The sequence below is a fragment of the Lycorma delicatula genome, chromosome 1 (genome assembly GCF_047948215.1).
Source record: "Lycorma delicatula isolate Av1 chromosome 1, ASM4794821v1, whole genome shotgun sequence".
Lineage (NCBI taxonomy): Eukaryota > Metazoa > Arthropoda > Insecta > Hemiptera > Fulgoridae > Lycorma > Lycorma delicatula.
In genome coordinates, this window is record NC_134455.1 from 367184849 (window position 1) to 367329027 (window position 144179).

A 144179-nucleotide genomic window follows, 5' to 3' on the forward strand; every position below is an offset into this window, starting at 1 on the left:
AAATTATAAATGCCTGTCTCTCAGAAACCTTGCGTGATGGGGAAAAACCAATATATTTGAATTCAGGAGAAAAAATACTATCAGAATCACAATTATTCTTCCCGAGACAAAAAAAAATATTTTTTGTTCCCCAGTGTTATTGAAGTATTTATACTTTACAAATACATTATACCTACACAAATATTGTTTTTTAACTGTTATTTTTCTATTTAAGCTGAAAATGCATTTATTTTCATTTTCATGTCATTAAAAAGGTAAGTTAATATTTCGTTGAAATCAAGATTTAAAATTTTTGAGAACAATGAGTTTTAACTAGTCAGCATTTATTTATTGTCATAAAAACAATATTATATACCACCATTTTATAGTGGATTTAGCAGTGAATAAATTATGAAGAAAAGAATAGTAATTTAATTTTAAATTTTGTAAGTATTAAAAATCTTAATTTAATTAGCAGTAAATAAAAAAGGCAATTTCTAGAAACTAGTAATTTTATTTTGTTCAATACTGACTAGAAAACAAAAACTACATATACAACAACATTAGTTACAGGAAATGCAAGCCGATGCCAAACTGTACACCTTTTGAAGTACTATCAGTTTCCTGGAAATAAACTGGAATGACATAATTTAGTTCAATTCTAGCCATCTGACCTATCCTCATTGCAATGCCAGCACCATATGCCATTCTAGTAGTAGCTTTGATTTCTTGAAGCCAGTTTTTATCACCTGAGAAAATAAACAACTTTATATAATTAAAATGTTAGTAAAATTGGAAAAATAACATCTATGTCCAGCCGTACATTGTGCTGTATATTTAAAGAAGCCACCATACATTTTTAAAGAAGCTATTGGTAACATATAAAGAAATTGTGAAATGTAGAACTTAATTAAAGCCTTTTTAATGCGATTAGTTACATTAGTTTAATTTATCAAAATGTCATGTTAACTATACACTACTATGAGAGTATTAATGAAAATATAAATTTTACTAATGTTTCTCATTAATGACACAGATTAGATATTAGGAACTCTTTTTGTTATTTTAAATAGAATCAACTGCTACAATTTTTAAAAAGGCCAGAAGTATATAGAAATTCATGCTTCAATCTAAGAACCTCTAATGCAGAAGTGGGTAAATGGTTTATTTATATCTCTACTATGTATTTTTTCTCAGTACACTATTTGTCAATTTAAAAAAAGCATTTATTTTCATCCATTCCATATAAAATTTAGTCTATCATAAACTTCAAAACAGAATTAATCAAATTGGCTAATTTGTATACTAAATGAACACAAGTTTAATCAACTTAATTGTTTAACATATTAATACAAAGCATATTTAATTTGATATACATTATATTTTTGTTGAATCTTCTTTTACTATCCAAAACTAATTCATTTTTATATTTTTTTATATAAATTTTTGGTTTTATATACAAAATAGAATAAGTAGGCTAACAGCTGTCATACCAATTAACCTAAACCTTAACCACAGACCTAAACCTTAATAATGTGATTGGACTGGAAACCTGGGCATTTTTGAGGTCTCTAAAAAATTATAAGCTAGTACATATACATAACCTATTATATGTTTTATCACCTGAAAGAGAAATAAATAAGCTGTCATTAAAGATAAAATTCTTTGTAATAGATCACTTACAAAAGAAAATTGTCGCAATCTATATTTCTTTCAAATTTCATAAAAGTAAAAAATTGAAACGCCAAGTAACCATACATTTTATAACCTCTTGGACACGAGGTGTTGTTTTTATTGTTAATTAAAATATCCACTAGATTACTTTGTAGACTACTAAAAAATTCTATAAAGCCTAGCAATGAGTATAAGCCCATCACTGTTTACTATGCATTTAAATGTAACAGCCAGACATATACTTGGACTCCAGCCTTAAGAACAAAATAACCTGTTGGCATATACTTAGTGTATGCCAAGTACATGGTTAAAGTATTAACCATTCAACAGACAATACTCCTCAACTGTAAAGTGACTTGGGAAAAATTTGCTTAAATTTGTTAATTTGTTTAAACTTTTTTTTTTTTTTTTTTTTTAAATATGTGCAGTGCACTCATCGCAAAATGTAGACAATATTTTTATCAATTTACTCTGTTTCTTAATACATTAACCACAAATCGCCCAAAAACTACACTTTTTTAATCCTGATTTCATTAATTAATGTATTATAGCAAAATTAATGTGGCGTCATCAAATCAGAAATCAGAACACTACTGTTTCTACAAAATATTGATAGCTATAAAAGACCATAGGAAGTGAAATAAATGATTGCATTAATACGTAGGTAGTGAAATCTATTTGTCCTTATTACATTTTGACAGATGTGTGTGTAAAAATCATTTTTAAATTCACAATTAACTTTCCTTCCATTTGTTCTTCACAATATTTAAGGAATCATGACGACACCACACTAGTTTATGGCAATTTTTTAATGTTTAATTTTTTGCAGAATGAAAACAACTATTCCACAGTGTAAAATGTAATGGAATATGTTTCTTACATTAAGTAATGTTCCATAAAAATTGCACAATTTGGAGTGGTGCTGTTAAAGCAGAAAAATACAAAACTGGGTGTATTGTAATCAGGAAAATACTGGAAATTATTAGTTGTGAAGTTGGTTTAACTGTAATGTGTGCAATATCAGAGCTGTTACACCTATCTTAGAGAAGTGCTGACAAGATACGTTAGGGAAACAGTTATGGGATAAATCCTTTCTCCTTCAAAAAAAAAAACCATTGAATGATGGACTCTATATAGTTGGGACAATAGCTTCCACAACAAAATTGACCTCCATTAAATATAAATTAAAAATTTTAGTAAATCACCCCGAGGATGAAACCAAGGACTTGTTAACTGAGCTGTTATGGACTGTTAATGTATATGAAAATCATTTTTCGTTTCAACTGATTTTTTTTTTGTATCTTTGCTGTCATATGCTGTAGTTTCTTTAGTTAACATTAGATCCGTAAGTACGGTGTCCTATTAAAATATAACAAATTTTTGTAAACCTGGAATTTTGGATAATTTAGGTTCAGTCTTAAATTTAAAAAAAAATGCAATTAAACAAATCAACTTTAACAATTATTAAAATGCACATACAACACCAAAATTATAAACCTAAACTTACCAAAATTAAAATCACCAAGGTTACCAGCATTTATAAATATGTGTGTCCTAATATAATCACCTAAACCACCAGCTCTAGGTCGAAATGGCAAAGGAGAATATAAATGTAATGCACCAGACCAGTACATCTGTAAATAGAAAAAAAATTATTTAAAAATAACATTCTGAATTAACACAATGCACAGGAAAGAATGTTTTCAGAATGCATATAATCAAACACTATCATTTGTAAACTTTTGCTTTATTTATAATTTGCAAATTTCTGCTGGTAAGATACTTTGGATACACATTTATACAAGAGAGGTATCAAGTAAAATTTGGTATCCTTTGATCCATCCAGAGTGTTGAACGTAATATCCAGAGTTTATTCACAATATTTAGAAATCAAACTAACATTAAATATTTAGTTTTAAATTAAACTAATATTTAAAAATCATCCTTTGAAGCCAATTCCTTAGAATTGGAGGGTTAGGTTTCTTAAGCGGATCAAAATGCTGTGAAAGGCTTCAAGGAAATCTGTGAATAAGTGTAGAGTAGAAAAATCTGTGAACGAGTGGAGAGTAGCTGACAACAAGAGGCATGTTCAAGAATATTTCAAATATTACCCAACTGAGGCAACGCAGAATTGTAAAAATACCTCCAAGATATTGGAAGGAACTATTATTTAGTTACTATTGGGAGACTTAACTAAGGTAAGAAAAGACATATGGAGGGAACCGGCAGTAAAAGAAAATCTGCATGAAAATTGCTATGATTATGTCCAGCTAGTGTAGGAACTAGAAAATTCCTAGATAATATATTCCCCAGGAAACATAACCACACAAAATATGGTGTCACTAGATGGACAAATTATAATAACAAATGGACAAATTATATTCAATTGATGATATACATATATATATACATATACATATATATATCAAGTTTAGGTAATGGAACAGATCAAAACCTAGCATTAATGAAGGAAGTAATCTTTAACTATAAAAAAAAGATGACAAACACAGTTAGTTTAATTCCTTCTTAAAGTGTTATCAAAAATAATCAACACTCACTTGATACCATATGTTGAATCTGTTTTAGAAAAACTAAGCAAACTTCATTAAATGGCATTTTGCAAACAAACAGATCTTCATCCTGAAAGAATATTTTCAAAATATTGTGAATTATGTCGAGGGCTTGGACAGTATTTACTGAAGAAAGCTTATAAAAGTAGAGAAAGAAATTATGATAAAGCATAAGAAAAGGAAGTTCAAGGAAAATGAATAAAACTAAGAACTGAAGATTAAAAAAAAGAATCCAAAAAAAGAAACAAATAATTAAACTTAGCTTTAACATAAATGCTAGGTTGTGTCATAAGGAAATGAAAGCTTTTTTTCTCTTTAATTGCAGGCATCAAGATCAGAGGAAGACATAAAAATATAGGAATAGGCATTTATCAATTGATGATGAAGACCTTAAAAACAAGTCAGTGGTATAAATAATTATTTAAGTATAAAGAAGCAAAACATAAAATTACTTTATTGGCCAATCAACAAAAAATGAAGAATTTTTGTCAATTTGCCAATAAACTTTGTAGGACTGCCAACATTGAAAAGGTGAGGAAATTACAACATTGCCAATTTACCCATACAAACAAATCACATATACATTATCAGACAGAAGCAAAACTTGAGCTCTATTATATCAATGAATAAAATCCTAACTAGATATTTTTGATCTAACCGACATGTAAATTAGAGAATAAGAAAAAACAGTATGTTGGAAGTGTTATACTTTCTGAAAAGAAAGCATAGAAGAAGAACCCAGAGGGAAGATTTCCATTGGAAAGACCAAATTAAGAGCGTTCTCTATCATTTTAAAGAACAGCTAACAGCTAATTCATGGATAAACTTATGTAAAAGAACAAGAATTTCAGTAAAATCAATCAATATTGCTGGCAGTGGATCTTTTTATTTTACTTTTTTTTTTTAATTTCTGGTGATTTCTATTAAATTAATGTTTAAGTACTGAAGGGCAAAAGAATAACACTTTATTCATTGTGTCAAATCAAAATGTTGTAAAATTAAAAAGAGTAAGTTATCAACCTTCATCGGTTCTGCAATAGAATGCCAAAAGTTTTAGCCAGCTATGTTAAATTTTAAGTTTTTTAATTAGACAAGGCAGAGATTAAAATTGTACATTTAGAACACTATAGAAGTGATCAAAGACTAGATTCAGTACAGATAGATTGAATGAGGGATTTAATAGAGAAGAAACAAGTAAGAAACTATCCAGAATGAGCGACATATAAGCAATTGAATGTTTGCCAGAGAGGTCATTAACAAAGTGACGTTATATCAAATTTAAAAATAAATTCATTAAATGCACACATTTCCAGCCAAATTTTACATGATTCAAACCACATCACTGTTAAGTTTTTTTAAAAAAAATAAATCCTCAAAATTTGTAAATTCAATATTACCAGTAAAAAGAAACACAGTTATTTGATGAAAGGAATTTATATAAATTGGAAAGATGAATTGCCAATTAAAAATTTCTTTAACCTTTTAAATCAATTTTCATTTTACCATTTTTTAAATTCTTTGAATGAATTTACATTAGAGTTAACTCTCATATACAATGTATGACGAAATTTCTAAAAGAAAATTAAATCCTGTTGTTCAACGTAAATAAAACAAAAATGTGAACATACAAATGTGGAACTATAGTAAAGCTAGCCACAATACAAAATCCAGTCTGCAATAGCGTTTAGTGTGGATTAAACATTTCATTTTTAGTATAGACAATGATATTTTATTGAATTTTAAAAACAAGAACACAATCCAACAGTGGCGGATCTAAAGGAAAACAAAACAGCTCATTCAGCAAAAGCTAAAACAGCTCATAATCACATATTGCAAAAAGAATCCGTAGTGTGTCTTGCACAGAAGGCTAATCTAATTTTATTGCACACATATGAATACAAATGCAATATGTCAAATGTAATGAGAACCTTTGGAATAAAGACTTATCCTAATCAGATAATCTTATGCCTTTTCTTGCTTTCGGTTCAAAAAAGATTTTTACTGTTGCCTCCAAATATAACTCTCACTGGCTACTTCTTCGACATACAAAATTCTGTAATTGTTAAAATTTTTCTGCCTCTTGACTGTGTCTGGCAACGGCTGTGCTGACATCAGTAAACTGAGCAAAGTGGTACCATCCTGGAAAACTGTCAATCAGGTTACTTTCAATTAAATATTCTAAATACTGAAGTAGTTAAGAGTGAGAACAATTTTCAGGATAGAAGTACATAATTCAGCAAAGCTCTTAAGTCATTCTTTTAAATCAGTCATAAACAGCTCTCCATATACTTTTATTTAAGTGTTAAACCAGGTTTCAAAATTACTTAATCATATCTATCTTAATTTTTGCAGGGCTAAGAATCCAAAACTTTTCGACTTCAAAAAGAATCTATTGAAATCTAAAATTCTAAGTGACTGCATCCACAGCTTTTGTGCAAGTAGCCCAAGATGTGTGTACCCATACGTCAGTCTAGTGGTGAACTCGTCATTGCAAATCAACTGATTTCGAAGTTGAGAGTTCTAAGGTTCAAATCCTAGTAAAGGAAGTTACTTTTATACTTATTTGAAGACTAGATCGTGGATACTGGTGTTCTTTGGTGGTTGGGTTTTCAATTAACCACACATCTCAGGAACGGTTGACCTGAGACTGTACAAGACTACATATACATATCAATCTTCATTCATCCTTTGAAGTAATACCTCGCAGACAGCCCAAGATATGTTACTTTAATCTTTAATGGAATATTTGTAAGTTAAATTCTTCTTCATGTTCTTTTTGATCAGACAAAGATTTTCTTTAATCCTTTCAGAATCTAAACTCTAAGTTTTTTGTATCTGATTCTTTGGTTTGTAGTGGGTTCTTGCTCTATTCTAAAAGGGCATTCCACCACCTGTGAGATCTTTAAAAGTAATTGAAGGTTGAATAACTGAAAAGAATACTTTAATCAAATGACTTATTTTTTCAGCTGCATGTTCTAGAACTAAAGCCACTTTGTGTGAAGGGTAATGGGTGTAAGAGGTAAACCTATCCTTACAGATATTCCTTTATCTTGGCTTGTAAACCACCATCATCTCCTGACATTACAATTGCACAATCATATCCTTGACTGCACAAATACAACTCCACAAATATCATAATATTTAAAATAATTTATCTTACAAATAAATCCAACATCTTCTTGACTCATTTGAGTAAAGGTCAAACTCCTTCAGCCTCAGAAAGCTGATGACATACTGTGTAATAAAATGGCTATCTGATCAAAATGCGCAATATCAGTGATTAAAACAAGAAATGTAAAAAGTCAACATCTTTGCACTCATCAAAAATAGATTTCCTGGTTTGATCAGTTAATTCATCCAATATTTTATACATGATTGTTTTACTCAGATATTTAATTTTTTTCAGAGCATTGGATGTGACTGCATAAAGTAGGATTATGATGGGAAATTAATTTGATTATGCTGATTACCTTTATTTTTTCTTTTTAGCTTCCAGAACCACCACAAGGTATTATTACTTCAGAGCATGAATGAGGATGATATGTACGAATGAAAATGAAGTGTAGTCTTGTACAGTCTCAGATCGACCATTCCTGAGATGTGTAATTAATTGAAACCCAACCACCAAAGAACAACAGTATCCACGACCTAGTATTCAAATTCATATAAAAGTAAACTAGGTAGAAATCTAAGTTTATCTTTCTGAGTTTATTCTCTCTGTAGCAGTTTTCACAGTATCAAAATGAATGTTCAAAATAGTACATGTACTTCTCAGCTTCTGTGAGTTGTCTGTTGTTTATTCAATTTATGACAATATCTTCATAATGAAGACAATGTTCAGAGCAAGTGAATTATGGAGATGGACTTTGGTAAACTGTGAGTCTTAATTAAGGAATGAAGATGTTGCCAGTCAGTAATAAACAGTACACCATACATTTTTTTTAGATTTTGCAGCTGCAATTATCCAATAAGTGACAATATGCATAATTTTTGTTGGCGAGTAGGACACCAAAGAACTGGTGCTCTGACTAGTAAGAGAAATTTTCATATAATGATATGCAGCCATATCAAATTATTTTAGTTCTTTGGCTGTAAAGACCTTACAGTAAAAGATTCTTTAGAGGAGGTAGATTTTATTAAAGATTTGTAAAGAAATTTGGTCATTATTTTCTGGCTGGGATTATTTCCTGCCACTTCTAGCTTTTGTTTATCTGCTGCCCACTTTCCTCCTTGTTCACCTTACCAGCCATGTCTTCACAACCAGTATTGTTTCTCAGTAAAAACATAACACATATCCTGCTTTTAGCGATAATGAGACATGGAATATCAAGCAAAGGTTTTTATTCAATCATCCCTGTATTTGGTACACATTCTTGTAATCCTTACTACTTTCCTATATACACAACACATCCCTGGCCAGATTTATTAAATATTATCAAACATTGGATACATATTCTTTTGCTACAATATTGAGAGTCTCTGAAAGTCACTAAAGATTGTACTACTCTTAGTAGAACATGGATAAATTGATTATACTCTTTATTTACATTCACATTTGAGTTCAAGAGAGCTATATCACTATAAGAAATGACAATGACCGACTTGGGCGATATTCAGTCATGTTATTTGGGGGGGAAATAAAAATAAATATCAAATAATTGAAAGTGGAGTCACAATGATGTGTTGTGCATTGTGAAAGACTACGGATTCAAGAACAGAAATAAGAGACTGCCTTGATTCCTATCATCAAGATACCTCCCAATGTATTATGCTATTGTACCATATGTTCTTATCTTACTATTATTATGGCAACATCGCAAATTGAAACATGTGCAATAGCATGTCACAAGATAATTAAAGGTCAGTAGAAGGGATCGTGTTTAGGTAGCTGTATGGCTGTGCAGGTACCACTGTAAGTGCACGGGTTGTACCTACGAAACTGATGTACAGTACACGGTATAAAATACTTCATTGAAAAATGTCATTTGCATTTTTATATTTTTCAGAATTTTATTGAGTGCATTTGTCATTTTCTTTATCCCTATGAGTATCTTGACAGCCCAATAACCTTCTTTTTCACGACGGCCCAGTCAGCAAATGTCACCCGTCTCCCATTAAATCCACCATTGATAATAACACATCTCAAAAAACAACTCTGGATCAAATAAGAAAATCAAAATGAGATAATAAATTACTGCATTTTTTATTATTATTTTTTTTTTTTTACTGAACAAATAAATATGTCATTAATGGTATAAAAGCTATGAAGGACAAAAGATAAATGTGTACAGAAAATTATTCATGTCAGAAGAAAAGATCATGCAGATGAATCATTGTAATGCTGTAGCTGCAGTAATTTTATTTATTGTGCTGTCATGTACACTGGCCTTGCAGAAGAAGATTCAAGCACTCACACTGGATTTAAGGGTATTATTACTACCACTTAAGTGGTATGACCTTTTATGTTGATGTGAGAATGATTGCTACACCCCAGCTTATGAAAAATTTCACCTCGACTTTATACAGTTTTTAACCTTTTATACAGGTTTGACTTAGGATCTGATGAATCTTTTATCTGTGATGATATGCTCTTTTCAGGCTAGGATCCTAAATTGTGCAGGAATTTTAGTCAGGAGTAAGTGTGATTATATTACCAGTGAGGCATTATGTCACAAGCTGTATTGCCAGACTGTATGGGAGTTTCTTGACAAGATTGTAATGTTCAACTACCATCAAATAATATTTCAGTGAAAGTGAATCTAATAGTGATCAAATTCATCAATACTTTTACAACTAACTGTGTATAGCCTTACTATGTGACTGGATTACTTACTAGCACAAAGTAATCAATAGGTTCAGGTTATGGCGTAATGTGTGCAACTGAGACCAGGTCACATAATGAAGGGAGTCCATCACTGATATTCTGAATTCATTAATCTATCTGTTGACACAGAGCATAATTAAGTTTAGGCAGTGAAGATGGCAGATATGCTTTTATAATAATTGGAATACTCTGGTCAATGCAAATGGGTAATTCAGATTAGAATGGGGCACGAGAAATATTATTAAACAGATTACCAATATTCATTCAAAGATCAGTAATTATTAATTAACGATATGGCCCCTAGAAATCTGTAAGTAACATTTTAATTTCACACATTCTTCTTGATTAACAAGTCGTCTTCCTGTTTATTACTTTACCCTCATTTAATTTTTATAAAATCTTTTTAAAATTCCTAATGATAAAAGTAATTAAACATGAAAATTTTAATATAATAATTACCATTCCACCAATAAAACTGCCATCGTTAAAAGGTCCAACACCTCTATTATTAAAACCTCTTAATGACAAAGGACCTCCAAGGAAAAAGCGATCACAAATAAATATATTTTTACTATCATCAACCCGTTTCATCCACCCACCAGACAAGGCACCTTGCATGACCTGATTACACAAACAAAAAACACAAAATAAAAGATTAGATTAAACAAAACCTTCACTACTAGTTGCATCTTAATGAATCTGACAAAATGATAATTTCATCATAATAAAACTTGTTCTTTTCAAAATAATTTCATGAATTACAATTTATATGAAGAAATAAACAAAAATTTATATATAAAAAGAAAAACATTTTTTTTCACATTTTCCCAGTATTTACTAGCATAAAGAATATTTTTAAATAAAAAATATTCTATTTTTTATAAAACCAACAATCAGAAAGATTGTTGGTTTTATTATGACAAGGTTTTTTTTAAATAGACCATGAAAAATTTTATCCACACAACTGTGTATTTTAACAACACTACATGTACCTACCCAAATCAATTTCTATGAACAGAATGGAAGAAGTGTTATGAATGTCAGTATTTCCCTTTAAACAACTGGGAAACTATCTACTAGAAAATCCATTGTTATAATTCTATACAGCAAAATAGTTGTGCAGATTAGTACAAAATCTGCATTGAATTTTAAGGTTACATGAATTTTACGATTAATATTACTCCATGCATGAATCAAGAGATTTCAAAATATTAATTACTCATGTAGCAAATATAACACAAAATCCACTATTTTACAGCTGTGCTACTTGCTGCTTCCCACAGTTTATTCCATAATTTAGACCATGAGAATCCAGATCTGAATAAATTATTAATACCCAATGTTTTAGGAAAGAATGTGGATAAATATATTAACAGTTTTAAATTGTTTTAAATTTTAAAAACATGATCTACAATGTCCATCCCATATTTAGATTAAAAATTTTGAAAATAATTCACAGTTTGGTCTAAAATTTGTTAGATCTTACATTATTTATTTCATCCAAACAGTACTCTTTGCTTGAAAATGAGTAACTTTATCCTCAATTTTATTATTGATAAAAAAAAAACTATCAGATAGATTGTTAGAATAATCACAGCCATGAAATTTGAAGTTTAAAAAAGTATGCTTGTTGAATGTAAAAAAAATCCAACATACATGTATACACATTCTGAAATAAAGGTGTAAAAATAAGAATTTCAGGATTTAGAAACAATTTAAAATCTCTTAACTTTGACTTCCAGTAATGAATTACAAATAAAATGGAAGTGTAATCACTGCACACAAATACTAAATTGATAAGATGCATAACTAAATACTGACACAAAATCCAGAATTAAGTAAAAATTAATGCACGCAATAAACATTTTGTTGCTGTTCCCAGTTACATTGATTAATTATCAAATTCTTTTCAACTAATTATTAAAGCTGGTTTCTAACAACAGTTTACTGTGTCATGCAAAAAAACTAATAGATTTTTACCTAACACCTGGATATAAAACACTTTACCTTGCCTTCACTAGGGCAACTTAATCCATAAATCTGATTCATACAACTAGCCAATCAAACTACAGTTGAATGATACTATCTTTTGTACACACATTCTGGAATGTAAAGGTGTAAGAAAAGAATTTCAGGGTTTAAAAACAATTTAATATCTCTTAACTTTGACTTACATTAATGAATTAAAAATAAAACGGAAGAGTAAATATTACAGTTTCTCCCAAGTGTTCAATGTGAGCACCTCTCATTGAGTGGCACATATCCAATTGAAAGGAGAGTTTCATCCCACACTTTAACCAGTATCTGGACTAATGGAGGCGATAGGTACTTCAATCCTGCACCTCACATTGGGTAGTGGAGCCAAATAGACAAGATTTTTATAAAACTCCAAAGGAAAATATCACATAGATAACCTTGGAGGCCAATGAAAATCAGTTCTGCCGTCAGGTCAATGCAGGCCAATCCAGTTTTAACCTTCCTGGCAAGGAGACTTAGTCTTGTTGCAAAATAAAATTTTTTGTAAAATCTTGCAGTTGATGAAAGTCATGTACAACACATCATATCAAGTAACTCCTCTTATTCCCTTAAGACTCACTATTACTGATAGAGCTAACCAGTCTGTGATCGCTTCTAAAAAGGTTTTTGGAAACACGCCAGCTAAGACATGGGAACAGGTTTGCTCAACTAAGGACAGATTGATGCATGAAAATGTACCTGATGGAAGATGGCACGTGTACGACACATCGTTCAATAAGCAAAGAGCTAAGGTCTGCCTCAGTTGATCAACTACAGTGCCAATGGAAGCAAGAATTCTATGTGACTGTGTAACAACTGAAGTTAATTTAAATAAACCACAATCAATTTTCCTAGCAGAGATCACCTTCTTGCCAGTACTCAATACTGTAATTGAAGCCAATAGGGACTTGTTCTAATAAAAGGCTTCTACAATTTGATTAGTTCTTTACATGATGCACTTCTCTTTTTGTACATTGTTTGAGACAGCTTGTACAGGATATACAACTAATATCAGGATATACCGGATTCCTCATGCTGAGCTATTTCCTGTTTTCTCAATGTGCCAAAGGAAAGGACACTTTCTGCTTGGTACAGGTCTACACTCAAGGTGTTGTCAAGTGTGGACCTTACTTTATAATTTATATATTTTTCTGCCTCGGCACATGTGATGACATCCTGTTCTGTATAGCTGCAATATGCACAAACTTGTTCCTTTGTGCAACCAAAACCCTAACAGTGAAAGCAGCATCTGAAGTTTCATATATGTGGTCATTCACAGACAGAAATGTAACCAACTTTTACATAGTTAGGAACAGTTGGACTAGAAAAGATTACAACTATTTGTTTTTTTTTTTGGTACATCAGCACCAGTCTCCTTCCTTCCTCTGCAAAATCACAGACTGCAGTGACAGCAACTACCAACAACCAACCAAGGACTATTAATTGGGACTGAAAATGGTTCTCAAGAGTACCAGCAATATAACCAACCAACCCAGCAGAGATATTGATATTGATGAGTATAAAGATGAAATGATGATGGCTAAAGCTACATATAATAAACTAATTTTAACAGCTTAACGAAGAACAATGCTAGTTGCAAACACTTCCTCTGCTTGAGTTCATTAAACCTATTCTATATAAGTCAATTTTAAAAAAAAAAATACATATTTCAATACTATAAGAAAAGATTATGTACAAACATTCCAAAACATTGCTATATACGATCTTACATTATTAAAAACAGAGATATAAAGGTCAGTTAAATAAAAACTGAATGTTTATCTTCACAGTTGTATCTTCATGTACAAACATGAGTAGGCTAATGTGAAGAGGAAATTGGCACTCCAACCATCTCAGCATTCACATCTCTCTGGTCAATAGTGTCATATCAGAGCAAGAGGTTCTACCATCAGTTGTCAACTATTTCTCACGAATGATGAATTCAAATCTTTGAAAATCTTTTTCATAGACTGCGTGTGCGGTTTAGGGTATGATGTCACTTACTCAAGCCACCAAATTAAAAAAAAAGCATGACAATGTAGAAACAATAATTTCTCAAAGACAAGTGTGATTAATGAGAACATCAAGTTATCAATTACAGAAGTAACCATTCCATTATAAAAAAGAACTTAAGGTACCGCAAAGACTGTGTTGCGATGGGTTCAAGACTTTTGACTTTAAAGCCTCAACAGAAAATTTATCAAAGGCTCCAGAATCAATTTCGAAGACAGGGAAATAATTTTTTGCATTGTACATGTTTAGGCCAATCACTAAACTCCCGCAGACTATAGGGTGGAGAAAAAAAATACAATCTTTTGGGACTGGAAAGACATTATTTGTAGATTTTCACTACAAACATCACACTGTGAATGCTGTATACTAGTGTAAACTCTTGAAAAAAATGAAAGCTATTCATAGCCAATCAGAGAAGCGATTCTCTTTCATGATAATTCCAGGTCTCACCATAACACTTAACTGGTCAAAATTTACCAAGAATCCATAGAACATCCTCATTTAGTCCAGATTTATCCCCTTGTCACTTTTTTTTTTCAGCCATTAAAAGAGGGTGCAAGTACCTTGATTCCAGAGAGAATCAAGAAGAGAATCAGAGAGAATCCAGAGAGAATCACTCCTATACTAAGTATAGGAGTTTGTGCACAATTAACTCATTCCCAACTATGTATGTAAAACTTTAAGGGGATTATGTAGACAATCAATAAATATATTTTGTATTCTTATTCTGTACTAATAAATATTAAAAATAACAGTCCAGTTTATATTTGACTAACCCTCATATTTTTAAATGATGTACAAGTGTAAAAATCATTAAAGGCAAAATATAAATAAGATATCAAAATTAACACAACTAAACTTAACAGTTTTTAAGTGAAAACTGAGTAATGATTACCGTATCAGGAAACACTTCAATATTTTGTTGAAGTTGTACTTCGTGTTTAAGGAATCCAACATTTCCTCCTAAACCTGCAAATTCAGATGTACACTGTAAAAACATTCCATAATTGGGGAATATCGGTGAATCGCGATAGTCTAACGATATGATATGTCGCAGTGATGATTTTAACGTGTGTCCAACATCTTCACGAACTTTGAATGAAGCATAACGGTTAACTCCTAATTCACGCCAAGATGCTTCCCACTGTACATTATGCTTTAGCTAAATTTGACAGAAAAATTTCAGAAGACATTAATTGTTGGTACAGAATTACTATTCAATAAACATAAATCAAATGTATTAAAATATATAAACCCCTGGAAAACATACTATCACTCAAAAAACAAATGTTTGTCCAAAAACAAAAAAAATTGACATTTAAAAAATTACAAAGGTTCACTCACTTTACCAAGGGGCTGTTTCAATTATAAAATAATAAAATAAATTTCTCTTTGGTGGTTGTGATATCAGTTATTTTGCTTATAATATCTTTCAACACTTTTTGGTGATGTATACAAGGTCTGTAAATAAAGTCATGAGAATGGTTCAGAGAAAAACTATTTACAATCCAATTATACATGGATTCTATCTACCTTCGAAATAATTCCCTTGGCAGGCCATGCAATACCTCAAACGGTTTTCCCATTCTTCATAGCAGTGTTGGAACTCAAAAACTAGAATATATCCTTCAGATGGTTGGTTACATTTTTTTTTAAGTTTTCTACTGCTCCAAAAAATGGTGTCTTTTGAGGTGTTTTTTTAAGTTGGCGACAGGAAAAGTTGCAGAGTCTCAAGTCAGGTAAATAAGGTGACTGAGGAACTACAGGAATGTTTTTCTTTGCCAAAAACTTTTTTTAACTGAGAATGCGGTGGGGCAACGTGCATTGTCATGATGAACATCCAGTTGTCTTTGATCAGCATTCACAGTCTTTCAAGAATTTTTCTGTAACATATTGATTTTTTACAGTCTGTCCTGTAGGCAAAAACTCCTTATGGCCAATGCCATTACTATCGAAGAAACATGATTTACTCATTTTTGCTTTTTTGGGACGTGGTGAGTTTGAAAGTGTGCCACTCCTTGATCTGGCATTTTGTTTCTGGGTTGTACTCAAATACAAGTATCCAAGATTCCACCAGTAATAACATTTTTTAGAAATCAGGATCAGTTTCAATTTGTCCTAGAAGATTGTGGCACACCTCCACCCTGTTGTTGTTCTGTTCAACGGTGAGTTTTTTGGGACCAATTTTGTACAAACTTTTTTCACGCCAAATTCATTTGTCAAAATTTGATTGTATGGTTCAAATTCAATTGTTCTGCAAGCATTCTGATAGTTAATCAACGGTCATACTGTATCAGTCTCTGATTCGTTCAACATTGTCACTTTTTGATGTTAATGATCTTCCAGAGCGTGGATCGTTCACAACTGATTCCCGGCCATCTGAAAATGCTTTATACCACCTAAAAATTTGGGCTCATGATAGAGCGTCATCTCCATACGCCCTTTTCAATTTTGAATAAGTTTCAGTAGCATTCTCATAGTTTAACACAAAACTTGATTTCACAACATCGCTCATAATTAATATCACTAATTTTTGTAACGCACAACAAAAACTAATTTCACAAAAAGTTTGTTTATATCTCATGTGGCAACAATAGACTAAAAATATTAAAATCTAATATAAATCAGCTACTCATATAATAATATGTTCACTAGTAACTTTTAGTATTGCTACTATGGCTGCCAAAAAAAAAAAAACTAGTCTCATTATTTTATTTACAGAACTCGTATGATATAAAATAAATAAAAAACAAACTGTTTTTCCAGCAAAAACAATTATTTCATGTAGTCTATTATTCCATTTAACTGTAATTACCTATCATAGACTGCTACTTTTATCATAATACTACATAAAATATAATTATCTCTATTATTATTATTATTATTATTACTATTATTATTTTTGTTAATAATTATTCATTAATTCTAACTTAATTATATTTCACTTTACTTTTAATTAATATATACAAATTTTACTTTTTTATATTATATAAATATTATTATTACATATATTATTTATATGTATTAATTTTATTTTTTTATATTTAATTTTTTAACCTGTATTGTATTATATTTATGGGTATAATTTATTAAAACATTTTTTCATAACTTTTTGATACGATAGTATTTTTTGAACCCTGATAGCTTGCGCTATCTAACTGAACATAAATGGAAATTTAATTTTTCTTGATGAGAAAAGAGTAAAATATGTAAGTTGAGTTTCTGTTAGAGAAGAATAAAAATGGGAGTTTCATTTTGCATGATGAGAAATATTAAAAGCATGTAAAATATGCCAATAAATATTTAATAGTGAAAATAGTTTTTATATAAAAAAAAATGCATAACATAGCAATATTACAGGTTATCATGTTCATTTCATAAGAAATGTATACCATCACTGTGGGTAACACACATTTGTTTTTTTTTTTCCACTAGTGTTTTGGCAGAGACTTACTAGACTTGGGAGTCTTGATAAATAACATATTTCTAATCCATTCAGTTTCAGAAAAATTCAACTGCAAGTTTATGAGAAATGATTGGTCTATTATACAATTAAAAAATTAATTAATAAATACACAATTACTGCCTCCTATTCTATTTAATATCAGCTTATGCACTTCTAAAATTTATATAGTTACAACATATGACAGTAGATTCCTCTAAATATGTAAATAAAAAAAAATCATATACTCTTATTCCAAGAACACTTTAGCAATATTTCATTTTTGTCACCAGCTGAGTATAAAAAATTCTTTTTACGGCATACATGTCACAATAAATTTGATTAATCCATTGATTATACATAATTACTGGCAAATTTGATTTATCTCCTCCAATGTTGGAGGAGATAAATACAATCCATGTTGGAGGAGATACATCCTCCAATGTTGGCGGATGTATATAACTTGTATATTTAACATTAATTAGATGGGGTTAGAAAGCGCAAGTTGTCTAACCAAACACATAACCTGTACTTGCTTCACTCACTAACCTCAACTAATTAACAGTAATGTTTTGATTATTAAATTTAGTAATTACTGATAATAGTTACGCTGTTATTTTAATATGTAAAATATGTTTTAATAGCTGGATGAGTGTTGTCATACAAGAAATTAACACTGGACATCACAACACGACGTTTGTTCTGAATGGGTCACCAAAGTTTCTTCAAAATTTTACAGTAGTGGCTTGCATTGCAGCACATGATGACAAACTTCAAAAAGCCATGAAAGGTTGACTAGGTACACAGCCGGCCGAATTTTACGACGAAGGTATTTTAAATTAGTAAAACACTATGACAAATGCTTGAACTTAAATGAAAAACAGTAAAAGCGGCAGTTTTAAATTGTATATAACAAAATATTTTTATTTATTGCCAATTCAGGTTACTTTTTGAACCGCCCTCATATGTTCATCAAATACCATTTGCTGGTTCAGGTGAATGAGTTTTTTTATTTACAGATAAATGTACCACAATTCTTTGATTAATTTTTCCATTTTATTGAATTTCTGGATACTGCACAAAGTCAATTCATCTAGATATGAGCATTATTATTCGGTTTTACTTCAAACAAGTAATTAATTCTTGTTCAAGTATTAAACAAAAAGACTTTTCTTGTTTCAATTAAGAAAAAAAAAATCAACCTTAAAATGCCATGATTTCAAATATTAAGAGAGCAAGAAGCAAACATTTTGAGACCAATTTAGAATTCCATGAGGAGTTACAAAAGTAGTATTCTTGTGTAAAAACCATTAGTGATATCATTGTAGTTGAAATAACCACATAAGGGAAGCTCTTGAAGCAGAATATTATTAAAAGAAATTTAGTTTTCTTTATGGGTAGTCCTACTACTTCACAGACTTCTAAAAAGCCCATTCAATATTAATGGAGTACTATTTAATATTACAATGTTTCAACATTTATTCATTTCAATTGATGAAAAATTTATAATTCTAAAAAATACACATATTAAAGAAAATCTACTCCTTATTAGACTATAAATATAATGTAAAAAAAAACTTTTTTTTTACATAGCTGAATTCATTTGAATTTTCATTATTAGTGACAAATTCAGCTAATAATTAGTTCTTGATGCAGTAAGCTGTATCAAGTTCAGATTTTTTAAAAAATATGAATAACATTAACAAATAATAATAGTATTATATAAAAGATTAATAAAAGCAGATTTATTTACCTTATTAAGAGAAAAAAATGATAAGTCTAAACTTGAACCACGATCAATTATCTTATAGCCAGACGAAGGCCATTCAGCCTCCTGCTGAAATATATTTGCAGAAAACCTGAAAAAAAAAGATAAAATAAACAATGAAACCCATTCATATATGAAAATCATTTATAGATCTCATAACTTAAAATTCAAATGCAATCGCAATGATTTTCATACACATAAATGCATTGATAAAATCACTAACAAGTTAAACAACCACTAAAGTTTCAAGTGTTGGATAGTTTTTACAGTTTAAAATTCTAAAGTATAAAATATATAAATTACCAGTAACAAAATATTACAAAAATTTTACAGCACCAGTCCTGAAATTAACCCATTACTTCAAAAGGTGGCCAACATAAATGCCATACAAATAAATCATGATGTTGATTATACTTGGGTTTCTAAACTCATTCTAATGATCATTTCTATCAGTTGCAATTATAAATGTAATATTCATTAGAAATGTCTAAATGTTATAAATTTTGTAACTGGGCATTTTACTTCAGGGATTTCCCATGCTATGGATCTGCACTTTGAATAAGAAAACAATGATGAAATATTTATTTCACGTAACATATTTTCTATTTAATATTTCAATGATTATATACTGACATTTAAAAAAAAAATGTTATCCACACTCAAACATTCACATCCATACTCTGATAGTATCATACAGTTAATTGCTTGTCAATACGTTATTTCTGTATTTAAATTTTAAATCTAGAATCAACTTCATATAGTCAATCCACAACTTACCATTATAATTAGTGTTTTTAACAGTTTTTACCAGGCTTATTGATGTTACAGGTGTACTCATTCACATTACATGAAAAAAATATAGCAAATTTTTTTCTAAACCCAGGACTTACAACATAACAGTATATGTAAAATAATCCACATTAAACTGGATGTTTAATTCTTACGCCACTGGATTCAAGATAGCATTGCGAGTGGGAAATTGGGAATTCAGCTTTACTTTTATTACACACCTTTACAGCTCTCCAAATTATACTTTATATGTTCCATCAGTTTCAAGTTTGTTAAAACAACTCATTACATTTTCTTATATACCACAATATAATCATTTTAATAAAGTTTTATTTTTTGTTAAATTCAATAGAATAGCAGAACTTACCACAACTTATTTTTAATAGAATACTAGTCTTTTTCCCCATTTTACTGGTTGGTGTCTAACAACAAATTACAATTTATTAAATTCAATGATATTATAAGATTCTAGACACATTACATAAGCAAATTTTCCTCATATCCTCCTCATAAGTGCAAAATTCTAACCTTAAAAAAATCTAGTTTCCTGTTCTATTTCTATACTGGTTGTTTCACCTACGTTTTCAATTTCATAAAATTATTATATAACAATATAATTTAGCCCTAAAATTTTCTTTCAGCTCCTACTTCCCTTTCATTTAACTTCATAATCACTTTCTTCTTAGCAGAAAAAAATTATTGCATGTGATAATACCTGATCAAAATAAAATTATTTTATTAACAGTAAAATAAATAATTTCTTTATATTTATAATTAAAATTTTAACTAATAAAAAATGCAAATAATTATAGCTCATGTAAAGAAGCAGAATTAAAAATGGTAAAATAAGTCTATATTTTAACAAGAAATTCTTAAAAAATTTCATACTGGCCTAACAATTTAAGAATATTCAATACTTACTGGAACGTGTTTTCTTTATTAGACATACATTAATATTTATCAAGAATTATATAAGTTTACATATTAAAGATGAAAAACCATAGAATTAAAAATTCTTAAGGAAAAAATTTAAGTAACTGGCATTCATTTAAGTGAATTCATTTACCAATTCAACATTATTATATGTCACTGCTGATTTATATTAATAACAGATTACAAAAACATTGAACAGCTGATTTGTGATTTTTTTTATGAAATAATTTCTTTATAAATAAACATTGCTTTTCTCAAGTAAAATAACTGTAATTTTTTTATTTCAATTTATGAGTATGTTATAGATTTATATCTTGAATAAATATATATATATATATTTTTTTTTTTTTTTTTAGTACAGGCATTTGTTTCAATTTTTTCCATCAATATCAGGATTCATATATACTTTTTTTATCAACAAAAAACTATGAAAACGTAATAATAAAAATAGTTCCAGTGCTCATTTTATGGACACCTTTAACATTATTTATACGTCAAAAATGGGATTTACTTAACTATATTTTCATTTTGCAACATATAACTAATTTTTATAGAGTATAAATGAATAATATTTATTCAATTCAGTCAATAATTACAAACGTAACTTTACATGCAATTTAACACTGATAGAAAAATGCATAATTAATTAGAATGAATTAGTTAATACGAAAAAATGCATAATTAATTATTTTTTATTATAGTTTCAGAGTAAAATTGGGTTTGGTAATCTATTTATTTTTTTGTAAAAAATTACTTATTAACATGCAAACTGAGAGAAACAAATTCACTTTTATTAATTACCACCAGTTTTATCCACAGCTTTTTTCATATCACTTAATATATTAAAGGAATTTCATCCATATATATGTTCTACAATTAACATATTTTTGGAGGTACCTTCAATATCAGTCCTTAGATAAAAAATATTAAACTGTTAAAATTTTATGAAATATTTTTACTCAAAGGTCTTATTTTATAACCGTTTCTTGTTAAAAAATACTAAACTTAATTTACTACTTTTAATTCTGATTCTTTACCCGAATTATAATTTTTTTCATTATTAGTTAAAATTTTAATCATAAATGTAAAAAGTTATTTATTTTGATAAAATAATATTTTTTGATCAGATATTTGTCAACATGTGGTAATTTTTTTTTGTCACTAAGAAGAAAATGATTGATTAAGTTAAATGAAATTAGTAGGATCTGAGAGAAAAGCTTAGGGCTAAATTATATTGTTAAAAATATAATTCAGCCAAGTTACTTGGTTAAAAGTTTATACTTAACTGAATTCAATTATCAGCATTTATTATAAAACAGTTTATAAGATCTATTATACCTTCTCTGCTAATTTATACAAGCTTACTTTTAATTACCTAGTACAGAATAAGTGATTGTTTGCGATGAGTTTATTTAAATTATGAAATTTATGAATAAGACTTTTAAGAAAAAAATAATTACCATCAGGAAATACATTTTGAGAAAAAAAATACCACTTTTTAAGGGTAAACATAATGAATGTGGTTAAAAATTTAACTGAGTAAAATGCAAGACTAATATTAGTGACATTCTAACATCCAGCGGGTTGGTCTAGTGGTGAACTCATCACTGCAAATCAGCTGATTTTGAAGTTGAGAATTCTAAGGTTCAAATCCTAATAAAGTTAGTTACTTTTATATGGATTTGAATACTAGATACCGAAGATGGATATCGGTATTCTTTGATGGTTGGGTTTCATTTAACCACACATCTCAGGAATAGTCGACTTGAGACTGTACAAGACTAAACTTCATTTACATTCATACATGTCATCCTCATTCATCCTCTGAAGTAATGCCTTACAGTGATTCCAGAGGCTAAATAGAAAAAGAGACATGCTAAACAGTTGCTTCCTGTGTCTGTAATTTACATGATATGCTTACTGGTTTTGGGAAAACAGTTTACACCAGAAGTGTTGCAATTTGTTTTCTTGCTGTTCATCATAAAGCTAATAAGAAGTCATCACTAATAGAACGTTATTTATTTCTACATGGTATACCATAAATGCAGTGTCTGACAAAGAAATTAACATTTTTCAGTAGATATAAAGAAACAAGTTCATAGACAAATGTCTAGAAACGCTTTGTCTTTTAGTTATAGCTTACAAAATATTTTGCCCAGACTTCTGCCCAAAGTAGAATAGTCAGGCAATAAATGTACCCCATCCTGGGGTACAGCTATTGAGATAAATTGCATGTTTTAATAATACCCATGTAATAAGGCTCCCATACATCCAAAACTTAGAACAAAGAGGCAAGAATTACAGTATTATAAAAGCACAGTTAAAAATTCTAATTTCCAATTTTCATACCGTATTCTTTATAAAAATTCAACACCAGCCAGTTTAAACTTACAGGTCAATCCATTTGAAGTATCCCAAAAAAAACATAAGCAGGTTGCTTGATCAATTCAAAAAAACTTCAAACTTACCCACTTGTTTCCTACAAGTTTCAGGACCTTAAAACTACATTATTTTAAAATTTTTTATTTAAGCAGTTTACATGTAGCAGTCATTTTTGTTACGGTGCACACACCTATTTTTGTGATTGTAAGGGTTTATAGAAAAAATCGTAACTAAAAAACTATTGTTCCTGGAAGGATGAAACAAAAAGCAATTTATTTGTATTTTCTCAAGGTAAAAAATTGGTCATGTGGTTTATTTACCTATCTCTCTTCTTTCTATGAGAAAATTACCAATTAAGTTGAACATGAAAAATGGTGAAATTTCACTTTTGGTAATTTTTTTCTAGGCAGGGATGGAATACACAGTTTGAATTATTTTTTTTTTATATGTAGGTATATGTTATTAGTTTTACCATATATAATATTAATGGTGATGCTTAACCCTTAAATTTTTATGAATCTTTAAAATCTAATTTTTTTTAAAATTCAAATTTTGGCTTCAAATAACTCTGATGGGGCTGGTGATAAAAATCTCAAATTTGCACAACATGTTTTTGTAGTTGTTAATGGCAAATAAAAAGTTTCTTGTGTATTGTACTAATAAAAACATTATAACGTCTCAAAAATCATGAAAAACCTCTTAAAAGTGATACCATTTTTACTCTCTAAATAAGTGCTCCAAGGGAGTTTCTTTTCTTCTTTGCACTTTATATATTTTATATTTAGCCCCTGTGTTGTTGAATTCGACGTCTTCAATATTTTTAAAATATTTTTTTTAAAATTATTAATGACAGGTCATAATTTAATAACTTAACCAATACCGGTAACCTAATACAATTTTGATTCAAAAATGCTTGTAAAACTTACCCAAACTGAGATTTCAGCGAGTAGCCTACATCTTTTTTCAACAATTCACTTTTATTATTGTACTGGTTTGCAAGTAAACATTATCAAAGAAAAAAAAATTGTAGCAAAATTTTAATTATTCTTCAATGAAATATCCTGTTTTTATAGCAATGAAACTACTATTGGTGTGGTTAACCAACAGCTGTGTGATATCTCTTCTGATAATTCTCTTCATATTGTGTGAGAATGACCAATCACTGTAGTTTGTTAGTTGATAGAGGTGATACACCCAAAATGCTACAAGCAGCATTTAGTTGTTCAATATTGTGATGTGTTGTACTGTATTGCTCTTGTTCTTTGTATTCATGTAGTTCTTTGTTCTGCTGAGAAAAAATTATTTTGAAACAGTTAAAGAGACTTTACAAGAACTAAATTTAAATTTGGAAAATGTGTTATTTAAGAGCTTGCTCTAATGTTATTTGTTTTAAGTTTTTCTTAACTGTTTTTATGAGTTCTTAAAGGGTCACAACAGAACTGTCCATACAGGTGACTTAATTTTGACAAAAAATTTTTAAATGATATTTACAAACATTAGTGACATCTGAATTAACATGTAAAAAAATAATTTGTTAGTTTTCACACTAAATTTGACAAAATTTTAATTTCACTAAATTGACAAATTTTAATGAGTTCTTTTGGCATTGTACCACTGTTTCATGTCACTTTTTATTCACATAAATTTATACGGAACACTGTTCTTCCAATGTTTTATGTGAAATTACTTGAAAATACTGTAAAAAGGTAACTGATTTTAAAATTTGCAAACATAACATTAAGTAAAACTTATTTGTTTAATAAACACAGGATGAAATTTGAGACAGTCGATAAAGATGTGAACAGGTCACCGACTAATGTCAACTGACCAAGTCTGTAACTACAAAGCTAAAGATGCAACAAGCATAAATGAGAATGTTGTAACATTAATTTTCCTACAACTGGAAATGACTTCAATCGCCTGTTATAACATTAACACTGCAGCTGAATGGTTCAAACAAGTGTAACTCAACTATAGTAATAAGCATAAAAATATTAAAGTGCCAGGAAGACAAGAAACCCCCTTGTAGCACTAATTTAGTTAGTCAAACTGGTATCGCTTTTAACAGGTTTTTCATGATTTTTGAGAGGTTATAACTTTTTTATTGGTACAATACACAAGAAACCTTTTTATTTGCCATAAAATCTAAAAAAAAAAAACACTGCAAGTTGTGCAAATCTGAGATTTTTATCACCAGCCTCATCAAGAGTTATTTGAAGTCAAAATTTGAATTTTTAAAAAATTAGTATTCAATAGTTCATAAAAATTTAGGGGTAAGTATATCACCCCTAATTTGAATATTTATTCATTCAAATTAATATTATTTATGATAAAACTATTAACATATACCTATATAAATAAAAATAATTCAAACTGTATACAGCATCCCTGCCTCTTGAAAAAAAAATTGCCAAAAGTGAAATTTCACACTGTTTCATGTTCAGTTTTATTGGTAATTTTCTCAAAAAAGAAGAGAGAGAGCTAAATAAACCACTTGACCAATTTTTTACCTTGAGAAAATATGAAAAAATTGATTTTTGTTTCATCCTTCCATGACCAATAGTTTTTTAGTTATAATTTTTTTCTGTAAACCCTTACAATCACAAAAATAGGCGTGCGCACCGTAACAAAAATTGCCGCCACAGGTAAACTGCTTAAATAAAAAATTGAAAAAAAAAGGTTCTGAGACATGTAGGAAACAAGTGGGTAAGTTTCAGTTTTTTTTTAATATGTTAAGCAACCACTCTTGGGTCACTTCAAATGGATTGACCCTAATTTATAACAGCAAAATTTATACAGCAAAATACCAAAGGTATTTTTCTGTAAATGAAAAATACCAAAGGTAAAAAAGAACTCTCAAGTAATGTGGTTATTATGAGGGAGACTAAAATGTAATGCTCATTGGAACATAACAGAAGTGTTCTCCTGTTGTGTCACACAAAATGACTAGTGCTGCTATCTTGTAGATTTATTTCCCTATTATTAACATTCCAAAACTTATTGATCCACACCCTCTCATTTTCTGTTAGTCACCATTATTAGGAGTTGGCATGCCTACTATGTCAACATATCTAAAACATATTTGCAGAGATTTAAATTTAAACGTGGAAAAAGTGAATGTTAGTGACATTCACTGCCTAAAAAGCTGCTTATGGGTGCAATGGAAGTGCAATGGATTGGTGGGCAAAAAATTTTGTGCATTAGAATCTGGTAAAGCAGAATACCGAGGATGAATCTTGCAGTAGTCAACCAATTTCTGCAACTGATGAAAAGCACTTAAAGGAGATGAACTGATTCAAAATGACCATAGCATAACCCAACAATGCATCTTCATCCAGATGGGCAGATCAAGAGAATGATTACAACACATTATTGTACAACTGAGCTACCGTATATTCGTTTGCAATGGGTGCCTAAAGAACAAACAATAACAAAAGGAATGTTGTGAACAGCTTCTGAAACATTATCATGTTAAATGAGATTATTGCTTTTACAATATTGTGGTCCATTATTACCACCCAGAAAAAAATAGTAAAGCATATGAGTACCAGTCTTTATGGTTCATCACAATCAAAAAAATTTTAAAAACAAACCTCTGCAAAAAAATTCTCTTGAGTGTTCAGGGATTCCAAACATCTACATGTAACTGACCACCTGAAAGCTGGGTCAATTGTAAATTCTGTGGGTTAAAAAGAACCATTTAAACACCTTAGGAGTTACGTGTGCTGTGTTCAATAATCCACAAACAAATAATTCTGCAGCACAATAATGCTCAGCCACACCTATCATGTGCAACCACCAACGTTCTTACGAAATTGAAGAGTGAATCTATTCTACACTCTTCATACATACAAGATATGGTACTCTAAGTGAAAGTCCTTAGACTTCCTTCCTTTTGCAATTAAAGGACACGTATTTATTTCACTTTGGGTTAGGAACTGAGGGAGGCAATGATTAACATAACTATTTTTCGTACGTTTTAAATTATTTTTATCATTTTTTGTTAATTTTTTTTTTCATTAAATTTTTTTATATTTTTTACCTTTTTATACTTCCTTGTACAAAGTAAAGGAGGGATTGTGATTGCGAAAAATTTCAGTTTCCAGATTTTAATGGAAATATCCATTTTGACCATCCCTGAACCCATTTTGACTAGTTTCAGCGTGACATCTGTAAATGCAATTTAATAGGCGTACAACGAAGCCATGCGTTGTCCATATCAGATTTTTTTGAATTTAGAATGCAATGAGTTAGTTACTCATCAAATAAATGTTGTTCTACAAATTCTGCATAACTTGCATTAATTTGAATTTTAGGACCTCATACAATTAAAATTAAACCATAGCTTATTTTGAAATATTGTACATCCTAAGTTTTCAACTTTATTAAGGTAAAAAATATAAACAGATCACCTGAGAAATATAAGTAATATAATACCACATGAATTCAAATTAATGAATTAAGGTAAATAGATAGCAAAAACATTTTCAAAATATACTGCAATCCAAAATATGTGGATACACTGAACAAACAAAGAGCAGATTGTACTGTGACAAAGAAAAATCTGGAACGTCCAATACCACCTTAAAAACTACCTTGCTAAATTCACATTTCAACAAAAGCACAAAATGAAAATTACTGATCCTATTCTGCAAAGTATAGCACAATTTTTCCCTCCAGAAATGCAATGTAGAATGTATATTACTTATACATAATACTGTAAATATTTCAGTAACATATGATGTGATTAAATGTAAGGAAAGTGCCTAATGTTTCCACATCACTTTTTTTTAAATTAAACTTACTCTTAACTGTATTAAAATGGCTTTGCTTTAGCGATACACTGGTTAAAGGAAAACAATAAATGGCACTGTCTAAAAAACTGTTTATAAGACAGAGCAAGGCCAAACACTGTAAAAAATTAGGCTTTAAGCCATATTTTAGAAGCACAATATTAAAATACAATCCCATAATATTAATAATTTTATTTTTTTAATCAATAATAAGATAATAGAAACGAAAAACAGTATCTTACGCAACATCGAGGTCAAGGAAGAAAGGCTTGTAAAAACCAACGTTAAACGTTCTACTCCGTCTTGAACCATAACTATATTCAGCATGCAGCCGTTCAGCACCACCAAACAAATTTGGCCCTTGAGCACTAATAACTAAAGACCCTTCATTATCACCACCAACCATTGTATTAACGCCCCCTTTTAACCTATTCAACTCACGAACAAAGTATGTAACCTGCAAACAAATAAAAATGATTGCATTAGAAACTCATTCTCATTCTTCTTTATATTTCTAAATAAAAACTTTATAGGTTGCTAATAATTTAGGTAGGTGGTAGGTGGTCTTCTTACAAGTTATGGATGGTAATCTCATCAGTTTCAAGAGATGTTGAAATCATTTCAACTTGATATATACTTACATTTCATTGTTGTAATAGCTCTGTGGTCAATCAGCTGAACTAAAATTATTTACATTTTATAAAAATCTTCTATAGGTACAAACAATATATTACTACGGGTTTTGATTGTGATGTTTTTAAAGCTCCTATAATACAAGAAGCAGAGTTCTTTCTCACAGATAATAATGTACGTTATACAGCTAGCCCTATAGTGAACAGATTGAAGGTGTTCGTATAGCTGAACACACTTGAGGATTTCAATGAGCTTGGCATGCCAATATGTAACAGTATATTTACTTCAGTGAAGAAGGCAATGGTAAGCCCATTTCACTCTTCATCAAATCCCTAATAAGCCAGGGGGAATTGGATTCTTAATATTTTAAGAATGGCTCTTGCCACTTTCAGGATTACCTACATCTTGTGTCATGTCACTACAATTTTCTTGTTTATGACAAGTAATGTAACATTTTATAAAAATCATTCTGTCATCAATTTAAGTAAATTAGCAAAAGATATAAAAGCAGATTATTCAACATGAAAACTGTTTATGATAAATTTTTTAACATGATTACAGTGTGAAATAATTTTAAGTCCATATGGCATATTATTTATTCTGATATGGATGAAACTGAAACATGTAATTTTTTAAACAATAGCAACAATTTTATATTTTGGTAAACAAAACGATAGTTCTATAATCTTTTTAAACAAAAAATTTTTTTCCGATTATAATTGATAATTTGCTATGCACAATACCATTACTATGTCTGATAAATCTAATATTGGTTTAAGAGTGCCACCTGTTAGAACAAGTAAGCAGATAATGTCATAGGATGAATAATAGCCTTCTTTATCTTTGGCAAGATGTGTTGATAAATTGAATTTATAAATAAAACTGAATTGAAAAGCAATAATATTCAAATCATCCATTTATGTCTTATCAAATTTTATTGGGTAATTACCACCTCAAATTAAGTATTTAATTTGTATTTTATGTTGATAAGGAGTATATATATTGCATATAAATTTTTTTTAGATTATTCTATTACTCAGTTAGGCTGTTATTTTAAAGATTTTAAATTTTTCATGAGCAGATAATTACTAATGGCTATAAGGAGAGATGTGGAAACCATGAGAGACTGTTTATATTCATCCACTTATAATGAATACTACATTTTTTGATCTCGTGAAGTGTGACGTATAAGGAGTAATCCAATTTTTGATGCCAAAAAACAACTATGCAGCTGAAATTCACAGGAAAATCAGTGATGTTTACATGCCAAATATTATGAGTGACGCTAAAGTAAGATGGCGGTGCCATTTGTTTGCAGTGGTCCCAAGAAGGGCGAACAAACATTCATGATAAAGAACACAGCAGCAGGCCTTGGATGATTTGATTGAAAAAATGAGAAAAAACCAACACTTCATTATGTCACAATTGTCTTTTCACAATCTCTGATTTACAAAGTTTTGACTGAAAAATTGGGATATAAAAAATTGTGAGCTTGATGGGTGTTGAAGATATTAAACGACATACATAAGGAAAAATGTCTGCAGATTATGAAAATGAAGGTGATGGCATTGTTACTGGTGATAGGATGTTAATTTCTTATTTGAATGTCGAGACAATACAGCAGTCCATGTGATGATATGATGGCGGCATTCACTATCTAGACCGAATAAGTTCAAACAAGAACAGCACTTAAGAACCTTGGGGCTACAGTTTTTTAAATCAAAAAAAAAGTGTCTTGCTCAAATTTTGTGATTGTGAAATTACTGTGAATGCTGAAAGAACTCACTAGAGCTACGAAAAACAAAGTGGAATGGTATTCTATGGGAGTTTGTTTCTGCATGTCAAAGTCTGACCACACACATCAAATAAGACAATGAGCCAAATGGAAAGATTTCACTGGAAATTCTTTAATCATCCACCTTATAACTTCAACTTAGCTTTCAGGGATTACTTTCTTTTTCTTCAGCTTAAAACAATGGCTTGCATCACAAAAAGATTAAGACAAATTGAAAAATGGCATTACTGCATGGTTTAATCACTCAACACAGTTGGCACAGTTCCTTGAAGAGCAAATGTGGAAGTTAGTGACACACTATGACAAATGTACTGAAGTTCAAAGTATGAAATGAAGAGCATCATTAGTATCATTACAGAGCATCTCATTAAAAGATAATGTTTTTTAAAACATTTTGATAATCACTGATGAATTATAAATTTCATATAAAGCTATAAATACCAAGTTCAGCTAATATTATTTTTCAGTTGCTGACCTACAATATCTGAGACTGCCATTAACTACATCCCAACAAATGAAGTACACAGGAAAAAAGAACACTAACAAGCATCTAAACCAATAATAATATTAAAGCAAAAACACCTTTTTATATCTCCTATACATAATTTTTTTTGCATTTATAATTAAGAAGTTGAGGCAGCTGCACTATTCTGCAATTATAAATGTACTGCTTACTTTCCTTTTTAAAAATAGTTATGATTTTAGTCTACTTCAATTTATTTTTGAAAATTTTATAGTCCACAAGCCTGCAATGTATGAGTATTAGTGATCAAATATGTTAGATAAAACACCAGAAATCAATTTAAAATTATAGCCACTTATTAAATCCATATGGCCACAGTTATTTGTTACCATTAGTGAGTAATATTAAATATAGTGTTATTATTAACAAGTTAGTTAAAGAATAAAAGCATTATAAAGAATATTTCATAATTCTCTTCAGAATAAATCTTAAATTCTCTTCATTTTTTATGAATTCATTAATAATACAAAAAACCCTAATTTTTATAAATGAATTTATGATGTTCCATTGAATTCTTTTTTTTAACAATGTTTTCTGACAAACTAATAATAGAATACACATTTTAGGCTTTTCTTAAATAGAAGATCAATTTAGTCCCGATATATTCCATTGTAGATTAAAATTCTGACTCGCTTTTTTTACACTTTTTAAAAAACTTTTCCTTTTTAACAGACTTCAAAAAAATAAAAGAGAAGTTTTCACAAGTATGATTTTTTGTTTATAAACTCAAGCCTTAGAATTTATCATTCTTTTTTATTTTTTTAATTTTGTCGGAAGATCTTCCTCTGGTAGAATTTAAAATTTAACAATTTTATAAAATCAATATTATAACATCAATTAATAATAAATTTTATAAATTGATATTTATTATTTACTTGTTATTGCATAATAATGTACCATAACTGTGATATTTTTTGATATTCAAACTATTTTCATACAAAACTAATAGTTACTCCATCTTTTTACATTTCAGGAGTCCAAAATAAAAAAAAATTGATATTTGATAAACTTTTTTCAGTTTTATATACATGTAAAAGAATAAACTTAAGCTAATATATTTATTTGTATATATATTTACCTTAATTTATTCTCAGCAACAGTTTTTTTGCAATATTCTTCTGCATTACTGTTCTCATTTTTATCAGATGCAAATTTTTTTCTTACTTTTAGCAGGAAAAAAGTAAATTATTTTTATAAAGGCAGTATTTTTTAAAGGCAAATCCATATCTTTTTTGTAAATTAAAATAAAACTATAAAATTTTTAATTAAACAAATTTAAAAAAAGTTAATCAGACTAAAAATGCACAAACATGTAAAAAAAAAATAATTGTTTTAATTTTTTAAAAATAAAATTCTCTTGATGTTTTGATTTGTTGCCAAATTAAGATGTTTATTTTTAATTTATTAATAGATTCAAAAGATTGAAAAATTTTTAGAAATTATATAACTAACCACAGCTTAAATTTTAGAAAATTTATTGAATCTGGTTTTAGTTTCATTACTTTTTATTTATATGTAGTAATTTTGGCTATATTCTTGTTTATGACACTTGGTAATGAAATTAATTCAAAATGTTATACTTTCTTATTGTAGATCAAATTCATCAAATCTGTTATAAAACAAAACATTTTTAGAAGACTTACGTCAAACAATTTTCTTTATAACTGGTCATGAGACCACATTGCATCATCCCACAACCAACTTCCAACACGTATATTGTTAAAAAGTTGACTAAAAATGTTTTGGAGGTTTTTAAAAACATTTTATTAAATAATTTGATTTGGTGTATCATTACAAAAGTTTACATTTCAAGCAGCAGCTCTGAGTGGCGAATGGTTCCAGTCTCATAATCGAGAGGTCTAGGGTTCGAGTCCCATCAGTGTCATTTTTTTCCTTATATATACCTTACCACAAAATATTTATAAGAATTTGAAAGAAAACCTGAATCACAAAAAAAAAACCTGAAACCATTTGATTATGAAACTGGAATGCTCATTACTCTGCTACTGCTACTGTTGTTACTGTAGATCATTGATTCCCAAAGTGGTCCAGGTGGAACCCCAGGGGTCCATGAGAGACTCGACGGGGGTCTATGTTAGCGTGACAAAAAAATGGGGGTTCATTCGTAAGCGAGGGTCCACAAAAATTCATCTGGTTTCGATAGTGAAGAACTAAAATGGTCTTCACTATCGAAACCAGATGAAAAATATCCTGGACTGTGGGAAATTGCGAGAAAGCTTTTGACAGCGTTTCCCTCGTCATATCTTGTCGAAAAAAGTTTTAGTGTCGTTACAAACCTTTTATCAAAAAAAAAGGAGCAGATTCAATATCACAGAACGGGGAGATCTGCGCTTATTCCTAACAAAACTGAAGCCAAATATTGATAATTTGCTGTCAATCCATCATGTACATCCCTCCCATTAAAATTGTAACTATTTTGTGATTGTCATTGTAGAAGTTACATTACGTTATTAATGTTTAATTTTAATTATATTACGACAATTTTATTATATTACATTGCAATATGATAACAATAATAATTAATAGTGTAATGATTACATATTTGAATAAATGCAACACAAAAAAATATACTATTTTTCTTTTGCTTTTTACCACTCTGAATGGGAAGTTTTCTAAATAAAATAAGTGAGAATTGATTGCTTTCTTGTGCTGTGAGTTGATGTCAAAAATGTAAAGTTGGATGGAAGCATTTTTTTTGATCGGCCAACTTTACTTTTTTGACATCCACTCACAGCACAGTCAATCAAAAATTAACCAATCAATTCTCACTTTTTTTTCGGAAGCTGTTAGTTTGTGGAACTCAGCCGTAACGCAAATTTTCACAGTTACATCTAATCTTCACATCTTCCATCGACTGGAAATATGGTAGAAATGTAGCTGCAGGGGGTCCACCGGAACCAGCAAAATTTTGAAAGTGGTCTAAGAGAAAAATAAGTTTGGGAACCTCTGCTGTAGATAATCAAATATGCTATTTGAACCATTAAAAAAATCATTAAATTTAATTTAATAAAAAATGGAGCCTAGTTGGAAGCTGCTATTTTGGATTTAAAGTAGAGACCCCTTTCCTACCACCCTGCAAAAGGAAATCGATAAACTATGTTGTAAGCTGACTTCTGCCCTTCTAAGAAAATTTGCATTTGGGCTCTTCATTAGTTTTTATAAATTTGAAAAAAATATGAAATCCAGAAATATTTATAACTCAGAAAACATTTTTTCTTTATAAAAAAATTAATACATTTTAATATGGTGGGCAAATTTAATTTCACATCTAGGAAAATAATATAAAACATAATTCGTATGCTAAGCAGACACTAATAAAACTATTACAAATTCATAAGTTTTTAAAATATTGACATAACTTTAATTTTTACAATACTGAAAACTGCTTTATTTTCAGCATTAAAATAAATAATATATATCACCAACCTCATAGCCATTAGGAGTAGCACTGGGCCCTCTACTTGTATCAATGTGGATGGCAATACTTCGGAAACATCCTAAACTTTCAAGCTTCCCTCTCACTTTATGAGCTTGTTTTATAACCTGAAAAAAATGAATTCAATTAAAAATTAAATGAAATTAAACAACAATTTGTTGGTTTTAGATATAAGATACAAAAATAAAAGAAACAACTGAAATTGGTTCAACATTCACAACCTGGAAGAATTTAAAACACTTGTTTTGGATAGGTATGTGTACATTAGGTTTCGTAGTTCTTTCATAGTATATTGTCCCTTTTCTAACTATCCACTACTTTCCCTTCTTCCCCGGGTTTTTCAGAAGATTTTTTGCTAGACACCCTCTCGAATCATACTAGAAATAAAGGGATCTGTTACTGTACCTTTATAGATTGATGGAGATATGAGACATTCAAGTCAAGCCAGAAATTTTTTTTAAAGGTCTAAAAATCGCATCCCAGGATGGAGGTAGTGCATGCAGTAGGAACTGGCAACTGTCTTGTTATTGGTAGGCTGCACTCATTTCACATGCCAATTCAGAGACTGGACTGTTACTCAAGATTGCAGACAGCAGTGTGAATGTGTAGATGGAACAGCGTGTGGTGATGAAATCAGTTGAAACTTACAGAAGACTTCAGTCACGAAACAGTGATGAGACACTCAGCCACAGTAAGACACTTGAATGGTGTAAGAGCTTCAAAGACGGCCGTAAGTCTGTCACTAATGATACTGGTTGTGATGGGGTTCCAGCCCACAGCACAGCAGTCATTCCTGGGAACATGCAGCGCATTGAAGAGGTTATCATTGACAATTGTTGCATAACCTTTCATGAAAATGCAAAGGTATGTAATCTTTCTTAGGAATAATAAATACAATAATGCAAGACCATTTGCTTTTCCAAAAAATGAGCACCCTATGTTCGAAAACACTTTTCCACCTTTGACTGGCACATAATTGAATGAAGGACTGCTATGACAAACAAGGAAGGCCAGTAATTCCTGGATCACATCATCACATATGAGAAAACATGGATTCACCATTTCACTTCAGATTCGAAAAGAGCATCAAAGCAGTGGAAGCATGAGGAAACATCACCACCAAAGAAATTTTGAACATTTGTGTCAGCAGGCAATGGCAAGTTCTTTTGAGACAAACATGGGATTATTCAAGTTATTTTTTACTCAATGGTATCATTATCAACCATATTTTAAGAATTGATTTTCCAGAAATAAATTTTACCAGATTTTCTGTTCTTTCCATTTATGTCCCTCTGAATCCTAACTCACACAACTGTTCAAGAGGGGATAAATTGAAAAATGTGAAATACTTAATACAGTAAGTGTATGGAGCATTTTATACCATCACATTCTATTTCAGTTGATGAAAGTACAGTTGGTTTCAAGGGTAGAGAGTATTATTTAAATGTTATAATAAGGATAAACCGACAAAATGGTGACAAAGTTATGTTCTTGCAGATTCTAAAAGCGGATATATATGGAGTTTTGAGTTATACTACGGCAAGGCTAATACAAATAGTTTAGTATGGCCAGATTTGCTTGCCACTTCAATAATTGTGATACACTCAGCACATAAGCTGGTGGAAAAAGTTCCAGATTGTGGGTTTTCCTTGTATACTGATCGGTTATATACAAGCCTGAAGCAAGCATTTGAATTAAAAAGAAATTGAACATCCATTTGACTGGAACCATAATGGAAAATAGGAGTGGCTTACCTGAAGAAGTTAAGAAAGAACAAGGCTGTACTAAAACAGCTGAAACTGAAAATACAAGAATTTATTTCTTTGTCACATAAATGATGTTCATTGTTTAGTGTGGTATGATAAACAGTACATACAGCTGTTATGTAAAATCAGCAACTCTGGTCTCCTTAAGTAGGTCCAGAGTTCCTGTGTTTTGGTCTATTCTCAGTTATTTTTTAGCTGCAGGTTGTGTGTGTACCTTCTAGCAGTATCAAGGCTTTTCTGATTATCAGACTGCAGACACAGTTAGCGCTTATTCATTTTAGACTTCTTTAGATTATTTCTGATTTCCACGGAAGTAACAGGGTTGCATTTATACGATGTGTACCTGCTTCATCGCAGCTGAAAGGTGGCAATGACTCCTGGTCGTAAGACGCTATAACAAGCAAGGGATTTTCCCTATTCCTACTTGCGCTCTTTTCAGAGCAGGGACCATAATCTATGGTTTTGTGTCATATGTTCACGTATTGTACCCAATCGATCCAGTAGTGGCCACGAGATACAATGAGTGACAGGGGAATACAGAAGGTACCCAGCTGCCCATGCTCGCTGCAGGCAGTCATCACATTTGTGAGCTTGCCCAGAGTTACTGATAGGAGGAAGACAGCGAGAGTTTCGTTAGGTCATTTTCAGGTTAGGGAATCTTCGGCCATGACTGAATTCCAAGAGGTAAGAAAATCCAGGCAGAAGAGGAAGCCTAAGCCTGTACCATTGATGAGCTCTTCTGAGGACAAGGTTAGCGAAATGGACACATGTGCACCCACCCAGGTCAAACCCAACCAAGCGGTAGAGACACTTAAAAAAGCGAAGGGCAGACCTGGTAGTTCTGCCCCGCTGGCTAAAGTAGTCCAGGAGGATATGGACTATTTGTTTCTATTTGAGTTTCTGGCACTTCCTGGTGGCGTCAGCGTGGGAATGAAGAAGAAGGTTCTTCCCCGTCTTGCCAAACTCCAAACTCAAACAGGTGCTTTCGACAATGGTATGTTTCGAGGCTTTGGCTTCTAAGCCCCGCGAGGTCAAACTCCAAGGTGGTCCAGACTCCAGTGCAGCCCAGGAGCTACGCTGAAGTGCTGAAGACCAAGCGCGAGGCCAGCAAGGCGGCTAAAAAGCCGGCGGTCCTTTTTGTAAACCGGGTAGAGGGCTCGAAGACTACGAGCCAAGAACTGAAGCGTGATTTCCGGGCTGCCCTTCATGGCGACCAGAATCAGCTGAAGATCAGGGACATAAAGGAGACCAGCAAAGGGCTGGTAGTTGTCGCTGAGAACAAGGAGACGGTCCGCGTCATCAAGAAGTCTACTGCAGTTCAGAAGCTTGAGGATAAGGTAGACCCCAAGAGTCAAGAAGGTCCCGTGTCATCGTGTATGACATTGAACGGAGCCTCTCCGATGACGAGGTTCTGTCTCTCATCCGAGAGCAGGACACTGACTTGGACGATGCCTCGTTTAAGGATCACTGCAGGTTTGTATTCAAGACTGATAAGCGTGATACCCCACGGTATCACGGAGTGTTTGAGTTAGGGGCTGGTCTCCATCAGAAGTTCGTGTCGGAGGGATGAATCTTCGTTGATTTCGCATTCTATCGTGTCAAGGAATACCGTAACGTGCAGCGATGCTTTAAGTGTTGTAGGTTTGGCCACAGGCCCAAGTTCTGTAAATATGCTTGATCTGCGCGCATTGTGACGAGGAGGGCCATAGGCATGACGACTGTCCGCAAAAGAAAGAGACTCCATCTTGTGTTAACTGCAAAAGACATAGGCACTCAGTCAATAGTAAGGAGTGTGGTTGCTACTTGAGAGCAGTTGAGATGTACTTCAACTCTCTCACTAGTTAGGTTCGGTCAACTTAATGCCCAGGGAGCCTATGCCCACGGAGCCTCGATGTTCTTCTTCTGTAATACCCGAATGTGGTCAAGGGTGATCTGCCAGGTTTTTAAGGCTGGAATAAGTTTTTCGTAGGTGAGAGCAAATCTGCCGTGCTGTGCAGGAAGTCTATAGATAGTGTCTTCATCACGGCAGGCCTCTGACACCCATCACGTCGTTGTTCTTGCCGTGAATGATTTAGACCTGGTTGTAGTTAGTTCATACTTTCAGTACGAACAGCACTTGGAAAGATGGGATAGAATTGTTAGCTTGGGAGTGGGACTACTGATGTCGGTTGAACAAAGCATCCGTATCAAGGAACTCCCACACGGTCCGATAATGCGGCTCTCGCCAAATTGATTCGCCGCTTGTGAGTGGCCAATTTTCCCCTTGACCTGTAAGTTCCAGGGGACTTGAGTCCTGTCCCCCCCCCCAGAGCCCGGTAATCGAGCATCATGTGTTCGTTCAATTGGACCTCTCCACAGACTCACAGCTCATAGGTGGAACCGCAACAAATATTGATTTAAATTTAAATAGTTGGAGAGCACTCCAACTATGTACTTAATACGGGGGTCCCGTTGCCCTTAAAAACGAAGGAGAGTCATACCATCCCACAAAAACCTGTATAAATCTATACAAGGACCTTCCTTTAATCGTGGCGTGCCATTTTTCCTGTCATGCTTCCATCGCGAGGCTGTAAAGCCTCCTCCGCAGGCAGAAGATGGGCAACTGTTCGAAATTTAGAACCGGTGCATTGAGATCACGTTTTTGCTCCGGTCCAGGCCCGGCTCGAAACCGCATCCCAAATACCTCGGCCTCCCTGCCTCTTCACAATTTCCACATAGCCGCCCGAACTTTCACCACTAAATCGATTGGGAACGCCTTTCCCAATACAGTAGTAGCCTCGTAGGAGGTTGTTTAAAAACACCAGTGCATACAATTAAGGCTCTGCGCTGGGCACTCCAGATTTCTTTCCTACCTATGCGCCCAAACGGACACCGCGTAAGAGGTCATACTTCTAGGTAAGAAGTAAGAAGACACCTAGGTACACCATGAACAAATGACGGCCGTAATTTTTTCGAGCAATCCTCCTAAGCTTGTGCATCACAGAGACGGCGTCCGCCGCTACTTGCCTAAAGTGGTTGCTAAACAGCAACTTCTCATCAAACAAAACACCCAGGTACTTATGAACTCGAATTCGATTGACTAAACAGCCTTTTTACTTAATATGGGGGTTACGACTATATAATAAATTTTCTGCACCCTTGAGAAGCATCAACTTCGTTTTGGACACAGAAATCTTTAAATTTTGAATGTCCATCCAGCCCTCTGCGGTTGACAAAGCCGCCTGCGCTCGGTCTTCTAATAGTGGTCGTGAATTACCACGAACTAACAGGAGACAGTCGTCGGCGAAAGGCTGGGCTGTGACCCCTTCGCGGAATATCAGTCCCAAAAATCTGACGAATACCAGGTTCCACACCAAGGAACCGATCACTGCGGGCTTCCCCTGTTGATGGATTTTCCCACAAAACTAGGTGAGCATCCTTAAACAGAGCCGTGCGATCTAACAAGTAGTCACGTACTACGGCCTGCAGGGCAACAGGAATATTGTGGCGTTCCAACTCATAGAGGACATAACAACTCCAACGCAAGGAAGGAAATGCTGCCTCTATGTCAATAAAAATTGCCAAAACATATTTACAGTTGGCGCTTTCCACCTCGGCAAGAGAATTTAAGATGCAATCCTCGGTGCCAACTCCTTTCATGAAGCCATACTGGACTCGAATTAGAAATGCGTTCATATAGATACTTTCCCAGAGCCGTTCCAAAACTAGCCTTTCAAGCAACTTGCCGATTACGGTAAGAGGCTGATGGGTCGATAACTGCTAACCTCACTGGGATCCTTTCCTGATTTTAAGAGCACCCTCACCAAAGCCACCTCCAACAAGTCGGAAAGCAACCCCAGTTTAGGCACCCCGAGAACAGTCTGCCAAGCGGCTCTCTTATGACAGGCAGCAGATGTTACAAAATATACGGGTCAAGTTGGTCAATCCCCGGTGCCTTTCTGTGTCATTCGAGAAACCACTCTGTCTACATCTACGGTTCCACAGTCCGTACGCCAGAGAATGGTGACTCACCCACCCTAACGCCGACTTCTGCTTCACCCTCCGGAGCATCTGGAAAGAGTATCCAAGAACGCCTGGTAAGTCGCCACAGATGTAAAAACTGTGGTCACGACCACCAAACCCGCATCAAACACTGAACAACACGTGCAATGGCTTTTGCCGTTAACATGACTTCGCGAGCTGCCAGCGATTGCGCTGCAATTCACGCATGGAGTCTTGCCAAAACTTGAGTTTGGCTTCGTTGATGGAATGAACGTACTCATTACGGGCTCGCCGGTAGATCCGCAGATCCTCAGCGCGCACGTCATCTACAATAATCCCTGTTAGGGGGCGACGCTGGTATATTTTATATTTTCCTAGCGGACCTAGCTCTTGCGCGCAGCACGCTAAGGTTAGAGGACCACCACTTTTCCCGGGTTTCCGCCTGCGTTTAACAGACGGCTCCCAGGAAGCAGCGGTCATGACGGCTGCTTCCTGGGCACTCTCCGATCAGCGGACTGGCCACTACCTAAGGGTCCGTCCATTGGCCGAGGCCGCCGTAGGACCCTATCGCAACCAGTCTTGACGTCCCAGCCGAATTGTTCAGCCATCAATTCCACCTCCTCCCTGTGCTCCATGTGCCATTCCAACCCCTGTAAGGCAGCCAGGACATTCAAGATGTCCGGACGAGTTCTACAGCGAAGGCAAAAGCTTAGTTAATAAATCACCGATGCAAATGTCTACCGATACATTTACATCGGTGGCATCCCAACGAGGCCAGGCTTATTACAATATTACAATGAGATGTAAAAAGTCAGAGGGCGATAGACGACTCCCGTTAAAGCCCAAAAGGGCTAGGAACGGGGGAGGGTTGGCGACCGGAACGTCTTTAGGTGGGTGTCTTCCCCTACTGAGTTGGGATGTTATATAAAACAGCTGAAACTGAAAAAAATAAACATTCTTTCTTTTTGTCACATAAATGATGTTTACTGTTTAGTATGGTACATACTTATAAATGGTTACCTTATGCTCGTACTTGCGGTACTTGTTATGGTAACAGCACAGAACTTACTGAAAGGAGAGCTAAAAACATTATTTATGAGTGTTCTGAAATCAACTCTTATCTGCCAGTATAATAATAATATGGGGGATGTGGATCGTGCCAATCATTCCATATCAAGCTATAACTTTGGACGAAAGTCTATAATGGTGATGAAAATTATTCTTTTCCCTTCTGCAAGTTTCAGTTGATAATTCATATTTGCTGTTAGCAAATTCATATTCACCAAAAGAAATACAGAAAAAACCTCATTAACCAACTTGTTGGCAACGTCAGAAATCCAAACTGAAATAAGAAACCAGGATGACTGTCCTCTAGTGACGCAGAAGAAAGACTTAACAACCTTCCTCACTTTATTTATTTACAAGAAAAAGTCTTAAGACTTTGTTGTGTGTAGTAACAGGATAGTACCTTTTTTTTTGTCTTCAGTCATTTGACTGGCTGGATGCAGCTCTCCAAGATTCCCTATCTAGTGCTAGTCGTTTCGGTATACCCCCTACATCCTACATCCCTAACAATTTGTTTTACATATTCCAAACGTTGCCTGCCTACACAATTTTTTCCTTCTACCTGTCTTCCAATATTAAAGCGACTATTCCAGGATGCCTTAGAATGTGGCCCATAAGTCTGTCTCTTCTTTTAGCTATATTTTTCCAAATGCTTCTTCTTCATCTATTTGCCGCAAAAACTCTTCATTTGTCACTTTATCCACCCATCTGACTTTTAACATTCTCCTGTAGCATCACATTTCAAAAACTTCAAATCTGTTCTTCTCAGATACTCCAATTGTCCAAGTTTCACTTCCATATAGAGCAACACTCCAAACATACTTTCAAAAATCTTTTCCTGACCTTTAAATTAACTTTTGATGTAAACAAATTATATTTCTGACTGAAGGCTCGTTTCGTTTGTGCTATTCGGCATTTTATATCACTCCTGCTTCGTCCATCTTTAGTAATTCTACTTCCTAAATAACAACATTCTTCTACCTCCATAATCTTTTCTCCTCCTATTTTCACATTCAGCTGTCCATCTTTGTTATTTCTACTACATTTCATTACTTTTGTTTTGTTCTTGTTTATTTTCATGCAATAGTTCTTGCGTAGGACTTTATCTATGCTTTCATTGTTTCTTCTAAATCCTTTTTACTTTCAGCTAGAATTACTATATCATCAGCAAATCGTAGCATCTTTATCTTTTCACCTTGACTGTTACTCCAAATCTAAATTGTTCTTTAACATCATTAACTGCTAGTTCCATGTAAAGATTAAAAAGTAACGGAGATAGGGAACATCCTTGTCGGACTCCCTTTCTTATTACGGCTTCTTTCTTATGTTCTTCAATTATTACTGTTGCTGTTTGGTTCCTGTAAATGTTAGCAATCGTTCTTCTATCTCTGTATTTGAACCCTAATTTTTTTAAAATGTTGAACATTTTATTCCAGTCTACGTTATCGAATGGCTTTTCTAGGTCTATAAATGCCAAGTATGTTGGTTTTTTTTTCTTTAATCTTCCTTCTACTATTAATCTGAGGCCTAAAATTGCTTCCCTTGTCCCTATACTTTTCCTGAAACCAAATTTTTCTTCTCCTAACACTTCTTCCACTCTCCTCTCAATTCTTCTGTATAGAATTCTAGTTAAGATTTTTGATGCATGACTAGTTAAACAAATTGTTCTGTATTCTTCACATTTATCTCCCCCTGCTTTCTTTGGTATCATGACTATAACACTTTTTTTGAGGTCTGACGGAACTTCCCCTTTTTCATAAATATTACACACCAGTTTGTATAATCTATCAATCGCTTCCTCACCTGCACTGCACAGTAATTCTACAGGTATTCCGTCTATTCCAGGAGCCTTTCTGCCATTCAAATCTTTTAATGCTCTCTTAAATTCAGATCTCAGTGTTGTTTCTCCCATTTCATGCTCTTCAACTTCCTCTTCTTCCTGTATAACACCATTTTCTAATTCATTTCCTCCATATAACTCTTCAAAAAAGTGCCAGGTGGAAAGAAGGAGACAATGTTTTACTGCAAAACATGTACATGAAACCTGGTCTTCATCCGGGAGACTGCTTTGAAAGGTACTGCACCCTCAAGGGTATGGTAGCTTTCACAGCTAATTTTACTTCTTAATTAGCTTCACTAACTGTAAGTAAAATTTACTGACCTTCTTATCATGTTATTAAAATTATTCAGTAACACAATACAAAAGAAAATATCATCAATCATCATCTGGTATTTCAATGTGTAGTTAAAAATCATGTTTTAGTCAAATTAAATAAAAAATAATGTGATATGGTAGAGTGGTCGGGGCCAGCATATTGATAGTTGTAAAGGTTAAAGAACAGTAGGGTTATATGTAGAGATGAATTACAAAATGTGAAATTACTTACATCATCTATAAAGCTTTTGAAACTTCAAATTGGTAATTTTGATGTATTATTACTTCACCATTTAATAAAAAAATCTTACGTTGCAGGACTTTCCCGTCACGCGGATTTTTTCTGAGGCACAGCTTACACACAAAACTTAATTTTTTAAATATTTATCGTTTTACTTAAACATAATATTTTTTGTTTAATTCAATGATTCTAATTTCACTTCACTTCTATTTCATTCACGCAGGTGTAGTGGTACTAGTGAGCACTTTAAATGTTATTCATTTATTTAATTCTACTGCTCACCCGTGACATCACAAACATAGACAACTACATCAGCTGTACGTCTAGTGTATAGCTGCAAACTAGTGCTCCTTGTAGTGAGAGGGAATACTATTGATGCAGTATACCCATTTAGCCACTAATTTATTTAGTACATTTTTTGGGGCGGGGATGCTATTTTCAAAATATTTTTTTTTGCAAATATATTTTAGTTGTTAACAAATCTGTCTACAAAAAATAATACCTTAATTAGGTGAAATCTCAAGATGATGAAATTGGTATATGGGTGACCTTGCTGTACAGCCTCACCCCCTTAACCTTTACAATTGAAAATCTAATGAAATCACTGCCGCATATAAAGAAGTAATCTGACCAAGTTTAGTCAAAATCGGTCCAGCAGTTCTGGAGATATAAGGAGTGCAACACTGAACACAGACACACAGGCATATGTGCATGCAAACACACATACATATGAACATCCAGAAAATTTCTATTTGGTTTTTTAGGTTCCTTAGAAATCAAAACATCAAGATCCGGTGAAAACCACATATGCCCAAGTTGGACCGATTAAATACTTTTCCTTCTAAAGCTATAGCTCTGTTATAGTGCTAGACGGGAAAATAAAAGGAGCTCATAAATACTGTAACATAAATTCAACTAGTTACTTGACTCACTGATTCATTAGACATTCTGGATGAAAGTTTTAACACTTAAAAAGTGTAACTAATGTTAAGAAAAAATATTGGTATCTAAAAATAACCAATTTTGTAACATTAAACTGCTGGTACTAGCAAGTAATAAGTATCATTATCGCTATTGCTACTGGTAGCAATATTAATTTTATTATATTTTTTATTTATATGTATTACCTCACAAAATATTTTAAAGTTACAATATTTTTTTTTAATAAATAGAGAAATCAAATTTGTAAGTAAAACATGGTTATTGAATCTTGCCTATTGTTAACCATCATTAAAGGATCAAATAATCTTAATATTTTAAGTTCACAATAACACTAATCAATAAATAGAAAAGTTATTAACTATATACAAGTAATTCATAAAGAATTACATACCTCTTCAAAATTTGAAACCAGAAACAAATCCTGAATTGTTCTTCTGATAATATCATCTCTTGTTCGTACCAATCCTTCAACATTCACTTTATCTACACGAGCCTATAACATAAACAAAATTCATTTTATTTTTCAATTATTCAAATTATTAAATTAATCTTTTTAAATTAATTTATTTGCTACAAAATTTTTTTTTAGTACATAAGATTAGTTCATCTTATGTACTAAAAAAAAATTTAGTTTATAATTTAGTTCAATTATAATAATTTCAAAACAAAAAATAATTTGCATTTTTCCTACATTACATTTGTGATATTTCCATATCTTATTTATGATGTGCATTTTACAAAACCTGTCTATGTCTTGCATGTACATCATAGCTTTATCAAGGGCAAAGCCCACAATTCTGTTGTTTGCAACTATACTTGGTGTTGTATATTGCACAAACATATTTTTAATGATTAAAGCTATGAAATACATATATATTTATACCTTGCTGTCTAAAAGTAAGAATAACATTTATCTGTAAGTAGTAACGAATGATATAAAACATAGATTATAGTTTTCCTATATAATTTCTAACAGCCTTCAGCATTCTCTGAATTTTTGATATGTAATCAGAGGTGAGTTTTGATCAAGTTGCAAATATCAAGTTCCTAATATGGAACATCCTTACATAAAGGAAATATCATGATCTTTTTTATGAGTCTGAAATTTTCATTATAATACAGGAGGAAGTCGTGTACAAACTAGTTATATGATGAGGCATCAATAGATGTCACAATAAACACATTTCTCAAGATTGATTTTTATTATTACATTGTTTTTTTTCAAAAAAAGCGTGCAAAGTGTGGTGATGTTTAGGATGGTAGATAATTAAAAAAAATCTTTGTAAAATTTATATTCTTTTAGAGAAATTAGCTGTGAAACTTTTAATGGTTCAAGAGGCTTTAAAAAAAAAGGATTAACAAAAAAAAATTAATTAATCATTGTATCATGTTTTAAATGAGGTATAATATGTACTTAAAATCCAATAAAGATCTGTCTAACCTTTAACTAGCTAGAAAGAAATAAAATTAAAAATCAATATAGATCGTCAGACCATTGATGACAATTCTGAAATGACAGGTTATTTTGGAGATCACAGCAACAAATATTAGTGGTAGATTTGAAAATAAAAAGAATTTCAAAAAGATTTATTCCTGAAAAATAGAAAATAATCAATTATTATTTTAATTTTTGCCACAATTTAAAGGAACAAGTACTAAATGACCCACAGTTTTTTTTCTAAATTTGTGACTAGAGATTAAGACTTTTATTATAATTTCAATCTGGGGGAAAAACAAAGCATGAAACCAATGAAAACATTGAATTCACCAACCTAACAAGATATAACCAACCCTATTCAATGTTAAGACCACACCACATATTCTTTTATGTTAATAAAATGGGCACAACACATTTGTTCCTCCTGGAAAAATTACAATCAACAAGTTTATTTGTAGATATTGAAAAGAATATACAAAAAAATTGAGGAATGAAAAAACCAAATGTGTTGAGTAGAGGTGATTGTATCCTTCATCATGATATTACCTCTTCCAACATTGTCTTCGGTGTGCACAATTTTTGGTACGAAATAACAATATAAATCTTCCTCATTCTCCTTACTTACCAGATCTCATTAACATGTGACTTTTTACTATTCTGTACATGAAATACCAAATCATATGGGAGATGTTCTGTTAATATCAATGAAGTGAGCACTAAATCATCAGCAAAGATCTCTAGAAATGTTTCCAGCGGTGGGAAAAATGTAATATCAAAAAACATTACGGTTTAAAGTGAATACAAAATCAAATCAAACAGATTGAACTTTAAAAAATAATTTACAGTGGATAAATGTTATTAAACCAAACGAACTATTTAAAAAGTAATTTCTGTTTTAATTTTATTTCAAGAATTTTTCTACATCATGACAGGATGTAACCTTGGTTAGAATCCACTATGTTGGTTGATTGGATATGCTTGGTCTTGCCCAATCTTAGAATCATCAAATAATAAATGACATCACTAACTTGCCGAAACAGCTAAATATAACAATAACATACAGAATTTTAAATCCTATCAAAAGTAATTGTTTCTTATATGTAAGGTCCAGGTTTCTTATAGAAACCTGGATCCTGTAATACCACAAAAAGATTTCATCATAGTTTACGAAGGTACACCAATAATAAATACCAACATTTAATAACACATCATTTTATCAAATTTTAACACATAATGTATGGAAAATATAAATGTAATGTACATGTTTATAAAACAGAAACATAAAATATAAGTTGCTTTACAAGTGAGGCACAAAGTAATTTAATGAGCAGAGCATATAAAATGCATCATAAATTAATCATTAATTCCAACACAGCATTCACTGTTATAATTACTAAAGCCAATTAACCAAACAAAAATTTAGATAAACAAATAGATGAAAATTTTGAAAAATGAGATTTAAATAAACATTAAAACTAACTCGTAAATTAACTTATTTTAATAGAATAAATTGTGAAAGATAAGAAGGCATTCACAATTACCATTATATTTCAAAAATAGACCGTATAATTCTCATTACAAGAATATAAGAATTCATTAAAAATCATACAACATACATTACTATATATTTTAATAAATAAGATTTAACAACATTTGTTAATAAACCATTAAATGGTTTAATTATAAATTTGAAAAAAATATAAATTTATCATAAACCATTAAATTTAATACTAACCTTCACATTTTGTAAATTTATTGTCTTTTGTTCTTTGGTTACACCACTATCTAGTGCCTCACTATGTGTGATAGTGGTTTTTTCCTGAAATAAAAATTAAAATGTAGATATAATAAAACAATAAATGATGGCAATAAAATACAAATGTTTTTAAAAATCATTTTAAAAAAATCTGTTATGATAGCTACCTTTCAGAATGAAAAGATCATGAATACTAGCAATTCATACCATACAATTGGAGATTAAAACTCAGTGATATTAGCATTATATTAAGGTACAAATGGTGTAAATTTAAAAAAAAAAAAATTACAAAAATGTTACATTTTTAAAGATATTAATTTATAGATATATATGAGGTGTGTCCAGAAAATAATCAAACTTTACTTTTTTAATCTTTATTATTGATTTTACAGATTATTGATCCTTGTCCCCTTCAAAGTTCTCCTCTCCCTTATTCACACATCTTTCCTGGCAGTGTTTCCACTACGTGAAGCAGTCCAAATGAAGCTACCCGGGATGGATAGCTTCATTTGAAATGTTCTTTAAGGTCCTTGAAGAATTTGCTTTAATATCATCAATAGCCTCAAAGCAGCATGCTATCATTGATTTTAATTTCAGAAATAAGAAAAAATATCACAAGAATGGCGAGTAGGTAGGTTGAGGGAGGACAGTAATATGATTTTTGGCAAAAAACTGATGAATTGACAAAGTTGAGTTTGAGGGCATATTGTTGTGGTGAAGAAACCACGAGTTGTCTCGCCACAACTATGGTCTCTTATTGCGGATTTTTTCATGTAACCTTTGTAAAACGCCTTCATAGAATGCACAGTTTACTGTTTCACCTCAAGACAAGAATTCAAAATGCAGAATTCTATTAAAACCGAAAAAACAGAGAGCATCACTTCGACATTGAATCGAGACTGATGTGCTTTCTTAGAGCATGGAGACATTTGCCAATCCATTGCGATGATTAAACTTTTGTCTCTGTGTCGTAGCCATAAACCCCGCTTTTGTCTCCAGTTATGATTCTTTTCATGAATGTTTTACACGTCATGGGCTTATTCAAGAAGTTGCTGACAAACATCCACTCAATGTTTCTGCTGTTCGGTCATCAAACGAGGAACAAACTAACTTTGCTGCAACTCGATGCATGTTCAATTTTTCAGTCTAAATGTCACGGGCATGATCCAATTTAGATGCTAACCTCTACAGCAAGTTCTCTGACAGTCAACTGTTGATTTGCACATACCAGATTGTTAATTTTCTGAAAGTGGGTGTTGTCATGAGTTAAAGTTGAAGGCCTTCCTGGTCAAGGGTCATCTTCAATTGACTGATGACCACTTTTAAATCAAGCAAACCAATCGTAACATTGCTTACGACCCAGAGCATCATCCCCGTAAGCTTATTTCAAAGGTTGAAATGCATCTGTGAAAGATTTCCCGTGCTTCACGCAAAATTTTACATTGTATCGTTGCTCCCGACTTAAACATGTTGTACTCAAATATCAACAATCCAAGCATATGTGCTTACAGAGATTATGCAGAACACAATGCTGCCAACCACAAGTCACTATATCTCTGTTGGAGAGCAATTAAAAATGTTCACTTATTTTCTGAACTGAACAGACATATAAGTTTTATTTATATTATTTAAGTGATGGAATTTCATTTTTTAGAATCTATATTATTAGATACATATTAATATATACATTTTTAAAACAGAAAGGCCATTAGTTATATTGTTTTTACAATGGTTCACCTATAAATCTCTCAAATTTTTAATTCAATAATTGTCAAAATGGTTACTACAATCTCTCCTCCTATAGGTACTATGAGACTCTAAGGGAGCATTGAACACCAACAAAGTGGTGGGGAAGTCATAAAATTCAGGAATTTAAACTTATAAACTTATTTAAGTTATAGTCATTTCAAGAAATAAATTTTTTTTAATTAACTTTTTTTTATTGTTCAGAAAAAATATAGATTTTCTGTAATACAGTATTTAAAATTTTCCTGTAATACAATGTTAACTTATAGTGATTTATTTATAGAAATAAAATTTACAACAAAATATATCATCATGTATGATGTGATGTAAAAAAAGAAATATGGACAATTATTAAAGATTGTGAACCTTTGAAATTAAACAGTCTAAACATCTGATGAAGGAACAATGGTTCTTGAGCTTTAGGCAACAACAAACAATCAATTCATTAAACAAAGGGATGCAATCCCTTTGTTTAATGAATTGTTTAATAAAATAAACACACTATTTAAAAAAAAAAAATTGGTAGAGCCTATTGATAGATCACACTGTAGCTTTGTTTAATTACTATTTACAGTTCCATTCTGTCTTGTGCTTAACCCTGTACCAAAATACATATTTTAAGATTAAGATTTTTTATAACTGCTAATTCTAAGATTTAGTACTCTTTTACTTTAGTTACTGCAGCTAATTTTGTATTATTTGTACAATAACAGGTTTAAACAATTGTTTTCAACAACTAAAGACTTACATGGTTGTAAAAATTATCTACAATATTCATAACAGAAGCAAAGAAGTAATGCATTACATAAAATATCAAATATTTAAAATATTGCTTTATTCTCTCACCATAAATAAACTACTACCAATATGTTTCATTTACCACAACATACTTTCCAACAAATGTAATAAACCACTAAATTTGGAAGAACACTTGAAAAAAATGCCTGGTAGTGAAAGATAAGACATAAATTAATTTCAAACTCTCTAAGACCGATATTTAAAGTCAATGTAGTTTACATTTCTTCTTCCACGTAAAAATACGAAAAGAATGGGTTGTGCACATATTACTGCTTTCCAATGCTTATTGTCAAATTGGAAAAATCATATATAACTGGTGAAGAGTTAATGCCACTGGTTAATGAGGTTCAACATATTGTGTTGCACAGAATTATTATTATGAAATTCCATTAATTAATAATATTGTACAACAATGAACTGATGAAATGGCTACAGATGGAGTCACATAATGGTTTTTTTTAAGTAAAACTCATTTTCATGATAATTGGATATCTTAATGAGGTTCAACATATTGTGTTGCACAGAATTATTATTATGAAATTCCATTAATTAATAATATTGTACAACAATGAACTGATGAAATGGCTACAGATGGAGTCACATAATGGTTTTTTTTTAAGTAAAACTAATTTTCATGATAATTGGATATATTAACTTCATCAAAAAAATGAAGGCACATTGTTAGTTTACATGATTTTTAATTACAGATACTACACGAAAATCCAAGTTTTTTGTTATGGAAGAATTTTTAAGAAAAACAGATCCCATATGCAAAATGTAATATCAGTAGCAACCGATGGATGTCAATCGATCATAGATAAATTACTTATTAAAATAATCAGTGCTGAATCTATTATAAGACATTTTTTAATAAGTAGACAATATTTTTAATAAATAGAAGCAAAAAGTCTAAGTTAACACTTACACTGTACATGCAATATAACATCAATCAACAAAATTAGAAGAAATAATTCCCTCAACAACACATTACTTGAACAATTGGTTAAAGTCAGCAATGAAGAATTTAAACATTTTTTACATCACACTGAAATTTGCAGGTTGTGGATGATGGGTGTGTGGTTTATTTTCTTAGTATTTAAAAAATATGTTTTGGAATTTTTTACAAAGATCTGGCTGCCAACTTGAATAAATTTAATAGCGATATAGCTTATACATGAGATTTGCATGCACAGATTAATGATACGAATTTGCAGCTACATGGAGATAAACTTAATTATTAAAAGGTTGGTTCTCATAGCTGCATTTGTTTCAGAACTTATTCTTTTCAAATGTAACTTAGGAGATGAAGAATTTGACAAGATTTCTAAATCTTTCACCACTGAGGGAAGTTGTATGAAACTGAGATTTAAATTTACAGTCACTATCTGGTAGCTATGTTTAACAACATGGCCAAACGATTTGAAGATATTCTCATCATCAAGAGAACGGGCTGGGATTTTAGATCAATTTTCAAATGCATAGGAAATAAAAAGTAAAATTGTAAGAATAACTGAATTAAACAATCAATGAGGAGTTAATACAGGCATTTAAGAATAGTCTTTATATGTGGCTGATATGGCAAATCCAAAACCTCTATCCTGAATTTCAGGATACTGTGAAAAAGCTTCTGATTACAATTCCATTGGCTTAGCTAATAAAATGTAGATTTAGTGTCATCACAGAAAAGTATAATGATGAAGGACTATAAATGTTTGTGTGGGATTACATAAGGTTGCTGCTTCCTAATATCAATCAAATGTCAATTGCTAATTGACAACCAGTATGGTTTCCGACCGGGCAAGAGCACTGAGGATGCCATACTAAAGGTGATAGATATAGTTTCCTCTAGTCCATGTAAATATGAATTAGGGATTCTTCTGGACATATCCAGAGCATTTAACAACATATGGTGGCCCTCTACCCTGTTTTCAGATGCAGAAGTGCAAGTGTACATGAAATGAACTAGACAGAAGTGCTCTCAAGTTATTTCAGCCATCGGACAGTTTCCCTGCGTGATGGCGGCTCGGAGGTTCGTAAAATCTTAACTATAGGATGCCCTCAGAGCAGTGTTTTGAGTCTCCTTCTTTGGATCATAGAATTCGATTTAATGTTGTGTTGAAGTCTGCCATGTGGTTGTCGTGTCATCGCTTATGCTGACGACGCACTGCTACTGATTGAAGGGGATTCGCTTAACGAAGTAGAGTTCTGAACTGCTCATGGTTGTAGGACACTCAGACTATGGAGTCTCCAACATAAAATGATTTTCAGCCCAGAGAAAACCACAATGATGTTGCTTAACGGCCGATTGGCTGCTTCCCGACGAATCCGGGTTCGGATGGTTGGTCTACCCATTCGGTGAGTTACGACTCAAAAATACCTGGGTGTTATCCAAGGAACATCTACCGTATGTAGCAAAGGCCGATGATGTTTTTTATGTTATCCGTAGGATCATTCATCCTGATTGGGGGTTGAATTACCGTACTATGCGTATCCTTTACAAAGGTGACGGCGAAGCTGTATGCTGCGCCTGTCTGGGCTCACCGCATGGCTTTTAGGTATTGCGCGGACATTTTGCTGCGGGCCCAGCGACTCCTCTTGCTGGCTGTTATAAGCGGTTACAGAACAGTGTCGCAGTAGGCAGTCTGTTATAGCTGGAGTCAAACTAATAGATATCTTGGCTAATGAGCGTAAGGAGCGCTACATTTCCAAGGTAAATAACCTACTGACGTCAGAACGAAAGCAGGAGATTGAAATCGGGGTCTTGTGTCTTGGCAGGTCAAGTGGGACGAATCCCCCACAGGTCGCTACATGCATGGTATATTTCCTTCCTATAGTGTCTAATTTAGGTGCGATTATATGGGTCTCCCCCAATCGGTATATCACAGTTTCTCTCCAGGCATGGTGCCTTTCGGTCGAGTTTGGCTAGGTTTCGTTTAGTGGATTCGAGTCAATGCCCGTATTGCGGGACTGGGGACTGATAATACAGTGAACCACGTCCTCTACGTCTGTCCCCGACACGAGGTCAAACGAGCTGTTAAGGAACTTGAGAGAATACAGTCCTTTCTGGATCTCCGTAACGATGATCCGCGAGGAATGGTCTATAGTGGCTGGTTTTCTTCGAGCCCTTGCGGTGTGTAGGTTTGCAGAGGTAGTTTAATCGAGGTACTCGATCGTGGTAGGAAGCCGGGTGGCTAGGGTTCCGGTTTAGACATTGGATTGGTTGGAGGTAGGCGCATTGGCATCGTGCCACGGTTATATTGGTATTGATTGTGATTCCATTTGGGGCTCCCGCTGGTGGGGGTGGCTGCGCTGCCGGGTTAAGGTAGTAGTGATCGTGATTGAAATTTTGTGTTCTGCGCAGTGTAATTTAGTGGAATGGCAACTAAACGAAAGAGGGTAGTCACTTTCATGGAAGAAAAATTTAATGCTCTATTTTATATACATAAAGGGAATCTGCAAAACAAAATTTGTGATCAATTAAGTGGAGGAAACCAAACTGTTTCGGACTGGAAAAAATACAGAAAAGTGATTAAAGATTTCTGTTCGAAAATGGTGGCTACAGATAGTTTAGACAACAGGACGACTATCAGAACGGCAAAAAATAATCAGCTAGACAAAGCTTAATTTATGCGGTTTACCCAAGAGAGGGCGCATGAGGTTCCTTTACCACGTGCAATTTTACAACCTAAGGCTTTAATCTTAAATGAAAAATTAGGCGGTGATCCGTCATTCACAGCAAGTTCAGGTTGGTTAGATAGGTAGAAGAATCGCCATTGAATACAGCTCAGTGTATCAAGGAAAAGTTTATCAGGCGATCGTGCTGCTAGCGAAAATTATAAAAAGAACATTTCGAAATTTATCACCATCTCAGATTTTCAATGCTGATGAGACGGGATTATTTTTTAAAATGCTACCTAAAATGACTCTCGCCTCAAAATTGGACTCCGTTGCTAAGAGGCATAAGTCTGTAAGCAAAGGGAAACGATTCTTTTATGCATCAAGTTTAACCCACCGGGTTGGTCTAGTGGTGAACGCGTCTTCCCGAATCAGCTTATTTGGCAGTCAAGAGTTCCGGCGTTCAAGTCCTAGTAATGTCAATTATTTTTACACGGATTTGAATACTAGATCGTGGATACCGGTGTTCTTTGGTGGTTGGGTTTCAATTAACCACACGTCTCAAGAATGGTCGAACTGTACAAGACTACACTTCATTTACACTCATACATATCATCCTCATTCATCCTCTGAAGTATTATCTGAAAGGTAATTACTGAAGACTAAACAGGAAAAAGAAAGTAATGCGTCACGCAAGTTGAAGCTCCCACTTCTTGTGGTAGGAATATCAGCAAAACCTCGAGTACTGAAGAATATTAGTAATTTGAATGCACTTCCATGCATATACAAGTCACAAAAATCAGCATGGATGTCTTGCGACATATTTAAAGAATGGTTTTATTCATTCAGAGCTACCACAAAAAGCTGTTTTATTTACCGACAATACTCCTTGTCATCCTGATGCATATGACTTGAGAGATCAATTTTTGTAAAATTTTTACCCGCACAAACGACAGCACTCATCCAAACTTTAGACTAAGGTGTAATAAAAGCCTTCAAACGATATTACAGAAAAAAAATTACTTATAAAACTTACTGAAAGAAATAGTGAGGAAGCTAGAGTAAATGTTTTAGATTAACTTAAACAAATTAATATTAGAACAGTAATTTACGAGTGTGCTTCAGTACGTAACGAAATTAATGCTTCTACTTTGAAAAAGTGTTGGAACAAAATCTGGCAAGAAATGAAATCTGAATGCAACACTGTGACGACTGCTGAAATAAATAACAGTTCCTTAAAAAAACTTTTAACTGTTTAGAAGATTTATGTACCGTCGAAGTGAAGATGTAGCTGAATGGATTGACTACGAAAATGATGTAGAGATCACCAGCGTCTATAGCGATGATGATATCGTGTTAGCTTGTTCTTCAAATCCACATCCCGATATCGAAAACACAGAAGACAGTTCAGATAACGACTTCCTCAAGGAAGAAAGCAAATGATCTCTCTCGAAGCTATAAGAGCTTCTCCGCTGCTTATACAAGCAGCAAAAAACAGAGCAACATCATTAAAGCAAAAAACTTTAAAAGTTTTTAAAAGTAAAATTGTTTTAAAAGTAAATAAACGTTGATGTAGCTGTAAGTTTGAATTTGTATTTCAATTACTATATAAGTTATTTGTTAATAGGTACTAAGTTGATGTTAGTTTCAACATCTTAGATCAGTACTGCAGTGATTTCATTAAGCTGTAGTGTACGTATATTATACGTTTCCGGATTATCCTGAATTTCGTTTATCCGGACAATGTCCGGTCCATCTAGTCCGGTTAAACGGGGTTATGTTCTGTATTCTAGTTCTAATTATCATCTGATATATAAAATAAGATTATATTCGTGTCATTTAATAAATGCCTAATTAGTATCTTTACTTACTTCTGAGAACCTTTATTAGATGGAAGGAGCAGCAGAAGGAAATTGTTCTGAAAAGTAAGTATCGGGTGGAAAAAGTTTTGGAATCACTGTTTTAGCCCAATTTGAATATTAAATTTTTTTTAAAAATTTTTCTTACATATGCGAGTTAGATAATATTGAGTATTTATAAATAAAATCCAAAGTTTTGTCAGGTAATTGCTAACAATGCATTTTTTCATCATGTCTGTTTCATACATAAAGGAAAGAAATACCTATAGGCTACTCAATTTTTTCTCATTTTCACGCACAAAAATTAAACTGATCTTAATTTCATTATTTATATATAAGAACAAGTGAATAGCAACAAAACCATATAACAAACTTGCATACTTAACACTGATAAAAATCTTAGCTACTTAAAATTTCAACAGGAGGCCAAACCTGCACTTACAAAAAACGGATTTCTGGCTTTCATTCACATAGAATGCAACAACAAAAAAATTACAATAAAGGTAGCAAGATGAAATATTAAAATTTGCTACAACTTAATCAAGAAACTTTTTTATAGATTTTGATTGGGGGGCTATGACTCCTTGCTGAAGTTGTTAAAAGAGGTTCAATTTTTATGATTTATTATTGTTAAAATGAATTGTTTATGATTACCAGAGAATATATCTAGCAAAATTAAAAAGAAAAAATTTAAACAGAACAGTTTGAAACAAATTTGGTAGACATTTTCCAATATATCATGATGAAACCAATCCATTTCTAAATGTAATTTCTACACTACAATTTAAAAAAAAAAAATTGGGCAAAAACGAAAACCAGAGGCACTTTCTAAAATCTTTTTGAGCCTTTTATTAGATTTTTATATTACCGCTGAAGTTGTATTACAGTAAAAAAAATTCAAGTAATTAAAATAAAGCGTATAATAATGTTTCTTAAAAAACCTTTTTTAAAATTCCAATCAACTCCATCATCCCTCTTCTTACATGAGGAAGACTGGTTCTACGGCTGATTGGCTCATACCATATTCCAGAAAGTCTTCAGAGAAATCATATGCAACTTTCTAGGTTTAGGACATTGTGAACTAGCTGTACCCATTGTTCATGTAATAAATCCACCTGTAGTTCATTACAACCATGAATTCTTGAGCTACGATATCATGCTAATTAGAACAACTGAGGAGAGAGTTGAGGAATATTTTATAACTTCCAGATCTATAAAGATGCACCGTACTTCTGGGGATGAACTTCCAAAAAAGTCACTTTTCAAGGTTTATATTTTCATATCAAAAAATTTATTTAAGAGCGTGAAAGTACCTCCTATCTCGCACACTCTTTGAGACAATACATAGCTATGTATTAGTAGTACGAGAGTAAGAAATGTGTACTGGACGAATACTGTTTACTATTAGTAGTATAATATGTATTATCCAGAACACGCACATGACAGTAAAAAATAACCTTCTTAAAAAAAGTAAAAAAGAAAGAGTAAACAGATACATATTTCTTTTTAATTACAGTTTAAAACAAGCTTGAAGCTAATTATACAATTACAAATTATCATGTTTAAATAGTAAAATGCTTTACATTCTGTGAATTCAAAATGTTAAATATAAAATTCAATGCAAACAATCTGGGTCAAGATTAAACATATAGACAATACAATTTACCTAACTCGCATATAAATTGTTCAAAACTTCCAGAACTTCTGGAACACCATGTCATATGAAATCATAGTACGTAAGTAGGTACTGCTGCATTGTGATATACTTGTGACTAATCAGATATTTATTGCATCATCCTTTTCTAATTATTGCCTTAGCTACAGCTATTCGTTCACAAACACACATGTAAAGTGTGTTTTGCAAAAAAAGGCTCATATTCATTAACAGCAAATCAACGAAAAATTTTGTTTAAAATTTCATTAATTATTTACTGAGGCTAATAAAATAATAAAAAGAAGTTTATAGTAATCAGAGCATGAGTCATATTACGAACAATTTAAGAAATTTAGGGGTGATCATTGATCAATAAATTATAACCTGCATGACCTTCATGTGAATGCTCACATTTCATCAATTCTAATTGTGAAGTCATGTGTTCCTATCATTATTTTACATTTAGCATAACAGAAAAATGTAACATAGTGATAGGATCAATTATTATGATAAAATTAAAAATGCATCATATTTTTTATCATGAATCCCATAATCACTTTGGATCACTTTCCAACTGTCAAGAACTATTGGATCATGCTAACAGGTTGAAATGAAAACTGTATACAAAGAACTATAGTACACGGTGAAACATTGATTCAATGTGGAAACAAAGCTACAATATTCACAGTGGGTCAGAAAAAGATTCAATAATATTAAAAAAGGGACGAGAAATAAATCATGTTAATTGGTTTTATAAAAAAAAAGTTTTTAATTTAAAGATGTCATGGTTTTATGGCATTTTCTTAAATGTTGAAACATCTAAAGAAAATTTATAGATGGATCTATGCATAATCCCAAAAGAGGCCCACCAGGACTGCTTCAAAAAGTGGTTAGGATTGATGCATGACACAAGGAGAAAGTTATTTTGAAAGAGATTATAAAGCTCCATAACTTAAGAGGTTTGTCTGAAAAAAGTTGTGTACATTTTAGAACACGTTTCAAATATTACATTCTGTATGGTGTAAGCTGTCTTTATAACCAAGCACCATTTAAGCAAATGTTCATTCTTAACTGAAGTTATTCATGATAAATTAGTTATTTATGATAAATTTGCACTGCAAACAAAGGAAAATGAAATAAACCATAATGCTGCATTTTTAAAATAGATTATCTTTGAACCTAAAGATCTTTGGCCATTTTTTTAAAATAATGTTCTTGAAAAATAGTATAAAAAGAAAAATATGTATTTTTTTCTGTCTACTAATACCAGAAGTAGAAAGTTTTTTAAAATAATCCATACATATATATGGATTATTTTTAAAAAAACTCTCAACAACAATAAATATATATATATATATATAAATATATATTTATCTGAATAAGTACTAATAAACAAAACACATGGTTCTATGTTAGATGAAATAATGCATTGTATACAAAATCTTAAATATCCAGTATTTTATTTTGGTATTTTATCATAGATTATATGCTTTTTTGGTTTTAATTTAGTTTCAAATTATAAGTCAAATAATATTATTAAAACAAAAAAAAAAACACACATTGTTTTAAACCTGTTGCTATAATACAACTTTATATAGGAATTAAAAATTTTGTTTTAAATCTTATTGTTTTTATAAAATTTATATGCAATATGAATACTGCCAAAAAACTGTTACCCAGAGTATGTAATTCAATAGCACAACTTCAGAAACCCCACACAAGTGCAAAAGATGTAGCAAAATTTATCTGGAAGTTAAATCCAATTAAAAAGGGTAGGCCAACAATTAATGATATTGAAAGAGCATTAGCACTAGCTGTAAAACAAAAAATGCTTGAAAAAACAAATGAAGGAGGTTACAGACTAATCTTAAATACCAATCCTAAATGTCTTAATTTTCCAGTATGTAAGTTAAGAACAAAAAAAACACAGACTGCTCGTAAAAGAATTAACACAAAGCAAAAACCAAAATCAGATTCTGATTTCAGTGAAAATAGTCAACAATATTTTAAGCAACAACAGGAAGATCTTTCATCAGATAATACAACAAATGATTCTTCCAATATTATGGAATATATCGGAAAACATAATCATTGCAGCTGCCGCTATCATGCACTATACAGAGGTAACGCATCAGGACAAAGTTCATCCAATAATAGCGATGTATTTGCATGTAAACTAACAAAGTTACCACTTAAAAATTATTGTAAATATGATTGCCAATGGCATCGATGTGGATGCAGAGTCAGTAAATGTAATTATGACAGACTGTACAGGTTAAAGCATATTGCAGCCTGCTCATCTAATGAAATTACCATTTCAAGCACAGACAGTATATGTTCCCAGTGTTCTTAATTATATATTCATATGTACAGTATTAAAAAGGTTTTAATAATTTCAATTAAACTTTTCACAAAAGCTGGCCTTTCACTGTTCTTTAACTATGATAAACCTATAAGTAATTAATTTGACAATCTAATAAGATTTTAAGGTAAATATAATTTACCTATGCCAAAAGTTACAACAGAATAATTAGTTTTGTTAGATAATAGTTAAATAAAATCAGAAATCAGAAATTATGGATGCTAGAAAACAAGCATCCATAATGCTGCTAGTAAAACAATTTTCACAATATAATAAATATTATCATAGTGTGTTAGTTTATTGAGTAATTTGTTGATACACTGAAATTTATTAATTTAAATCCTGATTTGGGTCAATAACTTACATCAGAAATGGTTTATTCTTTTTTTCAAATTCATCATGTAAGCTTGTAAACGGTGATGATTTAGCACTTCTGCTATTTCATCACCACACGGATCTGGAGGAAACCCATCCAAGAACGTCTGGTGTAGGTCTTTTTATTTTTATTACTGGTATTTCGCACACCAAACTCTCATCAAGATGTCCAGAGGCATAGACCTCAGGCGGTTAAGTAGAATACAACCTAATTTAGAAAACTGAGAATTTTTCTTTTTTTAATGTCTGCTAAACACTTACTTTTTAATTTCCTTAGCAATACATTCAAATAAGTGATTTATAGCCATCAACCTTGAAAGTACTTCCATAACTTTCAATTTTCAAAAGTAAATTTACGTTAAAATTTCTACTCACTAGCACTGTCAAAATGCTAAAATTCAACATTATTATGGATATAAAATGAATAATTATATAATTATTATTTGTGGATTAAATATAAAACACTGTAGTGCTGCAAATCAAGAATTATACTTTCTTCTTCAAAAACATTTAAAATAAATGATGTCATAATCAGTAAAGTCTGTTTTAATATATTCAGTTATACGTATAATCATAAAAATACTATATAAAATGTTACAAAGATATTTCCAAACTAGTTATAAAAACTGAGTTAACTAAGGTAATAAAAATGGGCACATCTTTAAAAAATTAACATAGTTTTACAATTAAAAGCATCAACACCATTTAACCAATCAAATGAAAATGACTTTAAATCCTGCAAATGCTTTGGTAGTTATTGAAAATATTTATATCACCTACATGGTAGTTAGAAAAAGGAATTATGACATGACAAAATTTCTGTGCAATTTACACAATTAAAAAACAGAACCAATTCAGAAACTAAATTGACAGTATATTTTTTGCTATTAAAGAAAACAAAATTAATTACATTAAACTAAAATAATACTACATTAAGTTACACACATAATATGCTACGTTTATGAATGTACTAATTCTGGTATAATGTTTGGAAGCATGAATAGCCTATTTAAACATGAGCTAAATTTTTATATGATCAATGAACAGTAGAAAATGAATGGTAATCATTCATGATTCATGATTCGCTGGTGGTGAATGTCACCACCAGCGTTAGTAGACATATCTCTCCAGCAATGATTCTGAAACATTCTACTAAAATTAATTAAATTCGATTTTTTTCTTTATCAGTGGTCTCATAACTCTTACCCATTATAAATAGCAAATTAAGGGAAATAACAGTATTTTCCTTAATTTGTTTAAAGTTTACTAACATTATAAGACCGCTAATAAAGAAAAAAATCGAATTTAAGTAATTTCGGGTTTTTAATAACAATTATGATAAACCGAATGAAAGAAAAATCAATAAAAAAATAAGACATTCACACCAAACTACAAGATTGTGAAACATAACCTCAACCTAAAATTAACATTTCAACATTTCACTGTAGTGCGGTTGTTCTTAATGAATATAACTTAAATTTGCTAATATTAGACCAAGCACAGCATACAAAATACAATAATAACAACAAACGCCAACGTTTAAGCGCGAACTAAACACATGTACAATGTTATTCAAAGGTTATAAAAAGTAGATAATAACCTACCTTTGCATACACCGTTCCCATTACAGCAACCTAGGATTATGAAAATATCTTCCTTAGTAAATCATACAAAATGGAATACATAATTTAGTACGTCATTACTATAAATGGAAACACATCATTAGATACTTAAAAAGTCAAATTTCTCAAACCCAACAGAAATCGTAGTGATTGTATCACTAGTTACCAACACTACGAACAATACTTTACGTTTCCAAAAGTGCAAATGTAGCTTTGTCCGAAACTTGTGGATTTAGGAATATTTTGTTTGGTTTCCTGATAAATATCACCATAGAAGTATCCAAATACCACAAAAAATGAAATTACACTAATGACCCATTTAAATTTGAGGTAGCTTTAACAGGTGGTAACCCTTATATCATCGTGACCGCGTAAATTTGAATGCGTTTAACAGAACATAAATAACAGAAATAATTTAACAGCTGAAAGTACGTTTAAAATGTAAATTTGAATTAACATATGTAGGTTCCATGATTGTATAAATTGTAAATCAATCTTAAGATTGATTTTCAATTATAACTGTAATTTTAAAAATATAATCATGATTTTTCATAAATAAGATGTTAGGCTTATTTTTGCCATGAATTTTGACAAGTACAAAAACGTTTACTGTGTTGTTGGCATTTCTTGAATAAATATGATTCTGAACAATGAAGAAATTTAAAAATGTTTTAACTGATTATATGAAATATTGCAACATTTAACATTAAATTTCTTTAATGTTATTGTTGAGATGGTGTTCTGTTGTTTTTAATTGTTTTAGTACAAATATTTTCAATTTAGTAATTAACAGCTGTAAATTCTAGTTAAACTAAAAATTATCTACAAATTGGCTGTAAAATACCTTTCCATGATATAACATTCAGCTTGCTATCATTTTATGTCTCAGGTGATTATAAAGATTAGTCAGCTGCTTTCATTTACTAAAGTGCCAGTTTTGTTTGAAGTTGATGTAATTTTCATGTGTTTAGTAAGAATTTTGATATGTGCAGTGTTAAGTTAATAATAATAAAGTATAAAGCAATATCATGCTGTACGTTATATAGTGGAAAGTGACTTTGCAGCCTGTTTGTTGATAATTGTTAACTAAAATTTACAGCTTATTTATCACTACATTGAAAATATTTGCACTAAAACAATTAAACACAATAAACACTATCTGAACAATTACAATAAACAAATTTAAAGTTAAATTATAAAAATCACTATTGCAAACAAAAGTGATTTAATTAAAGAGAGACTGTGTTTAGATGCATGAGCATACTAATGCAAATGAAAACATGAGAGAGATGTGTTCAACATTGTGGTAAGGAAGCCACATAAATGTGTCTTGGTAAGACTCTGAAAGTGGGGAAAAATTTATATCAAGTCCTTTTACATCACGTCAGTTCTCAATTTAAAATGATCTAGATGTCCTTTGAGTCAACTGAAAGCTCTAATATTGTTGAGGAATCTTGTTTATGATCTTAAGTCAACCAAGAAAAGTTTTTTGAAGCTAAATATTTACCATTCAATAGTCCAGAAAATAATTAAAAACCATCTTTGGTTTAAACCCTATAAGTTTCCTCATTTTAATGAGTTTTCTGTCTGGGTCATGATTTTGAGGGACACTTATTGCAAAGTTGTTCAAAGTTTTGCCAATGTTGAATCACAAAATCCAGTTTCTTCTCTATTGAATTTGTCATTTACCTCAGTAATAAATCTCTGAATGTGTACTTTTTGGGTAATGAAAATCGCCTTTTTTATGAGGAAATCACATCACCAGATACAATGATGTGGGCGGCAGTATCTAAAGTGCATCATAGGACCATAATTTTTTGAAAGAAGGGTTAACAGCATTTCATACCTTAACATGCTTGAAAATTATTTTATTCCTGACTTCAGTTATTTGGTATGGAATTAACTACAACATATTATGCTCAGTTGGTAAGAGACTTTGTAAATGAAAATTTTTTGTATGGTGATGGATTGGTAGGGATTTGAAATCAGTAGCTGCCTAGAATTCCACACTTAACAACCTGTGACAACCCTTTAGGGCATAATCAAAGAAGAAAAATTCCATTTGTGACTAAACTTCTGTCAGAGACTGTTTTTATGACTTTGATCCTTCAACATGGAAGAGAATGTCTAAATGCACTTGGTAACTAAACAAATTGTAGAGACAATGGAGAATCACATACAAATGTAGTTTAAAGTAAGTTTATGTGCAATAATTTAAATAAACTGAGACAAACAATTCATGTTTATTTCTTTATATGGAAAGGGACTTTGTGGCCAACCTGTTGTATTTATTTTTACATTTCATTCTGTCTTATTGTGTAGAACCAAATGTAAAAAGAAAAACTAGATAATATCTGTTTAGCTAAAATTCTCCCCCAAATTACAGTATATTTCATTCAGTATAAAGGTATTTTAAAAATATTTTTTAAATATTTGTGGATACCAAATTTCAAGTTATTAATTTGAAAATATAATGTTTATATATTCTTCTGCTCTACCAACCTTTGTTTCATCCAATCCAGAAGGTTCTGGGTTTGAATGCCGATCAGATTTGGCATTTTTCACACACCAAAAATTCATCCTTGAAGTTGATGTAATTTTCATGTGTTTAGTAAGAATTTTGATATGTGCAGTGTTAAGTTAAAATAATAAAATATAAAGAATTATCATGCTGTATGTTATGTAATGGAAAGTGACTTTGCAGCCTGTTTGTTGATAATTTTTAAGTAAAATTTACAGCTTTTTTGAAGCTGTAAATTTTAGTTAAAATAACTCATTACTGTAATTAGGCAGTTAGCTTGTAGATGTTGAAATAAATAATAAACTGAAACAAATAATATTAATTCATACGTGTTTAATTGATTTTTATTGTTTGTTCATCGTATTTAAATGTGAATTTTAACTACTCAATTTCAGAGTTATTCTATATTTCTAATTTGTTTTTAAATTATAATCAATATTGTCAATTTTTTAATTGAGGACAAACTTCTTGTCATAATTTTATTTGAGAAATATAATTATTATTATTAGGTTTTAATAAAATAGTATTACAAACTAAAACAGGTAATCACTGTTAACTAAAACACGAACAACTGAAAATCCATTAGTTCTTCAATAGTTATCTATTTCAAATGATTTAAGATTTATTGATGCTGATGTATTTCCTACTGTACTTTTTTATCACTACTAATACATTAATCACTTCTATTATGTGTAAGTTTGGTTGTCTTCTTTTTTATAAGAGATTAGAACAGGATCATTGTTGCTACATATGGAAAATTATGTAAAGATTAGATGCCACGAAGGTATGAGAGTAAACAGGTATTTTTTTCATTATAAAAATTTCATTATGGCTAAATTATATTATTGCCATGGTATGTATAATTTTTTTTTATTAATCTCTTTTTATAAAGGGCTTTTTGTAGTTAAAGGAATGTAATGTGGCTTGTGCGTCGATTAAATAAGATTTTGTTCAGTCTATGTTTTTATGGTAAAGTGGTGGAAATAGGTAGCCCTGATCATATAAGTAAAGGCATATAGAGCACTTAAATACAGCTTAAAAAAATAAGCAAATCATTATACTTAAATAAAATACACATTATATCTAGACAACACCAAAAAATAACAGAAACTCCATCCTCAGGTGTAAAGGCCTTCATGTAGGGGATCTGCAGTTGAATATCATATAATTTAATTTTACTGAAGTCTTCTACAAGCAGTTTAGTAATTTGCTGATATGAAAGTATTGCTTCTTTTTTGTTGCATTCCAAATCCACCCAATGACATTGCTTAATACATTGGTCTTTTAATGCCAGTTTTTTTTTTGTCTTCAGTCATTTGACTGGTTTGATGCAGCTCTCCAAGATTCCCTATCTAGTGCTAGTCGTTTCATTTCAGTATACCCCCTACATCCTACATCCCTAACAATATGTTTTACATATTCCAAACGTGGCCTGCCTACACAATTTTTTCCTTCTACCTGTTCTTCTAATATTAAAGCGACTATTCCAGGATGCCTTAGTATGTGGCCTATAAGTCTGTCTCTTCTTTTAACTATATTTTTCCAAATGCTTCTTTCTTCATCTATTTGCCGCAATACCTCTCCATTTGTCACTTTATCCACCCAACTGATTTTTAACATTCTCCTATAGCACCACATTTCAAAAGCTTCTAATCTTTTCTTCTCAGTTACTCCGATTGCCCAAGCTTCACTTCCATATAAAGCGACACTCCAAACATATACTTTCAAAAATTTTTTCCTGACATTTAAATTAATTGTTGATGTTAACAAATTATATTTCTGACTGAAGGCTCGTTTCAGTTGTGCTATTCAGGATTTTATATCGCTCCTGCTTCGTCCATCTTTAGTAATTCTACTTCCCAAATAATAAAATTCTTCTACCTCCATAATCTTTTCTCCTCCTATTTTCACATTCAGCTGTCCATCTTTGTTATTTCTACTACATTTCATTACTTTTGTTTTGTTCTTGTTTATTTTCGTATAGCATTTCTTGCATAGCACTTCATCAATGCCATTTATTCTGTCTTCTAAATCCTTTTTACTCTCGGCTAGAATTACTATATCATCAGCAAATCGGAGCATCTTTATCTTTTCACCTTGTACTGTTACTCCAAATCTAAATTGTTCTTTAACATCATTAACTGCTAGTTCCATGTAAAGATTAAAAAGTAACGGGGATAGGGAACATCCTTGTCGGACTTCCTTTCTTATTACGGCTTCTTTCTTATGTTCTTCGATTATTACTATTGCTGTTTGGTTCCTGTACATGTTAGCAATCGTTCTTCTGTCTCTGTATTTGAACCATAATTTTTTTAAAATGCTGAACATTTTATTCCAGTCTACGTTATCGAATGCCTTTTCTAGGTCGATAAACGCCAAGTATGTTTGTTTGTTTTTCTTTAATCATTCTTCTACTATTAATCTGAGGCCTAAAATTGCTTCCCTTCTCCCTATACTTTTCCTGAAACCAAATTGGTCTTCTCCTAACACTTCTTCCACTCTCCTCTCAATTCTTCTGTATAGAATTCTAGTTAAGATTTTTGATGCATGACTAGTTAAACTTATTGTTCTGTATTGTTCACATTTATCTGCCCCTGCTTTCTTTGGTATCATGACTATAACACTTTTTTTGAAGTCTGACGGAAATTCCCCTTTTTCATAAATATTACACACCAGCTTGTATAATCTATCAATCGCTTCCTCACCTGCACTGCGCAGTAATTCTACAGGTATTCTGTCTATTCCAGGAGCCTTTCTGCCATTTAAATCTTTTAATGCTCTCTTAAATTCAGATCTCAGTATTGTTTCTCCCATTTCATCCTCCTCAACTTCCTCTTCTTCCTCTATAACACTATTTTCTAATTCATTTCCTCCGTATAACTCTTCAATATATTTCACCCATCTATCGACTTTACCTTTCGTATTACATGTTGGTGTACCATCTTTGTTTAACACATGATTAGATTTTAATTTATGTACCCCAAAATTTTCCTTAACTTTCCTGAATGCTCCGTCTATTTTACCAATGTTCATTTCTCTTTCCACTTCTGAACACTTTTCTTTAATCCAGTCTTCATTCGCTAGTTTGCACTTCCTGTTTATAGCATTTCTTAATTGTCGGTAGTTCCTTTTACTTTCTTCATCACTAGCATTCTTATATTTTCTACGTTCATCCATCAGCTGCAATTTATCGTCTGAAACCCAGTGTTTTCTACCAGTTCTCTTTGTTCCGCCTAAGTTCACTTCTGCTGATTTAATAATTTCCTTTTTAACATTCTCCCATTCTTCTTCTACATTTTCTACCTTATCTTTTTTACTCAGACCTCTTGCGATGTCCTCCTCAAAAATCTTCTTTACCTCCTCTTCCTCAAGCTTCTCTAAATTCCACCAATTCATCTGACACCTTTTCTTCAGGTTTTTAAATCCCAATTTACATTTCATTATCATCAAATTATTGTCGCTATCAATGTCTGCTCCAGGGTAAGTTTTGCAGTCACCGAGTTGATTCCTAAAATTTGGTGAATTCCTTGAATTATGGTTAATGCCAGTAAGCATATATTAATTTGTCAATTGTGTGCAACCATTTCTCAATCTTGTCAATATCACTTGTTTCCAGCAAGTCAGAATTACGTCCTTCTTCGATTTACTTGGAATATTTTTGATTGAATTTAATTTAGTGGTTAATCTTCTCAATTCTCGACACCAGATGTTTCTGTGTTTCTAATAATGTTAAGATAGGTGATTTTTGACATCTGCCTCATGAATAGAAATTTTCATGTGGCTAATAATTGTGTCATGTGGAATTATGTGAATTTGTTGCCATTCTGATGGGTTTATCTGCATTTTCATTTCTTTAGAAACCAGCATGCCCTGGAGTTCATACAAATACATATTGCTGTCTCATTTAGTTAAATACATGTAGAATGGACATGATGTTTGCATCAAGGGCATCCTAAACGTTTTTGTTGTTCTCTTTCTGTAGAAGATTACAAGTCCTGACCCCCATAGGACAAGACATCCTCCATGTGACAGTTGCAGTCACCATGCCACCCACCTAGAACCTAGCCCTTATCGGCTTTACCATAGGCCATTTTCAAAACCTCGGCAAAAGGCAACTCTCAGCCTTGTTCTTACCTCAGTCAGGATGCCACCGATATGAATGCACATGTGACATTCCCATCGGTGTACTATTATCCCTAAAAAAACAAAACAAAACACGTCTCATGTGTACACAGCACATTTTCTTCAGTGAAAATGTCAATCCATTATTCCTTGCAAGTTCATTAAGAGCATTTATCACATACTGCAATTTATACTTCACTATAATTGTATTGTTACTGGAATATATGTTTTTCAAATCATTAATGTAAACACTTTTGTTGATTTCTCCTGGAATGGCTAATATCAGTTTTATTAACATTTTAATTTTTTTTATTGTAAACAAGCTTAACCGCTCAACGATGGGGCCTTGTTATATGCCATTTTATAATCTATTGTTCAGATGAGTACTCATTATAAACTCTTACTTGAAAAATATGGTAGTTTAAATAGTCGCTAATCATTACTGGAAAATTGCTGCAAATGCCCCATTCATGTAGTTGAAACGCTAGTCCATGATGACAAGTCATATCAAAAGCCTTCTGCGGACTGAGAAAGGCTTCAACTGTTATATATTAATGAAACTGTTAATATACTTAATATATACATTTTTTAAATTGATAATTTGATCAGTAGTCGAATGGTATTGTCGAAATCTTACTTGATGCAAATTTAAAAAAACCTCTTTCTAAAATGCAAACGAGTTGTTATTCATCATTTTCTCGAAGATTTTTTTAAGGATTGAATAATATATATTTTCTTCCAATGCTGCCAGTACATTACGTTCTGCCATATCTGATTTTATGATTCTAGTAATTTAAGTTTTGCAGTGGTGTTTAGCTGTCTGAACGTGATGTAATGTATTTCAACTGAACCAGGTGTTGTATTGCCTGTTTTCTTCAACGCTTTCACAAGTTCTAGTTTTAAAAGGTACATTGTATAAAGATTGTATCTCAAGGATTCTTGACAAACATCCATTGATGTTCCATTGCAATCGATTTGTTTATATTAGTGAATTAATTCCTTAGTTTACCTTTTGGCCCACCCTTTTTTCTTTCTTCTGTATTCTATGAACTGCTTTGTGTTCTAAAATTATTCCGTCATTCATGTAGCTCCTAGCCCCAGAGTCTGAGGGGAAATAAGCAGCTGATGAGGACAGGCATATGTAATAGTGCTTGAATAGGCACCAATTCAGATGCGGGAACAAGAGAGACATCCACAACACGGGTTGGTTCAGCTGCCACCACTCTGGAAAGGGGAAAAACAGTCACCCCTTGTGTTGTTTTAGGTGGTATCTGGTATGGGAAGTGAGACCACCTGAGGAAAAATTGGCTTCAAAAGCTCTTTTGGAGGTTCTGAAACATTTACTTTCTTAACAAGTTCATCTGCCGGATTATACAGTAATTAAATCACTCCTTATAAATTCATTTATTCCATATTTCCAGGATTCCTAAAGGACAACTGCTGTTTGAAGACAGTACGTTACTTATATATAAAAAAAATATTATAAAGGGTCTGGCAATGAGGTATGGTGGTTTTGAAAAGATTGTCATGAGTGCTGCAGTGGGCTGAATATGAACTAGAATGGCTGAATGTACTTGTTGCCAGATGCCATTTCAGTAGCAATGGAGCCTTGTTCTCTAGCGCATCGTGTGTTTGTTTACAATGCTTTCATTGAAACTGGTCGTTCTGTAGTGCTCACATAGCAACTATTTCAAAACCATTTTAATGTTGATCGTGATGGTCGCATTCCAAAATGAGATACCACTATGAAGTAGGTGAATACTTTACAAACTACAGCATCTTTGAGACCAGGGACTGCACAGGAAGATGATTGAACTGTATAGACCACAGAAAACGTTTAAAGGGCACAACAAGCGGTGGAAGCCAGCACTCATCGTTTGGTGGTGCGTCATGATCGCACTCTTGAGATGTCAGACAGGTCAGTTCAGAGAATCTTGTACTTGAACCCCCATTTCCATCCCTATAAGGCAATGGTTGTTCAGGAACTGCAGGAAATCAATTTCACCAGATGACATAGGTTTGCAGAAACGATGTTGGAATTTCTAACAGATGACATTGTTTTGATCATGATTGTTGAGGCCCACTTCCATTTATCAGAAATGACAAACAATCACAATTTCTGATACTGGGCACCCAAAAACCCGCAATTTGGTTAGCCATATTAATGTCGACTAGAACTACCACCAAAGCAGTTGAAATAAATACAAATCTGTAAGCGGTTACAATGAGAATAAAGAATCTGCTGCATTTAGAAAATGCAGATCTGCAATGGATGCTGCAGATAGAGCATTTGGGGGTTGGATCAAATCTATCCCCGTTAAAAAATGTTGGAAAAATTGCAAAACTAGTGTGCTGAGGCAAAACCTCTGCGCTACCACAGATTAACTGTTTGGTATGGGTTATCTCAAACCTGCATTATTGGGCCTTATTTTTTTCATGAAAACAGACGAATAGTGTCTGTTAACATAGATCACCACTACCTTGCCATATTGTGTGATTATTTCCTACCAGAATTAAGAAGGTGATGCATTAACCTCAACAGAGTGTGGTTTCAACAAGATTGGCACTTGCCATACATAAAGAGCAGCTATGCTTTTTTGAGACAACATTTTAAAAGCCTGATTTCAATGCATGGGGATGTCGCGAGTCCTACTCTGTCACCTTATAACTATTTTTATTGGGCTACCTAAAGCTCAAGTTCACATAGACAAACCATATATTCTTGAAGCCCTTTCTGATACCATAATACAAGTAATTCAAAGGGTTCCACATGCCATGTTTAGAAGGGCATTTTCACCAGTCATCTAAATGAATGCATCAACAAAAATGGATCACCTAACTGATGTGATACAGCTGAGTATTTTTTTTCTTATGTTTTGATATGTAATCTCAAATGGTAATGTAACATTAATGTATAATAACAATAAATTTTGAAATTTATTAAAAAGTAAGTGTGTGTACATAAAGAATGTATTGGTGTGTAGTCTGTGGATAAAAAAGGTAATGTCCCTGCATTTGCCTGAAAAGGGAAACCTTGACCAGAGCAATGATAAAATATACAATTAAAAGATTTAAAAAAAATTAGAATTCTTAACTACCGTTAAATATTTAAAAGCAATAAATGCATGAAATACTTATAAAGTAAATGTGAAAAGAGATATAAATGAATAACATACAAAAAAAGAAAAGAAGTAATGTAGAAGGTGTTAATGAAAATTATTTTTAGGGCGCATACCGTTTGACAAGCTAAACAATTTAGTGTTTTTTTAAAAAAACTCAAGAAAATATTATTTTTTAAAAAAGTCTTTAAATCATTTTTTTTAAATATAATTTTATTTACAGTTGCATCAACAATCATTAGTGACTGGAATGTAACTGTAAATATACTGTAAACGTGTAGTCTTGAACACACTGAGGCTGACAATTCCTAAGATATGTGATTAATTGAACCCCAACCACCAAACAACACTGGTATCCATGATCTAGTATTCAAATCTGAATAAAAGTATATAGTTTTACCATTGGACCAACCCGGTGAATTTCTTTAAATTTTATTATAAATAAATTGGTGGGAACATCATTAAAAGTGGGTCAGTAATTAATAAAAAGAAAATAATTAGTAAAATTCATAATTAAGCTCCTTTTTATATTCAAAACCATTGAGATGGGTTACCCAAAAACAATTCTATTATTTAGTTTAATAGAGATGAATATTTTTAGGAATAAGTTTAGTAGTTTTACTTTAGTAAAGATAACATATTCAAAAATTTATAAATACGTCGTAGTTTATAAATGTAAATAAAAGGCTCTTACAATTGAAGAATTTTGCCCTTCAATTGTATATAGTGGTTCTAATTTAATTGATAAAATCTTTTATCAATAACATCTGAAATAAATAAAATGCAATTATTTTTGCAAAAAATATTTTCATGTGAGGTGATACTCAAAGTTATTCCAAAAAGAAATTGTAGAACTGGTGACATGGTTTTTATCTACAGAAAACCAATGTTTTTCACTAAATGTTAATACATAAATAAAAACCATAAAAAATGGTACCTATGATTATTCTATAAATACCTTGATACCTATCAAGATATTATACGTATAGGTATTTTTTATAGTTAACTGTTTACATTATCAACAAACATTTTTTAGTTCAAATATTTGCTACAGAAATTGGAGGACTAGTGACATGGTTTTTATTTACAGAAAATCCAGTGTTGTTCACTAATTGTTAATACATAAAAAAATCTGATGTGGACACACATGACTTCCTTGTACGCCTATTAAATTACATAAATACATTTTTTTAAAAATGAAAAGTACATAAAATTTTATTTTATTAATAACTTATGATATTTTTTCATAATTTTCTTTTCATTGTTATTATTGAAAAATGTTTTTACAATCAGAGGTTAATAATTGTTAATAAATCAATAATATATTTAAATTAAAAAAAAAAGTTTAAAAAAAGGAGCTGAAGTCTAATTCAAACCAATGTGCCTTATAACCAATGTCCCTTATAAGATTCAAATATTTCACTAATTAAAATTTCATTTGGCTATAATTCTAAAACCAATACAAATAAGTACCACTTATGATATATTGTTGAAATGCTCTACATAATTTTGATGAATTTTGTTAACTGCAGTTAAGAAAAAGTCCAAAATCCAAATTTTTTTTGGATTTTGTGTTTTATTGCACACTTTTGGTTCAGTCGATTACAATCAAAACCCCTTTTGATTGTAATCGACTGAAGAGGTGCACAACTAGATGTTACAACAGTACTAAATTCAAAATCTCAACATGCTATGGCTAATCGTTTTTGAGTTATGTGAGATACATATGAACGTGCAGACATCACGCCCAAACTAGTCAAAGTGGATTCAGGGATGGTCAAAGTGGATATTTATGTTGAAATCTGAAAATTTTCACCATCACAATACTCCTTTCATACAAGGAAGTAAAAAAAAAACCATCAATAAATATATTGCCATCATACTATCTTTAAAAAGTGTAAGTTGCTAGTAATATTTTACACAGATGATTTATATGGTATCAAATTTATTTCCAGCGTGAGGGGGGTGATCAAGTAAAAACTCCTAGATTAGAGTGAAGTACCTAATACTTTACATATCTACTAGTTTCGTAAAAGAATGCATTTTTTTACAGTTATTTATTTTATTTATTATTGTAATGCTATATTAATGTACATTAAATTAATATAAATTAAGCTGTATTTTGTTTTCTTGTGTTAAAAGTTTTATAATTAAGATATTTTCTCTTAAACACATAAAAAAGAAAGATGCTGGTTTTCATTGTAAATAAAATAAGTTTTTAATTAATTTTTATAAATTTTATTTATAAAAAATGAACCCTTAAAATCTATAACTACAATTTTACAAAAAAAAGTCTATAAATATACCAAATAATTTTTTTCAAGTACATTGTAACAAACATTTTATCTATTCTTTCAAACTGAGTAATTTATTAATTACGATGTTTTAAAATGATTGTACTATTCAAAGTTTGTTTTTTTACATTATTTTTTTTATATCTCTTATCTTAAAGTTAAACAAAACATGGTTTAAATGAAATATCTTTAAACAAATAAAATATATTTTTCATACTTGATACTGTCACCACTACATATAATAACACTGAAAAATGCTGTTGCAAATATCACTCATGTATTATCTGTCTTTGTGTCTTAGTTTATATCAATTTTTTTTTACTCACAATACATTCATTAATAAAGAAGGTTATTTTTTATTTATTAAAATGCATAGAATTAAGAAAAATAGTTTAAAAAAAATTAAAATGAAATTAAAAATATTTTTAAGTAGAAGTTTAATGCAGTGGTAACAAATATATAATAATTGTAATAAAGTTACAGATGTGTAGTATAAGAGAATGCTTACAAATTTTGATACTGTATAAGTTTTGTTATTACATTAGTTAGAAATTGCATTAAAAATCATACATCACACTAAATAGAGATATGTTTGTCTAAAGTACTGAGAAAGTCATAAAATAAGTTAAGGAAGTAATCATAGATGCCAAATATCTATAAAAGATGGTACTGTTGAGTTTATTAATTTTTGGGGATGGAATTACTTTTTTATAATCTTCGTTGATGTATATTTATTCAGTTTTAGAAAAAATATTCTTTAATGAATAAACATTTGTAAAAGTATTAGGCTTAATTCAATTTAACTTTGATTAAATTATTATTACACTAATAAGTAAGGAAAAAAGATTTGTAAGGATGAATTAACTAATTATAATTAATATGACAAACAAGAAATAGATTTTCAAATACGTTATTTAAAATGTTTAATATTTATAATTAAATTTCTCAGTTTGAATGAATGCTTTCATTACAATATACTTGGAACTTTGTACAAATAATACATAATATAAAATATATAACACTAACTTAACTGAAATTACTTATAAAAAATTCTATTTACAATTGCTTATAATAATCGCAGTTCAAATTCAGCTTAAACTAAAAATTATAAAGGTACATCCCATACAAATGCAACTTAAAGCTTAACATAACGTTTACAAATTAATTTAATATACTGTTATAAAAATCATATGAATATTTTAAAGAAAGCCCAGGAAAATACCCTGTAGTTTTATTATTTTATTAATAATTATTTAACGTTTTGCAATTAAATCTGATTCCACATAAATATTATTTTAAACTGTTTAAAATGGTGGGTTTTTAAAAATCCAGTCATGTGGCACAGAATATTATGGATCATTCCATTCACAAAATATATACATGTTCATATTTAACAATATATTTATTATTGCTATTATTTTGTTACGTGAATGGAAGGTTACAGTTTGCTTCATCGGCTCCATCAGCACAATCTACTGTTTTATCACAAATTTGCTGTACTGTAATACACCTTCCATCAACACACCTTAATTCATCTGGTGGACAAGGTGATGTATGTCCATGTGCAATCATTTCTGAAAAAAAATTAAAAGGATTGAAATGTTAAAAAAAAATCTTCAAAATATATTATAAAAATGTTAATAAATAGCTTAGAAAATTCAATTTTATCTGCAGAATAATTATTTTGTTTAAAACAATTGTAAAAATAATAAATCAAAACTACAGGAGTCATTAGTAATATCAGTTATTGTTACGGGTGTTGTGGTATATATTCCCCAAACTTCAGGTACTGATTCAGAACACCAAAATGAGCAAAAAAGCTCTTATCGACATAAGTACTATTTTGCTTTGCTTTCCTTCTGGATGCCATTAATTATTTCTCAGGAACAAGTAAACCTACTTTAATTAAATTTGTCATAATTAAGACAAGTGTCTTATTCTACAAAATGAAAAATTTTGAAAACATCACCTTCAAAAATTTCAAAATGGCAACCATCTTAATTTTCAATACTTTTGTAATTATTTGTTATCAAATTTTTACTTATTATAAAATTTATTAAGCATTTTATTTTTAACAAAATGACACCTCATTTGTAAAAATCTATTGACAAACAAGTTATGCAGGCTGATAATTTTTTTCCTGTTTTTATTTCCTTTACTAATTTTAATAAAAATTAATAATAGTAAGTTAATAAAAATTAATTTGAAAAAAGACAAAAACTTAAAGAACTTTTCAGGAATATTGCAAATTATATAAATACAATAAAAATCAAATTATATTGAATTGGGAGAAAAACATATACTCTCAAGTATAAAAAAATTAATGTTTGAAATCATTAATTAAAAATTTAAATCCCTTACATAAAAATTTTCACTTAAAAAAATAATAGTAATGAAATTACGATTGACAAACAAGGCTTAGGGAAGTAATGCATTTAAATTAAATTATTTCAAAAAAAATATGTTTATAAATTATGTTTTATTCAAATATGATACCAATAGGTTATTTTCATTATCTCTGAATGTCTGTAATAGCAACTGAGTTGTTCATTTTAATTTAAGGAATCTTATAGAATTTATTTATATATATTTTTAACAGCCATTCTGAAGAAGAAGAAATCTCTGCAAAAGTGTTTATTATTGTAGTAAAAAAAAAAATGCTCTAAATGAAAATAATTTTAACAAAATTTTAATGTATAGAACAAGCTGAAAAGTTGCTCTTCTTAAAAAAAATTAAAACTAAAAAACATTAAAAAGTCACTCTTCAAAATTTTAAAACCAAAAAACAAACAATTCTTTGGAAATAAATAAACATTCATTATAATTAAAAAAATAAAATATCCTCATCTGATTTTTAAAAATTTAAGTCTCTTAAGTTTTTAACTAAGAATTATGGATTTTGGAAATAATAACCTTATTTTAAAATTACAAAAAATCCAGCGGTTCATATTTCAATGCTTAGAAATTTTTTCCTCAACTAGCACAGTTCTGAAACTTGGAGGTAAACTATACAATCTCCATTTTGGTTGAAAATGAGTTTATGAGTGAATTATATAGTATTTTTTGGTCTCTCTAGTGGTATACAACAACATTATCCCCAGTTGTGGATAATAAGCTACTTTTAAAATGATGTGAGTACAAATTCTTTGAGGTAAATAATACCAAGTGCAGATATTGTTGTATACCACTTAGAACATTTAGACTTAAGTATAGCAATGCCGTTCTAGCAAGGCGTTTTCCTCTCTACTTACAGCCATACATCTACTCTTCTCCGCAATTGGCTTGCTATAACTGCTTGGCTATACAACATGTGCATTAGTGTTTTATTTCTCCAACTCATATCTATAATTTTGTTGTGGCTATTGTGAGATGAGTCACAAGGTGACATAATATGTTAAAAGAATGAATTTCATAACATACAATATTATTATTTTAATGTATTTTAAAGTCATATGTAAAGTAAAATAAGTCAACTATAATTTCATTTATTTCATATTAGTGGCCATCTGAACTTAATCGTGTTGCAACTTTAATAATTTTATAGTAGGTTTTTTTCTAAATAAAGTTTTCATTCAGTTAATTATTATAATTCTGATTTATTCTCTTGAACGTGATCTGTTTTGTTAAAATAATAGTTTTAAATTAGTGTTTAAAGTTACAGTTACTGAACAGCAAGGTCAGAAACGATAGAGACACATTGAACAGTGGACTTGTAATATTGGCAAACAGAAGTACTTAGCTGGTGAAAACTATACAAATAAAAAGCGCAAGGAGGTACTGCAAAATAAATTAAGCCTCCATGTATGTGTAAAATGAAGTGTTACCAAAAAATTACTCAATTACAATGGAATGAAATTCAAGAAAGGGTCACGATTTAAAGACAGTTCATTGTATCCTGCATTGAAGTAAGACCAAAAGAAAGACTTTGTGGTACGGAAGGTACCAAACCAAAAGAAAATTCTTTTTATTATAGTTTAAACATAAATGATGTAAAAATAAGGGTTCTAAATTGATGTTTTTAAACACACTAGCCACATCTAATACAGTTGTAGTTAATGCAAAAAACAAGAACCTGAAGGGATCGTAGAAATAGTCAAAACAGTATGGCATACACCTATCATGAAAACATCTGAAGAAATAATTCAAAATATTTTTCAACATATTAATGTTATCCCAAAATATGAGAGACATAAATGTTATTCCAAAATATGAGAGCTATTCTCGTGCTTGAAACTAAGAAACAGTTTTTAAGTCTCGATTTAAATTTAGAGAAATTGTATTCATTGTATCAAGAATTCTGTGCTGAAAACCAAAAAGGTAAAGAAAAGGTAGCAAAGAAGTGGCCTTACAAAGATATATTCAACAAAAAGTTCAACTTTTCGTTTAAGCAGCACAGATACCTGTAATTTGTACCTAGCAAAATTAAAGGGTGAATTAACTTCAGATGGCAATAAATCTTTTTTTTCAAAACATATGTAACTGCAGTGGAGTAAATGATTTCCCTGAAGAAGAAAGTGATGAAGACTAGAGGAAATAAATATTTTTAATGAAAGATTTACTTTAGAATATTAATTTTATTAATAATTATATTAGAATATGTTTAGATTTTTTGCTATTTAATCAGTTTTTATTATTAATTTTGAATGTTTTTGTGAATTTTTATTGTACAGTAAGATATTATTATATTTCTTAGTTCTTTGTAAATTATTTTTAAGTGTCCATAACAATAATATTATGTTGTATTACACTTTTTTGTATGAGCAAAATAATTTTATAATAATAAATAAGTTTTAATTAACTTTTTTTTTTCTTTGTAATAGCATTACAATATTGTACAATCTTTTTATTGCACATTTTTTTTGTTTCTTGTACTAAACAATCAGGAGGTTGTGTTGCACTAATATCTTTTATGAATGGTATTTTTAATAAAATATTTTTTGCAAAATAAAACATAATTTTCTTTAGACTTATTGCTTTTTTGTCATAAATCATTGGACATAATGTTAGAATTCACTAAAAAAAAAATGTTAGGAAAATAGAGGTATAAGACATCATGTCCAATTTTTTTAATGTAAAACAAAAATGAATAAATATAAAATAGCATCTATTAATGTAGATGTAAATAAGGTATTTTAGTAGAAAATAGTTATGATAGAAGGATGGTGATGAGCAAATGAAATTAGAAAAAGTGAACTTCTGAACTTCAAATTGCTCTACTATAAAATTGTAAAAATGAAGGTGTAGTCCTTTACCTCTGGGCTACAGAGTATGGAAAGGGAACAGGTCTTTTCAATGAGAAAAACTACAACACCAGGAGATTAAAAATTTTCAGTGCTTAAAAAAGTTGTACAAACTATAATAAACATTCATATACTCATGTTAACAATTCATATGCACAAAAGAATCTATTAGATTTGAGTAAAAAACATTTTGAATAATGTATATTTGAAATTTAAAAAAAAAATTAAAAATGATGTTTCAAATATACATAAATATAATTTACTTTTGCAATAATGTTTTCGTGATTTTATTTCCTTGAACATCTTTTTGCAAACTTATCCAAGCCTTTCATCCAGAAGATCCCTGAATTTGTGCTCACCAGTCTTGGCATCTTTTTCATCTGCTTCAAAATTTTTATTTCATATTTCCAAATATAAGTATTAAGCTTATTAGTCTATGAGGTGAATTAAGTATTAAAAGATGCTTATTAAATATTAATGAAAGAATAAAAAATAAAATTTTACCATGTGAACAACTAACTTCATCAGAACCATCAGTACAGTCCCTGTTGCCATCACATTTCCATGAGTTTGGTATACATTTATGATCTGAATGGCATCTGAAACAAAATTTTAAAATCTAATTTCTAAACTATAACAGAAATAATGGAAGCACAAAAAAATTCAAGAGCCAAAATAATTTTTCCAAAAACACAATAAAATTTAAAACTTTTGTAGATATATGAGGAATCTAAGAATTTACCTAGCTATCCAAACACCATTATAACTTCAAAAGGACTTATCCAATATCTCTTTTAATTTGCTCATATTATCTTTAGAAAGAAATGCTTCTATTCAAAATTTTTAATTAAAAGATTCTGAAAATCCTATTCAACCTAATGAAATAAAATCAGGCAACTTCAAAATAACATTTTTCAGTAGAATTTTCCTATTCCACCATTAATCAAATTTTAAAAGAACTAATAAAAATAATTCTTAATTTACAGACTGATTTATGGGTCTTCGCTTAAGCTGTTTTTGAAAATTTCATCTTTATATTCTTTTTATGTTAAAAAATATTCTACCCTGTTTATTCAATAATTGCAATCGAATTACTTCAAGAGTAAAGATTAACATTTTTAATTTCTGAAAGTAAAGTATTTGTAATTTTTTGATAATTCAAGAAATAATTATATTTAAATATTTTAATGGAAAGATATATATTTATATTATTCTCATGATAAAGTAAATCCACCAATGTAGCAAAATAATACAGAAATAATTTACTCACTTAAATTCTCCTGAATTACACTTTGTACAGTTGACTTCATCTTCACCTAATGGGCAGTCACGTGTATTGTCACAAACCCAACGTTTTGGAATGCATGTTTCATCTGGGCATTGTGATTCAGTACTTAAACACTTTTCCCCTGTAATAATGGAAAAAAAATCAGAAATAATAATATAAAACTACCAAACTCAGTTCTTATTCTATCAAGTAATTTAATCATCGTGGCTTACTTTGTATCACTCGTGGATTAAATCAAAAAGATGATCAATAAACTGACTGGATCTAATGAATATTTTTTAATAAATAAAAATAGAAGGAAATATTAGCATAAAGTTAAACAAACAAATAAAAACATATTTATTTTAAAATTTACTCTTCCACACGTGCAATGTTAAATACAATGAAGAAATTTACATTTTTTTTGGCTGAAGATATATTGTTTACTGATAATTTGGATGAAACTTTGCATGGAAAAAAATCATGAAACAATTTATATCATACAATCAATATCAATCTTTGTCTTTGCTTCATGAACTTAAATAACTTGAAAATAAAGTACTATTCTATTAAGATCTTCTTCATGAAGACCATTGAAAATGTAACTTTTGTAAAATTTGTTTCTGTGTTTCTTTAAAATCCTCTGAACAGTAGTTCTTGGATACCAGTACCAAAGGATTGAAGGATACTTTTTTTTACAATTTTGGTTTATCTAAAGTCTACAATAAAGAAATGTGCAATTTTTTTTGTATCAGATGCCAGGTACCAGAAAGGCTAGTTTTTCTTTATTATCGCTGCTACCTGTTTCTGAGGCAAAGTCTTCTGATTTATAATTAATTTTTTTGGTGGGGAATTCATGACGGTAGGTAATATTAAAACATTCTATTCCCTAAAAAAATCTAAAATGCAATAGCTTTAAGGAAAATGAGCTCAAAATCTAGTTGAGGTCTATTTGATCAAATCCAGTCCACATTTTATGAAAATAATTTCGTTCAAGTTAATGGAATTATAAGTTATTTCTCTTTATTTCATTTTTACTTAATGTGAGAAAACTGTTCAATAATATGCAGGACAAATGTAATGTTAGTAATAGTTGAAATCACAATAAAAATTATGATTTTTAGATAATTAAAATAATCCAAACCTGAAGTTTTATTATGGAGTGCAATTTTTTTTGTCTATAATTTTAGAAAGGCTGATATTTTATAATACATTTTTTCCAGTTTGATTTGGTGCCAAAGCAAAATTTTAATTAAATATTTGTAGTTCAGTAAATGAAATACCTTCAGCCAATCTAAAGTGTAAACCTCTTATGGAAAAAACTATATTTACTGATACTATCAGTTATTTACTTGAATTAAAAAGTTATGTTAATAGAAAAATAATTCCTCACATTAGTTTAGATTTTATTTTATTAATATATGTCAGAGTTGGCAGAACTAATAATTTATTTATAGTGTAGTAACTTGACAAATAATGTTAAATAAAAAGTTGTTACAAAGTTACAGCAAGGACTAATTATAAATACTTGACTTATTTACAAGATATACACCTTTAATACTGGCCCATAAGACTGATTCATATGTTACTGTTTATAAACTAATTGCTATCAATCAGATTTCATTACCACAAATCATTCTTCTTATTGTTTGGTGTTTGTGACTTACAAAAATATTATTTAAAGAAAAGTAATTTTTTTTTTTTGATTAGTATTTAAAATATATGAATTTGCCATCAGTGTTTTAGATAATATCAATAAATCATTGGAGGCAAAAAGTCGAACTGCATAATATATATTTTCTGCAGTTGTTCTGTTGAAGAAAATTAAGAAAGGCTGGATATCAGGAATACAAGAAAATAATTCTAAAACAAAAAACCCACAAAGGTATACAGACACATTTCAAATCATATATACACTGCCTGCTCAAAAACTGCGAGCAATAACATTTGCTGAATGAAAAAGCAGCACTACCAGTTACTAAGGATTGTCATAAAGACAACTGAGAATGTTAATCTCAGTTCTTTTTTTTAGTAAAAATAAAGATTTAATTCATCTTTTTTTATAAAGGAATAAGCAATAAAGGAATAATAAACAATAAAGGAATTTCATTTATTTTCAACCTTAATTCGGTTGACAATAAATGAAATTCCTAATAAACTAGATAACATACTGGCATAATTTAATTACAGCTTTTTTTGGTATCAGCAAGAATATAAATATAATGAACATTTTATTATTCAATTTATAATAATGTAAGGGATACAACAATACACTTTTTGAACCAATATTCTAGTGTTGTATGAAAAGTATAATGGTTTAATAACTTATTCATTAGTTTTCAAAGGTTGAATAAGTAATTTTTTCTGAAATATTCATGTTTATGAACTATTTACATATACAGTTTATCTTAAAAGTTTTGGTTTAAAGAAATATGACATATTTATTTCTGAAAAATGTAAAAATTGTAAAATATTACAACTCACTTTCAGATTATGAAGAAATTATTTTTCTGGAGTAATTTTTTACTGTTATTTATATAGCAATATGGTAATAGAAACTTTGTAGAATATGAAAAATGCCATGCCTGACCATGTTTTGAACCTCAGGCTTTCCAGATGAAAGGCTGAGGTGCTACCACTATGTCATGAAAATTAGTGGAATGGTAGTATTTCTTTTAAAAATCTTTAAATTGTTATCACACTTCAATCAATCTGATCAGTGTACAATAATTATATGAAGGTCACTTGGTAACTAACATAAAAACTATCTTAATATTCATAATTTGGGCAATTTTTAAGCTGATTAATTGACAGCAATGTTAATTTTATTTTTTAAACCCATGTGTTCATAATTGTAATTCAGATTAGAACTAATTTCATTGATAATGAAAACTGTCACTAAAAAATTTACTCTAATGATAAATAATGAGCTGTTTCCCAATTTTTGTGGTCTAAAGGAGTAAGACAAATAGAAATAATTTGTGTTACTTAATATGTAGGATATACATTCTGTTTGACTACTTAGTTTTCTTCATTTAACACAAACAATACGTTAAAATAGATGAAGATTTAAATAAATTAAAAACTGCAATTAGTTGCAATACTCTTTACTGTAATTTTAGCAGAATTTACACTCATTGTTAAAGATATTTTATTATCATTGGTGTTAAATTAATGACAGCATTTCAGAATGAGCTGGCCTAAAAATGGATAAAATCACTAACCACATTATAATAATTTAATTAGTTTACAATTTATTGTTGGAGACAGTGTAATCTTGAGAAAAAATTAAGAATAAATAACAGTGATAATACTATTGATATTGATAGATTACTACCAGTATCTGCTGATGACAATTAAAAATAAAGATTTAATTCATTTTTTTTATAAAGGAATAAGCAATAAAGGAATAATAAACAATAAAGGAATTTCATTTATTTTCAACCTTAATTCGGTTGACAATAAATGAAATTCCTAATAAACTAGGTAACATACTGGCATAATTTAATTACAGCTTTATTTGGTATGAGTAAGAATATAAATATAATCTAGTAAAAAAATAAATAAATACTACCTCGAGCTAAATTGACACATTCACCAGGATTATGTAGATCTGGATAAGCATCACAGTTAAATACTTTGGATAGATCAAGTGTATCTACGATAAACTCACTACAGTCTTCAGCAACAGCTGAAAAAATGATTTTAAAGTAAAAAGTTTAGTAAGAATAAAAGTTATTAGAATAGATACATTTTACTTAGAAAATAATGATGTTAAAAAAATGTTGATAAAAGATGTTCATCTTTTACATGTATAATTATGTTTGGGATTAATTAACTCCAACGTTTCAAAAGTTGTTAGACCTACAACCAGCTACATCAACCTCATTCATGTAGTAATATCATAACTACATGAATTATATTATCATAAAAGTGGTAATATCATTACCACTTTTATATTCATAAATCAGTATTAACATTTGTATTTTCATAAAAAAGAAGCACAAACAAACTTTTATGTGTTTCATTTTAGTAGAAAAACATTTTAAAGTGGGTAGAATACAATATCATTATATATGAATACAATTCATACCATTAATGACTTTTGAGGAATAAACGACAAATGGAGAATATTCCTTGAAGGTTGATGATATGCATTTAATATTAATCTAACTGTAAAGATGCTGATAGCAGTGTTAGTAAAAAAATAAAAGACAAAATCTATTTTTAGCCTGAGAAACTTTTAAAGAGTAAAGAAGTAATATGTTCAAATATTTTTTAACATATTCTACTTTGATTCAGGGGTTGGTGTAAGATTGCCTATTCCTGAAACTATGTTCCTTGAGGTTGACCAGCATCTATAACCAGTAGTCTACAGTTCTTGACAACACAACCTAATCTACAGCTCTCCATCTTTTCCATATGTTGACATCAATTAATTTTATAATTTTCAATTATATCTTCTAAAATTAAAATTTTCAAAACTTTATGGTATCTCCATTACTTATGGCATCTCTTAATGTGCAGTCATTCACTCACAGTTGTTAAAAAATTACATTTCTGTTTCTGTAATTTTATTTTCTTCTTTTTAGAAAGTAACCCAATCTTGTTTCTTTCTTCTTTCTTTACTCTTTCTTCATCCTTCATTCTTCCTCATTATATTTTTAAAAGTTGTATGAATTATCCTGTATTTGTTTCTAAACTTATTTAGTTTAATCATCACATCATCATTATCAACTCTAAAAGACACATCTTAGCTCAAATATTTAAAATTTAATAACTGCTCCAGGATTTTCTGTCAAATTAAACTTATTTATTTACTGATTTTGTAGGATATTTTCCTCTAAAAACCATAATTTTGTTTTACTCTAATGATATCCATATTTTATAATACTTGCAAACATTTCGGAGTATATTATCCCTTTTTTTACAAATGTTTTTCATTAACCTGAATAATTATAACATTATTTATGTATAGAAACATTATGATTTTATTGAACTTCTGAGTCAAATGTTAATTTCTATTTGTTTATTACATCATATGGAAGTATATATTAAAAAGAATCAGACAGATACAGCAGTCCTGCCTTAAACCTTCATTTGTGTCCATTTTAATTGCTATTTAACTGTTAGATTTTTTTATAAAAATTTAACACATTAAAATTTTAGATTTTTTAAAATTTATAAAAACTCAACACAGTTGAGTTTTGATATAAACTTCTTAAAACCCTAGGTGCAAAAGGAGAACCCTATTACTAAAACACCACCATAACATTTTCCAATATATGTTTTTAAAGACTTTTTCAAAATTTATGAATGTTAAATATGTTTCTAAACTGAATTCTACTTTTTTACAGCAATGACTAATTCACTTATTATGACAGTGCAATATATATTTTGATTTTGTATTGTAAGCAGTATCAAATTGTGTTAATTTTCAAGAAAGTTCAGAAAAACCTCTAAAAATTATTTTTTTTGTCAACTAATTTATCAGTTATTTTGTATTATGCTTTTAAAGGGCTAGGGATATTGCAACTTATTCTGCTTTTTTTAAAAATTTGCATGTTTGCTGGAGGTTCATAATGGCTATGATGGATTTTATTTTGTAGCATCAGCTTTGATCGTCCGTTTTTCTATGTTCCAGAGATTTTCCACCCACTCTTTGGTTGTGATGTTTGCTTCATTCAGCCTACTTTCTCTTATTTTATTTATTAAAATTTGTACAATCTTTTCTTGGTATCCTAATTTTGGTATGGATTTTCCAAATTTCTCTTCAATTTTTTAACTTACCTTGAGCTATGCACAGTAAAAATTTTATAGAGATGTGTAGCATACGTAATATTACTCAGCATACAGATGAATAGCAGAGTATGTATCACCAGATTGTTCAAAAAGCTTTTGTACTTACAGAATTGAGAAAAAACAGGATTTACCCAACAACTTTTTTTACCCAAATAGACTGCACTGTATGAAATGATTAATTCATGTGTGTAACACAAATGGATTTTTTTTTTAAAAGTAATATCTTCATTTTTCTGCTAATCATAGACAAATTTTCACTAGCAGGAATGTTAACTCGATTCTCTCACTCTCAGGAATGTTAATGACCTATTTATAGAAGTAGGTCAAGCTTGCTTCTGCTATTGATGCTGTACAGAAGTAAGCTTTTAAATATAAACCTATCAGAATAATTGTTGAAAAAAATTTAAACTTGATTTACATTGTATATCCCTCTTTGATATCAAAGCTCTTTCATTCAGAACCTCCAACCTAAATTAAATCTTACTTGTATACTGGTACTCAGGTGTGCTACATTTATAAGAATTAACATTTTATAGCATTCATAAATTAGAAGACAAGTCATGATCCTAAAGGGAGGCTTTTGTTACAACTTCTTTCAAAATTACTTTATTTGGAAATGTGTCTGGGGATGATAGCTGACCAATATTTATCAATTTGTAAAACAAACAAATATATATATATTTGTTATAAAACATGTACACAGAGATGGTTTTTAAATCAACAGTATTAGAGAAATAATTATTTAATTAATAACAAAATTTACCTTTGCAAGCTTTTCTGCACGGTGGTAAAACACTGTTTCCTGCACTTTGACATTCAGGTTCTAAGAGGGAACAAATAAATTCCCTTGCTCTTGGTGAACAGCCAGAATCAAGAATCATATCAAAATATGGCATTGCAGATTCAAGATCAGAAAAGGAACCTATCCCTGGAACAATTGCTTCAGCTACTAAATCCCATGGAAGAACTCCCCTGCAGATACTTAGTTTTGGTGACTGACATTGACCTATCATAAAGATGAACATAAATGTAGCTATTAAATACACAATTATGAACAAATACACCACAAATTGAAGTAAAGGTAAAATAATTTAAAATTTCTTACACATTTATACCTAGGGAAGATGCTGAAAACCTAACAGCTTTGAAACAAAACTAATAATTTATTTTTAAATGTATCAAAATCCACTTCTAACATCTGAAGTAAGTATTTATCTGATCCTATTTTTGACATAACACATATTCCTTTGGTTGACAAAAAAAAGTTCTTTGAACTAGTTCATTTAAAATTAAATAAACAGGCTTTCTTTTACAAAAAAAATGTTGATGAACTTTTTGATTAAAACGATTAAATAAATCTGAATTTTCCGCTTCTTGTTTAATACATGTAAATAAATAAGTCCTTTATTACTTTGGAATAAATTTCCTAAGATTATTATTTTTATTTTATATACATTTTATAATAAAAGCCTTAAAATAAAAAGCATTATTATTTAATATTTTTTACACTTTCTAAAAACTTACAGTGGCAGGTTCTGCCTCCAGTTAAGTTATAGTTAAATCTAATTAATTCATTGCAATTAACCAAGTGGATCTTTTTATTATAGTAATTGTTTATACACTTATTTTACTTGTTTGTTACACCTTTTTTAGAGTTATGGATGACAGTATGTTGGTCAAGCCAAGATTTGATGATCATAAGTCCCAATTAGGTAGAATGCATTTTTTCAGGAGGAGCCAGAAAACATTATCGAGTATTCTCAGCAAAAGACATAATATTACAATTAATCAAATGTAGTTTAAAAATGTCATTTATATAAATTAAAAAAAGATTGGTGAAAGAACAGAGTATTGAAGTAAACCAAACTCAGTTAGACATTTTTTACTAGTTTTTTTATTTAGGGTAAGAATCTGAGACCTATTACTTAATAGCTATTGAACAGTTTAATGGCATGCCATGGAAACTCATATTTTCAATCTTTTTTTGAAGCCTTGATTGGGGTAATGCATCAAATGTCTTAGCTAAGTCTAAGAAGATAGCCTAAGTTTTTTTACCATCTTTAAAATTATTCGTTACAATTTTCACAAATTCAGTTATAGCATCCTCAGTACTTTTATTTCCTTTTAAAATCCAAACTGTTCTATATTTATTAATTTATATTATTTTTGTACTTTATTATTCAGTGTCTTATTATTTTTTCCATTATTTTAGATAGGTTGCTTAGTAAACTTATAGGATGCTAATTTTAACGCATCAAGTTAGTTATCACCAGATTTAATTATAGGAGTTACATTAGCAATTTTAAAATCAACTGGAAAATTACCCCAATGCAATACATTTGCTTATTATTAATGCTAAGGACTCTGTTGTGAAAGCTGCTATCTCTTTTAAAGAAATATTTTCTATATTACCAACTCCAGAAGATGAATTGTTTTTTTAGAAAGTTAATTGTCTGAAATATTTCGTTTGTATTAGTGGGATACATAAAAAAAGATTTATCAGAATTTGTTGTTTTATTTATTTATTTAGTGTATGACACCAAACACAACACCAATTGCAGTCAAAAATTGCAAACATCTAACAAATTAATAATATAAGCTATTGATTCTGGAGTCATCATCAGAAAATATTCAGGAGTCCCTTCATAAGCTGTCCTAGAGCAAACTTCTGTGATGTGTTTAACAGTTTGATTTTCACCACACTTGCAAAGGGGAGTCGGTGTTTTATCCCATTTATACAGGAAATAGGTGCACCTACCATGCTGAGTATGTATTCTGTTTACTGTTGACCATGTCTTAAGTGGCAAGTCAAAACCGGGTGGCTTTTGTGTAATGTATGGAATTTGGTCATTCTGCTTTGTGGTCCATTCTTGATACCAGGCATCAGCTTGGTTGAATCCTTCCTCTGTGGCAGCAATTGCTGTTTTGAGAGATGGCTTTCTAAATCGAAGACAACCATGATTGGCATCCTCAATATTCTCATGTATTGGTAGGTTTCGATTGTCCATAATCTTCTTGTTCTCTTATAAGAGCATTCATATGGCGCAGATTTGGGGGTGGTATGTGGCTCAACACTGGGAGCCATTCCACAGGAGTAGACCTGATAACCCTGGCAATCATTCTCATAGTGTTATTAAGTTGAGCGTCAATTCTATGAACATAAGGGCTGTTAAGCCACACTGGCACACAATAGTCTGCAGTCGAGAAGATGAGGTTCAGTGCTGATGTGCGCAAAGTGGAAGCCGATGCTCCCCATGTTGTTCCACAGAGCTTATGTATAATGTTGTTTTTCGCTTTCAATTTCTTTGCAGTTTTCATTAGGTGCTCCTTGAATGAAAGCGTTCTATCAAGTGTCACGCCTAGGTATTTTGGTGTCTTATTGTGAAAGACCCACGTATTCTCGAATTTGGTTGCAGGCGCCATCTTTGGAAGAACCTTCCCAGTTCTCCAGGTCAACCATCAGGACCTTCTCCGACTCTTCAAATGATCTACATTTTGTTGTTAGCACCCAGTCACTGGCATAGCCATTCTTTTTAGATCTTGTCTCTGGCATGTCTGCAACATAGAGGCTGAAAAAAATAGGCGCAAGTACTGACCCTTGTGGCAGGCCATTCTTGAGTTTCCTTGGTGAGCTTATATTGGATCCCATGATAACTTGGAACATTCTGTCGTTCAGCATGTTATTAAGGAGGCAAGCTATTAATTTTCATGGGATTACACGGAGGACGTTACAAATCATGCCTTCTCTCCAGACAGTGTTGTAAGTGGCTGATAATCAATGAATGCAGCAGAGATTTTAAGATTTCTTTGGAACCCTACTTCAATGTACATTTTGAGTGAGAGAACTTGGTGCGTGCAACTTCGTTTTGGTCTAAAGCCTGCTTGTTCAATCAGTATAACATCAAATATTCTCTGACAGATTCTGTTGTAGATAAGCCTTTCTAGTAATTTATATGTCACTGATAGCAATGCTATAGGCCTGTAGCTCTTAGGTAAGTTTGCCAGTTTCCCTGGTTTTAAGATGGCTACTACCTTCGATAGTTTGAACTCTCTGGGTACGCTACTGGTCCGCATTGTGTCAGTGAAGAATCTGGCAAACCAATGTTTTGCATATTCACTGCAGTTTAATAGGAATTCTGGACTGATGACATCGAATCCTGGTGCTTTTCCTGGAGCGACATCTTTGAGCGCCAACTCAATCTCTTCAAGTGTAAAAGTGTGAGTGTACTCAGTCTCCCCCGCCTCTCTCCCATAGTTTCTTAGCTCATGTTTTAAAGGATTTGACAATCTGATAAATATTTGGGTAAATTTAGTATATTTTGTTTTTTCTTTGAAAAGTCAAAATTCATCAAATCTTTTCTGAACAAAATTATGTGTAGCTTTAGTTAATTAGTTAAATACATGTTTTTTACCATGTGTTGCTGTCATTTTTTTATATAAATAATGACAGTATTTTTGTGTCCCTTGAATGCCACAAACATTTCATCAGTTGTAGTTGATTTTCCAAAGAAAATTATGTCTAAAAATTTATTATCAGCAAAAAAGTAACTGGAACAGCAGGATTAGTTTTTACTTTCAGATCTATGTAAAGTGAAGTATAAAAAAGCAAGAAAAATTAAGAATCATTTCTTAGACATACGCATTCTAAAGATCTGTTTTCTTGTTTCATTTGTTGCAAATAAACTGTAAATGTCCTCATGACTCTAATCTAATGATAAAAAATCAATGAAATATATTAACAGTCACAGGAACACTTTTTTCTTTTTCTTAAATGATGGGCATCAACTACTTTAGTAATTTTGCCCTAGGTGAACAAAAATTTGTAGCGTATGAAAAATGACTTGTCTTATCAAGATTTGAACCCAGGACCTTCAGATGAAAGGCTAAGATGCTACCAATTTGCCATGGAGATCGGTGAAACACAAGGTCTATAAGGAATCCAATACAACTACATCTGCTAATGTTGTAGAAGAAGTTTGCCTATTATAAATTAAATTAAATTGACTTTGTTTAACAAAATAACAAATCAATTATATTACATATCCAACTGAATCACATTCAGGGCTTCTCCTAAACTGATCAATCCATTGTTGTTTTATATTAAGTATTATGTATTATATAAATTATATTATGAATTTGAAGTGGTATACATAATGCATCTGTTTCAATTTAAGATTTATTAAGATTTTAAGATTTATTGCCAGTTTTTATTTTGTTTTATTATAAAAATATCCTTTATTAAATAATATTCTCAATTGCATCATTGTTCTCATTTTCAGCATTGTATCCTGCTGTATCATTATTACTCTGTCTTCTTCAGAATTATGATTACTGACAATTCTGTCTTCTTAGTTGTTACTTAGATCATTCCAATCTTCTTTAAACAATCTAAAATATTTTGTTGAAAATCAGGGTTATCTAATCTAAAAATTTTCATGGAGCTGGGATGATCCAGCCATGCCACAAAAATGAATAAAATAGTTTTTTGTTTTACTAAAACAAAAAAACTATTATTCAAAATAGAACTAAAACACAAAACTATTATTCAAAAATAAAAACTATTATTAAAAATAAATCTATTAAAAGTGTTTCTTTTACATTAATTGTCTCCAAGACCACATGAAACACTAATATTTATCTTCAACCTGACTGAAAAAAGTCACTGGTCAACAGCATGGTTGTATATAGTCTCAAGAGTGGTGACGGTAAAGTTTCTGAGTCAGAGGCCCTTTACAATGTACTTATAATTCATTATTCAGTTTTATATTAGTTGAGATGTCTGACTGTCTTGTTAACAGTAACCAATAATTGTTTGTAATTTTACTATTTAATTGACAAAATTATCTTTATTTTTAAGAATAACAATAAATAATGACTTTTATAAACAGTGTATTCAAAAAAAAATTATCTGCACAAGTAATATATGCACAGTGTTCTCACTACTTTGTTGTCCTCACAGAGAAATGTCTGCATGTCTGTCTTTTATTTGAATATTTCTGGGTTCAAATCCTTTTCTTGAGTATTTAAAATCTTATAAAAATATTGGTCTAACTGCCAATATGAAGAAATAGATATAATGTAATCTAATTCAAACAAAATTAAATTTTTTTTTATAATCATGAGAAGTATGATGAGCATAGAAATCAGTTAATGAAAGTAAAATAAATGTGTATAACATAAAACAAAGTATATTAGTATTAAACCAAACTTTATTAAGTATTTAATCATAAAATAAATGAAAACTATATCAAGGATTATATCACTGATCTGATCCAGCACCATTCAGCACCACCATTATTCAGTATCTCTTTGTTGATCTTCCATTACTTATATTTTTGTCACCTCAAATTCATATTTTATAAGGAAAATATTTTGCTCCAATCTTTTGTTTGTATATTCTATTTTTATACTGTTTACAATGGTAAAATGTTAGAGGGAAAAATAATAAAGAAAATACTTACTTTCATATTCTGTCTGGTTTTGTGGAACAGGAGTAATACTACTTAAAGGTGAATGTGCTGCTGGTAGTGTAGGTGAGACTCTAGGTGTTGAAGTGCTCAAACCGTGTCCTTTCTTTGACACAGCTGTTGGTGATGCCTGAAATAGAATTAAGTAAAGTTTTTATTACAATTTTTTAAAAATAAAAACAAATTATTGTATCATCCAGTAAATATTACAATAAATATGAATTTAACATATATAGAGAACTCATTTTGAGGTATAAAGTTATTAACACATTACATTTAACTTTTTCTGCTACTATTTTATTTGAGGATTGATTTTTTAATGTTAAAACATTTTAATAATAATTATACAATAATTATTAAAATTATTACGACTAGCACTAGATAGGGAATCTTGGAGAGCTGCATCAAACCAGTCAAATGACTGAAGACAAAAAAAAAAAAAAAAAAAAATTATTATAATGAAAGTTGGCCACACGACTATACTTCATTTACATTCATACATATCATCCTCTGAAGGATGAATGAGGATGATTTTTTGTTTAGCCTTTTTCTGTTTAGCCTCCAGAACCTTACAGTGGTTCTGGAGGCCAAACAGAAAAAGAAAGAAGACAGTGGCCCATTTCAGTTGTTAAACAGTTGTGAAAAATAAGAAATAATCATTTTCTTAAGTCTACTATAAGCAAACCATCCAAATACAGTTGCTGACGAGTGATGAAATTATATATCATGTGAAAAATGACGAATTCAAACCCAGGACCTATTAGATGATAGGCAGAGATGCTACCACTCCACCAAGGAGATTAGCAGAGTAAAGATAATAATGAAAAATATTAATTTACAATAAATAGTGCTTATGAAATACTGTAAAATGAGGAGTTTTAGTAGATTTTTAGAATAACAGCAAAAAATACAAATTACTGTTGCTATTTTAGCAATCTCAGAACATATAAATTTAGCTTAAAAACATCTAAACTATTTAAACCTCCAATTCCATTGCCCATAATGGCTTACTAACAGCCTTATTATACATATTTATATATATATATATATACATATACATGGCTTACTAAAAGCTATATTTAGCCTCTTTTTTTAGTTACATTCCTGTTGCATAGGTTGGGTAGATAAAACATAACTAAAGGAAAGATAAAGATAGCATCAACCTTAAACCAATCAAACAAATATATATTTGTCCATGAACAAAATTTTCAGGAGGGGATTACGTTTAATATTCTTGTGATTGAAAATTTTCAGAGAAGGTTTTTAAATAAATTTAAAATTCAAAAAAGGCTATAAGATATTGGTCACCCACTCTTGTTTACTTTCAGTACAGGTAAAGTGAGTTTTTTCAACAGCCTAATTCCTGGTTATTTTTTAGAATTATTTCTGCTGATGAACTAATTTTCTCAGTAGTCTTGAGGTAATGCTTGGCTGCAGTTGATTTCTCTGGTATTCTATATTTAAAACGGATCAAACGATCCTTAATATTTATTATATTATTATTTATTATTTTTTCATTCATTTATTTATTTAATATTCTTGTGCATTGTCTACTGATGATTGTTTAACAATTAATATGGCCATATAGGTTTAGTTTTTAAGTAAAAAATGTTTTGTAACACTCAAAAACGTTGAATGTAATTCAATTCCCAATCAAATCTATTTAGTTTAACAATTTTTTTTATTATTTGTGATATAAAAGAAATGACATACTCTTTAATCAATTTACATGTGATTTGTAATAAAAATTAGAAAAATATTAATTAGTAATCTAATTTTAGTTCTATTATTTCTGTTCAAATTTAAGTACTACACTTGTAAATATTTATGTAATTTAGAATAAATATTTTTAATTTCTAAATTTTTACTACATTTCATAAAAAATATTAAAGTTAACCCTAATGGAAAGTTACTAATTATTTTTATCTTCTATTCCTAATGTATGTATTGCAGCAATCTGTTTAACTTTGGATTAATAAGCAATCTCATGGCCCAATTAGAAGAGGGTGATAAGGCCCAATGAGGGTGGCATGTATGACATGTAAATATGATATAAATTTGTTCAGATTCAGGCTGTTCATTCCTGAGCTGTATAGTTGATTGAACCCAAACCACCAACTGTTATTGGTGCGTTGATAGGGGCTACATGGCAGGGGTGTCGATCGGAACAGGATCTGTGATAGATCTGATCTTTGCCAGTACTGGCTTGACGATCAGAATCTGCAGCTGATGGTATGGGAAAGGATTCACCACCAGTGATCATCATGCCATAGTTATAATGCTGAAGATGGGCTGCCAGTGTGGGCTTGTGCAGTACACGCTTCTGGTTGGAGTGCAAAACTATTTGATGAGCAGTATTTCTAGGGGACTTTGATCTGGCCGAGGCTGTCATGTGGTGCCCAACAACAAAGAAAGTGGTGTAGTTGGTCAAGTGCCTGTACTCGGCTTCTGAGAAAGTGCTGCCAAGGAAATTTGCAGGCAGGAGGTATTCCCCAGTGTACAGGTAGAATGAGGCCATCCGTATTAAGAAGATGGAGTGCTCTAATGCCTAATGCAAAATGCTCAGTTGTCGATTGGAAGTAACCAGGAGGATGCTCTCGCTAGCATATATAAGGGTCCTAGGAGTGAGCTCATTGCAGTCATTAAGTTTAGCAAGTGGTGATGTTGGTTTGATCTCATTGAAGAGGTTGAAAGGGACGCTTGGGGCAGGCCCTACCAAGCGGTTGTGAAAAGGTCTCTGAACAATATAGTTCCCCCTTTGATAAATCGCTGAATTGCCTTTTGTTACAGACACCCTGTTTCCCCTCATGGAAATAGGTCCATATCCCTTATCCCATACCCCTAGCTCCATATCCCTTGATATGGAGCTAGTGGAAGAGCTGCCGCCGCTGTTTACCGAGGATGAACTTGTGAGAGCCCTGGCCCCTAAACACCAAATGATAAGGTCCTAGTCGACTACCTTCCCAATGTGGCCTTAAAGGCTGCAAACTAGATCAACATGGGGGTCTTCCTGGAGCAGTACATGTGTCTCAATGAGCGTGTCTTCCTGGAACCCTGGAAGCAAAAAGCTCTAGTTCTACTCCCTAAGCTAGTGAGGAACCCATCACTTTCTGACTTGTTCAGACCACTGTACCTTTTGGACACCACGGGCAAAATCTTTGAAAGGATGCTCTACCAGAGACTCATCACAGCAGTTTACGCTGCAGGCGGGCCGTCGTGGAACCAGTTTGGTTTTTGCAAAGATAGATTTATGTTAGACGCATTGGCCAACGAATGCTTTATCGCTAGAGATGCAATGAAGACCATGAGGAAAGGGCGTAAGGTTAATTACTGTACCTTGTGATATTAGATGTTAAAAACGCATTCAATTCTGCTAACTGGTATAAAATCATGCTGGTGGTATTGGCCCTTGACATACTGCCTACCTAATGATATCATAGCCAAGGAGGGTCCAACAGGAGCCTCCTGATCAGCACATGTGATGTCATTGTGATATGAAGGATCACGAGGGATGTTCTCCAGGATTCTGTGCTGGGATCTATTCTTTGGCACCTTATGTACGACAGGGTGTGTAGGATACCTCATCCATAGAGGGTACCTCTTATAGGATTCGCCGATGATCTGGAGTTGATAGAGGTATCAGAGGGCCTTGGTAACCTGGTCGCACTTATCTGGGACTCTTAACGTAGGATGCAGCGTTGAATAGACGAGCCTGAGCTCTAGCTCATACCAGATAAATCAGAGTTAGTCATAGTGAAGGCCAAAAATATACATAATATTTCTGTGACAATCTCAGGGAGCTGCATCCAGTTTAAGCCAGTTGTTAAATATCTCGTAATCTGGGTTGATACGTGGATTAACTTTAGGGTTCACATCCAGAAATTCAATGAGAAGGCAGGTAATTTGGTGAGCCTGATTTCGAAGCTAATACCTGATAGAAGTGTCCCTAAACAGGCGGGCAGGGTGCTGCTGTACTGTGTATCCAGTTTGGTTCTTCTCTACGGTGCCCTTATTTGGGCTGGAGTTCTGAGTACCACTCTACATCGTAACCACTTGGTTTCAGTTTTCAGGCGTAGCTGTGTTAGAATCTACTCTGCCTATCAGATAGTTTCTAAGAAGGCCACTGGTCCTGCTGTGGCAGATCCCTGTTGACTTAGTCGCAACTCTGATGAAGCATATCTGGAGTGCTGCTATGCTCGATGATCGCCGTCTGGTGGCTAAGCAGGTCAGGGTAGCAGTGGTGGGAAAGTGCGGCTATGGTGGACTGGCGGCTAAGGGGCACTGGAACTTTCAATATCAGATATTTGGATATCAATGAACCATGGAGACATGAACTATGCCTTGACATAGTTCCTCTCAGGTCATGGAAGTTCAGGTTGTATATCCTCAGATTTGGCATGGACTACTCTGATCTGTACCCAGTCTGTGATCATGTGGAGGAAACTGCTTTCCACTGTTCTTCGCATGTCCACAATTTGTGACCAAGAGGAATACTCTAGTCACTAAACTTAAAGTACAGAGGATGTTTGGCTCAGAGGTAATGGCTCAGAAGTAATGTTGGTGCTGGCAAGTGATTTCTAACTGGGCAAGTGGTGTTATGGACAGGCTGTGTGTAATGGAGGACATCAGGAAAAGAAGAGCAGTGCCTCCTCTGAGGTGCAAGGTCATGGGAATGGCATCCTGTGGACTGTTTGGAGGGTTCTGGCCTGCTACGATTATCCAGGCATGAGGAAACAGAGTGCACTCCTAGTACTGACACTCTTGTCAGTAGCTGCTGTCAACCCACTACCAATGAGAAAGCTGCTCCTTCCCTGAAGTAATGTTTTGTTGCAGTTCCAGGGAAGGAGGATGGCAAAGTAGAGAATTCTAATTCTCTACTTTGCCACAAAATTATGCACAGGCACAAATACACTTATGTAACAACTAGTGGAAGTCATGAGTCTGAAAAAACTATTGTACACTGGTATCCAAATTTGTATAAAAGTAATTTATCTTTACTAGGATGTGAATCACAGAACCTTCAACTTCAAAATTGATCGGGTTCAAATCCTGGTCAGGCATGGCATTTTCAGATGCTACAAAAATTGTCATTCATTTCATCCTATGAAGTAATACCTAACGGTGGTCTTGGAGGTAAAAAAAAACTTCAAAAATCAGCTGTTAATCTATCGATTTTTTGAAAATGTTATAAATTCTGAAATAAGTTTCAGGTGCTATTGAAGAAAAGTGGAAAGCAATTTTTAAAGTGTTACAAAAAACTGATATTTCATGTTGCAATATTTCTAAAATGGTTGAGTTTGTGATGTCTTTGCCTGGGACATCTGCTCCAGTTGAGAGCTTTTTCAATTATGGGGAACATTTGACCTGCAGAAAGGGGTAGATCTTCAGTATCTACTTTTAAACAGCTGCTAAATATTAAAATTAATTCAGAACTTTCTTGTTAAGTTTATGATGTAATTAAAATAAACAAACCATTTCTGAAAAAGACATGTCTAGTGAAAAACATAACTGAATAAATAAAGTTTGTTTCAGTAAACTGTTAAGACTTTTAAGTAATTTCAAAAATATGTCCTGGGTTGAACCCAAAAAAATATGGTATGCCTATTTATAATGAGCATCTCCACTTTTTGGGTTGTCGGTTGATAATCAACACTATTCACTGTCAATTCAATAGAAAAGTGAAAACATTAATAATTTTATTTAGGTGTTCTAAGGTAACTTTTATTTTAGGACCTCAATTATTGCTATTCACTACTGTTTTAACACCATTTTTATTCAGTGCATATTTCCTGTGATATTTCATGTTTACTGGAACTATCAACATTTTAAGCAGGTGTAATTAATCATCTTGAATTAGCATTCCTGGATTGGTGCGTAAAGACTTAACTTTTAGTTCAGCAGTTAGTGATTTTGGTCATCAATTACAGTAAGCATAAGGAAAAAAGTTAAAATATCAATCTCCAGTATTGATCAACTCATTAAATACATAATCTACAAAGAAAAATTTAACAATATTTACTAAGGCTATTTTTTGCAAAAATGTGTTTCCAGAAATAGATATCTTAAAGATATCTTGCGATATGTAAATTAACCACTTTTAGAAATATTCACAAGGTGCTTCTTTTGGAATGTTCTGGTTATTTAAACATTTATCTATTGCACCAATATGGTTTCAGTCATCATTATATCTACCTCATCTTCCATACTAGATTATTAAGCAACGTATGTGAGGTCATAATAGTACAATTATTTTAACTTATTCTATATGTTAATTAATAAATACTGGACCTGGTATTCTCCATATTTGTGACCATTAGGAAGTCTTCGGCGGACATTTGAATCACCACGTGGACTAATACTGATTCCTTTAAATATAGTAGGTGGCGTAGTGGTCGGCATACTTTTTCTAGTTGAATCAAAGCTTAAAATTAAACGATCAACAAAAGAACCAGAAATTCCTGTTCCATGTAATGTGGTTGTCATTTCTTGAAGTGCTGGTGATTTGCTGGTAGTTTTTGAGTCTTCTGTTATTCGTTTATTAGTTTCTTCAACCAACCAATTTAAGTTGTTTGTTACTTCAGATGTAACCATATCTTGCTGTGAAGTATTTTCTAAAATGTTTAAATCACCATTGTAGTTGTCTTCATGCCTTGTTATTTCTTCAAAAACAACTGCAACATTCAAAACAGTTACAAATATATATTTTGTTTTTATTATCTCAAAAATAAATATAGAAAATATTTAGTTATTTATATATTTACTTATTTTTAATATATATTAAGTGGATTTAATTGTTACTGTCATTAATCACTAATAAATGCCATAAGCATGCAGTGGAACTTCACCTGCCAATATTTAATGGAGCTCTGTTAACTAAATATAACTTATCCATTTGTATTTTATCATATTTCATATCCTTCAATCATCAGGATGCTACTCCTTAAAACACTTCAGGCATTACAGAACCATTAGTTTGTTAGGAATGCCTTACACTTACCCTAGCTGCTGTGCTCAGAACTCTTTATGTTAATTAAATACTGATTAATTTACACATTTTCACTGTGTAAAATATGGTATTTATTGATTTAAAATAAAAATTTTTTTTAATTTGAATGGATCTTCTTCTTTGATTCCTTAACAAACCTAGTACATTGCTGTGGATGCTGCTGTAAAACAAGCATTGTGTATGATATTTTTCCAATGTCTCCGGACAGTACCTGCAAGTTTTGCATAAGCTACATTTAGTTTCTGGTGTTTTAGGTCATTCTCAATTTGCTTGAACCATGTTTTCTTTGGTGCACTTCGTTGGCTCTTCCATGTACAGATCGTTGTCCTCATAGGAGATGGTATGGAAGTCGGTATTCATGCATTTGGCATATGTGCCCAAACCACCGCAGCCTGTGCTTTTGTATTTCAAGATCAATTGTAGATTGTTCATTATTACATCTGAGCTTGATTGTGTAATTTTGCAGATGATCACACAGTGATACACATGGAATGGTTGGAAGGCAACAATTGCCTGGACAATCCTGCTGCAGACTTCTGTTGATGATGAAATTCTTCTTTTCTTGGATTAATGATTCAGGGTTTTTGAAATTACCAACCAGCTCAATTTGTATTCTGGCTAGGTAAACAGCAGGTAATGAGCCAGTCATTAGAACCTTGGCTTTTTCAGCTTTAATTTTGAGATCGTATGGCTGTGCTGCACTTGCAATGTCATACAGGGTGTTTGTCACCTTGGCATCATCATCCGCAAATATAGTGCTATCATCAGCAAACATCAGGTCTGTCACATAGCCGTTTTCACTGTATTGGATACCGCGCCAGTCATTAAAGACTTTCTGCATAATTGCATCAATAACAGTATTGAATAGTACGGGTGAGATGATACAACCTTGCCTTACACCGGTTTGTATTGAAAATTAATCAGACAGTTCATTACAGATGCGTATGCAGCTGCTAGAGCCATTGTATATTTCTGTGAGTCCTCGGATGGTTGTGGCAGGCATAAGTTCAGACTTCAGTGATGGTCAATGGACACTGTCAGATGTCACCTTGAAATCTATGAATACATGACTGTTCACTTCCTGCAGCATATTGCTTTTCCAACATTTGTCTGAGAGTGAAAATCTGATTGCAGCAGTCTCTGCTGCGATAACGCATAATTTTTGAAAGGAAAATAAAATTTTAACAAAAGTTTCTCTTTTAAAACAATTCAAATTTTCAGCTTTAGAACGAGCTAAATATTTTAGATTAAATAATTTCTCAAAAGTTATATCCTGAACTTTGATTCCCACTTCATACAACTTTAAAACTGGAATTCTGATTAGCTGTGTTAGGGTTACTGCTTTATTTTATTTATAAAAAAATAACGTCTGACTTATTTGAAGTTTCTCTTCAATGATATAATTTGAATAATTAGTGCTTTAACATTTTTCTTATATCCATTTAAAGTAAAAGTATTTGGTAAGCAAGTATTTAGATTTCTGAAATATTTTTAACACTTTTGAGAGTAGAAATATTGCTCACACATCTGGGAAGACCAAACAAAGTTCTCGCACTCATACAAATGGGCACAGGTAGAAAATTTTGAGCACTGCAATAAGTAAGCAAAATAAATTCATTTACACAGATTCAAATTATTTGTAACTGTTCACACATACATTTTTATTTATTAACCAAATAAATATTACACAAAAAGAAGTCAATTTCATAATATTGTACATGTAACATACTTAATGAAGCTAAAACTTTATTTCCTGAATAACTTTTTTTAGGTTGTAAATTATTTGTTTAGTTTAATTACACGTAAATGCTGTGAGATCTATAATAAAAAAAGTTAAAATTTCATGATAATCTCTTTACTCATTTTAACAGATTTTTTTTTTAAGGAAAACCAGCTGGGGTGAATTGAAAAACCAGCCTGGGGCTAGAACTGACACTGTCTATTTACAGTACAGTAAATTTAAATGCAAAGAGTCATGAAGTAACCATAAATATAATTATATACAGATGAAATGATATTCTGTTTTCTTCTTTTGTCTAATTCATACAATTATATGTTTCACAGGCAAAACCCATGATAAGAACTTTTCAGCAAGTGCTGTTTAACCAACAAGGATCAATTTTAACAGTGAGAAGTGCAGAAATCCCACTTTTCACCACAGAACTCGTTTTTGCAATAAACATAATTACTCTTAAAGAATGCAGTGTTGATTAATGGCTGTTTTTTATTTCTAATTCTTTATATATATTACCACCGTAAGATATGCTGATAAATAATATATCCCTTTCTTTAGAAAACAATACATTATGTGCTGTCTCTATTAAATAGGGGAATTAAAAAAATCTTACAATTATTTATAATAAAATTTTAGGCATAGAATAACATTATCACTTTTACTTACATTAAATTAAATTAAGGCTATTATCAGCAACCTATTTTTTAATATTATTTCAGGTTTTATTTAAAGTGCATAATGTTTTTATATCTAATTACAGCCTTGTATTTTAAAAAATTCAAAAAGGTTTGTGTTCATAAATCTTTTATCCATATTTTAAATTTTATAAAAATCTCTTTTTAAGAATGAGTAATCATGTGTAGTTGTTAAGATTTTGTAATGTTTTAAAAAAACAATAAAATGATTTCTTAATTTGTGGATATAGAAATTATATAAACAACTGAAAGCCTAAGCATATGCAGAAGAAAAGTAATTATGTGATTCTTACTGAAAACTCAAACATTCAGCTTATTCTTTCTTGAAGAGAATTGCATAGCACATCCTACCTTTCTGTTTCTCCTACTGATTGCTATATGTAATACATTTCACTCTTCTATTCAAGACACAGTTAGCATGTGACTATTTTATTTTATTATGATATCTACACTGCACTGTTATGGAATAATTATTTGTTTCTGCATATATTTCCTGAATAGTTTAACTTTTCTCTAGTAAGGGGCATATTTTAAAGTATAGGCTTACAGTTTAGCTAATCCATGAAATTCAATTAAGATCAAAACCAGCTTTAAAAAATAATTAGTATATTAATTTGTAATTTTGTGTAAGGTACAAATTTAGTAATTAGTAATAAATCTGTAGCCCACATAACTATAAACCTGTACAGGCTTTTTTGTTTTTATAATGATTAAACTGTCAATAAAGAGAATATAAATAAGTAAATAAATAAATTAATGTTTTTAAATAGTATCATATTTAAATACTATTATATAAAATAAAAAAATAAAAACAACTATTTTAACTCATTTATATATATATATATATATATATATATATTTATGCTCTTAAAACAACTATTAAAAAAAAAAAAAAAAAATTGGAATGGTCTGAATCTAATCATTCAGAAAGCAGGAGAAAATGACAAAACTGATAATTATAATAGTTTTTATTTATTTTCAAGCTATAAAATATTTCTGCAGAATTATATTAAATCTTTTAATTAACAAATTTGCTATATTTTATATTCTTAAACTGAAAAAACATACTTGGCTGCTTCATAAACAAGAAACAACTTCCAATAAAAAATTATTGATATTCTACTTGATATATAAATATATATAAATAGAATGTTATGAAGCATAACTGTTGTTATTCTGGTATTCTAAGTATATCCATGAGAAAACTAACAAAAGGTATTTAGAGAACTAATTAATATGGCCATAAAAGGCAAAAGGAAATTTTTAAATTAAGAACACCTATAATTCAAAATGTAGATGGGGTTTAAGAACCTGAAGAAAAGGTGTCAGATGAATTAGTGGAATTTAGAGAAGCTTGAGGAAGAGGAGGTAAAGAAGATTTTTGAGGAGGACATCACAAAGGTCTGAGTAAAAAAGATAAGTTAAAAAATGTAGAGGAAGAATGGGAGAATGTTAAAAAGGAAATTGTTAAATCAGCAGAAGCAAACTTAGGCGGAACAAAGAGAACTGGTAGAAAACCTTGGGTTTCAGACTATATATTGCAGCTGATGGATGAAGATAGAAAATATAAGAATGCTAGTGATGAAAAAAAGTAAAAGGAACTATTGACAATTAAGAAATACTATAAAAAGAAAGTGCCAACTAGTGAAAGAAGAGTGGATTAAAGAAAAGTGTTCAGAAGTGGAAAGAGAAATGAACATTGGCAAAATAGACGGATAGTTGGAATACAGGAAAATTAAGGAAAATTTTGGGGTACGTAAATTAAAATTCAATAATGTGTTAAACAAAGATGGTAAACCGATTTATAATACGAAAGGTAAAGTCAATAGGTGGGTGGAATATACTGAAGAGTTATATGGAGGAAATGAATTAGAAAATGATGTTATAGAGGAAGAAGAGGAAGTTGAAGAAGATGAAATGGGAGAAACAATACTGAGATCTGAATTTAAGAGAGCATTAAAAGATTTGAATGCCAGAAAGGCTCCTGGAATAAATGGAATACAATACCTGTAGAATTACTGCGCTGTGCAGGTGAGGAAGCGATTGATAGATTATACAAACTGGTGTGTAATATTTATGAAAAAGGGGAAGTTCCCTCAGACTTCAATAAGGTGTTATAGTCATGATACCAAAGAAAGCACGAGCAGATAAATGTGAAGAATGCAGAACAATTAGTTTAACTAGTCATGCATCAAAAATCTTAACTAGAATTCTATACAAAAGAATTGAGAGGAGAGTGGAAGAAGTGTTAAGAGAAGACCAATTTGGTTTCAGGAAAAGTATAGGGTCAAAGGAAGCAATTTTAGGCCTCAGATTAATAGTAGAAGGAAGATTAAAAAAAAACAAACCAACATACTTTGCATTTATAGACCAAGAAAAGGCATTTGATAACGTAGACCGGATTAAATTGTTCAGCATTTAAAAAAAATTAGGGTTCAAATACAGAGACAGAAGAACGATTGCTAACATGTAAGGAAACAAACAGCAACAGTAATAATTGAAGAACATAAGAAAGAAGCCGTAATAAGAAAGGAAGTCCGACAAGGATGTTCCCTATCCCCGTTACTTTTTAATCTTTACATGGAACTAGCAGTTAATGATGTTAAAGAACAACTTAGATTCGAAGTAACAGTACAAGGTGAAACGATAAAGATGCTACGATTTGCTGATGATATAGTAATTCTAGCTGAGAGTAAGAAGGATTTAGAAGAAAGAATAAATGGCATTGATGAAGTGCTATGCAAGAACTGCTATACGAAAATAAACAAGAACAAAACAAAAGTAATGAAATGTAGTAGAAATAACAAAGATGGACAGCTGAATGTGAAAATTGGAGGAGAAAAGATTATGGAGGTAGAAAAATTTTGTTATTTAGGAAGTAGAATTACTAAAGATGGACGAAGCTGGAGCGATATAAAATGCCGAATAGCACAAGCGAAACGAGCCTTCAGTCAGAATTATAATTTGTTTACATCAAAAATTAATTTAAATGTTAGGAAAATATTTTTGAAAGTATATGTTTGGAGTGTCGCTTTATATGGAAGTGAAACTTGGACGATCGGAGTACCTGAGAAGAAAAGATTAGAAGCTTTTGAAATGCGGTGCTATAGGAAATTGTTAAAAATCAGATGGGTGGATAAAGTGACAAATGAAGAGGTGTTGTGGCAAATAGATATTACGGCATCGTGGAACAATCGTTTTAATATTGGAGGGACAGGTAGAAGGTAAAAATTGTGTAGGCAGGCAATGTTTGGAAATGTAAAACAAATTGTTAGGGATGTAGGATGTAGAGGGTATATGGAAATGAAACGACTAGCACTTTTTGGCACAGACATCGAGCTGCAGACCAGCGTAGAAACATGGTTGAAAACACAGGTGGCTTTGTTCTATGACGAGGGTATTGGAAAATTGGTGCCATGCTACAAAAAATATTTAAATCAGAGTATCGTCTATGTAGAGAAATAGAAAACTGTGTACTTACACAGTTACACAGTTTACACAGTTAACACACAGTTACACAGTTAACTGTGCACTTACACAGCTTTTTACTTGTAACAAGTACTTGTTACAAATAAAACAAAAATTTTTATTTTCACTGTGGTTTTAATTTCGTGACTGAACGGACCTTGAAAAAAAAATAACCCTCGTTTAAGTAAGGAATCTCACAAATACAGAAAATGTTTTAAAGAGGGTTGGATATGTTAAAAAATATATGAAGGAAGAAAGGAAGGATGGAAATTGTTAAAAATGTTGCATCGCGAGGTAAATGGAAAGTGATCAGAAGTAAAGTATATAAAATATCATTATTATATATTCTAATTATTGCTTTATTAGAGAATTCTTACTTGTAGTTGGCATAGGGAAGTTATGCGTGGCACCTTCAAAATCTAGAACAACATCTTCCTCTAAGTTTTGAACAGACTTTGCTTCTTCTAATTCAACTGAATTAGATTCTACATATCTGTGTCGGTGAGGTGGAAGCACACTAGCATCATTATCATCTGAAAAAAATTGGATTTCACTGAAGTTTGTTATATTGCTGGTATATTAACAATTAAAATTAAATAATAGTTTTTTGATGTGCTGATTGAAATTTTTCTCTTCGATATAAGTTGATAAATCTTATTTAACAGTGAAATATTGCAATCCTCATCACATTACTTTACATCACATTATTATATGTGTAATCGCAGTATTAAGAGATCTTTGGGGTGTTGGGTGTATAAGAAATAATTATAATGTAGTAATAGTAGGAGAATATTTTTTCTAATCTTTGTACAGTTTTGTTTATAATAACCGGTTCAACTGTGGTACTCCTATAGTTCAGTGTAGTTATGAAGGTAAAATATTAAAATAATACATAACTGAATGTATAATTGAATAAGTTGACAATGACAGACTTGTAGATACACTGTTCTTTGGTTTTTTATAAACTCTATATATGAATGTATTTTTAATATTCTATTTTCATCACCTCACTATAAAAATTATCTAATATAATTAAACCTAATGATGGGAACTTGTTCTTGAAATATGTCATTTGACATAAAGTAAGACATTCGAAAACAAATTTAATTAAAATATTTTTAAAAAGTTTTGAATGACAAAATTTGGAATAAAACTGTCGATTCATGTTTCAGGAAAAATTCTAGTAATCATATGTTACTAATCACTAAATATTGATAAATGGAAAGTGTGATTTTTTTTTTTTTTAATATAAAAGCACCATTAGTAATCAGTACTAATTATTACCTAAATGATTATTAATTCAGGTTTAACCTTGGATATAAAAATAATTCAAGGTTAAGTCTGAATTAATAAAGCCAGAGTAAAAGCGATTCTTTTACTTATTAAATGTTGTCTTGTTTAAATTGAAGTAAACACTGTCACCAAATGATTTTTATGATTTAGTTCAACCAAAGAATAATAAATGTTGAAAATTCAGATGAAGAATTGGTTTTGACAAGATAATGCAATTTTTTTCGTCTTTTTTGCAATTAAATGTCGTCTTGTTTAAATTGAAGTAAACACTGTCACCAAATGATTTTTATGATTTAGTTCAACCAAAGAATAATAAATGTTGAAAATTCAGATGAAGAATTGGTTTTGACAAGGTAATGCAATTTTTTCCTGTCTGTGTAAGAATCCAAAAAAAATTGAACAAGTACACAGATGTACTACTTCTCAATAATATAATTTTATATTACATGATTTCAGAGTAAAATTTAAACCATATAACATTAGACTGAGCCTGTGTATCCTGAAGCAATTGAGTTAGCAGATCAACCATGACTACAACTGGATTAAACCAATGTTACACCAATCAAAAAAGATATTTATATTATTTTCTGGTGATTTATTTATTCATATTAAATAACTGATAATTATTTTTAATTTATAGTTAAGAATTACAGAAGTAAAGTAAAGTGATTAAAACATACCGTAACAGTTTATTACATTTCATAAAAATGATTTTGCAACTGGATTTAAAGGTAAAATTTTATGTCCTTTATTACACTAATACAAGATATTTCATTCAAATCTTTATTAAAATTGATTAGATTTTATTTGTATTTAGTTTTTAATTAAGAATTATTTAAAAATGTGTTGATTTAAAAAATATATTGCATTTTTTTAATAAATCAGTCAATACAGTATTTTTTGTGACGTTCACAAGAGGTCAACCAAACATCCTGTGAATAGTGTCTAAATTACTTTGTTTACTGACAGTGAATAAAATTAATTTATTTTATTTGAAATTGTAAATAAAAAAATTAAATGAATAGCCAATAATTTGTTTTCTGGGATTGTTTTATAATTGTTTTATAATTGTGTTTTTTCTACAGTTTTTATGATAAGCCTTGTAATTTGGTTGAACTTTCAATGAATGGTACCTAGACTATTTTAATATGATATATTTTTTTATTTAATTTGAATTGAATGTTCGGATAGAATTATTTAGATTCCAATTAAAGATTAAAAAAAAATAAAAAAGCAGTTAAAAATGAAACCACATGATTTTTTTTTATAATTGCATCATTAAAATTTTCTTTTATTTGTTCAAATCCAATTGGACGTGTCTTAAATTTATTTAGTTTTTTGATATAAGATGTATATTAAAAAAATATATTTTGGTTATTGAGTCTCAGCTTGACACTACAAGTATGTATAGTCATAGTATCATGGAGTCTCAGTAAATATGAGTAGCATTGTCAGGAGTAGTTGCATGAGGCAATGACCAATGATATTGAGTGTTCAGTTGTGACGAGTATAAAATATTGGTAAAAACGTTTTACTAAGATGTTTTGTAATTTATACCTCTTTACTAACAGTATGATACTTTCAAGGACTGATGAAATCTATGATTTGGGTTTATTTCTTGATGAGATCTATTACTTTTAACAATCATTCATTGAGAAAACTAATTAACTATACATTAGGAATTTTGCTCCTTTATGACAACAAAAGGGCTCATTCTGTGAGAAAACAAAATAATAGCTTAAACGTTATGTAGAAAATTTTCTATCATGTATTTGGCCTCTTTTGACTATAATCTTTTACCATACTGATAGATGTTTTGGGAAAAACTCTTTTGAGAATGAAGAAAAGAAAATAGTGATTATTTGACTCTACTTACATATCTTAATGAATCAGTGGCAGAGTAATGTGATGCAGTAATACAAAATCTGTACTGATTTTTATCTATTTTCTATTTTCTATTTTTTTTTCTATTTTTATATATGCTCGATACTTTCCGAGAACCGTTAGAAAAATTCTCAGTGCTACAAAGAAAACAAAAGATTTTTCAGAAATGTTTATTTTAACATAGTCACCTTGTAATTCAATATATTTAAACAAATAACTTTAAATTTCGTTTATATAGCGCTATAGTTCTAGAAGAGAAAGTATTGTAATCGTTCAATTTTGGCATATGTGATTTTCACCGCATCTTGACGTTTTGACACCTGAAGAACCCATAAAACCAAATGGAAATTTTCCGGATGTTATGTTCATATGTAGGGAGAGATTACTAAAAAGCTAAAGGTTAAGAAACAGGCGCTACGAATCGTTAGTGTAAAAGAAAACTCCAAGGGTGTAAGAATCGTAGCTGCCAGTGAAACCGAAAATAAGATTAGACTAAATGAAGTGGTCAATCAATACAACATTAAATCAATTGTTGCCAAGCCTCTGCGGCCTCGTATTATCGTATATGATGTGCCGCCAGAGCTTGGCGAAAAAGGCTTCTTGGACGCCATTCGCATCCAAAACACGAAATAGACGTTTTCTGAATTTAGTAATATTTTTAAGCTCATATTTCGTGCTGGCAGAAGGGAAAGTGACAAATTCCATTATAATATAGAGTGCGATAAAGAATTACGTATGATTTTCATAATGAAAGGTCGAGTGTTTGTAGATTTCTCATTTTGTAGGGTTAAGGATTACGTTAAGGTGAGTCGTTATCGTTGTTTTGGGCTGGGGCACGTGGCGAATTGTTGTAAAGAATAAGATCTATGTTCGTTTTGTGGTAAGGATGGCCATCATGGAAAAGAATGGTTGATGAAGAGGAAGGAGGGTCGCCTGTATGCCCAAATTGTTCTCGTGTTGGGAAACCGGCCGGGCACGACTGTAGATTAGATGAATGTCCTGCGTTCAAGCGTGCGCGGGACATTCTGTCGCCGGATCGATATAAGTTATTGCTTTTATTTATGTTTCTGTGTTTAAGCTGTGTTTGTGTTTATTGTTTTGTTTTCTAACATCTCTTTTGTTTTTGACTACGTTAGTTTATTTTGTCAGCCTTGGTATTTGATGATTATGTGTTTTTTTTTCTTTAAAAAAACACATAATCATATAAGGCTGACAAATGTGGTTATATCTGGTTTATGTTTTTGGGTTATTTTAGTGTTCTGTTTATGTTTTATGTTCTTGTTTTGGGGTTTATTATTTTGTCGTTTGTTTTTCATATTCTTAATGTTTTTATTTGGGTCTATCTTGTGTTTCTGTTTTGATTTTGTTCTCCTTTTCTGTTTACGTCTAGGTTACGAATACATAATACGTGCGTTTACATGTTTATTTATTTTTTTATAATTGAGACGAATATTGAAAATTTCAAGGACAACGATTTGAAGAAAAATGAAAAATCTTCGCTAATTCCATCACGTGTAACCCGCAGATTCTGTCTAATGAATTCGTTAACAAGGCAAAACAAATCTCTCGTTATGACAGATGGAAGACCAGTTCGTTCTTCATTATGGACATCTCCCTATATTAAAATATCCACCATCATCGATAATAATTTAATCGATGAATCATCGATGGATGATTCATCCATCACATAAACCTCTTTCACGCTGTTTATTTCAAATATCTTGCATTAAGAAACCGAATCACAGATCTCACTTCATGTGTGGTGATGGCATTCTCTATTTTTTTATTTTATTTTTAACCACCCATAGAAACAATATAATTACAAAGAACGCACTGAGAACTCGCACAAACCATTTAGTCATATGACAGACCGGCTGAATAGGAATAGATATGCCCAGGTTATTAAGGATGCGCAAACGGTATTATTTTCCATATAACTTCGTATTTGCCAGTTTTTACCCCATAAATATTAAATTAAAATTCCTAGAATGCTTTTTTGTTTATTTAATGATTTATTTTTAACTATTTCTACACTGGATTTAAATAATTGATTCAAGATACAAAATTTTGTCGATCAACAATAATTCACTGCAGTTCTGTATGTATGACGATTTGTCTGAGGAAAAATTGAAGTTGCATTCTCTTTGAGAATTTTCCAATTCTGTAACAAGACATAAAATATCTTGTTTATTATATTACTTATTAAGAATTTAAGATTTATTGATTCGTATCGATTCATTTGTGAAGTTTGATGTTTTTAGTACGGAGCGTAGTAACTTTTAGTTACTGCTTACTATTAATTATTATTTCTGGTTACATCAATCGTTCTATTAATATTTCTTTCTTGAAACTTGTAAGCGAGAATTATTAATGTAATAATTCACTCCATACAATTTAAAAAAAAAAAATAATAACTTAGCAAGGACTGAGGAAATACTTTTTTTTTCTGCCAGAGTTCGGATATTTAGGTTCGAAGACGTGGCAATTTGTAAGAGTGGAAGGTGAAAATAAAATTTATGTTTCTGTAATGGGTTTATTGTGGGTTGTTTATGCTACGTCTTGTCTTAGCCTGCGTGGTTAAAGCAATTTTGAACACTTAATTTTATATAATCCATGCGGTTAAAACATTTTTGTATTTCTATTTCTGGTATAGATACATTTTTATTTTTTTTATTTAATTAATTATTATGTATAATTTATATTTTGAAATATAATCGGCTTACGTAAATTAGATTATTTACAAAATTAAAAACAATTTATATAAAAATTAAAGTCCATTTGTTTTACTGAAACTCAGTCCAGGGAGGCATATCAGTTTTTAATAGAACTCGGTAATTTTAACATGAATTCAAGCTTAGGATCATAGCGTTTTAAAAACATGAAGGAAGGAACCATTCCTCTCTGAATAAGAGTCCTACGCTTGAATATTATTTTATACAAATTATAGAAAAAGTAACTTATAATCCATAAAATCGATAAAAGCTATAAATCGATAAAATCGATAATCCATAAGTTAATAAAAGTTACCACTTTTATTAACATATAAGGTGAGCAACATAAAACCGAACCCATAATGTAACCACTGGAGAATCGGTAGGTTATATTGGGATGACATTTTATGAATGATACGTATATATTAAGTAAGAAAAACATAAAACGTAATTTAAATGTGCATTTATTTACCATATTGTAAAAAAAAGATGTTCAAAATGACTACCCTGGGTATCGATGCACTTTTGTGTTCGATTGATCATATTGATAGTCATCTGACGCAAAACGTTGTTGTCAGTTCCGTTGATTTCTTGTTGAATGTTCACCTTCAGTTCATCAATATTGTGTAGATGCATAAACTCTCTCCTTTATGTAGCCGAAAAGGAAAAAGTCGCAAGTAGACAATTCTGGGGAACGTGGAGGCCACCGTACTCTACTGACAGCTCGTTAAAATTTGTGAAAGCTACATGAATACGAGTCACTGAAAGGTTTGTTGTGTGACAAGTTGTTGCGTCTTGTTGGAAGATGTTGTATTTTCTTTATTGTCAATTACTTGCGCATAGAATTCTTCGAAAATTGTAAGGTAAACTTGTGTATTGACAGTCCGGTCAAAAAATATTGGTCCCACTATACGATTATCGGAAGCGGCATACCAAACACCAATTTTCTCATCGTGAAGTGTACGCTCGAATATCTCGTGAGGATTCCTCGCCATCCAGTACCTGGTGTTCTGCGAATTAACATGGCCGGATAAATGAAACCATGCCTCGTCTGATATGAAATACGACATCGGGTCTAACTATCCACCAACAATGTTTTCGAGAAGCCAGTTGCAATAATCAAGTCGTTTCGGTTTGTCTGTCTGCTTCAGTTGTAACGCGGTATGGTTTCAATTTTAATTCGTGAAGAATTTTACGACAAGATGTGTATTTAATACCAGATTGTTGGGGTAACTTGTATAGTGTTTTTTTTTGGATTGGTAGTAATTCTCCTTTCAATATCGGCAATGGCCTGTGGAGTCCTAACGATTAAAACCGAACCTGTTGTACGCCAATTTTAACTAAATTGTGTTTACTACTCTTTGTTGGAATACAGGCATTTGGAATTTTTTCTACGAATACTTAACGTGATTCTTCAAACTATCCAGAAGGAATATAGCTATCCTCTCCTGGGTTGAATAAGGCGTTTTATATAAACACAACTGCACTCACAATACTCCTCTGCAGGAAAACGTATACTGCACTGACACGTAATCACCTGACAAACGGCAGCAACAATCAGTAATAACATATACATCCACTAGTCGCGCTAGTTGTATGAGAGTTTTTCATAAATAGTGTTTGGTAGCGGTTTCATTTTGGGTTCAGTTTTATGTTGCTCTCACTCTGTATAACCTCATTTAAAGATAGAAACAAAATTAAACTTGAATTTACAACGGTTGGAACGATAATTTTTTTTTGAAAATTGCTTTTGAAAGAATTTCTGAGATTATCAGTAATGTTAATTTTGATAAAAAAACACGATTAAAATTTTTGTTTAGTAAAATCTTTTTTAGGTAGAGCACTCATTTATTTTAATTTCCTCATCTGAATTTTTGAATAAATTAATACTACTAATAAAATATTACCATACTAGATTTCATTGTCATAGATTAAAACGTTTTGGAGATTACAAAAAAACCATAATAAATGAACAAGAGATAAATATTAAAAATTAACTTTTTTTTTGTCTTCAGTCATTTGACTGGTTTGATGCAGCTCTTCAAGATTCCCTATCTAATGCTAGTCGTTTCATTTCCGTATACCCCTACATCCTACATCCCTAACAATTTATTTTACATATTCCAAACGTTGCCTGCCTACACAATTTTTTCCTTCTACCTGTCCTTCCAATATTAAAGCGACTATTCCAGGATGCCTTAGTATGTGGCCTACAAGTCTGTCTCTTCTTTTAGCTATACTTTTTAAAATGCTTCTTTCTTCATTTATTTGCCGCAACACCTCTTCATTCGTAACTTTATCCACCCATCTGATTTTTAACATTCTCCTATAGTACCGCATTTCCAAAGCTTCTAATCTTTTCTTCTCAGATACTCCGATCGTCCAAGATTTACTTCCATATAAAGCGACATTCCAAACATATACTTTCACAAATCTTTTCCTGACATTAAAATTAATTTTTTATGGAAAAAAATTATATTTCTGACTGAAGGCTCGTTTCGTCTGTGGTATTCGGCATTTTATGTCGCTCCTGCTTCGTCCATCTTTAGTAATTCTACTTCCTAAATAACAAAATTCTTCTACCTTCACAATCTTTTCTTCTCCTATTTTCACACTCAGTGATCCATGTTTGTTATTTCTACTACACTTCATTACTTTTGTTTTGTTCTTGTTTATTTTCATATGGTAGTTCTGGCATAGGACTTCATCAATGCCATTTATTCTTTCTTCTAAATCCTTCTTACTCTCAGCTAGAATTACTATATCATCAGCAAATCGTAGCATCTTTATCGTTTCACCTTGTACTGTTACTTCGAATCTAAATTGTTCTTTAACATCATTAACTGCTAGTTCGATGTAAAGATTAAAAAGTAACGGAGATAGGGAACATCCTTGTCGGACTCCCTTTCTTATTACGGCTTCTTTCTTATGTTCTTCAATTATTACTGTTGCTGTCTGGTTCCTGTAAATGTTAGCAATTGTTCTTCTGTCTCTGTATTTGAACCCTAATTTTTTTAAAATGCTGAACATTTTTTGCCAGTCTACGTTATCGAATGCCTTTTGTAGGTCTATAAATGCCAAGTATGTTGGTTTGTCCTTCTACTATTAATCTGAGGCCTAAAATTGCTTCCCTTGTCTAAAAATTAACGACTGCTAAAAAAAAAAAACCTTTACTGAAAATCATTTCTCTTTAATGTAGGATAAAAAAGAGAGTGCGAGTTACAATTTAGCCTCTCACTCGAGATGCTCGCATCACCTCACCACTCTAGCCTCACATACAGTCCCCAAGGGAAGCCCATTATTATTAAACAGACATTTTTTAAATTTATTTAACATTATTTTATTTTATACAAATAAAATGTTATTTAACTAGAATTAAATTTAATTCTATTATTTTAGTAATATTATTCATTCGACTGATTTTTTCCCCTAATATATATATATATATATATACAGAGTGTTTCTAAGATGGTGGGCTGACTGTACATTTTTGGATTCTACTTGTAAAACAAAACAAAAAAATATCCTTACGAGAAATGGAAATTTATCTTTCGTTCTCCCTCTGTCCGCCATTTTGTTATTTTTATATAAAAATTTATATCATAAGTTCGGATAGACAAATCACTTTAATATTTCATAAGTGTCTTGGTAATAAAGTTTTAAAATTAGCAAAAATGCTAAAGGTTAAATTAAAAGGTTAAATAAAATATTTAACCTTTTATTTTAAACAAAATGACATTTTTATTTTTGAAAATTGGTTAACATATAGCCCAGTTATGGCAGAAAATTGATGTAATTTTGTGTCTGTTTTTATGTCCTCCACTTTGTTCAATTCGATTAAATATTAATTGTTTTTATTTATTTTGAATTCTAGTATTGTAAATTAATATCAAATTAAATAATAATTTTCTCACAATAATAGATTTAATAAATTTGACACAATATTCACATCAATTTTCTGCCATAACTCGAAACATAAACACTCACCGTACTTAAAATACTCGTTTTGTATTTCGAGTGTTTTAAAAGGATCATAATTATAAAAACGACTGGGACATATGGTATGAACAAACAAGTTAATAAACTCTTTCTATCAAAAAATAATTTGTTATATCTAGTAAGTGTTTGTATATATGTCAGCAACCACCGAAGTAAAAATCATACTTTGTTTAAACATATATATATATATATATATATATATATATATAACTTTTTTAGGTAGATTTCATAAGAAAGCTACCTATTGTAATGGGTACCATGATTCGACTTCCGAAAAGTTTCGATATATGTTTGCGTTTCACATCCTCCATATCCCAAAACCACCGTCATATAAAAAAAGTTTATATATATATGAAACTTTCTTGTTGACACGATAACTGCCGTAATTTTACGCCAATCACTTTCAAATTGATATATAAAATATAATGGCTCAAAATTTCAGCCAAGTTCTTTAATGGGCAAAATCGGACTATGGGAGTAGAAATAAGGGGGGCTTTTTCGAGAAAAACAATATCGCTATAACTTTCTTATTAAGTAGAATATTGAATTCGTGTAAAGTTCCTACTATTCTTTGGATAAGGACCTAAAACGTATATAGGTAAAGTTTTTTGATATCACCAACCTTGGCTCAGGGTGTGAAAAAATGGGGTTTCGATGACACAAAATATCATACCTCCCTTAATAGGCACAGTATCAAATCGGTTAAAGTGGTCGTTAGTCCTCTAAAAATTACCTAATTAATACCTTTGTCTGAAACGATTTTTGATGTGACTTACCCTTACGGCAAGGGATGACCAAAATATTGCTGGAATTGTAAGAAGATGAGGCTTGTGGTATACTAACATGTGAAAATTTTTTCACATGCAACCATCGTCGTATTGAGTAAATTTGAAGTTTTTCTTAACTTTAAGGTGGAAATCTTTTTTATTCTCTACTTAGCACCGGCAAAATCTACCTCCGCCTTCCGGCGTGCCGAAAGGGATTTTTTTATTTATAAACGATATTCCCTTTTATGCAACTTCGTTATGTGTTAAATGTTTAATTACTTTATAGTATAGTTCAAATTTTTTAATAGATCTCTATTTACTGAATCAAATTACATACACTTTTATTTAGTTTTTCTTTATTTACTTACGCCAAAACAAAATTTGTTTAGTTTTCAGTTTTGTTTTCAGGAAAAATATTTGAATAACAATATAAATTGACACTATTTTTTTTTTTTGTAGATTTATTACGAAACAAAGCAAGGTGGATCTTGCGGTTAGATTGAGTGACACTCTATTCAAGTTTTACTATTTCTTGGTAAAAAAGGAGTTTTTTTTAATTTATAATAATCAACTTTTTTATTGACTTATTTAATATTAAAATAACTATTAGCAGGTTACACGGTTATTTTATTTAGGTCATGGTGAGTGTTTATTATTATTTTTTTTTTCATAAAATAAAACAGGGTGTAGGATGAAATTTAAGGAGGTTGTTACTTGATAAACATAATTCTTGATGTATGTAGTCAATTTTTTCAACACAACTAAACAATTATTATGTTAAATAATTATTTGTGATAATATAAATATTTGTAATCAAGAAAATTTTCAATTCGAGTAAATGCATATTTTTAGGTAGATTTCATAAGAAAGCTACCTATTGTAATGGGTACCATGTGATTCGACTTCCGGAAAATTTCGACATATCTTCCCGTCAAATACAAAAAATTTTTTTTTTTTTTACAAACGATGAATCTCTACAAATTTTCATATTTTAAGAAAGTTTTTGGGTGATTTTAATTAAAGAACTCTACATACGAGTATAACTTGAAAAGTTTTTTAATTTTTTAATTCCATTAAAAAATGGAATAACTTACTCGTATATACGGCATTTAGAAAATTAATTAATTGTATTTCTTATTATTTTTCTTCAAAAATTTTTATAATAATTCTTTTGAAAATTTAAATCTTTTCTTATCTCACAAATCGTTTATTTACAATCCGTTCCGATTAAGGAACCACAAATTCTATTACAAAAAATAAGTGAAGAGGGGTTTCCAGCGATAAAGCATACATACATAAATAAACTACATATACATAAAACGTCTATGTAAACAAACACGTTTGCAATAATTCGGATCACGAAGATTCAAGAGACCACAATAATCCATTGAAAAAACAAACAAAAAAAGAATCCACAGCATTATAAAACAAAAGGCTTCACTAAGGCTTAGTAAAGACGTTTATCACGTATCTGATACCGAACCAGTTCAATTATCACTCAGGTATCCCAAGTCCAGTACATGTTGGCAGTTTCAGTCGTCGGGCATCTTCACTGTTGTTTAGGAGATTAACTGCTAGAAAGTTCACATGATTATCTAATCGATGTTTGTAACTTAAACCGAACCCTCTGATCTTGTCACGAAACAATCCAATCCAAAATAGTACTGAATTTTCTTATTCCGAACGAACCACAGTATCAGCGATGGATCTCGCTAACTTGTACTAAAAACGTTGTGTTATCTCAACTTACTTTCGTATGTCGTGCCCGATAGCTATATCCCGTATGTCCAAACCAGTTTTTCGATCACCGTGTATATCAGAAGTTTATTGGATAATGACGGGGGTGAGTTCCTATCTAACAACCAATAAAGCCTCTTATACTTTGTGTTAAGTTGCTTTCTTTTCTCTTTCATGTTAAAGGACGATCAAGGTGGAGCCCAAAGTACCGAACCCGATCTGAATGTGAGATGACGACCCCGTCCAGGTGGACTTAGGACAGTCACCCTTCATAAATTAAAATTAAAATAAATAAATTCTATTTAATACTTATATTAAAAAAAACATCCCTTTAGACACGCCGGAAGGCGGAGGTAGATTTCACTGGTGCTAAGTAGGTGATAAACATTTTTCTGCTGCGAGAGGTGGGCAATTAAAAGGAGGAACTGTGGCATAATAGGTATGAGCCCAGCAGAGGTCCTAGAGGACATGTTGAGGAGCGAAATAAACTGGAAGAAGGTTACGGAATTTATAGTAGCAGTATTAACAGAGAAGGATATAGATGAAAGGCGACTAGGTTACTAGTGTAGAATAGGGTAGGGTGGACAGCCTCAGTAGTGAGAGACGGCACGCTGAGGTGTGTCGTTCTCAATGATCCACTGAGGACTCCAAGGGTTTAGATAGGTTCCGATGAAGAAGAAGTGTAAGAAAAGACCCGGTGCCACGGGTAGTCGTGGGTATGTCGTGGTTTCCAAATGGGCAAACAGAAAATCACTCAAAAGAGCTGACACCGGCGAGCCGACCTGCCATGCCGGACGTTCAGCCGGTAGGCGGAGAGGCTCGTTAGAGTTTACCAGACACTCCCCTGGGTGGCGCAATACCAACCAGTCGGACCGGCCCGGGGGAGTAGTGAAAAACAAAAAAAAAGAAAAAAAAAGTAGGTGATAAAAAAGATTTCCACCTTAAAGTTAAGAAAAACTTTAAATTTTCTCAATATGACAATGGTTGCATGTGAAAAGAGTTTTAAATGCTTAGCATACGACAAGCCCCATCTTCTTACAATATTTTGGTCATCCCTTGCCGTAAGGGTGGGTCATATAAAAAATTGTTTCAGACAAAAGCTTTAGGTAATTCTTAGATTACTAACGACCACTTTAAACCAATTTGATCGTGTGCTTATTAAGGGAAGTATTATATTTGTTGTCTTCCAAACCAAATTTTTTCAATCCCTTGGGCCAATGGTTGGTAATATCAGAAAATTTGAGTTAGATAAGTTTTAGGTCCTTATCCAAAGAATAGTAGGAACTTTAAACGAATTCAATATTTTTACTTAATGGGAATGTTATAACGATATTTTTTTTCGAAAAAGCCCCCCATTTCCACCTCCATGGTCCGATTTTTTCCATTAACGAATTCGACCGAGATTTTGGGTTGGTATAATTCATATCTCTATTTGAAAGTGATTGGCGCAAAATTACGCCAGTTACGTGTTAACAAGAAAGTGAAATACGCTATATATATATATATATATATATATATAAACTTTTGAACTGATAGTGGTTTTGGGGTCTGGGAGATGTGAAACGCGAAGATATATCGAAGTTTTCTAGAAGTCGAATCATGGTACCATTACAAAATCTGATAGTTTTACAAAATAACTAATGCAATTTAACGAAAAAATATTATCAGGTTATTTGTTCTTTGTTACATTTTGTATATATATATATATATATATATATATATAGATTCTACATTCTAATTTATTTTTGTGTAGTCCTAAGAATACATATTATTTTAATATTAATGTCGCATAAAAGTAATAATAATTCTCGAATATGGTTGCAATTAATATTTCGTTATTTACATAAAAAAAGAGAAAGTTCAATTCAAAAATAAAGTAGACTTAAGTTATGAGACAAACTTATGATGAATAAAAGGAACTATAGACCTACGTGTAAGTAGGTTGAGTAAAATTATTATTATTATAGTAAAAGAATCGTTTGAAATAAAATTAACAAATTGTAAAGAAACGGAGGTGCAAATAATGGATGATGTGAGTGAGTGAGTAAGTGAAATTAATAGAAGGACATAATACTAAATGGGAAGAGTGAGTCAGATAGAAATTTTGTTTTTATAATTTCACTTTAGAACAAAATATCAAAGTCTAATAATAATAATAATATAAAACAAATTTATATATTAGATGTAACACCTTTATTTTTAATGGTCAAAGGCGGCTTTTACTTATGTTGCACGATTTATTGTTGATACGCCTTCATTTGGAAATTTCATACAAAGTTAGTTCAACAACTGTAAATTTATAATATTTTATTTCAAAAAGCATGATTCTAGATGCAAAATTTAACTTAACTTTATAATTTGAATCTTAAAATTTATTTATTTATTATATTAGATGAAATACATTCTTTTCAAACGAGGGAAAACAGGAGTTTTAACATTTATAAGGTTCTTTCTAGCTAATAATATATTTTTATCAATAAATCCGTGGCATAAACATACATACATACACTCTAAATATATTGCACTACTTTCTGGACAGTCTTATAATAAAAATAATTGAAATAATATTACAAACTCTTAAAGATTTTTAAAACCTTGCCTTATACTTTTTAAAAGTCATACTTTAATAAAATTATTATCATACATTGAATGAGTTTAATTAGTAGGTTAATTTGGATTTCAAAAGACGTTTTACACCCGCACCCTTAATTTACCCCCTTACGGGGGAGATGTTTGCAAAGGTAATGGTGGATTGGTTTGCTTGGCATTTCTCCCGCCACCTCCACATTCGGCCACCCTAAAGCATAAGACCGAATGTTTGTGCCACAAATGGCAACTGAGTTTCGAACAGTTTAGCGACCAGTATACTACCATAGCTCCTAGAGCTTACATAACATCGTGAGGGGACTAAGTGTGGTGCCATACACCATCGGCTTACGTGTCCCAACCGCTCATTTGTCATACATTTGGAAAATGGGTAAGCGCACCCCGTCAGCCACTAAAAGTATATTTTACACCCATAATAAAATTTATTTCGTCTAGGCAGCCATTCGCTACCACACCTAGGTCGCTAGTACCTGTCCACCATTTTATAGCGCTTGGAGTCATAATAATTGGCTGGTGGTCAGCCATAATCAGGGTTAGCTTCCCACGGCAATGCGGTAAGAGTCTTTCCCTTAAGCAAAATACGGATGCCGGTTGAACAAAACAATCGCATCTAGGACTCCCACACGGTCCGACAATGTGGCTCTCGCCATATTGACTCTCCGCTTGTGGTGACCAATTTTCCCCTTAAACTCTAGGTCAAAGTTCTAGGGTGGCCCGGTCTCTGATCTCCCAAGAGCAGGACAGTCAAATATCAGGTATTTATTTGACTGAACCTTTCCACAGACGCACAGTTCATCAGCTGCCAGGCGGAACCGAAACAGATATTGGTTCAAGTTAGCGTGGTTGGTGCGCACCCGGGCACCTGTTGCTCTTAAAAACAAGCTCAAGCATTCCATCCCCCCACATCCCGTATAAATTTATACAAGGATCTTCCCTTAGTCGTGTTGTCCCATTCCAGCTGCCATGCTTCCATCGCGAGGCTCTGCAGCTTCTTTCGCAGGCGGGAGTTGGATAACTGAACGAAATTTAGATCCGGTGCAATGTGATCACCGTTCTTTAAACAGAGTCGTACGATTAGACAAATAGTCACGTACTATTGCCTACAGGGATACGGGAACATTACGGTATTCCAACTCATAGAGGACAGAATTCTAACACAAGGAAGGAAATGCTGCCTCTCTGTCTATAAAAATTGCCAAAACATATTTACAGTCAGTACTTTCCACCGCGGCAAGAGGAATTAAGATGCAATCCTCGGTGCCAACCCCTTTCGTGAAGCCATATTGGCCTCAATTCAGAAAACAGTTCATCTAAATGCATTCCCAGAGCCGTTCCACAACCAACCTATCAAGCAACTTGCCGATTACCGGCAAGAGGCTGATGGGTCGATAACTGCCTACTTTCCTGGTTTTACGAGCACCCTCACTAAAGCCACTTTCCAACAAGTCGGGAAGCAACCAAAGCTAAGGCACCCCGTGAACAGCCTGCCAAGTGGCTCTCTTATGACAAGTAGCAGATGGTAGGATGTATCCGGGTCAAATTGGTCAATCCCGGGTGCCTTTTTCAGTGCCATTCGAGAAACCAATCGATCTATATCTTGGGGATCCACAGTCACTACGACAGGAAAGCGTGTAGCTACCGCCCTAACGCCAACCTCTGCTTCACCCAGGGTGAAACAGAAAACAGAGTATCCAGGAACGCCTAGTAAGTCGCCACAGATGTTAAAGTGTGATCACGACCACCAAACCCGCATCGAACACTGGACAGCACGTGCAATGGCTTTGGCTGGTAACATGATTTTGCGAGCTGCCAGGGGCTGCGCTGGAACTCACGCATGGAGTCTTGCCATAACTTAAGTCTGGCTACTTTGAGGGCATGAACGTACTCATTACGGGCGCGCCGGTAGATCCGCAAACGCTCAGCGCGCACGTCATCAACGATAATCCTCGTTAGGCGACGATGCTGGTATCTTCTCATAGCGGATCTAACTCTTGCGCGCAGCACGCTAAGGTCAGAAGACCACCATTTTAAGGTCCACCACGCTAAGGTCAGAAGAGTAATGGTGGAATATTGTATTGTCACCCGACCTTAGTAACTATGCAAAATTTCATCAATTGGCAATGTCAGGAAGAATGTTAAATTAAGGATGCAAGATTTGAGGACAAACATGAAAAAACCATTGTGAGTTAAAGAAAAGCAAGTAAAAATTAAAAACACGAGACAGGCAAAATATTAAATAAATAAAAAATTGAACTAAAAAAAGTTATAATAAATTGAACTAAAAAAAAGAAAACAAGATATAGAAAAAAACGGACTAAACATCGTTATGCAATATTTAAATAAAATAATGGGTGACCATTATTAAAACTTTCAGGCAGTTTTAATTTGTTTAAATATATTTTTTATGTAGAAATGGCAGGCATATAAGGTTGTCAAATGAATAAGTTCTCACCAGGTCTTACATTGATAAGAAAATTTTGTTTTTCGATGGAAATATTTAAACGCAGCCCGGGAGCTTTTTAATGTAGGATAATTACTGTTTAGAGCTCTTTAATATAGGAAAATTACTATTCAGAACTACTATTACTTATTTTTTACGTTAATTTTCATAACCCTAACAGTTGTAGACAGGAATCATAAATCACTCTCGAAAATAAAGAAGCCAATTTAAAGATTAACAACCATTCTATGTGAGACTTAATAACGAAATTGAGGAGTAAAATAGTTTCTAGTTGCCTTCTTCACTGTGACGAAAAAACTGTTTTATATCAGTATGCTAAGCCAACCGAATGCTAGATGACATTTAGCCCTACATTCACTACAGGGCATAGTTTTTTTTTTGTCTTCAGTCATTTGACTGGTTTGATGCAGCTCTCCAAGATTCCCTATCTAGTGCTAGTCGTTTCATTTCAGTATACCCTCTACATCCTACATCCCCAACAATTTGTTTTACATACTCCAAACGTGGCCTGCCTACACAATTTTTCCCTTCTACCTGTCCTTCCGATATTAAAGCGACTATTCCAGGATGCCTTAGTATGTGGCCTATAAGTCTGTCTCTTCTTTTAACTATATTTTTCCAAATGCTTCTTTCTTCATCTATTTGCCGCAATACCTCTTCATTCATAACTTTATCCACCCATCTGATTTTTAACATTCTCCTATAGTACCGCATTTCCAAAGCTTCTAATCTTTTCTTCTCAGATACTCTGATCGTCCAAGTTTTACTTCCATATAAAGCGAAATTCCAAACATACAAGGGCATAGTAAACATCATTATTTTCAGAGAAAGTAGCTGATAAGTGACGCTTGTAATTCGGGTGCTAAAATTCACAAAAAATAGGATAAGTAGTGTAAACAAAAAATTATTAAGTCTTTAAAAATATAAATTAAAAAAAAAAATTAATGACTTAATAGAAATATAAGCGAAAATATAATATACTTTCCTAATCGACATTTTTATTATGCATAAATCTTAAGGAATAATATTATTTTATGAGTTAACTAAAGTTATTACGTATAAGTTTTTTCATGGTGTATAAATTTATTAATAAAGTACCAGATAACGATTTACGTTACAACTTACCTACTTTATGTTCAGATAGTAAATCGAAAATTCATACGATCTTACACAAAATTCATACGAATTAAACATTTAAAAAATAATAATTTCTCATATTTTATTCTAGCATAATTTAAAAAAAAAATGTTTGCCTAGGGGATAGTATGTAATAGTATTAGATACAACATTATAATCTATTCTTAAAATTAAGATATTATAATATTCTTCGTATACCAAGCGACATGAGTACGTGACTTGGGTTCGTACTTAACTGCGGTAATCCTATTATATGTATTACTTTCCTGACGTCATAGGTCTAAACCTATGTGCAAGAAGGAAAGGATGGTAATCAGTCAAAAAACAGAGTATTGGTTTTTTCATTTCTTAGTAACCCCAAAAACAAAAAAAAAGTGGGGATTATATTTGTATGCACGTCTGTTGGCCTGTACCTTTTGAATGGACAAACCGATTTTGATGAAATTTAGTACAGAGGCTGTTATACATAGGGTAATTTGTTGGGAAACATTTGTTGAGGGTGGAGTAGATAGTTTCTTTCGGCTCAATTTTCTCAAAATTTTGCAAACATAACCCTACTTTATGATAAGCTCAGTATTTGTACAAACTTGTTTTAGAATCTTAAAAATATTCTCCCCAAATTTTTCCCTTCCCCAAAGATCGATTTTTTGAATTATTATTGTTGTTATTAAAAAAAAAAAACTATAATTTTTAGTGTGTTTAAAATACAATAAAAAAAGTAATAAGATTGAAAGCTACATATTAAAATTTCTGTTTTTTTTTAAATTAATAAACAGAATTCTTTACTGTCATTATTATCTGGTGTTGTGCCTCGTAGCAGGAGGTTCTTTACGCCACCGTTGTTCGATTCATTTCTGTTCCAAGCTTTTTCCTTCAACCCTTCTATGTTCCTGTTTTAATATAATCTACTGACTTTGTCCTTCTTTTTCCTCACTTCCTTTCTCATTCTACTGACCCAACGTTGTCGTAAAAATTCCCCTTCCTGTAACCTCATGTCCTAATAAGTTTCCTTTTCTTTTATATACTTCCCTCATAAGTATTCTTTCTTTTTTTAGTCTTGTCCATTAGTTCCTCATTCTTCACTTTATCTATTCATTTTACTTTCTCCATCCTTCTGAAAATTCTCAATCTAATCCCTCTTTCTCATCGTCCATGATTTACTTCCATACAACAAGATATGTAATATTTGGTTAACCTCTTCTCTAACTCTAAGTCTAGACTTTTACTACGTAGAAATTCCTTTTCTTGCTGAAGGTTTCCTTTCCGATCGTTATCTTTATTTTATTTTCATTAAATTGTTCCTCTGCCACCTTAGTCTAAAATATCTGTAATTTAAAAAATATTTCTATTCTTTCTTCACTTGTCCTTATAAACACTCATTGTTATTTACTTCGGTTAGTTTTTTCTATATTTGTTTTCATTCCATACTCTTTTATTCCTATTTCCTGGGCTATTAACAGTTTTGAAGCAAGTGTTTACTATCAGCTAGAATTATCATATAATATCATCATCTAACCGTAATAATTTTATTTTTCGTCCTTCTATTCTTATTCCTTCTTCTCTCACTTCTAATATATTTCTTATCATATCTTCAATTTTTTTTTGTCTTCAGTCTTTTGACTGGTTTGATGCAGCTCTCCAAGATTCCCTATCTAGTGCTAGTCGTTTCATTTCAGTATACCCTCTACATCCTACATCCCTAACAATATGTTTTACATATTCCAAACGTGGCCTGCCTACACAATTTTTTCCTTCTACCTGTCCTTCCAATATTAAAGCGACTATTCCAGGATGCCTTAGTATGTGGCCTATAAGTCTGCCTCTTCTTTTAACTATATTTTTCCAAATGCTTCTTTCTTCATCTATTTGCCGCAACACCTCTTCATTTGTCACTTTATCCACCCATCTGATTTTTAACATTCTCCTATCGCACCGCATTTCAAAAGCTTCTAATCTTTTCTTCTCAGATACTCCGATCGTCCAAGTTTCACTTCCATATAAAGCGACACTCCAAACATACACTTTCAAAAATCTTTTCCTGACATTTAAATTAATTTTTGATGTAAACAAATTATATTTCTTAGTGAAGGCTCCTTTAGCTTGTGCTATTCGGCATTTTATATCGCTCCTGCTTCTTCCATCTTTAGTAATTCTACTTCCCAAATAACAAAATTCTTCTACCTCCATAATCTTTTCTCCTCCTATTTTCACATTCAGTGGTCCATCTTTGTTATTTCTATTACATTTCATTACTTTTGTTTTGTTCTTGTTTATTTTCATGCGATAGTTTTTGCGTAGGACTTCATCTATGCCGTTCATTGTTTCTTCTAAATCCTTTTTACTCTCGGCTAGAATTACTACTATATCATCAGCAAATCGTAGCATCTTTATCTTTTCACCTTGTACTGCTACTCCGAATCTAAATTGTTCTTTAACATCATTAACTGCTAGTTCCATGTAAAGATTAAACGTAATGGAGATAGGGGACATCCTTGTCGGACTCCCTTTCTTATTACGGCTTCTTTCTTATGTTCTTCAATTGTTACTGTTGGTGTTTGGTTCCTGTACATGTTAGCAATTGTTCTTCTATCTCTGTATTTGAACCCTAATTTTTTTAAAATGCTGAACATTTTATTCCGGTCTACGTTATCGAATGCCTTTTCTAGGTCTATAAACGCCAAGTATGTTGGTTTGTTTTTCTTTAATCTTCCTTCTACTATTAATCTGAGGCCTAAAATATCTTCAATAAAAAATTAAAAAATGTTGGTGAGCCCTTGCCTATAATAAGCAGGCTACACCATAATCTACAGTACACCATAATGTACTATAGAAAGTTATAAATTTAATTGTTAATTACATCAGAATCCATTTCTTATTTTCATTTATTTATGTATACCAGATTGCAGATTAACAGCACAGTGACATGATATCAACAGTACTCTGTAGAGATACCAAGGCATCTGTGCGCAGTCTGGCGTGTAATTGTAAATTTACCGGTAAAAGTGTAGTCTTGAACAGACTCGGGGATGATCAATCTAATAAAAAGAAAAATTTTTTAATGTAGTTTTCTGAAAATTTGCACACAGCTAATTTCAATATACTGTAATAATTTCAAATAATAAAATTGTTATTATCTCAATTTTAATTTATTCAACTAAACCCAAAGTAATCATATTTTTCATCTGTTACAAATAATATTCAAACATATTCACACAATTAAAATATTATTTATTATTAATACCTTTTAATTATTAAGTAATAAGTCTTAAAATCTTTCACTTATTATTCCTCTTCTTTTAATTTTTCTGTTTAGCCTTCGGAACCACCGTAAAGTGGTTTACTTCAGAGGATGAATGAGGATGATATGTACGAATGTAAAGGAAATGTAGTCTTGTACAGTCTCAGGTCGACCATTCCTGAGATATGTGGTTAATTGAAACCCAACCACTAAAGAATACCGGTATCCACTATCTAGTATTCAAATCTGTAAAAGTAACTGACTTTACTAGGATTTGTACCTTAGAACTCTCGAATTTGAAATCAGCTGATTTGCGATGACTAGATCACCCCTAGTCCAACCTGGTGGGTTGTTATTCCTCTTATAGTTTAGGTCAGGGGTCGGCAACGTGGCTCCCGCAGGTTCTACTAAGCCCAATAGCCGTATCGACATCGTGCGTATATAAGACAATATAATTCCGCAAGCTCAGTATTAGCAAATAGCAATCATAGTCATACACTGACACACGTGCTATTTAGCACGTAGGAATATTCTCGCTTCTGATAAATTCTGATAACTTACGTATTTTGAGTGTTATTATTATTGACTATATTTTATTATTTACGTAATATTAGTAACCATATCACACAAGGTAATCGCGCTTTTGACTATTAAATACGTATCTTACTGGTTAAACGGATTTTATAAATAAGCCATCATGAATAATTGTAAAAAAAAAGAATTTACTGTTTTAATGTTGACTGGGAATAACAATTTTGCTTTATTGACTTTAAAGGCAAATGTATCTGCTTATTATTGTGTAATAATAGTGTGGCACCCCCAATAACTTTTGAATTTATTTTGTGCCCTTACTGTCAAAAAGGTTAACCCAACCTTTTTGGTCTAGGTAATTAATTTTTTTTATTACAGAGATCGATTCGTTGGTTTGGAGCACGGATAAGAAGAATAATAACATTGTTACACTAAAAAAAAATTGCATAATTAAAAGTCAGTAATATTATTATTGATTATAATAAGCCTTTTTTAAAAATATTATTATGTAATTTCACGTGTTTTTTCTCACGTTAAATTACCTAGATACTTTAAATTACGATTTCTTCTTTTTTATTGATTGAAATAGAACTGCTAAAATTTATTTTAAATTATTAACTTCTTGTTTTTGTTTTATTAGATAATATTATTCAAAATAATTTTAAATTAATTTTATTTTCACCTTCTCTTCATTTATACATTATGTAATCGTATTACGTACTAATATAAAATGAGTAACAATAGATTTCCATTAATTTCTATTAAAATACAAAATTTTTAATCTTAAAAATGGTTCTAAAATTTCACAATGTCTAGGAGTACTCTTATTTAACCTAAATTTACACCAATTATACATTTAAACCAACAGATATTGAACAATACTATGCTCCTGAAGGATATGCAACGGAGCAGAGAGTAGTAGAAGAAATAAAAATCACGGCGTTGCTGTATATATTCTTGAACATCATTTACATACAGAGTGATTCAAGAATAATACAATAAACTTTCAGGATATATTCTATGGGTGAAAATAAAAGAGAAACTTTATATAAACATAACTTCGGAAACACTTCGTTAGCGAGTGTAGGCTGGCGAAAGATTTATCCCTCATTTCTGCGTCTTCGGTAAAATAAAACCAGACTGTAATTCTTGGAACTCGGTTATATATATATATGTTTAGTGGTTTTATATAAATACTGACTTGAAAAACTGAAAAAAATATGTCCCAGAAATGTATTTTTAATAGTTTTTGAAAGATCTGGGATAAAAGATTGGAGTAAAAAAATACACTGTTTTTCGAATCGTTTGGGGTCGAGAAATAAAACATTTCAATATTACCAAAAAAGAATTAAATATTTTATAAAAATCAAAATCAAATAAAACAATTCATCAGTAAAACAATTTATTAGACATCTTTCATGCTAATTAAGAATTAATTATAGTAACAGCAGATTCCAACATGTAATTATCTTGTATAGAATTTTCGCTTTGGACCTATATTTATATGAATTTTCACCAATAGAGCATGTTCTGGAAGTTTTTTACATTCTTTGTGAATCACTCTATATATATATATATATATATATATATATCAGCTGTTCCGAACGGTTGAGGTTTATTTTTTTTTGTTCTCACCTGTCAACAAAAATCTGGGTGAAGGTTTTTTCCTTAAGGATAAAAACGGTAATGTAGTGGGATGGGAACGGCGTTGCCATACTATTTTCTTGCTAAAATTATTCTTTGGTGTAAAATATTGTATGGTTTTTTCATTAAAAGATTTTAAAATAGTAGGCAAGTACAACAGTAAAATACACTTGAAAACCTACTAGTCCACCACCATATAGCCTAATCGTATCTACAAGATGTAGGCGGGCGGGGAGGCGGACAACAGTGGTTCGCCTGTCGTCGGGCCGTGGTCTACTAGCCCACCGGACTGGTCTAGTGGTTAATTTGTCATCGCAAATCAGCTGATATCGAAGTCGAGAGTTCTAAAGTTCAAATCCTATTAAAGGTAGTTATTTTTATACGGATTTGAAAACTAGGTCGTGGATACCGGTGTTCTTTGGTGGTTGGATTTCAATTAACCACACATCTCAGGAATGGTCGACCTTAGACTGTGCAAGACTAAACTTCATTTACATTCATACATATCATCCCATTCATTCAATGAAGTAATATCTTACGGTGGTTCCGGAGGCTAAACAGAAAAAAGAGAGGGCCGCGGTCTACTAAAGTCTAATTCTGTCTGCGCGCGCAACCCCTTGTCATCTTTCTCTTTCTCTTCCTATCCACAACCTTGTCAGTTGTGTGAGTCTGCCGACTGCTGGAGTTCCGCGTGCCAATGAGTGAATTTATTAGTTTTCTGCGTGAGTGCGATTTGCGATTGCTAAATTTATCTTACTGCCGTCCTCCGTGGCAAAAGTGGTAGCGTCTCGCCCTTCATCCGGAGGTCCCGGGTTCGAATCCCTGTCAGGCATGGAATTTTCACACACTACAAAATTGACATTCATCTCATCCTCGGAAGTAATACCTAACGGTGATGCTGGAGGTTAAAAAAAAACAGGTGATTTACTTTTTAATTATTCACAGGTTTTTAACTCTATTAAAGTTTTAACTGCTTTACCAAGTAACCGTGTAAGAAAAAGGAAAAATCTATTATCGTTCTTTATTAAACCTAAAAATGAAGACATAACAATAAAGACCAATCTGTCTGACAAAAGTGAACTTTTTATGAGGCCATCTGCCTCAGAACTGAATAATCTACCTTCAGATGATGAAGATGCACTCTACCAATTGTAAGTAAAGTTACTTTTTTATTTTTATCTACGATCAATGACGATGATGTATTAGACCATAATACTTCAAAATGAACATGGCGCTCTCTATGGACTAGAGAAGTGTAGGATCAAAAAAAAGGATGCGTTTCCTTGGCAAGATTGCCAAAATGGTAAATTAGGCTGCACATTATGCACCTAAGTTGCTCAATTTGGTGCATTAAAAACGAACATACAACAATTTATAAAAAAATGCTCTTCATTCAGAGTCATTTTCAATGGGTGTACGATGCCTCGCAACTCAGTACTTTAAAAAAAAAAATTTTTGCACAGTCAGCAGGTCCCATGATCGTAGAGGCCATATCTGATAAGGCAAAATCAGAAACAATTGAAAACGTTTGTGACAGAATGAATGCGTCTCATCTTATATCTACCATAAAAATATTTAGGTCAATATAACCTGACAAAAAATGATAGGCCTTTTTCTGATCATCTTGAGCTTTTGAAGTTCCAAAAGTTAAATGGGGTGGGCATTGGTATTGGATTACTCTCAAGATTTAGTGTAATAGAATTTGTCAATCCCGTTTCAGACGAAATTAAAAAAAGAATCACCCAACAGGTTTTTGAATAAGTCAGGTAAAATTTTAGTATAATTGACGAATCTACAAGCCTGGAAGCTAAATCTAGTTTGATTATTTATATAAAATATGAAACCAAGGAAGAGTTTCCATCAAACTTTTTATTTTTAAATCAGATTAAACTGCCAAATCAAAATGATAATTTTTTTTTGTTGAGGTTTTATTAAATTGTTTCAGTAAATATGAGTTCAGTGATGACTATCTCAAAGAGAGTTTGGTCGCATTTGCCACTGATGGCGTCGGTGTCACGTCAGGAAAGGAATCTGGCTTTGCATAAAAGTTGGCTCAAAAATATCAAAATATTGTTTTTTGGTACAACATGAACCACAGGACAGAATTAGCTGTGACTATTCAGTCGATGATGTGGGGGCTGTTAATAATTTTCAAATTTTTATTGATAAATTATACACTCTTTATAGCAAATCACCTAAAAACCAACAGAAATTAGCCGAATATGTTTATGAGCTAGACCTGCAATTGAATAAAATTGAGTGTATATTAGGTACAAGATGGGTAGTAAGCTCTTTCAAGTCGGTATTAGCCGTTGAATACCAAGCATTATACTCTCATTTCAATAAAATTAATGATGATAAAAATAGAAATCCAGCTGAAAGAGCCATCATGTGTAATTGGTTAAATAAACATTTTACATCATCTCAATTTTTAGCTGATTTAGCAATCATAGCCAAAATTTCAATGATGTGAGAATATTTTCAAAGCAGAAAAATGACGATCGTCTATGCAGACAAAATAATTAGAAGAATATACAATTATTTAAAGATTTTAAAGATAAACCTGCGATCAAATGCCTCGAGGTCAAGATAGCAATAACTGAGAGTAAGTTTTTAACATATCTGTAAAAGATAATGGTAAAATATCCACTATTAACAATCTTTACTGCTATCAAGTATAATAAACAGTCTTTAAATAAAACTTTTAACTACAGATACGGAATGTCTGATATCGAAGAACTTTGTGCCAGATTCAAATAAATGCAAATAAAATTTAAAAAAAAACAGCTACAGAGATTATCTGGAAAACAGCTCTGTTGTTTCAAAGGATATAAATCCACTGTTGAATTTCTCTATGCTTATACCATGCAGTTCAGCGGAGTTGTGAGCGTGATTTCAGCCACATGAACAAATTATAACACCCATTAAAACTAGACTGTCCACTCTACATGTTTTGGCCCTGATGTTCATTAAGCTTAATGGTCCAAACATCCAGAAATGGAATTTTGAGCCTTGTGGGTGGATATGGTTATGGAAACATCGAACCGCTATTGACACAAGAATACGATGAGCTAAGCCTGTTGATTGAGTTAGTAAATGTAGTTTTTATGCGTAAGTAATAAAATTTATTAATATTTTTCCGTTTTTAGGTAGATTTCATAAAAACGTTACCTACTGAAATGGGTATCATGATTCGACTTCCGGAAAACTTTTACAATCTTCGAGTATATATATATTTAACTTTCTTGTGGACACGATAACTGCCGTAATTTTGCGCCAATCACTTTCAAATAATTCCTTAAAAATAACTCGTCCCAAAATCTCGGTCGAGTTTGTTAACGGTCAAAATCGGACCATGGGGGTGGAAATGGAGGGGCTTTTTCGAAAAAAAATATCGCTATAACTTTCTTATTAAGTAAAATATCGAATTCGTTCAAAGTTCTTACTGTTCTTTGGATAAGGGCCTAAAACTTATCTAAGTAAAATTTTTTTTATATAATCAACCATTGGCGTACGGGTTTCAAAAAATTTGGTTTTGAAGACAAAAAAAATCATACCTCCCTTAATAGGCACAGTATCGAATCGATTTAAAGTGGTTATTAGTTCTCTAAACATTACCTAATACTTTTGTCTGAAACAATTTTTGATATGATCAATTCTTACGGCAAGGGATTACCAAAATGATGCTGGAATTGTAAGAAGATGGGGCTTGTCGTATGGTAAAAATGTGGAACTTATTTTACATGCAATCGTTGTCATATTGAGTAAATTTGAAGTTTTTCATAACTTTAATAAGGAAATCGTTTTTATCCCCTACTTAGCACCTGTGAAATCTACTTCCGCCTTCCGGCGTGCCGAAAGGGATTTTTTTTTTTCATTTCAAAACGGATATTATTTTAAAAACTCGCCTGATTCATATACAATGATTTATTCGTCAATTATTGATTTATCTTTCCGCAGATTTTCTCTTTTACTCAGTTTTTAGAGCATACTGTTACTGTTTACTTCGTATCAGATTGTATGTAATGATTTCTTGGAAATCATTAAATTTTTTGGTTATTTACATTTTAATAGCGGTATTATCATTTTGAGTATTTTTGTGTATGCTGGTTTTAAAATTTAATAAATTAAACTGACCTCAATTTTTTATAGTCAACGATATTATAAAAATTAATAATAATCCATGTTCTTATAATTGTCATTTTTATTTCCAGTTGAATTATAATGAACAACAAAAAAAAATTGCCGTAGTACTTTTTAATTTCGATTGTATGAAAGAAATACTGGGATAAACAATAGTAATAAATTTTATACGTACTAGATATAAGAAATAATTTAAGTTTCATATGTATGACATTAGAAGGATTTCTCATAATAATAATGTTAATAATGCTAGACAATGCAAATTAATTATTAAAAGAAATAGTAAAATATTGATTAGTTATTGTCTTACCAACAATGCAATACATTGTGAGAGCTAATCCCAATAGAATAGCCGAAGGGATCAAAGCCCATCTTAGCACTTTCCAACTGAATATATGTTCGTTCTTCTCCAACTTGTACATTGCACATGCACCCTGAAATAAAAAAAAAAATTATTAATTTTTATAAGCTCATAATATAAAAATAAATAAATAAAATCATTCATATCAATTACGGTTATTAAAAATATAGATATAAGATGTTTTTTCAATTACTTTCCCGATTAATATAGCTATTAATGTGAAAAGTATGATGATCATGTCAAAAATGGGGTATAAGGTTTTTTTTTTTAAATTTTAAGTGTCCATCTAGTTCATCTAGATAAAAATATGTGTGCGTTGCACTGTTTTTGGCATTATATTTCAGGATTGACAAAACCGATTTTCATTAAATTTGGCTCAAAGAATTCTATATATGGAGTAGTTTGTCGGTATATCGTTAAAAGAAAGAAAAACCAATCTCGATTTTTTTTTAGAATCATTTTAGTATAAACTTTAGCATAAATAAATAATCTAAAAAAAAAAAGTCAACCCCCACCTGTTAAAATTGAAATATATGTTTTTCTTTTGCTCTACATCCCTTCAGTTTTAATATTTTTTAAACATTTTTTAAAGTATATACTTCATATATAGAGCTATTAAGAAACGTTTACAGTTTTTTATAATTGTAGTCCCCGGACCTACGATCTATAAAATATATCTAGATCACATTTTAGCCTTTATTGAAGGGGGTATTAGATTTAAAGAAAGATTTACTTAACAAAATTTTTAAGTATAACGTATTTATGGCAATTTTTCTTAAAATTTATTTCTCACATCTAAAAAAATATTCATTTTCTTTTTTTTTAATTTTTTTAATTTATATTATTAATAGCCGGGAAAGACATGCAATACTTTGTCAACTGTTTTTTATTTATATCTGTTTTTTGATTCCTAATGTACAATTTGTTCAATTAGTGAACAACAAGCAACAACCCCCCACCTCGTGATCCAATGAGATGAGGATGATATGTGATATGTATGATATGTAAATGAGCAATATTAGAAGAATAAATAAAAAAAAATTCAAAATTCTTAGTAAAAAAATTGGGTTTTGGTTGCTTCTCTTGACCGAATGACGGGTTTATGATCAATCTTTTAATGTATTTAGTATATAATTGCTAAAAAAAATAAAATTATTTATTAAAAAAATTATGCTTTCGTTTGATCCCCTTCCTCGACTTTGTTAACATTTACAATACAGTTACAACTTGAAAAACAAAGTAATAGAAAATATAAAAAATTGAAACCTATTTTTGTAGGACACCTTTTTAATTTTTTAAAAATTTTAACGTGTTCGTTGGAATCTGTTCAATTAGCAAACAATAAGCAGCAAACACTTTCCCCATGGTCAGATAAGATGAAGATGACATGTAAATGAACTGTAATGTTGTACAGACTCAGGCCGATCATTCCTGAGATTTTTCGTTAATTGTACCCCAACTACCAAAATATACCGTAAAATACACCATAAATGTACTAAATATTTATTCAGTTTTAATTGATGAAAGTTGAGTGAGTTTCTAAAAAAGTAAAAAAAAAAAAAATTGGAGTGGTGATTTACTTTACTATAAGTATTATTAGTAAGATTATAAAAAGTTTTAAATATGTTAAAAATTAAAAAACAGGGCTGCCAAAAAAATAAGATGTCCAGCCAATGGAAATCATTACACGACAGTGCAATCTAGAAGGGCGAAGCCCCTAAATTTCACATCATTGTCATTAGTTCCGTGAAGGCTTTAGGTCAATATGACTGAGTTCCTCGAATATTACGCATCACATGGTGAACGTTTTGAATAACATTATTAGGCTCAACTCCATTTTGGCGTAAGCGGCCACAGACAGAAAAATTTTCTGAGCTTTATATAATTCTACAGTTGAGAGAGCGTAAAACAGATACTCGTTAATTGTAATCTCCTTTCGTTATTCGTTATCCGTGATTGGAGTTTCGAGTATATATATCCTGTGAAATTCTCGGTAAAGTAAGGATTCCAACGCGGAGTCATATATATAAATCGGTTCAGCCGTTGAGCTACTACGATGGAACACATACACCCTATATACATTACACTATTTCTTGGCAGTTGTATAAAAATTTAGAAGCATTAATTTCTTATCGATTTTTTTTAAGGAAATTTATTTAGTTTAACCACACAAAAATAATTTTACATATACTAAGCCAAATTTATAAATAATTTTAATTGAAAGAATTCATTTTAATTCAGTGGTTATATACCAATCTATTGTGTAAAATTAGAAAGGTAGTTCATTAATTTTACTGAAGTTAAATGGTGTGAACATCTTACAAGAATATTAAAAAAAAAATTAATGATTAAATCTAAGTAATTACGAGTTACGGAGGAAATATGAATGGGGGAAAGTAAGGAGATTGGAGCGAATAGGTCTTTGTTGTCTAAACTATAGAAAAAAGAATTAAGAAAAAACAAAAGAAAGAATGAGAAGATGAAGCAAATAAAGAAAAAAAAGGAAAAAAACATCAAAAAAATAAAAATTTTGTCAGAAAACATATTAAACAACGAATTTCAAATGAGCTTCAATTTACCATTCGATCATTTCAGGAGCAGGGTAATTTGTTTGGATAGTATTTTTGTGCTTCCACAAATACATGACAACACCTATTTTCATAAGTTTCAAATGACTCATTCCGTAATTATCGCTTGATATATGCCTTGAATTATACTTGAAGAAAATAAAGGAAAATCTCTTATGGTCTAAAAATCAAAATCTTTTAAACTTATCAAATGGCCATACCAAAGAAAAAACTTATACGAGACCACCAGAGAAAATCCCTCAACCTAGTAAAAAAATCTGATGTGGACACCACATGACATCCTTGTACGTCATATATATTTTTTAAAATGAAAAGTACATAAAATTTTATTTTATTAATACTTCTAATTTTCATATATTTTTTGATTGTTATTATTGAATTATTACTTATTGTAAAACATTTTTTACAATCAGAGGTTAATTATTGATTTATGTTTTGTTATTAATAAATCAATATTTTTAAATTAAAAAAAGCTTAAAAAAAAAAACGGAAATGTAGTCGGATTTGAATCGATTTGCCTTCCATTTGTAAGATCCAAATATTTCATTAATTAAAATTTTATTTTGCTGTAACTCTGAAACCAATATAAATAAGTACCACTTATGGTATATCGTTGAAAAGCTCTCAATGAGGGGGGTTATTACTGCAGTTTGAAAAAGTCCAAAATCCATTTTTTTTGGATTTTTGGCTTTTTTGTACACTTTTGGTCCAGTAGATTGCAATCAAAAGGGAAGGTGCACAACTAGATGTTACAACAGCCCTAAATCCAGAATTTCAACATTCTACAGCTAATCGTTTATGAGTTATGCGAGTACATAGTTTTTAATTGTTAAAAAATGTTTCTAAGAAAAATAAAGACCTTAATTAGGCAAAATCTTGAGATACTGAAGATGATCTTGCTATGTTTTTTTTTTTTGCTTACGTACTTAAGTCACGCCGAAACTAGTCAAAATGGATTCAGGAATGGTAAAAATTGTTATTCCGTTGAAATTTGAAATTTTTCGCGATTGCAGTACTTTCTTGTTCGTACAAGGAATTAAAAAATAAGTGGAAAAAATCTGGCAAAAAATCAATCACTAAAGATTTTCGGCAAATGTTTTTTCTTTTACCTAACAATGTGATAACTTCTATCCCCTATATTATGATGAATATTTAGAGTTCAAAAAATCGTTATTTATTAATAATTAACAGAAATCAACCAAACAAACAGCCAAGCAAACCAAACGTCCTACAAACAAACAGAATCTTGGTACGATTTTGATATATATTACTATAACTTCTGGAAAAATAACAATATAAGTGGACTAAAATTAAATTCATTTGTACACTTTTAGTGTACATACATGCTTTCATATCAGATTTAAAAATGTTATATTATTACGAAATTAAGTGTATGAGTAGTCAACATATGGAGTTATTCCCACTATTTAACGTATTGAGATTCAAACTGCAGAGTTTAGTGGCAACAATACAATATAATACGTATAAATATAAACAATTAAGTTTACACGAAAAACACTAAATACGAAGAAATTTCAATATTTCGCCTAAAACCTCTTTTTAAAAGAACTCAAAGCTAGTACGAGTATAATTTTCATTATCTCCTCAGCCTAGAAATAGCTTTTTTGTTTTTTTTGGCCTCTGCGACCACCGTTAGAGAATGTGATGAAACAGTAGTTTTGTAGCGTGTGGTGTTCAGACACACAAACACACACACACACACACACATCGACACATACATACACATACACACAAATAATTCATAAACTTTAAGTCCAAAACAGCAATAAAAGTGAATTTTTTGGTAAGATTAACATATTTCTCCCCTTTTATAACATAATAAAATCTAAATAATTGTCAAACAAGAATAACAAAGTATTTTATACAGATCGAATTGAAAAAACTCATTTTTTGAAGTGGTTAATAATAAAATCCATTAATGCATTTATAAAAAAATAAATTAATTTTTTATTCTCATCGGTAAATAATGTTAATACAATATGTAGAAATATTTGAGTAAAATTTGAAGTAATTCGGTTTGGTCAGTCTTTAGATACAATGCCAAAAAGCAATGAGACACATATATATACATATGTTATTTTGGTCTAGATAAACTAATTGAACTACAAATTAATGGTGGACTCAGCCAATCTGATAAGTAATCTCGGACCCTTAAACTAGTTGAACTCGTAAAATTTAAAAAGAAAACCTGCCACATAATTTTTGACAAGATACTTTTCCCTTTAATATTTTTATTCTCGCTACATTCGCCGGTAACATAAAAAAAACAGTAACATAAAAAGTAACATAAAAAAAACTATTTACACAGTTGTAGGACTTTCCCGTCACGCGATTTACACATGCATACACACACAACTTAATTTAGTACGTCAGTGCTACACTAGTTTTCCTTGTGGTGTCAGGTGGTACAAGTGACGCAGTATACCCACTTAGCCACTAATTTACAGAATTTTTTGGGGTGGAGTGCGATTTTGAAAAAAAAAAAATTTCAAATATTATTTTTTAATTGTTAACAAATGTGTTTAAAAAAATAAGACCTTAATTAGGTGAAATCTTGAGATAATGAGGATGATCTTGCTATATAGTTTCATGCTCTCGACCTTTTAAGTTGAAAATTTAATGGCATCAATGCCCCATTTATAGAAGTAATCTGACCAAGTTTGGTCAAATTCGGTCCACTAGTTCTGGAGATATTAGGTGATTTAAGATAAGATTAAGGTGATAAGATAAGATTATTAGTACAGTACATACGAACACCCGGAAAATTTCCACCCGGTTTTTTTGGTTCCTTAGGTGTTAAAATCCAGTGAAAACCGCATATGGCTAAACTAGACCGATTAAAATACTTCCGCCTTCTAGCTATAGCATTAGACGGGAAAGTAATAATGAAATTAATTTTGTGATAAATATTATAATAGAAGAATGATACTATGAAAATAACATTCGGCAAAAAAATACCTTTCAGGTAAAATACCTTAAGGCAAGAGAATAACATTTTTCTTAGTACAGTGAATGTATATTTCGCATTCAGGGTCTAATTGCAATAAGATGAGGTCAAAAGCACAATCAGAAGTACTGGAACAGATGATCAGCACACGAATTTAACCTTGAAGTTTATAGGTTATGTATTACAATGAAATTTTAAAATAATAATAGAGATATAATACCCCTAAAATAATCGGAAGCTTATAATTAAATAATAAATAAAAATATTAATAATTAAGCTGATTATAACATCTTTTTTTTTACTGTTATAAGGAAAATAATTATTATTCTGTTGTATTTTAAAGATTCTTCGCCTCTTAATTGGTAAACTTGCCGTGAAAATAATGGTTACAAAATAATATGGGATGGTACAAGTAGATAAAATGGTATATTAAACGTGTAAGATTATAGTTGTAGATTTTTTTTTATATAGGTATACGGTGCTCCGTTTCCTCTGACATTTTGAACCGTGCATGGAATTTAACAATTCAAAGTTAAATTGCTTAACATAACTGTGTGTATATGTTTTTATTATTCATTATAGAATACACTATTACAGCATATAACCTTATAATACCTATTATTTAATGCATTAACAATCGTGACTATAAATTACGTGTTTGTTTTTTATTATTATTATTCTTTTTTTTTTTTAAATAAGATGTACGAGTAATTCTTCTCCTCTGGTTTTTTTATTTAGTACAATAATTGAATTTTTTTGATTGGATGGGATAAAAACTCTACTTAATAATCATATTTCTAATTACAGAAAATTGATTAATCCTACCTACTAAAGGGCATTTGTATATGTGTACGTCTGTGTGTGTCCGTCCCCTTAGCTTAGCACCAGTCACTAGCGGAATTTTCCGATTCGTTAGTACATGTCTCACGTTGGTCAGGTGTATACTTTTTGTATTATTATATATTGATATATATGCGAAATATATATTAATAATATATTTTTAATTCCATGTACGAAGTAAAGGAAGTATTGTGATCGCGAAAAATTTCTGTTTTCAGATTTCAATTGAAATATCAATTTTGACCCTACCTGAATCCATTTTGACTAGTTTCGGCGTGACGTGTTTACGTATGTATCTCGTATAATTCAAAAACGATTAGCCGTAGATGTTGAAATTTTTGGATTTAGGACTATTGTAACATCTAGTTGTCCACCTTTCCATTTGATTGCAATCGACTGAACCAAAAATGTCCAAAAAAGCTCAAAATCCAAAAACATATTTTTTTTTTTAACTGCAGTAATAAGCCCTCATTGAGAGCCTTTCAACGATATAACATAAGTGATACTTAAGTTTCGTTGGTTCCAGAGTTATAGCCAAATGAAATTTATTTTGGTCTTACAAGGGGAAGGCACATCGGTTCGAATTCGACTTCATTTCCTTTTTTTTAACTTTTTTTAATTTAGTTATATTGATTTATTAATAATTATTAACCTGTGATTATAAAAAAACGGCAATAAAGAATAATACAATAGTAACAATAAAAAAAATAAAACTAAAAAAAATCAGAAGTTATTAGTGAAATAATATTTTATGTACTTTTAAAAATGTGTATATGTTATTTAATAGGACTATAAGGAAGTCATGTGGTGTCCACATCACATTTTTATTTATTTATGTGATTGTTTTTCATCGTAAAATAATGATCGATAACCAAAAAGTAGGCATCGGAATGTACCGACCACTAGTGGAAAATCCCGATTCGTTAGTATCATTAGACTTAGATTCATTAGTATTTCTAGACTTAAATTTCTAATCTAACTTTCGTTATATCAATTTTCATCATTCAAATAAAAAATATTTTTACACAAAAGGTAATCAGTTTTGTACACATAATAATCCCATACCGAGACGTCACCCGCCAGAGCAACCCGTCCGGAGGACCTAGCTGCGGAGGGTAAGCCTCTGCAGCTAGTCAATTTATAATTCTGTAATACGAATAACATATATGTTAATTTATCAAAAGTTTGGTCGATTATTTTCCAACTGTTTTCACGTAAATATATTAACATTTCGACCATCGATATCGTTATTATTATTTTTTAAATTTATTTAATGGTTTTCAGATTTTATTTATTTTTATATTTTTCAATTAGTCGGTGGTGCATTTTTTCATTAATTACAAAACTTAATAACATAGGGTCTTCATTAAAGAATGGTGAGATTTTGAACATGGGTTAAATGAAAACAAAAATACTTACAATTCATATTGTTTATTTATTGAATTTGTCATTTCAAACAGTTTTTTTACATAACTAATAAATTTTAATATGTATACAATTAGTCCCTAAGCAAATGCCCTATCAATACTCAATTTCTGTCCATATCCGAATTAATAAATCTTCTGTTGCGGGGTTATTATTATGCTTCATTAAATGAATGAGATGGTACTATTAACAATAAACTTCATCCAGTTAAGCAAACTGTTTCACTGTGGAGCTCCTCATGCAGAAATAACGTCGAGAGGAGGTTATTATTAGCTTTTGCGAATAGGGCACACTAGGCTCACTCATGGATATCTAATGACTCAAACAGATGCACCCTTTTGTTCTCGCTACGACTACCAACTAACAGCGCACCACATCCTTGTTGATATTGTATCGGTTATGCGGCATTACTTACCAAGTTTAAACTAGGAGCTGACATGCGAAACATGTTGGGAAATAATGCAGTGATGTTATCGATTGTCTTGCGATTTATAAAGGCCGTGCATTTTGATTCGAGGATTTAACTTTTTAATCAATCTTTGTCGACTGTGTACACCGTTTGGCGTATGTCAAATAGAAATTTTCATTCTTTTAAGTTACTTTTTTAATATTGTATCCACTGTGTTTTATTTCGTTTTTAGCATATATTATATGCTTTTGTGTTTTAAGATATATTTTACGTTGCTTGGTTTTAGTTTTTAATTGTCAATTGTTAATACCTATTTATCTACAACAAATAATTCGTGTTAGGGCGATAATAACGCGAAAGCGTTTTTCGCCCAGGAAAAAGAGAATAAAAAACTTAATCTATCTCTTTAAGTGACGAAGATCGCGTATTTTTTTTTGCGAATAAAGACTGTTTTTTACATATCCGCAAGAAAAAATTGCAAGGTGTCAAGTCTGGACTCCTTGGAGTCTAAGATATAAGTCCTTGCCGGCCTATACATCTATGTTCAAATTTTCCGTTTAATGCGCTCGCTGAAAAATGCATTAAAGTACGCGGATGAGCCATCTTGTTGGAAATTACTTATTTGTATATTTTCGAGTTCATCCAGTTGAAAAAAGAAGTAATTTTTTAACATTTCAATTAATAATCTTTTCAGCTAAGAAAACAGCCCCGATTTGACGATTTATCATTCCACCACACCAAACATTAACTTTAGTTGTGTCGAGTCGTTTCTCAGAAATTACATGTCGGTTTTCAGATCCTCATATTAGAGAATTGTGTCTGTTAACACATCCATTAATATGGAATGTAGCTTCATCCACAAAAATTATATCGTCTAAAAATGATTTTTTTTTATTAATTCTGTGGAAAATTTCATCAACAAAATTGAAATGTTTTTCTCCATCATATGATTTTAATTCCTGCAGTAGCTGGATTTTATATGCGTGTAATTTCAATCTTTTGTGTAAAACTTTATGAATTATTATTTTTGGAATATCTAACTCGAGGCTTCGACGAAAGATGAGTTTGTTAGGACTTCTGATTGCAGATTTTCTAATTCGTTCAACAGTTTCTTCTGATATAATGGGCGTCGTATTGCTGTGCACACAGGCTGACGGCTTGCTTACTGCGCTATTAATTATCCTGGCAATGTACTGAACTCTGGCAATACACTGCACATTATGTAAGTATACAGAGCTATACGGATGTTTTCGTAAAGGAATGACTATCTAACTGTTCACCCGTCCTACCACTCTATCTCTCTCGGACGCAATGGGGCACAGCTATACGCTGCCCGCTTTACTCGCAGTCTGCCATTGATTTTCCTTGGGAACAGATATAGTTCCTTTGAACTGTTTGAGCCAACGTCGTATATTATTTTCATGCCGTGGCTCTTTTCCAAATTCACGTCGAAACGCAGGTTAAACCAAAATTACGGACTTTAATTCAGCTAGCCAGTAAACACACTTTGCTTTTTCTCGAACAGTCAACAAAGTAACGAACTAAACACACCTCAGCAACAATACAAAAACTGGCGTGGTTGTTGGAACTGTTGTTACATAAACTTTTGGTTTGGAGGCTATCAGAGCAATCAACATTACTTCTCAAAATTTCCCTATTGCCTTGATCTGAATTACAGAAATACCACCATTCTTTTATCAAGACCCTATTAATTATTTATCATCATTATGATAA

General features: G+C 31.2%; 2 protein-coding genes across 3 annotated transcripts in view; both read right to left on the reverse strand.

Annotated features, from left to right (window-relative positions):
• Positions 1 to 473: 473 nt before the first annotated feature.
• Positions 474 to 62134, reverse strand: LOC142317257 (sorting and assembly machinery component 50 homolog). The gene is made up of 10 exons (XM_075353664.1): positions 61949 to 62134; positions 47915 to 47998; positions 45133 to 45234; positions 34582 to 34698; positions 28426 to 28640; positions 19272 to 19377; positions 14972 to 15238; positions 10507 to 10668; positions 3161 to 3287; positions 474 to 728 (listed from the first exon to the last, which is right to left on the reverse strand). The coding sequence occupies exons 1-10, from the start codon at positions 61967 to 61969 to the stop codon at positions 547 to 549; spliced, it is 1383 nt and encodes a 460-aa protein (XP_075209779.1). The 5' UTR covers positions 61970 to 62134; the 3' UTR covers positions 474 to 546.
• Positions 62135 to 73947: 11813 nt separating this feature from the next.
• Positions 73948 to 144179, reverse strand: part of LOC142317258 (uncharacterized) — a 422958-nt gene continuing 352726 nt past the window's right edge. Inside the window, exons 2-10 of one of the 2 annotated variants that reach the window (XM_075353665.1) lie at positions 134165 to 134288; positions 106080 to 106235; positions 99087 to 99469; positions 92793 to 92928; positions 87095 to 87337; positions 84104 to 84220; positions 80533 to 80671; positions 79767 to 79861; positions 73948 to 75596 (exon numbers count right to left, since the gene is read on the reverse strand). In XM_075353665.1, the coding sequence (XP_075209780.1) occupies positions 75445 to 75596; positions 79767 to 79861; positions 80533 to 80671; positions 84104 to 84220; positions 87095 to 87337; positions 92793 to 92928; positions 99087 to 99469; positions 106080 to 106235; positions 134165 to 134288 (1545 nt within the window). In that variant the 3' untranslated portion in view covers positions 73948 to 75444. The remainder of the gene's footprint in view (positions 75597 to 79766; positions 79862 to 80532; positions 80672 to 84103; positions 84221 to 87094; positions 87338 to 92792; positions 92929 to 99086; positions 99470 to 106079; positions 106236 to 134164; positions 134289 to 144179) is intronic. The other variant, XM_075353666.1, reaches the window with a different exon arrangement.

Excerpts from the sequence above, each read along its gene's own strand:
- LOC142317257 (XM_075353664.1), bottom strand. The coding sequence starts at position 61,969 with ATGGGAACGGTGTATGCAAAG. Across the intron at positions 28,641-34,581 it reads CTACTCCTAATGGCTATGAG|GTTACATACTTTGTTCGTGA; the intron begins GTTGGTGATATA and ends ATTTGTTTGCAG. Across the intron at positions 15,239-19,271 it reads CATTTTTTTCTCTTAATAAG|CTAAAGCATAATGTACAGTG; the intron begins GTAAATAAATCT and ends TGTCAAATTTAG.